Source organism: Crinia signifera, chromosome 7, assembly GCF_055691185.1.
Source record: "Crinia signifera chromosome 7, ASM5569118v1, whole genome shotgun sequence".
In the NCBI taxonomy this organism is placed as follows: domain Eukaryota; kingdom Metazoa; phylum Chordata; class Amphibia; order Anura; family Myobatrachidae; genus Crinia; species Crinia signifera.
The window spans coordinates 37,290,773-37,414,106 of NC_139223.1; the positions used below are offsets into that span (position 1 = coordinate 37,290,773).

The 123,334-nt window shown below is 46.8% G+C and overlaps 1 protein-coding gene across 9 annotated transcripts; it reads left to right on the forward strand.

Annotated features, from left to right (window-relative positions):
• Positions 1 to 2,961: 2,961 nt before the first annotated feature.
• MPRIP (myosin phosphatase Rho interacting protein) lies at positions 2,962 to 115,840 on the forward strand. Of its 9 annotated transcripts, none has more exons than XR_014450718.1 (26): positions 2,962 to 3,311; positions 23,946 to 24,023; positions 33,598 to 33,663; positions 61,159 to 61,307; positions 73,291 to 73,375; positions 74,896 to 75,097; positions 76,022 to 76,175; positions 83,639 to 83,774; positions 86,138 to 86,242; positions 87,047 to 87,103; positions 90,370 to 90,438; positions 90,528 to 90,617; positions 91,060 to 91,169; positions 91,341 to 91,379; positions 95,302 to 95,869; positions 95,996 to 96,112; positions 97,531 to 101,076; positions 104,417 to 104,564; positions 108,639 to 108,756; positions 108,878 to 109,037; positions 109,148 to 109,258; positions 109,529 to 109,615; positions 110,160 to 110,322; positions 110,428 to 110,517; positions 110,962 to 111,023; positions 112,914 to 115,840. XR_014450718.1 is itself a non-coding variant. In XM_083152839.1 (26 exons), exons 1-25 carry the CDS (start codon positions 3,192 to 3,194, stop codon positions 110,723 to 110,725), a joined length of 6,588 nt encoding a protein of 2,195 aa, XP_083008965.1. In that variant the 5' UTR covers positions 2,962 to 3,191; the 3' UTR covers positions 110,726 to 110,739; positions 112,914 to 115,840. The 9 variants fall into 9 exon arrangements, 8 of the variants coding, with proteins under 8 accessions (XP_083008965.1, XP_083008961.1, XP_083008964.1 ...); XM_083152839.1 differs by lacking the exon at positions 110,962 to 111,023 and adding an exon at positions 110,702 to 110,739 and having other exon boundaries at positions 110,428 to 110,513; XM_083152838.1 differs by having other exon boundaries at positions 2,963 to 3,311; positions 110,428 to 110,513.
• Positions 115,841 to 123,334: the final 7,494 nt, after the last annotated feature.

The window sequence follows — 123,334 nt, forward strand, 5'->3', positions numbered from 1 at the left end:
GAAGCCAGCAAGGGAGCCGGGACGGGACCAGTGAAGTCAGGTAAAGCTGCGGGCGGCAGATTGGCAGGCGGCAGATGGGCGGATGGGAGGGGGCTAACTATAGCACCACAGCCCCCCGGCGCCCACACATGCACAGCGCCCCCCCGCGGCCGCGGGGGCTGCGGTGCTATAGTTACGCCTCTGATCTTTCATACAATTCTAACCATATTCAGTAGCGCACGCAGGGGGGGTTTCTGAGTACCCAGAAACCCCTCCAGATATCTAGGTGCCCTAGTCTGAAAGCTGAGGGTCCCCTCTTTCCATGGGTACAAGAATTTTAAAAATCGGCCATGGGGAACCAGAGATATCTGACTTCAAAGCAGTGGTCCCCATCCAAGCCTGTTAATTGCTCTCCCCAGTCAGATATTTCAGGTTCTGTCTGACTTAAAGTTTTTCTGAGGGTATATTCCAAAAGCTGGGACTCTCCCTCTCTGATGGACACTAGTAGCTTGTCTCTACTTTGCCCAGAACCAGAGATATCAGCCTTCCAGCAGCTGGTTACTGCTCCAGCTCCACACTCCTGGTATGTAGTTTTATATTCTCGTTGGCAGATTGCTCTGCCTCCTGAACTCTGATCCCCTAGTCCCCAATACCATTTGGTAGTTGGGATTCTCTAGTTTTTAATACCATTAAAAGCTAAGAAATCTAGTTCCAGCATATTAAACCAGCGTATTAAACATCCTCTACCACCCTGGAAGTTATGTATCAGGGCCCCTTCATTCAGCCCAATGCCCCCTTCTCCCACCTCATCTCCCACCATCTGTGCAGTAAAGGGGTAATTAGTGGAAATTACTGATCCAGGCCCTTAATGCTGGGCGGTTGATATAATACCCCCTACCACCCGCGGGACATCAAAGCTTCCGCTCATAGCACCCCCCACCCCTACCGCTGGAGGATAGGTAGGGGCCCCAATACATTGCTATACTCAGGGGTCTACACTGCTGTTATGTATGTATATATATATATATATATATAACTATTATTATTATTTATATACATTTGGTCTATCTATAATACTTAACTGACCCGGCATATACTGGGTCACCTAAGTGTCCATCTCCGTGCTTTGCTCTGCCCCTCTCTGGAAACCCCCTTCTGAAAATCCTGCATTTGCCCCTGATATTTCACACAATACAAAAGTTCACAAATTAAGGGGGAGCAGCGCCTTACGCCGGTGTGAAGAGCGCCCGTAGGGTGCGATGAATCACCTAGTACATGGGTCCTCAAACTGCGGCCCTCCAGATGTTGTGAAACTACAATTCCCAGCATGCCTTGCCACAGTTTTAACACTCCCTTATAGGAAAACTGTGGTAAGGCATGCTGGGATTTGTAGTTTCACCACATCTGGAGGGCCGCAGTTTGAGGACCCATGACCTAGTATATATATGTATATACGTTTATAATGTAACAATAGGGACTTGAATATGTCTGTATTACAGAGGCCATGCCCCATTATCTGAATAGGCCATGCCACTTTAGAAGGCCACGCCCACTTTCCTCAGGAGAGTGCGCACAGTTAGGTGTGGAAATCTCCAGGAATTAGTGATGAGTGAGGTGGCAACCCTAGATACAGTGTATATACAGTGTGTAGGGTACAGTGTATATACAAAGTGTGTAGGGTACAGTATGTATACACATTGTGTAGGGTACAGTATGTATACATACTGTAGTGTAGGGCACAGTGTATATACAGTGTGTAGGGTACAGTGTATATACAAAGTGTGTAGGGTACAGTATGTATACACATTGTGTAGGGTACAGTATGTATACATACTGTAGTGTAGGGCACAGTGTATATAGTGCAGAGAACAGTGGGGGTTTTTATGGTTGATTTGCAAGGCTATGAATTTGCAGCCTTTTGAGTCCAACAGATGGCACCCCGCGAATGCCGATAAGCACGCCCCCCCTCTACGCCGCATTCATACGCATGGCTGCAAATGGATGTTTAACATAAACAACCAATCACAGCCTGTGGGGGAACACCCACTTCAATTGATGGTTGCTGACCATGGAATGATGTGGAAGGCACACGCACATCTAAGGTTACTCTGAGGTAACAGATGTGCGTGGGTATTCAGAAGGAAGTGGGAGGGCAGCTGCCAGCCCCCGGCTCCCACATCTCCAGGCGATTTCTATTTGAATGCCCAGCGCTTTCATGGGAACGCCATGGGCATGACAATCTCATACCCTCCAACATGACCCATTCCATTAGGTACACAATGCTCTGTTCCTGGACTTCCCTGCCAGTGACAGAGGTTGGACTTCAGCACAGTCCAAAATTCAAAGAGGGGGGTCACATCAACTGCCAGTGAGTCCAGGACAGTGATGTTTGGGGTGGCAGTAGGTGTGACCCCCATTTTTGAATATTGGACTGTGCTGCAGCCCCAACTCTGCAACTGCCACTGACAGGTAAGTCCAGAAACAGAGCATTGTGTACCTAATGGAATGGGCCATGTTGGAGGGTATGCAATCTGTTTGCCGTGGTCATATGCACCCAGCATATGCACATGCGCAGAAATGCGGTTGTGCATGCGCAAACGCCAAATATTCGTCCCTGTGCGAACATACGGTCCTTGCAAACAGACCAGAATAACCCCCAGTGTATAATGTGTATAAAAAGAATAAATACAAGTGTAGGGTACAGTGTATAAAGTGTAGTGTACAGTGTATATACATACTAGAGCAGGGTACAGTGTATACAGTGTGTAGGGTACAGTATATATATACATAGTATTTACAGTATAGTGTATACAGAGCAGCACAGGCCCCTCCCCAGCAGCTGTCACAGGATCCCTTGGGAATGCTGAGCGTCTATCTAACCTGCGCTGTGGCCCCGCCCCCGGTGACAGCCACTCCTGCTAGTAGCTGGAGCTCGGTTTTCTTTTGTTATCCTGCGGGAGCAGAGGATGGGGGAGGGTGCGCTACGCGCTGATTGGCTGAGCACGCCGTCCGTCACATTACCCTTGGCCCCGCCCAGTGCCTCTCGCCCGGCTCGTTCCAATGTCTCAGTGAGCGGCGGAGAGCAGAGCGGGGAACCGGCCGGGATCAACGGAGCAACGGAGCTCCGGGATGTGAGTGTGGCCCGAGCGATGGGGGAGGGCCCCTAGATCCTCTCACCGCCCGCACTGCGCTGCGTCACCCCCGCCCCCACCATGTCGGCGAAGGAGAACCCGTGTAAGAAGTTCCAGGCCAATATCTTCAACAAGAGCAAATGTCAGAACTGCTTCAAGCCCCGGGAGTCCCATCTCCTGTCCGACGAGGACCTCAACCAGGTGAGAGAGCTGCCAGCGGCCCCCGGGTTCCCGGGCGCCCCCTAGCGGCTGCTATCTACAGCGAAATCTAAATGTCCGGATGGGGGTGACATGCCCATCTTCCCCTTTACTGTCTGCACTGGGGTGTAGCTATGGGGGAGACATGCACCCCCTCTGCCCTTACCTGTCTGCATTGGGGTGTAGACAAGGGGGTGACATGCCCCTTTGCCTCCTTTCCTGTCTAGCTATAGGGTGGTGGAATGTCCCCCTCCCCCTTCAGACTGCATTGGGGTGTATATATGGGGATGGGGGGGGGGGGAACATGTTCCCACCCCATCCCTTTTAGAGTGTAGGAAGATAAGGGAATTACATATCCTTCCCCTAACTGACTGTATTGGGGTGCAGATATGAGGGTGACATGCCTCACTCTAATATAGTGAGCATCACCTACCATCCCCTCACACTATGTATTGGGGTGTAGATATGGGGGTGACATACCATCCCCTCACACTCTGTATTGGGGGTGACATACCATCCCCTCACACTCTGTATTGGGGTGTAGATATGGGGGTGACATACCATCCTCTATCACTCTGTATTGAGGTGTAGATATGGGGGTGACATGCCGTCCTCTCTCACTCTGTATTGAGGTGTACATATGGGGGTGACATGCCGTCCTCTTTCAATCTGTATTGGGGTGTAGATATGGGGGTGACATGCCGTCCTCTCTCACTCTGTATTGAGGTGTACATATGGGGGTGACATGCCGTCCTCTCTCACTCTGTATTGAGGTGTACATATGGGGGTGACATGCCGTCCTCTCTCACTCTGTATTGAGGTGTACATATGGGGGTGAAATGCCTTCCTCTACCACTCTGTATTGGGGCGTAGATATGGGGGTGACATGCCGTCCTCTCACACTCTGTATTGGGGTGTAGATATGGGGGTGACATGCTGTCCTCTCTCACTCTGTATTGGGGTGTAGATATGGGGGTGACATGCCGTCCTCTCACACTCTGTATTGGGGTGTAGATATGGGGGTGACATGCTGTCCTCTCTCACTCTGTATTGGGGTGTAGATATGGGGGTGACATGCCGTCCTCTCTCACACTATATTGGGGAGTAGATATGGGGGTGACATGCCGTCCTCTCAATCTGTATTGGGGTGTAGATATGGGGGTGACAAGCCGTCCTCTCACACACTCTGTATTGTGCAGCAGATATGGGGGGGACATGCCGTCCTCTCACACTCTGTATTGGGGTGTAGATATGGGGGTGACATGCTGTCCTCTCTCACTCTGTATTGGGGTGTAGATATGGGGGTGACATGCCGTCCTCTCTCACACTATATTGGGGAGTAGATATGGGGGTGACATGCCGTCCTCTCAATCTGTATTGGGGTGTAGATATGGGGGTGACAAGCCGTCCTCACACACTCTGTATTGTGCAGCAGATATGGGGGGGACATGCCGTCGTCTTTCACTCTGTATTGGGGTGTAGACATGGGGGTGACATACTGTCCTCTCTCACTCTGTATTGTGCAGCAGATATGGGGGGGACATGCCGTCGTCTTTCACTCTGTATTGGGGTGTAGACATGGGGGTGACATACTGTCCTCTCTCACTCTGTATTGTGCAGCAGATATGGGGTGGACATGCCGTCCTCTTTCACTCTGTATTGGGGTGTAAACATGGGGGTGACATGCCGTCCTCTCACACTGTATTGGGGAGTAGATATGGGGGTGACATGCCGTCCTCTCACTCTGTATTGGGGTGTAGATATGGGGGTGACATGCCGTCCTCTCTCACATTCTGTATTGTGGAGCAGATATGGGGGTGACCTGCCATCCTCTCACTCTGTATTGGGGTGTAGTTATGGGGCCGACATGCCATCCACTTACTTTGTACTGGGGTGTAGATTTGGCGTCCTCTCACACTCTGTATTGGGGAGTAGATATGGGGGTGACATGCAATCCACTTACTCTGTATTGGGGTGTAGATATCAAGGATTACCCTTTCCTTCCCACGCTAGCTGAGTACCCAGCCACTCACCTGTACCCAGTGTTACAGGTGCCCTTGTAATACCATCTGTGGCATTCTGATCAGCCCTATTCTGTATTCGCCCTGTCACTCCCATCTGCCACTGTGTTCTTAATTGTATGAAACATTTATGATCTGGCAGGTTACTGTGTGTGAGTTCTCTGCTTATCAGCAGCCAGCATGGGATACCTTATCTCCTACTACAAATGTTTTACACATAGCCTGAAACATGTACAATGTATCCTTTCCTTATAACATTTGTGTACCCTGATACATGTCCACAGTGAGAACCCAGGAACTGCAATCTTTATATTTAATATCACTATGCTCTGTTATTGCACAGGGCATTGTTGGCTAACATTTATTATTCTGGCTGCCGGGCCCAAGATTGCAAAATCCAGTCCATTTATTTGAAGTGGGCCTGTGGGGTAGGCCTGTTTGTTTGGCACCTTGTATGTGGCAGTGGAGGGGTTAATCAGCAAGCGTTACGTTGGGACAGCAGCTCTCTCAGGGTTTATGATTAGCACTTAGCAGTGGAAATTGCATATTTCCTTAATGCGCTGTACTCCAAGCAGAATTCCGGAGCTCGGGAGCTGCCGTGGAGACTAGAAGTGTATTGGGAAGATTCTTCAACATTTCCACTCGCCTGTCCCTGTAGGAAGGGGGAGTGACAGCGGCTATACTAATCTCCAATCCCAGGAGGAAATGCCCACTTCGCCTGTGGGGGCCTCCTGTTCTGGCACACATTGTGCGTTGCAGCACTAAATAGCAAGGCCAGTGTTCTTTAATATCACAAATTTGCTGGTGTCCTTGTATTGTGGATTGTGCTATGCCAGCTTCCCCTGATAGCCAGATTAGCTTTGTTTACACAGGAAATAAATGAGTTGCTTGACGGGGACTGCCATATATCTTCAGGGATGTTCCTATTGGCATTTGTGTAGTTTCTAGTGTTGGCTTCTGAAAATAACAATGCCTGCTTTGACGTTGGTATGTTAGTCGGCACATGTAGCTTCTCACTGGGAATTACCTTAAGTTACGCACTACTGCTGGATGCCAGTGGCGGACTGGAGTTGGTTCTTGATTGTGGCGTATAAACAACCAGTCAGGCTGTAGCGATGACATTCAGGACCAGTCTCCTGGCATCGTGGTTGGTCCAAGCAAGGCACACCCCTTTTAAGCTGTATTGGTTGTCTGGAAAGAGTGATGGTTAATAACTAAAATGACATTTGTATAGTTGTTTGTTAATGAAACGAAAAAAAGAAAAATCTTTGAAGTGACCTTTTCTTTTCATTGTTAAACTCGGGGATGGTACCAAGGGACTGGGGAAAATATTAGAAGGAATAATAAGAGATAATATCCAAAATTTATTAGAACAGGTGAAGGTGATCAGTAAGGGTCAGCATGGGTTCGTCAAAAATAGATCATGTCCGAATCAGGGTCGCACCGGGACTTTGAAAGGGACTTTAGCCCCGTACACACGGGGGAGAAATATTGCTCAACCATATATTGCTAGCAATATATGGGTGAGCAATATATTGCTCAGTTTCTCCTTTTTATCAGCGACCAGAGATGGTCGCTGATGAAAGGGAACCTCTGCCGGCGGTGCCGCAGAGGTAAATAGCTGGGTCGCAGGAGCAAGCTCCTGCGATTAGAAAGGGGCTGAAAACACAGCATTTGAAACGGTTCAGTCCCGGTACAACCCTGCATGTGTTCAGATCGCATCAGAGAACTGCCGTCATGTGGGGCATGTCGGAGCGTCATCCGGGGCGGGGAAGGAGGCAGCGCTTAGAGCTGGTGCTGCTCCAAGTGCTGCCTCCTCCATAGTATGAACGGGAAACGGGTTGCTCGACCCGATTAACCTGTTCACACTGCACAGCAACGAACCCATAAGAACCCTTCTTCTTACCCGGTTCGTATTTCCCTTGCTACCGGTTCGCTGTAATTGGTAACCCCTTTCACATTGCATAAATTACCGGATCGAACCTGCAGGAACCCGGTAATTAGGTGCGATGTGAAAGGGGTGTTACTTAATTAGCTTCTATGAGGAAGTCAGTAGGAGGGTGGACTTAGGGAAATCTGTTGATTGTAGTACTTCTTGATTTCGCTAAAGCTTTTGACATGGTGCCTCATAAAATGTTATTAATAAAACTAGGTAACTTAGGGTTAGGACAGAAAATTTGTAATTGGATTAAAAACTGGTTGCACAATCGGGGACAGAGAGTGGTGGCAAATGGCATACATTCCAGCTGGGGTAAGATCCAAAGTGGAGTCCCACAAGGTTCAATATTGGGGCCAGTTGCACATCTTGTCCCCAGCAGGGCCAGTTGCACATCTTGTCCCCAGCAGTGCTTTTAGCAACAACAACAAGAAAAAAAAATCTATGGTTTTTAGAATAATTTGTATAATAGATACTCAACCTGTATAACCATGTTTAAGGTAGATTTGTTTTAGTACGGTGTTCGTAATGTTAGTGGTCATCCGTCATCAGACTATGAGCCTTATTCTGGTTCACTCTGATGCAAATTCCTTCTTAAATGGAGAAAACCATGTGCACTGCAGGTGGGGTAGATGTTACTTGTGCAGAGAGAATTTGATTTGGGTGGGGTTTTACTTCAAAGTGAGATCATCCATATTGCAGTGTAAAATTAAAGCAGTCAGTATTTTCCCTGCACAGAAACAAAATAAATCACCCAAATCTAATTCTATCTGCACCTGTTACATCTGCCCCCCTGCAGTGCACATGGTGTTGTCCATCTGAGAAAGAATTTGCCTCTTGAGAGTGAACCAGAATAAGGCCCTATGTGCAGTGCTTCCCACACTAGATGTTTGCATGTTGTTTTTTAAAGAATTACACAAAGTCCCCTTACCCTTAATAATCGTGTCACCCTTGCGTTGCTTATTTATGTTTTCCCCAGAGAAAAATGCAGCTTCAATACGGGTGGTGTGACGTGTTTGGACTCCATTTACCTTGACAATGGAACGGAGCAATGTTGTGGTGTTGAAAATGCAGGACACTAGGGTTATCCGTACCTGCAGGAAGAGTGCAGGTGTAACACCGGAGTTACTGTACCTGCAGGAGGAGTGCAGCTGTAACACACGGGGTGACTGTACCTGCAGGAGGAGTGCAGCTGTAACACTGGGGTGACTGTACCTGCAGGAGGAGTGCAGCTGTAACACTGGGGTGACTGTACCTGCAGGAGGAGTGCAGCTGTAACACTGGGGTGACTGTACCTGCAGGAGGAGTGCAGCTGTAACACTGGGGTGACTGTACCTGCAGGAAGAGTGCAGCTGTAACACTGGGGTGACTGTACCTGCAGGAAGAGTGCAGGTGTAACACTGGGGTGACAGTACCTGCAGGAAGAGTGCAGGTGTAACACCTGGGTGACTGTACCTGCAGGAAGAGTGCAGGTGTAACACTGGGGTGACTTTACCTGCAGGAAGAGTGCAGGTGTAACACCAGAGTGACTGTATCTGCAGGAAGAGTGCAGCTGTAACACACGGGGTGACTGTAGCTGCAGGAAGAGTGCAGGTGTAACACACGGGGTGACTGTACCTGCAGGGAGAGTGCAGGTGTAACACCTGGGTGACTGTACCTGCAGGAAGAGTGCAGGTGTAACACTGGGGTGACTTTACCTGCAGGAAGAGTGCAGGTGTAACACACGGGGTGACTGTAGCTGCAGGAAGCGTGCAGGTGTAACACACGGGGTGACTGTACCTGCAGGGAGAGTGCAGCTGTAACACACGGGGTGACTGTACCTGCAGGAGGAGTGCAGCTGTAACACACGGGGTGACTGTACCTGCAGGAGGAGTGCAGGTGTAACACTGGGGTGACAGTACCTGCAGGAGTGCAGGTGTAACACACGGGGTGACTGTACCTGCAGGAAGAGTGCAGGTGTAACACACGGGGTGACTGTACCTGCTTGGAGAATGCAGGTGTAACACACAGGGTGACTGTACCTGCAGGAAGAGTGCAGGTGTAACACACGGGGTGACTGTACCTGCAGGAGGAGTGCAGCTGTAACACCCGGGGTGACTGTACCTGCAGGAAGAGTGCAGGTGTAACACCTGGGTGACTGTACCTGCAGGAAGAGTGCAGGTGTAACACTGGGGTGACTTTACCTGCAGGAGGAGTGCAGCTGTAACACACGGGGTGACTGTACCTGCAGGAAGAGTGCAGCTGTAACACACGGGGTGACTGTAGCTGCAGGAAGAGTGCAGGTGTAACACACGGGGTGACTGTACCTGCAGGGAGAGTGCAGCTGTAACACACGGGGTGACTGTACCTGCTTGGAGAATGCAGGTGTAACACACGGGGTGACAGTACCTGCAGGAGTGCAGGTGTAACACACGGGGTGACTGTACCTGCAGGAAGAGTGCAGGTGTAACACACGGGGTGACTGTACCTGCTTGGAGAATGCAGGTGTAACACACGGGGTGACTGTACCTGCAGGAAGAGTGCAGGTGTAACACACGGGGTGACTGTACCTGCAGGAGGAGTGCAGCTGTAACACCCGGGGTGACTGTACCTGCAGGAGGAGTGCAGCTGTAACACCCGGGGTGACTGTACCTGCAGGAGGAGTGCAGCTGTAACACCCGGGGTGACTGTACCTGCAGGAGGAGTGCAGCTGTAACACACGGGGTGACTGTACCTGCAGGAGGAGTGCAGCTGTAACACACGGGGTGACTGTACCTGCAGGAGGAGTGCAGCTGTAACACACGGGGTGACTGTACCTGCAGGAGGAGTGCAGCTGTAACACACGGGGTGACTGTACCTGCAGGAGGAGTGCAGCTGTAACACACGGGGTGACTGTACCTGCAGGAGGAGTGCAGCTGTAACACACGGGGTGACTGTACCTGCAGGAGGAGTGCAGCTGTAACACACTGGGTGACTGTACCTGCAGGAAGAGGTTTATGGTTGCCATAATTGATCAGTGTACTGCACATATGAAATGTGTCTCTAATACTTAGCGCCTTCAGTCCGGACTGATGGTCCTTTCCTGGGGTATAATGTGCGCACACAGACTTCAGGCCCTCACAAGTCTCCTTCTGGATTCTTGCATCTGAGCAGAGTGCCTGGGGTCCTGTAACAAGCACCCTTTCCTTTGTATGCGTGCAATGCTGTATTTTATTGGTATTTCATACATTTCTATCCTCTGCTTTATGCCCATGGTGGCCGTGTTATATACTTGTATAGATTACACAATGTTCTTGCATACATCCCTGCAGATTTTATAATTGCCCAGTGCCATGTATTAATATGTGCATACATACACGCAGTCTGACAAATACTCAGTGATGTCCCGCTGCTGGTATTCGCAAAGATGGCGGTTCATTGCTACAGTACTGCCCACCTCTATAGAGCTGCATTGACTTTAACCTCACCTTTTAATAAAAACCTGTAATATTATATTTAATAATAATCATTACAGGTCATAAAATACATACAAAAGTATAAAGCAGATATAATCGTATCAAAACGACGTTCTATACATGGTTGTCATGTGCGCCGGCCGCCGGGCAGGTTCTGATCCGCGATATCTGCGTGGTGCGGCTGCTTAAGTTGGAGTTGGGAAATAAACAAATGTGTCTTTATGGCTTTGTTAGAGCCAACAGCTTGCGGGTTAACAACCAGGATATAGACCTTAATTTCAATGGAACCTTCTTACGCGTTCCGCTTGTTTTTCTTTCCTTTTTCCTGCGGAATCTCGTTGCTCGCCTTTGATCTCGGCAATTATTTTGGGAACGCCTCTGTTGATGCTGCTACTTTGTGTTACGTGGGAGGAGGCCGTGTTTATGTATTGTAGCGTTTCACATTTACTTTGGGACGGTTTGCAGTAGGCGTAAGAGTCCTGTGGCTTTCCGGTTACTGTAGAACTACATATGCCAGCATGGATGAGGAGGGGGATCTGGGCATGGTATTGGGGTATATGGTCACTAAGTGTACCCTATTAAAGTCAACATGCAATGGGTCGACCACTGAAGGTCTACAGGCCTTAGGTCGACACTTGAAATAGGTTGACACAAGTAAGATCCACAGGGTATGAAGGTCCGACATGTGCCGACAGGCGGTATTTTATGCCCTACCATCCACCATGGCGTGGTGGGAGAATAAAATAGTCTGCCGAGCATAGCGAGGCACCGTGCCGGAAGCATGGCATGCACAGTGGTAGACTTAGACTGTGTCGACATCCGGGACAAAAACTTCTCTTGTCGACCTTTCCATTATAGACATAATTATTGTGTCGACTGTCGCCTTATTTCAGGTGTCGACATAAGGCCTATCGACCTTCAGGGGTCTACCCATGCCCGGTGTTGGTGGAGGAAAGGGTTACTCATTTTTCAGGGACTTGTAATGAAAAGGGGCTGCGCAGGCCTGTTACACATGTCTCGGTAATGCACAGAGTAAGCCAGAGCGTCTTGCTGTGTTTGCTGCAGGATGACAAGGCCGTACGGTATACAGAACGTGTCATTGAGCTCCTGCAGAACGGGAAATACTATACAGAGCTGCACAATTAATCCTGGGCATTATTATCCTTTCTGAAGACCAGGAAACTCTGCGCAGTGTAGAACAATGCCCTGTTAATTCCCACGCATGTCATCGGGGCCAGCGTATAAGCCACTAACCCTATTTAAAGAGTCCCATAGATCCAATAGGTCTGCACATTTAGCCAGCTGGTTCTGCTTTTCCCTTTTTTGGAGTTGAGACATCGTTCAGGAGACTCTCTTGCACATTGTAAACCCTGGAACATATACGCAGGAGGGGTGCGTTGTAGAGCCGCGAGTCCACGGACTCCTCAAACTTCTCCGGGTTCCTGTGTGGGCCCTGGCCTGTGACATAACCCTGTAATCCACTCTGGTGATGTAACCCGTAATCTCAGCGCTTTGATGGTTCCCTGCCAAGTGACTCACTCAGGGAATGTTGGCTTCTCTTCTCCTCGCTGGGCGGTTTGTAAAGAACACTTCAGCCGCAATGGGTTAAATGCTTTTTAAGGTTTAACCTCTCCGCTGCTGGTTCCAAGTTGCTGTCAGCCGGGTGCTGAGCAAATGACTGCTGTTTTGAGCGGCTTTAGATAAGGTTAAGACCGTGTCTTGTAACTGATTGTGGCACCCTCAATCCTTTTTTTGGACCGCTCACCCCCATTCTTTTATAAAACTTGTCTGTAAATCCATATAACTATATAACTGTTTATTACGGAGAATGGGGTGAAAATAATAGGAGCCACAGGACACAAAGGACAAGGATGGGAGCAGGGTGGGACTGCAGACGGGTCTTTCCCTGGGGTTTGTCTGGTGGATACATGGTCAGGGGTGGCCAAACTGGTCCTTGAGATCTACCAACGGTCCACGTTTTCCAGGTCACCTAGCTGGTGCACAGCTGTAGTCATTACTTACTGTCACATTTTCAAACCTGCTGCATTCATTCCTACTATAGATCCAAAGGTTGCCTGGAAAACATGCACCGTTGGTAGATCTTGAGGACAGGTCAGGATAGGACTTGGCTGAGAGGTATTATGCGCAGTAAGGTTTTCCGGTCCATCCATGATCCGTTATGAGTTTTCAGTGTTTCTGTAGTCTGTGGCAGCAGCCAGTATATGGTCTGAATCAATGCTCAGACACATTGTACCATGAGTCAGTGACCTCACCATTGCCCTTGATGACCAATATTTATGTGGCACCATTAATATTCATGAGCCACTGGCTCACAGTGAATGGACAGGCGGCGTTCTCTTCCTTTGTACTGTAGGTAACAGATGCACTTTACACCCAGGCACCTTCCTTACTCTAATCTGCCAAATGTAAACTAAATAATAAAAACATGGTCCTGTCACAAACATTATCACTGTGTGAGCGAGATACGGCCATGAGGTCGACCCTATTAAGGTCAACATGCAATACATCGACATGAGTTTTTCCTGTGTTTCTTTTTTTTTTGTCTGTCGGCATGTATCGACATGGACTCCCCAATTAGTGCAACACATCCCCCTTGCATGGCTCACTGTGCTCACCATGCTTCAGACTCACTACGCTCGTTGAAAAAAAAATAATCATGGCAAACTCATGTCGACCTTTTTAATATGTTGACCATTAGCATGTTGAGCTTTTGTTAATGTTGACCTTTTTTGTGCGTCGACCTATTGACTTTTGACCTATTGACCGGAACCAATGTTAACCTTACTGGTGTAGCTTTTCCTATCCAGATGCTATGGAATTGTGTTTCTAATGCTGCCTATACACTTGTGAGATATAGGGTACAATCATGCGATTTCAATAAATCGCAGTGACAAATCACATGTATCACCTGACGCGATGCACAGGCGCGTTGGACGAATCACGCAATCTCAGGATATTAGTGTACATTCTAGCACCCGCCCGTCTTTGAAAAGACCATGCAGTTCCTGTTCCCTGCCTGGGGTGTCGCTGTCTGCTGTGGTGTTTCAAACACAGGTCTGGTTTGCAGATCAGTGCTGATATACAGACCACACTGTGCTAGAAGCACTACAGCAGACAGTGACACCCCATGCAGGGAAGAGGAACTGCATGGATTTTCAAAGATGGCGGGTGCTAGAATGAACACTAATGGTGTGTACACACGGGGGCAATATGCCGTGCTATGCGAGATTGCATCGGGAATCGCATCGCACGGCATGCATGGAGGGGCACAATTTAGACGAGGCATGTCCAACGTTGGCCCTCCAGATGTTGTGAAACTACACGTCCCAGCATGCTTTACAATAGGTTTAGCATTCTCTAATAGCAAACTGTGGCAAAGCATTCTGGGATGTGTAGTTTCACAACATCTGGAGGGCCAACGTTGGACATGCCTGATTTAGAATATATATATATATATCTATAGCTATATAGATATATAGCTATATAGATATATAGATATATAGATATATAGATATATATAGATAGATAGATATATCTGCACTGTATAGTCTTGGCTGCCCTCTCTATTTCACTGCCAATTTGCGCTCACACGGGAGCGCGCATCGGGCTCGCAAGCCCTAAAAAAGCATGCAGTATGACTTCCGATGTTCACTATCGGCAACATAGGAAGCTGATATCTTACCTTGTGTACACACTATTAGATATTATGTGCTGCAGACAATATTTATCACATCACATGTGGTTTTTAAACACCTGCGTTTTATCGCAAATCGATGGCCAGTTTATATACCCCCAGACAGCCCAGCCCTCATTCCATCACCCGATTTCAGGTTGCAAGGGGCATGTGATTTATCTCCTGATTGTATGCACATCGAATGCAAAAAATAAATAAAAAATTAACTTGAGATACAATTCATCGCGCGATATTGCATCGCATACCATCGTGTATGGGCACCATAAGATGAACACCCCCCCTCCCCCTTTTAGGAATGACCTGGCCCTCCCCTCACACTGATTGCAGGATCATGTCTGTGTAGATTATACATCATTCATTTACCTATTTCCCCTATTTTGGTTTCTGACACTACCTGGATAATGAGTTTCCGGATGACAGCGCTCTTACCTGTGGTGTAAAATGACTTGTACTAACTAGTTTTACAGTCCACCTCGTTCCTCTAGCATTACCCAGCTGTCATACAAGGTGATTCACCTTACCTGCCCATTGATATAAACTGGCCTTCCCTTCCACTAATCCCATTTATTGATCATCCCTGTTTGAACGAGGTGAATTATATGATTGTGCGAGTTGTGAATGAGTTGTGTAGTAAACCCAGGTACTCTGCTACAAACCTCCAGCCAGCACCGTGTACTCCCCAGAGATCATATGACGGTGGCAAGGACGGAGCGACATGAGATGGGGAGAGGACAGGACAAAACAACTCGACGCTTCTCAGGAGGAGAGATCTGTGCTTGGCGTGTTATTGACATCATTTTGGAGCCTGACAATGGCAGAGAATCGGTAACATTGGCTGTAGGAAATAAGTTTGTGTTTTCCGTGAAAGGGGTGGTGGGCTGTGATTATAGGGCACTATAGTACTTTGCAGATTCAGCATCTGCATGGAGGAATACGGTGCTTGGCTTTCAGGTTGCACATAGCTTGTGTGGACTCCAATGTAGCACGTAGCGCTGGAATACTTACTTGTGTTTTACAATGGAAGTTATCAAACAGTTCGCTATCTGAGGCCTCACTCCTACGTGCCCGCCTGTGTAGTATCCTGCGCACAGCAGTGCATTATGGACTGAGCAGACCCTGCTGGAAAACTTTATTGTTAAATTAATGAACAAAGATATTATTAGTGAATATCTGTATGTCAGGGCAGCAGTAGGTGAAGGTGAAAACCTAATTTAACAAGCATTCTTGTACTCCCTGCGCTTGAATTTGGGTTATAGGTGACAAAAAAAAGTCTGTTTCAAAATGTAATTGTGCACGTGTGTGATAGGATTAGATTGTGATAATATGTTTATTACTTGCACTGCAGAATGACAAAAGCCATTTGTCTTAGGACGTGAATATGGTGCCATGAAATCATTGAATGTTCAAATGATTTTCTGTAAATAGGTCTACTCGACATCAGAATATTCCTACGTTAGTTCACGCTCCTCCCACTATAACTCACTGCCCCTCACATACAGCCCTGTCCTCACTACCATCTCATACTCTCTGTGCTACTGGGGGACCCTGCTCCTCCCACTATATAACTCACTGCCCCTCACATACAGCCCTGTCCTCACTACCATCTCATACACTCTGTGCTACTGGGGGACCCTGCTCCTCCCACTATAACTCACTGCCCCTCACATACAGCCCTGTCCTCACTACCATCTCATATACTCTGTGCTACTGGGGGACCCTGCTCCTCCCACTTTATAACTCACTGCCCCTCACATACAGCCCTGTCCTCACTACCATCTCATACACTCTGTGCTACTGGGGGACCCTGCTCCTCCCACTATATAACTCACTGCCCCTCACATACAGCCCTGTCCTCACTACCATCTCATACACTCTGTGCTACTGGGGGACCCTGCTCCTCCCACTATAACTCACTGCCCCTCACATACAGCCCTGTCCTCACTACCATCTCATACACTCTGTGCTACTGGGGGACCCTGCTCCACCCACTTTATAACTTACTGCCCCTTACTACCATCTCATATACTCTGTGCTACTGGGGGACCCTGCTCCTCCCACTATATAACTCACTGCCCCTCACATACAGCCCTGTCCTCACTACCATCTCATACACTCTGTGCTACTGGGGGACCCTGCTCCTCCCACTATATAACTCACTGCCCCTCACATACAGCCCTGTCCTCACTACCATCTCATACACTCTGTGCTACTGGGGGACCCTTCTCCTCCCACTATATAACTCACTGCCCCTCACATACAGCCATATCCTCACTACCATCTCATACACTCTGTGCTACTGGGGGACCCTGCTCCTCCCACTATATAACTCACTGCCCCTCACATACAGCCCTGTCCTCACTACCATCTCATACACTCTGTGCTACTGGGGGACCCTGCTCCTCCCACTATATAACTCACTTCCCCTCACATACAGCCCTGTCCTCACTACCACATCAGATTAGCTCTGTGCTGCTGGTGACCCTGCTCATCCCACTATATAATGCTCAGTCTGTGGCTTCCTACTGCCTCCATTCCCCTCCTCACATCATGTCACTGTTCCTGTCACAAGCATGTACACCCGATTGGTCGTATACATACTGCAAGGCCAACCAGAGCATATTGTGTACAATATGCCGTACTGCTGAATGCACATTGTTTTCATGGCTGTGATGTAGCTGCATGTGGAAGCGACGAGTCCACTTTAAACGTTCTTCCAGTGTGTAATGCGCAGGGCATGTTATGTGTACAGCGTCATTGTTCTACTGCTCGGGTCATGATCTTCCATGACAGCAACTCCTGGCAAAGAGATGGATTGCGCATTGATTTTTGCCTCCTAATCTCCACAGTGGAAGGAAATACCTCTTACGACATGCGTACAAATCTTGTTCCACACATTAGGTCAGCTCCAGATACACAAGCCCTGTTTATGGTCTGTTTATCCGAGTGAAATGGATCTGTGCGCTGGGATGTATTGCAGAGGCGATTACAGGCCCAGACTCCGGGACTTGTGAGTGTGCGGGAGATACCAGGCTGTCTCTGTCCATCACACAGAGCCCAGGGATTTCCAATGTTTGTTTTCATGAACATTTCACCTTCCTACATGCGGCCAGGCAGCTGCCATTCATCAGGGAGGCAAGACAGAGAGGGACAGCTGGAAATGTTGCCCTGCTCTTGGAGTAAACAGTTTACATTCATCTATAGGCACCGTTAATGCCGTATATAAGGGGCGTGTCAGAGTAATGCGCTTCCTGTCCGAGGACAATATGGAGGAGCATTGGCCTGGCCAACCTTCGGCTTTCCCTTATGAAACTACACTTCCCAGTATGCTCTGCTATAGTTTTAACATAACCTAATGGCAAAGCCATGGTGTGCTGGGACTTGTAGTCTACAAGAGCTGCGTCTCCCAGATCTTGCGCACACCCAACTATCTTTCTTTTGCAATATTTCCCTGTAGCCGTAGACCCTACAACACAATGAGCTGTGCCCAAGGCACTGGGGACTGGAGAATAATGCAGCTTTAAATGTACATTTTTGAAAGGACTTCAGGGTGGTCATAGTCACCCGCTCGGCCCGCTACCACTGCTGAACAAGGTGTGGCTACTTATCTGTTGCTCAGCCCTGTATATTAGTAGTAGCATTATAGCTGTAATTCAGTAACATGGACAATTCTTGGTACAGCTGCTACGGCACTTCTACGTTATCAGCTAGTGCCGGCAATAGGAGAGTTCTGTGTAGAGTGGATTCTATATACAGGCAATAGGAGAGTTCTGCGTAGAGTGGATTCTATATACAGGCAATAGGAGAGTTCTGTGTAGGGTGGAGTTCTATATACAGGCAATAGGAGAGTTCTGCGTAGAGTGGATTCTATATACAGGCAATAGGAGAGTTCTGTGTAGAGTGGATTCTATATACAGGCAATAGGAGAGTTCTGTGTAGGGTGGTGTTCTCTATACAGGCAATAGGAGAGTTCTGTGTAGGGTGGAGTTCTATATACAGGCAATAGGAGAGTTCTGTGTAGAGTGGAGTTCTATATACAGGCAATAGGAGAGTTCTGTGTAGAGTGGATTCTATATACAGGCAATAGGAGAGTTCTGTGTAGAGTGGATTCTATATACAGGCAATAGGAGAGTTCTGTGTAGGGGGGTGTTCTATATACAGGCAATAGAGTTCTGTGTAGGGTGGTGTTCTATATACAGGCAATAGGAGAGTTCTGTGTAGAGTGGATTCTATATACAGGCAATAGGAGAGTTCTGTGTAGAGTGGATTCTATATACAGGCAATAGGAGAGTTCTGTGTAGAGTGGAGTTCTATATACAGGCAATAGGAGAGTTCTGTGTAGGGTGGTGTTCTATATACAGGCAATAGGAGAGTTCTGCGTAGGGTGGAGTTCTATATACAGGCAATAGGAGAGTTCTGTGTAGGGTGGTGTTCTATATACAGGCAATAGGAGAGTTCTGTGTAGGGTGGTGTTCTATATACAGGCAATAGGAGAGTTCTGTGTAGAGTGGATTCTATATACAGGCAATAGGAGAGTTCTGTGTAGGGTGGTGTTCTATATACAGGCAATAGGAGAGTTCTGTGTAGGGTGGTCTATATACAGGCAATAGGAGAGTTCTGCGTAGGGTGGAGTTCTATATACAGGCAATAGGAGAGTTCTGTGTAGGGTGGTGTTCTATATACAGGCAATAGGAGAGTTCTGTGTAGAATGGATTCTATATACAGGCAATAGGAGAGTTCTGTGTAGGGTGGTGTTCTATATACAGGCAATAGGAGAGTTCTGTGTAGGGTGGTGTTCTATATACAGGCAATAGGAGAGTTCTGTGTAGGGTGGATTCTATATACAGGCAATAGGAGAGTTCTGTGTAGAGTGGAGTTCTATATACAGGCAATAGGAGAGTTCTGTGTAGGGTGGATTCTATATACAGGCAATAGGAGAGTTCTGTGTAGGGTGGTGTTCTATATACAGGCAATAGGAGAGTTCTGTGTAGGGTGGATTCTATATACAGGCAATAGGAGAGTTCTGTGTAGGGTGGTGTTCTATATACAGGCAATAGGAGAGTTCTGTGTAGGGTGGATTCTATATACAGGCAATAGGAGAGTTCTGTGTAGGGTGGTGTTCTATATACAGGCAATAGGAGAGTTCTGTGTAGGGTGGTGTTCTATATACAGGCAATAGGAGAGTTCTGTGTAGGGTGGATTCTATATACAGGCAATAGGAGAGTTCTGCGTAGAGTGGAGTTCTATATACAGGCAATAGGAGAGTTCTGTGTAGGGTGGTGTTCTATATACAGGCAATAGGAGAGTTCTGTGTAGAGTGGATTCTATATACAGGCAATAGGAGAGTTCTGTGTAGGGTGGTGTTCTATATACAGGCAATAGGAGAGTTCTGTGTAGAGTGGTGTTCTATATACAGGCAATAGGAGAGTTCTGTGTAGAGTGGAGTTCTATATACAGGCAATAGGAGAGTTCTGTGTAGGGTGGAGTTCTTTATACAGGCAATAGGAGAGTTCTGTGTAGAGTGACCCATATAATTGGATTGATCGTCTAATTATGTCTACTGTGATTCTTAGGCCCCATACACACAGAATGTATCATTTACTGACATCGTTCAGTGTACACACAATCTCGTTCACTCCGGGCTTACTGCTGATATCATTAATGATATTGGTGGTAGAGCCGGATGTCTAGATCAGGGGTGGCCAAACCGGTCCTCGAGATCTACCAACGGTCCACATTTTCCAGGTTACCTAGCTGCTGCACAGCTGTAGTCATTACTAGCTGTCACATTTCCCATGTCCCCTAGCTGGTGCACAGCTGTAGTCATTACTAGCTGTCACACATGACCTGGCGCTATAGCACACTACCGCTTTAGCTTAAAAATGCTTTGTTGATGGCTCTCAGTTGCTCCTAGGTTACTATACTCAGAAAATGCTGCACACAGCGTTCCACCTACCCTTCCACTGGTCACCGTTTCAGCCTTTGGGTGCTGGACTAGTGTGGCAATCATTCTGCCCATGACAATGGCCTCGCGGTGTATATAGAGCTGCATGCAATGCACAGATGCAGCCTCATTTGTTATGCATGAGCAGACAATACACAGTGCTCCTTCTCAATCTCACTACATACAGGCCGTATTGGTAGATAGACCCCTTTAATGGCAACAACACAGCAGATATTCGCACCTGCACCAAGTGAGGCTTAACTTGAGAAAGGGAGAGGTTGAACCCTATGCAGATCGTACAAATGTAATTATATATCGGTTATGTCACACGGTATACATTATTACACAGATGTATTGTATATTTGAGGTATTTAAGGAGAATGAATATCTTCTCTACTGTCTTAGTCAGTCTTGTGAATATCTGCTACAAGATTCGGTGTGTGCGTACATCTACTGTAATGAAAAGGCAATTTTATACCGGGGGGGGGGGGTAGTTGAAATTGTGTTTGAGCTGCCGGATACCCTGGATTTAGTCTGGAAATGCCTGGATTTATAAAGCTGGTTTTGCTATTCATAATCGTGAGATGTAGGCACAAACTGTATGGCACGGTCTGCTTATTACTGTTTTTGTGTATGGCGCACATATAAGTTTTCCTGTATATGCTAGAGAATGATTTTATATCCTTAAAATGTATATATTTTTAAAGGTGACGTGTTGTTGGCCTATAAATGTATCTACATATACAGATGCGCTGTGCGCCTCGGTGATGTCACCAATGACAGACTTGGATTGCAATCACCGTTGTATGTAAATGAATAATGCACTTTATAGTAACCCTTATATACTAGACCTGTTCTGAGATTGTGTTATTTAATTTCTTTACCGTTTCTAATATAGCGCAGCGTGTTCCGTTGCGCTTTCCAAAAGGAAACGCTGAGTAAACAAACTGGTTAGTAACAAACCGACATAGAAGTAGGAGGGCCCTGCTCGCAAGCTTACACTCTATAGGGATAGCAGTCCCACCATATTGCAAGACAGTCATGATGGGATGCAATTCGATAAGCTTGCCTGAAGAGATGAGTTTTCAGGGAACGCTTGAAAGTTTGGCGGCTGGAGGAGAGTCTTATTGTGTGTGGCAGAGCATTCTGTAGGGTGGGTTCTGCCCGAAAGTCCTGCAATTGTGAATGGGAGCTTGTAATAAGTGTTGATGAGAATGATGAAGCTTTTTGTTTTGCCGTGTCTTAGGAACCTCATTGCCTGTCTCTTTCCCTGCCAGTATCTCTACTGCACACAGTATCCGCACATGTTTGGGGCTTCGCATTCATTATATAAAGTCATTTTGTTAGCAGGGAAATGGAGCTCTCTCTCCCAAACCCACAAATCTGCCGGGGTCACTCCGATAACACCCACACGTAGCCTGGAGAGTTCCCATTGTAAAGCCATAGCAGACAGGTTAGGGAGACAGATAAGGAGAACTGAAATGCCTCCAAGGATGCCTCTTATCGGTACACATTCTATAGACTCATTCATTAGCCTTCTGCAGTGCCAGATTCTTGCTTCATTTCCTCCTCCTTCCTTTCACCATAACAACTCCTGTAAACACACACAGCGCTATCTGATGGGGGAAAGGAGATGAGCCCTTGACTGTGACAGTGTCATTCCTTGTACTAGTGGTCATCCGAGGGTAAGGCATAACACGGAAGTCGGTCATATGATCAGGAATTTATGTATTTGAACATACACGCAGCCCTGTATGTTGGTCGCACTGTGGTTAGTATTACCACCTGAGTGTAATGAGCCTTTGGCCATGAAGGTAACATTTTCTCCCTGTCTGTGTCTGGGCTTCCTCCAGGTTACTTTGGCTTTTGCATAATTGCCAGTCAAGCGTGATTGTGTTGGCCTGTGAACACTCATATATGCACACACTGCTGGGGTTCCGGCAACTTGGCGACGTATCAACGGACTACGTGTGCGACATGATTGTGCTGCCAGCATCATAGTACCTTTTGCGGTGCTGCGAAGGATTGTTCTACCCGCTGGAAAATAAAATTTCAGTCTAGGTTAACTTTTATTTACGAGCGCTGGGTCGAAGATGGGTCAGTCTCTGACAGGCTGTGACGTCTGCTGCCCGCCCCGAGCAGGCTTCAGCATGCCTGTGTTCACGTGGGGAAGCCCAGTGATTTTCTGGGCATCCCATGAGACAGCCCACCACTAACCGCCCCCTGTCCGCACAACTGTGTGCCACCGCCTTGGTGAGTGATACTTGCTGAAGGTGTTCGCACTGTGTATTTTCGTCAATACGCATGCCCAGACCCGCAACATTGGTCCCCGGGCCGAAATTCGCCCAAATGTGAGCCAACCTGAATCGCCCCCTGTGTACCGACTGATTGCTTGGGATTGCCATAAGCCTCCCTTACTATGACTATCTGCGTTGTCATGTGACGAGTGTCGATTTTCTGTTCATTCTCCAGTGGGTGCGGGGAGATATTATGTGCTGTAAGCAATAGTCTTACAGTCCGGCTCAGCCCGGAGTAGGGCCCTGTATAAGTAAACTGTTTACACAGCGTGCTCCCAGTACGTATCCCTTATATAGTCATACATTTGCTAAGCAAAACATTGTGCGAGCAACGGATCCGAGATGAGATCTCTATGGCGTGCCGTGGGGGCAGGTGCCCCGCGAGATCCCCGCCGTACACCCCAATGTCTGCTGAGCGCGCGGACGCGCCTCGTGCAGGCTGTGAAATCCTGGTTCCTCTGAGCCGCTGCTGCTTAGGATCATTGTGGCAGATCTTCCTGTAACATATAAACTTAACCTCAGGACTTCCCGCTGGCCTTTCTCTGCCTGTCACCAGCTGGCCCTGGTTAAGGTGCTCCTGTCGCCTCTGATCCAGCGCAGGCACAGACTGACGCAGCGAACACTGAGCAGAGCACTGTCCGATGCAATGTGTATATACAGGTGGAATCCGCCACCCCCAGACTGTCTGCAGGCACAGTTATTACAACATCTTCAGCATTCAATTATAAAGTGGTTCTAAAATGTATACAAAGTCGTTAACGTAACAAAGCAACTTCTAACTGACAGACATGTAAAACGTTTCATACATTGAGAGAACACAAGATATTTGCCAATTCGACAGCTGTATACAAGATATTGGGCCAAATGTATTAAGTGAAGAGTGATAACTGACCAGCCAATCAGCTCTTAACTGTCCTGTACAGACTGTTTGAGAAATTACAGGTAGGAGCTGATTGGCTGGTACTTTATCACTTGTTAAGTTTTATTGCCTTTGGCACATTGCCCTCAAAGTCCCTATCAGCCCAGTATATCGATGCTTGAGCACAGATTGTTAAATCACAGTGACTGTGGTGCTAACAGGATCACCTATTCTGATGTCTTTCCTTTATAACTGGGTTCTTAGGAGGCTTTGAGCCATTTCATATTAGCGAAAGACCTTGTCCTTTTAATACGTTTACTGGGCAGGAAGTCTGCTTTGTATTAGTAAAGAGATCCTCATAAATAAATATAAATATATATGTAATAATTTAATGTTTTTGTTTTATAACACCGATTTTTGGTTCTTCTTTACAGGCCAAGCCCATTTACGGGGGATGGTTATTACTGGCGCCAGAGGGCACGGACTTTGACAACCCCATGCACCGATCCCGGGTAAGGAAGAATCTTTGTTAATGGCTGAAAATGAATACATAGAATGTGACATCATATAAGAACCACTAGGACCATGTAGTCTGCCCCTTTTTACTTCTCCTTTATATAACCTCCACTCTATTCGATCCTCATTCTTTGTAAAAATATTCATGTCTATACCAAGCATGTTTCAATTTCCCTACGGTGTTGGCCTCTACCACCTCTGATGGGAGGCTATTCCACTTGTCCACTACCCTTTCTGTGAGGTAATTTACCTCAGATTTCACCTGAATCTCCCTCCAGTGTCGGTGCATATCCTTGTGTCCTAATACTTCTCATATGAAGAATGTTTCTCTCCTAGACCTTGCTATCTCCCTTGGTATATGTGACTTTTTTTTTCTTCATGTCCCCCCTTTCCATTCTCTGCTCCAAACTATAAGCTTTCTAAACTATTTGAGTCTCTCCAGGTAAGTTTTGTGGTAAAGGCTATACACCATTTTAGTTGTCCTTCCTTGTTCTGTCTCCAATGTATTTTATATCCCTCTGGAGATCTGTCCTCCAGAACTGGAAACAGTATTCTAGATGAGGCCGTACCAATGACCCCTACAGAACTGGAAACAGTATCCAGATGAGGCCGTACCAATGATATACAGAACTGGACACAGTATCCAGATGAGGCCGTACCAATGATATAAAGAACTGGACACAGTATTCTAGACGACGGCGTACCAATGACCTATACAGAACTAGACACAGTATTCTAGATGAGGGCCTACCAATAACCTATACAGAACCGGACACAGTATCTAGATTAGGCCGTACCAATGACCTATTCAGAACTGGGCACACTATTGTAGAGGAGTCTGTACCAATGACCTATACAAAACTGGACACCGTATTCTAGATGAGGCCGCACCAATAACTTATACAGAACTGGACACAGTATCTAGATGAGGCCGTACCAATGACCTATACAGAACTGGGCACCGTATTATAGATGAGGCTGCACCAATGACCTATACAGCACTGGACACACTATTGTAGATGAGGCCGTACCAATGACCTATACAGAACTGGATACAGTATTCTACATGAGGCCGCACCAATGACCTATACAGAACTGGAAACCGTATTTTAGATGAGGCCCTACCAATGACCTATACAGCACTGGAAACCGTATCCAGATGAAGCCCTGTTCCAATGATATACAGAACTGGACAGCGTATTCTAGACGAGGGCGTATCAATGACCTATACAGAACTGGAAACAGTATCCAGATGAGGCCGTACCAATGATATACAGAACTGGACACAGTATTCTAGACGAGGGCGTACCAATGACTTATACAGAACTGGACACCGTATTATAGATGAGGCTGCACCAATGACCTATACAGCACTGGATACAGTATTCTAGATGGGGCCGCATCAATGACCTATACAGCACTGGATACAGTATTCTAGATGAGGCCGCACCAATGACCTATACAGAACTGGGCACAGTATTCTAGATGAGGTTGCACCAATGACCTATACAGCACTGGATACAGTATTTTAGATGAGGTTGCACCAATGACCTATACAGCACTGGATACAGTATTCTAGATGAGGCCGCACCAATGACCTATACAGCACTGGATACAGTATTCTAGATGAGGCCGCACCAATGACCTATACAGCACTGGATACAGTATTCTAGATGAGGCCGCACCAATACCTATACAGCACTGGATACAGTATTCTATATGTGGCCGTACCAATGACCTATACAGTGGCAGTATTCGTCCTTTCTGCTGCAGGTTTCTCTCCCTATGCAACCAAGCATCTGACTTGCCTTCCTCATTGCTTTGTTACATTGCCTACCTGCCTTTCAATCACCTGAAATAGTGACTCCGAGATCCCTTTCCTCCTCTGTAGTTTGCATTATAGTACCTTTTTATACTATATATGCAGCCTTTGAGGTTTTGAGACCCAAGTGCATGATTTTGTAGATTTTTTTTATAACTGCAGTTGCCACATTCTCAACCATACCTGCAGTCTACGTAGATTATGCACCATTTGTTTTACCCCTCCCTTCAGTGCCATTTGAGATGTCACCAACAAAGATATTAAAGTTCACTGGTCCAAGCAGAGAACCTCAATACAATCATGTATTCCACTCATAACCCTTCCCTCACTCCATTTACTACAACTGTCTGTTTCCTATCCATATAACTAATGTTGGTGCGGCCTGTGTTTGTCTGTCTACCCTATATACTAAAACAGCAATATGTAGATGAGTTTTAATCATCATTACAAAGAGATAAATTGGCAGTTGTCATCTTGGTGAACCACTAGAATGCCTGCTGCATTTGTCACCTCCCTGGACATCATGAGAATTCTGTGGCCTTTAATCTTAAGGCATATAAAGATTCTGATATGTTCAAATATTTCTATATAAATAATGGTATAATGGACGGGCGGCTGGGTGCCAGCAGAGACTTTGTTTTTCCTCTGTGTGTGTCATGGGAGGCTCTCCCCTCACCCTCTGTACAAATGGATTTGAGTTTATTACCGTGGAAGGTGCACCATGGGTAAGGATTAAGTGGAGACTGTGTGCTATCTTCTGCTAGATCTAATTAGTTGCTGTCAGTGGCTTTGGCTGTTCATGTGGTTTGCAAAGAAGACCGGAAAAAAACAACTTTGTTCCAGGGCTCCTTCATTGCCGTAGTCTGCAAAATCACGTTCTCATTGCCGCCCCTGCAAAATCCCGTGTTTTTGTTCCCGTGTTTTTGGCGGGGCACAGAGCATCTCCGTTCTACAGACCCCATTCATACTGCACCTTAGACCCGGGAAATTCCTGTGTCTGCCCCGTTCACACTGCTTCCACTGGTCTGCCTGCCATCAAAGGTGTGGAATCTAAGAGCAGCTTTGATTGGCTGTTTAAAAAGCAGCTTTGAGCAATGCAATGAGCTTGCTTTTTTGCATTTTGTGAGAAAAACCCGGGTCTAGCCTGTTCACACTGCCATATACCCGTGTATTACCCAGGAATAACCCTGCAAAAAAAGTGTGTAATTCCTGGGGCAAGACACAGGAAATTACTGCTTGCCCTGGCAAAAACACTGGTTTTTGCAGCAGTGAGAACGGGGTATTAGTTTAGTTCTTGATTTTGGCCTCTGCATAATGTATGTCTGTAACAAAGTAGTAGACCCATACAAAATTGCTACACCCTACACTTAGTTACACAGGTTGAGTGTCCCTTATCCAAATATTCCTTATCCAAATTATTCCGAAAACCATCACACCATTTACAGAATGTACTTTTTTTTGCTAAAAACCTACTGGGGACATGATATGTAATACTGCTTTCAGACTGCACTCTAGACCCGGGTTATTGCAGTGTCCTTGCGGCCCTACACTGTTCGAGGTGCGGTCTGAAAGGGCCACCTCGGGTTAAGGAACATGGGAGTTCAACCCTGGTCACGTATAGGGTTGAACACAGCTCTGACCCGTGTCAGGTGCATTGTAAAAGGGTAGCCTTATACCCCTTTTCCACTAGCAGAAATAACCCGGTAATCTTCACTGGGACGCGCATCTACCCGGGTTTTTCTGCTAGTGGAAATGCTCCCTGTCAAATAACCCGGTTTGGATTCCCCTGCAATCCTACCCAGGTAACGATCAGGGTAGCACCCGGTTTGCACCTGGGTTCAGGGTTAGTGGAAACGCTCCCAACCCGGTATATTTGAAAAACAGAGCTGATTGGAGCTTCTGGGGCATTGTTATGTGAATTTTGTATATGTTTATGTGCACTTTTTACATGTCTATGTACACAAATGGCTCAGGTATACTGTAAACAACAGTTTTCACAAAAGTTTTACATATCGTGTGTGAAGACACTTAGGTTTCATATTGAATATTTGGGACTAAAATAAAGGCAACATTTTTTTAAATAAATATTTCTGGTCTATTCTTTAATCAGAAAATGTTGTGTTTAATGGTGGCCCTTTTTGGTAATGGTGGCCCTGTTTTATGACCTCCCCTTTGGTAAAGCCCTTTAAAAAGGCCTTTTCTTATGTAATCTGTAGGAAAAAACAGGCTTTACCTGGGTTAAGTGTAAACGGGGCTGATCCAGCAATTTACCGGGTAGCACTGTATTGGAAATGTGTCTTAAACCTAGGTCCAACCCGGTATCGATCCGGGTACAAATTACCGTGTCCGACCCAGGTTGCTAGTGGAAAAGGGGTATTAATCGAGCGACCCGAATCCAGTTCACAGTATGGAGGAGGCAGCGGTGTCAGCTCCAAGCGCTGCCTTTTCCTCAGCCCGATGACATGCTGACACTCAGCTCCGCCCTGCGTGACGTCACTAACCCAGCAATAAGCCAGATCAGAAGTGGAGCTTTCAGACCGCAAATGCCAGAAAAAAATTGCGTTGACTTTTGACCTTCCCTTTATTGACCTTCAGACCCTGTCCTACTTTAGCCACATCGACCTATTTCATGTGTTAACATAAGTGCTTTCGACCTTTAGTGGTCAACCTAATGTAAGTTGACCTTCATACATACCCTATGACCCATACCCCACCTTCCCATACATAGGTCTGTGCTATTGGGTAAGCCTCGGCATGAGAAACCACCAGGAAAGAGTCTAGGGAACTTCTGAATCTACGGCATGTCTTCTGTTCAGCAGTTGTGGAACCCAGGCTGGCATCTCCTGCCACAAGCCTTCTCAGTCTTCCGGGTGGGGAAACTGCTTTATGTTCGCTGGGTTCTAAGATACTTGGAACTTGTTTCTCATTTCCTATGTATCCTCCAGGCCCCCCCTTGTGGATTTTTTTTTTTATGAATGGAGTGTGAGAATGTTTTGTTAGCAAACATCTGTTAACAATTGTACAAGGGTTAATTCCCCCCCACCCCCATTTCCCAGGTTTTTGATGGTCTTCAGCACTTCCTCTGCGAGACTCCGGTTAGAGAAGTATCCCATCTTGTTGTAGACGTGTATTCTTCCGGTCTCTGATCTCATCACTTAATAACAGATTAAATCTAGAAGTCTAACCAATATAACACGCAATAATTCGGGGATTAGGCAGCATCAAACAAATACGGGAGCCAATCCTACAAATCTCTTCTAGAGACTCATTGTTTCCACCTAGAACCCAGACCTGGAGTACAAGGCCTCACCATATATCCGCGTCCTTTCTGCTTTCCCAGCGGCACACAGTCGGTTAAATAGTACGTGTCTTTTTTTTTTTTTTTTTTTTTTTAGTTTATCTTTAACAATCTCCTGACACTTTATAGCTGTTGTCATTCCCTAAAATAGCAGGGGGAATATGAGCAACTTCTGCCTCCCGACTGAGGGTTATTAAAAGATGCTGTGTAGAAGAGTTGGACAAAGATCTTACGCGGGAATAGTTTTTTGTTGTTGTGTAACCCGTGAACACAGCAGTGAGACAATGAGGATTTTGTTCGTCCTCGTTGAAGGCTCAGCTCTGTCCACATAAACCGCATAATTTATTTATTATTTATGATCAGTTTTTTATATAGCGCATACATATTCCGCAGCGCTTTACAGAGAATATTAGAACATTCACATCAGTACCTGCCCCAGTGGAGCTTACAATCTATATTCCCTACCACATGTACACGCGCACACAGACATTCTAGGGTTAATTTGATGGGAGCCAATTTGCCTACCAGTAATGTACGTCTTGGTGTACTGTAGGCCGCAGATTCACCTTACTAAGGAAATTATACAATAAGCTTTGTGTTGGTAAATGGTTGTCCTCTGCTTTTGTATCTGAAAAAAAAATGTTGCCCTTTTTTTTTTGTATAATTGCCTTTTTTTGCTTTAATATTGTTGCTTCTGCTGTACAGAAACCAAGGGGGTGATACAGCTTTGATCGGACGGGCTGAATTCGACCCAAATCCGATGGTGGGGGGGGTGGGGGGGTCTGCGCATGGTCATATTTCAAATGGGGCAGATTGGTCGTTTATCACTCTATGGGGGAGACTGACTCTCCCGCCGCCATTCCCAATGGAAGAAATAGTGGCGGAGCCCTATTCAATGCTGTCTTCCTCGACAGCAGTGGACAGGGTATCTCAGCAGAACGAGCCCGACTTCACAAGCAGTCGGGCTCATCGAGCGGGCCGAGGATGGGACAGGGTTATGGCTGTCGGGCCAGCCCGAGAGTCATGACCAGACATTGAATACTCCCTTAATACATCTGCCCCAGCCTGTAACTTACCAGTAGGAGCTGTAGGAGCTGATTGGCTGCTTTATCACTATACCAGGATTAGTAAATCTGCCCCTGCATCGCATTGTATGCATTTTTTTCGGCTCAGCGCAGCGTTGTATGAAAATAACTTTCTAGAACCAGGTGAATGTCTCAGGCAAGTTCCAAAGTCTGGGGTGACACACAAATAATCATCATGTGGTTTTTAGGGTGTTTTTCATGTGTTTCCTACTTTTGCCTGTTTTACTATACATGTGACCCATGATTGACCTTTTGTACTATTTGACCACATACACTATGTATGTTTTCACCCTGTCGATCTTCTATACCATGTCTCTCAGACCTAGATAGAATGAGTCTGGTGATGGCTGATTCTTTTTTTGGGACCATTTTAGACCCGTGAAATTCTGTCACTTCCACCTCCCGGGTCACAACTGTGGATCCGTCCCGACAGTCGTGACCCTGCCCCGTTTTCATTTTGCTAGACTGCATATCGCCAGGCAGGATTCAATGTCCCGCTTGGCATTCGGCTAAAAGGGTGCGTGTCCGCGTAAACAGCCGTGGATTGTCGAGATTCAGCCTGACAAAACGGTTCCGGCAGCTTTTAAAGTTAGACTCATTCTGTTGATCTGCCTCTTCGGAAATAGCGGCGGGGTTTTCAACTCTACTACTTGGTGGAATTTGTAGTTAGAGTATTTATATCCCCCTCATACGTTTTTCAGCTGACCCGTCTGTTCCTGATCACTCTGAGGGTGACATGCCGATCTCCTGTAGATTCCTACCAATGGCCCCATCCATGCTGACACAGCTATTGGACTTCCTTCCATGATCGAAGGGAGACTGTCCTCTCCAAAAGAATAGTAGGCATCAGCAAAAACCTCCTGTTGATTTGGGGTTTAGGAATTCATTTAAAAATATTTTCAGTTTTTTCCTAAATATTACCTATGGAGTACAATATTCAGATTTATTCTATGACAAAATCACAACCGCTTTGTTTCTGTGTGATGCCGAGACATGTACAGTGTGTGCACAGTTGCGTGCATCTGGTTTAAACTTTCTTCCATGACGGATGGAGGGTCAGGCTGTGTTTTGATCTGCAAGAGAAATGAGCTGTCTCTAATCTGACCAGCTGATTCCCCCATACACACACACAGCATAGGAGCCTCCTAGGTAATGGTGCCTACATTTGGTGTCCAGAAAGCAGCTAGCAAGGGCTGCAAAGGGCTTAACCCACGCTGGTGACACACGCTCCCCCCATCCCATCCCATCGTGTGCCGGTTTCAGTGTGAGCAGCTATGGACTTGCTGACCTATCAAGAGTTATCTTCACTACAGGAAATATGAAGACCTCGTATCTTCCGTACCATTCCAGATGCCTATTCATATCCAGAAGCCCCCAGTCAGCCCATGAATTCACTAGTGACACTACTGAGGCACTGATAGGCTTGAAGCCTGGAAGTTGGCCCCGCCCACGGAATTCTACATTCCTTTTTTTTATTTTTTTTTTATTCCTTGGCAATGCCAAGCAGAAAGGAAGAAGCTGTAAACTGTGCCTACAAGGTACAAAGTAACAGGATTATAAACCTGAAGTGCTGGTAATACGTACTGCGGATGATGTAGCATTGAACGTGTACTGTATAGGAAACTGGGGAAATGCTTTTACACACTTTGGGGGTGATTCTGGTTGGTTTTCAACAGCAAACTCCTTTTAGTGGACAAAACCATGTGCACTGCAGGTGGGGCAGATGTAACATGTGCAGAAAGAGTTACATTTGGATGACTTATTTTGTTTCTGTGCAGAGTGAATACTGGCTGCTTTATTTTTACATTGCAATTTCAGTTTGAACATACCTCACCCAAATGTAACTCTTTCTGCACATGTTACATCTGCCCCACCTGCAGTGCACATGGTTTTGTCCATTAAAGAAGGAGTTGCTTTTGCAAACCAACCAGAACCAGGCCCTTTGCCTGTAGTTTGTAGATGTGGTGATGCAGCAGGTTGTTGTTGTTACTGATAGAAGTCATAGAAGTCTGTATCTCAGGAAAGGAGCATTAAGTGGTGCTTCAGCTGACATATAGGGGGGGGGGGGGGTGGTAGTGTGATGTCAGTTATAAATAAATCTGCCTGGCTGTTCCCCTGGATTATGAGCGCTGCAGCTGCCATCAATTTCTATAAATGCTCCCCAGAGTTGGATTCTGTCGGCTCAGGGATGGTTTTACGTTCATATTTCAGCAATTCTATAATTTAACATTTACAAAGTTCTTTCTTTTTATTTAAATGATAGGTAAATGGCAATCAGTTTTCTCCTCTTTCTTTCTTTCTTTCTTTCTTTCTGTTTACATGTTTCCTAGTCCGTGACATGGGATAATGTCCAGGTGATGTACGATACGGTGCGGATTCCTTAGTAGAAGCATGTACAGTCCGTGTCTTGTTCTTGGTCTGCTAATCTGCACAACCTCAAGACGACAGCAGCTGCGATGGTGAAATTAGAGGCAGCGCTGTTCATCTGTAGTGTTTTCTGCATCCATTATTAATGGTGGCCCCTGCATGACTCTGCAACACCCCCCATACTTGTTAGTTACCCAAAGGCTCACTAATGCTGGCCACAAACGTGGCATGTTGTGGACCACTTTAATTGATGCTGAACTGTTGGTGCTTCTGAAGCCTGTTCATTCTGATTCTCGCTGCCGCCAACACGGCTTTTTTTTTTTTTTTAACATAGGGCAAAAAAATTTGTATGTGTGTGTATATCTATATCAATACAAAAGAACCATCAGTCACACATGCCGATTGTGCGGCAATGTAATACAACCTGAGATTGGGGACACCTAAACCACCGGACCATCTGTCGTCCCAGATATAGGGCCACCTCAGTTCTTCTTGTCATGGTGATGTCAGATATACAGCTTTTCCAATATGGCTGACCAGACACAACCAAAACGTGGCACCCTTAGTCCTCTCAAATGGGTATGGTATAAGTCTCCGACAGTCTGGATTCCGAAGGTCATTTCTCCGACATCAATATCCTGACTGTCAAGCTCGGGCGAGCGCATTCAAACCTCTTTGTGGACTCGCAGCTCACCACCTATTCTATGGGGTTGTGGACAAGGGCAAATAGCCCATCCAAGTCAGGTTCCGACTGTTGGGCTCATGACAGTCGGCATTCCGAGAAACGACCGCCGGAATCCCGACTGTCAGTGAGTCATCCGGCGCCCCTCTCAAACTGCCTTTTCTGCTTAATGAGCAATGTTTGCAGTCTGGGGCCCTCAGCCATGAAGGGGATTTAATGATTTTCCACATGTGTCAACATTTCCTGTACGATGATACTGTGACTAGATCCATTTATATGGTCATTCTTACATGGTCCTCTCCTTGTGTCTCCACAGAAATGGCAGCGGAGGTTCTTCATCCTCTACGAGCACGGCCTGCTCCGCTACGCCCTGGACGAAATGGTAAGACGTTCTACATCCTCCTCTTAGCAGTGATTGTACCGTTCTCTTATCTCCTGGTTGCAGCCAGGCGCGTGTTCCTATAAGACCATATTAGCGCAAGGATCAGGTAAGTATACACTGGCGTGAGGCAGATTTCTGTGAGCTTTTCTATTATATGCGGTACGTAGAGAACATATTTACTGTGTAACCTAATTATAGAAGGCAGAGTATCGTGTATGCGCTATAAGCTGCGGTGTGAAACTGTATACAGCTTTATCTCAAGTAGGTTGTGCCACTTGCTACGTGCGTGTTGTGGCTATTGTGTTTGGCCTGTGTTGTGTTGAAGTTTCTCCCCTGCGTGGTACGAAACTATGATCAACTCCTTAATGTCGCTTCCCAATGTAATTTTTCCTAATCCTGGACATATGACGGCTTACGGTGTCGCCAAACAATGACTTTAGGGCAAAACCTATAGAGCTGAAGGGAGTAGACTTATTTTAGTCACCAGGAAGCTAGCTGGTTTTATTCTGCATACTACATACACAGAGTGGTAGATGCTCAAATAAGTTCAGTAATACCACTCGGGTGCATGCAAGGGAGGGGTTAATACTGAGTAAGTAAAGCAAGACCTTGGTTCCCCAGCACACTGAGTGGTATTAGTAACCAATCTTGAACACTACATGATAATAGAATTCAGAGATATTGGTTACATATACCTGCGCAGGTGTATGATATGCCCCCAAGCCACGTCAAGGCTTCTCTGTATATTGGGGGTCCCTAGCGCTAGATCTAGGTGCAGGGTGCGGCACCCCAAGAACTATCATAAGCTAGGAGGCCCAGTGCAGCATGCCAGTGAAATACTAAGTGTTAATAATTAGTGATAGGAAGCCGAAGCTATATATAAAGAGAGAGATAAAATAAAAAATGTAATGCAATTAAAATATGAGAGAGATAGTGTTAGTGAGGGGAAAGTGTTAATAGAATGTAAGGGCATGCCGCACTAAAGCCACCCAGTTCAGGGGCTGCATACTGTATGTGACATTCCATTATAGAATTCCCCTTTGGTTCACTGTGAGACCAATTTGCTGCCATGTCAACTGGAATATATCCGTGGTTCTCAAACTCTGTCCTCAGGGTGCAATTATTACTGACTGACACATTATAAAAGATCCACAGGTGGAGCTAATTATTTCACTTGATTCTGTGAGGAGACCTGCAAAACATGCACTGTATGGGGTCCTGGGGACCGAGGTTGAGAACCTGTGGAATATTTGTCCCTTGCTGAACCATTTAACATATTAAAATGGTCCCCCCCCCCTACTTTCAGCAACCTACTTTTTGCTCCTTTTTCAAGAGCATTGTTACCTCTGGTGAGAAAGGGGTGAAAATGTTTTAACGGTTTGAATCCTCTGTGTTGTGACATGCATCTCCCTTCCAGTTTTGCCTTCGGATGGGAGACAGAGGCCCAGACTCAGCAAATTCGCATACGGACATGTTTCACAGACACGCATGAAGCCCCAAAGCAGCATGTCCTTAAAAGCTGTGTTCTTTGGGGCTGATTCTATTGTTTGTGTGGATTTAGCTCCCGTCTAAAGCACTGTGGAGCGGTGACATTTATTTTGGGACCAGACCGCCGGTACTGCACTTATCCCTTGTAGCTCAGAATCCGTGCAAATGAGGGATACAAGATTGGGCGCCAGAGTTGGGTGCGCTATAACTGCGGCACACTCAACACTTGGAACAGAAGTTGCTCAGCGTGGCTAATTTCATGCATATGGGTGCAAACAAGAGTGCATTGCACAAATTAATTGAATAGCTCCTGGGCAGTTCGTCTGTCCGCTCCATTCCTGCCCAACAATTGACACGCCCCCTTTGAGTGCGCTGTGGACAGTTCCAATGGAATAGAGTGGGTTCATTGTGGAATTGCTGTTGAAATAACACTTGCAGCATTTACAGAGGCTCTATAAAGTACCAGTGCCTTTCTCCCGTTTGCAAGTATTCACGGTGTAAGCAGCCAGGTTGTCATTAGCTACTATACTTTTAGGAGAACCCAACAGCAAGCCCATTAGTTGCAGCGGAAAGAAAAGTGGATTTCATTAATGTTTGACTCTCCTTTGCAAATGCAAACCACATTTCACTAAAGACACGGCGCCCGCTCGTTCTCCCGGTCTCCGGCACGCGCCAATAAATCTATATACCCCAGGCCTTCCTATGACTCCATGCCTGCCAGCCCTGTCTATTATTATGTTGCCAGTTTAAAGCCTACCCAAAAAAGCCCGGACACGTGTGCACGTTCTGCACCAGGAAACAGGGGGTTAAGACACTGTTTTATTGTCTGGAGTAGCAGAACGCAGAAACGTGTCCCTGCCTGCTGGACCCGATGTGTAATGTGCATTCCTCAGTCCCGTGTTCTACCTGAACGGCTGCTTATGTCTGTAGGCGCCAAACCCCCCCCCCCCCCCACATATACACAAAATGTGTCGACGCACAAGAAATAATTAAAGTTGGGGAAAAAAAGTGTAGACCTTTTTGGCTCGTTACCTCAGCCATCAGCTAGTGGAAGCAGGATGCAGTCGGATGCTGTTTTGCTGGGAGGAAAGCTCTGCCTGGTCTTCCAGTGCTTGCATTCAAATTACTTATAGCTGTTCTATCACAAGCTACTGTGTTGTTGATACTAGGTCTCTTTAAATCATTAGAATTCATGTTCTCCTCATTGCTTAGTGGTGTTTGCTGAAGGGCACTATGAAATCCCTGCTGTATCCCAGCAGTAAGGTGCATCTTCAGGTGTCAGACTGAAGTCCCCAGCAGCTGCCTGGGCTAATGGCTCTTCTCTCCTCTCTCTAGGTGCATGATAATGTAGTGTGTGAGCAAAGGTGCACAGCCGGTTAGCTAGTATATTTTAGCTGCCTCAGCGACATGATATGGGACGTAGAGAGCAGACTCCTCTGCTCGGTAGCTGGATTGTAGGTTAATGTTTCTAGAGAGACCTTCAATAGAGCAACATTGACAAAAGGGGTGTGGTATGGGATCCGACAGTCATTAGCCCGACATTGGGATATCGACGGACCGGGCTCAGACAGCGGGGGGAGCTCAACGAAGCCCCTTGCGGCCTCGCTGCACTCGCCACACTGCGGGCACAGTGGATCGCTACGCTCGCCACCTATTCTATTCTCCCTCTATGGGGGTTGTGGACCCCTACGCCGTTGGGATCCTGAGTGTCGGGGTTTTAACAGTCGGGATTCAGATGTCGGTCTAATGACTGTTGGAATCCCAACTGTCTGTCAGCCATCCGGCACCCAACAAAAGGTCAAGAGGCGCAAGGTTGGCACATGAAATGGTCGAATTATGTTTTTGTTTTTTTGTGGGTTTTTCTATTTATTTAATCTTTGGGATTTTTTTTTAAGGCTTTCTCATCCACGTGGACTAGATTGGGAGCGGTAAAGTGGAGTGAGCGCAGCGTTAGTGGAGGGAGGCCACTGTTCTAAAGGCTGGCGAGGGAAGCGGTGCAATATTTGGCAGTCCGCATGCTCCTGTGTCAATGACACCCAGCCGCTGGACAGCCGCATTTTGACTACTGCTAGTAATGACCTAGTTTCTGTTACTAGCACTTGCTCAGGAGCCTGGTTATGCCGGTCGCAGGACTATTGTTTGTGCTGGGCATTTGTCAATGTAATAATTACCGGAATGGATGTCTCTCAGGTCTCTGGATTTATCTTCCTGTAATGTTGGTCAGTATGTGGTGACCTGGGAGAGCCATGTATATTTGCCCCCCTTGCGTGGCATTTATTTTCCCACGAGCAGATTGCCTAGCAGTCTGTTCCGGCTCTGCCACCCTGCAGGTAATTCTGGGCAGTGGTAAAACGTGCTGGGCTGAGGAAATGGCGCACGCATAAGGGGTTAAGCAGCACTACTGAGGGACTGATGTATTATACCTCTGTGTTCTGTTATCTGTGAGCGATAAGGTTTCCTGCAGTGTGTGAAGGAGCGTAGTGCAGGATCGGCTATCTCTATAATATAATATATTCATTATGATCTGCTGCTGTTGGATCACATCCCTGCAGTAAGCAAAGTGCCCACTTAGTATAATCCCTGTAGTACATGGTGCAGTGTTCCCTATATTCCTGAGCCTATAGCGTGCTGTCTTACACCAAGTCTCTCCTGTACAGCCGAGTTCACCTTCAGTAACTGGCTGGCAGCAGGCTAGCTCATACGTAATAAGGCAGACATTCTGCTGCTCTAGAAGGCCCCTTCGCTTTCCTTTACCCCCTCCAAAGGAGGCTGCAGTAGCAAGTTGGCTCCCATGACTGTACGCTGCGAGTATGCCTCTGGTACACATGTGTCGGAGCACTTGGCATGCCACAGAGACGATGCGACCTGCCAATTTAACTGTAGAACTACTCTTATTTATTCCATCTCTCTTTTAGTTCTCCTGTATCAGATCTATAGGGAAACCTGACTATATATGATGGTGACGAACCCGCTGCGCACTGCTTTTATGTATTATTCTGGTTTTTACCTTCCAGGCTAACTTTATAAATGGATAATTAATGACTTAACAGCAAACCGCGTTGATTAGGGGTGACTTTATGTTTGAAGGGATATTGGATTATCAATATTATAATGTTGTTACACGTTTGTTTTCTAGACTCCAATTTTAAATCTATCCCAAAATGGCATTGGGGCAACACAGAGGGTGCAATGGTTAGTGTTACTCACAGCGCTGGGGTCATGGGTTCTATTCCCACCACGGCCCTAACTGTGTGGAGTTTGTATATTCTCCCCGTGGTACTCCGGTTTCCTCCCACAATCCAAAAATATACCGGCAGAGATGGAGCCGCTCTGTCTCTCTGGCAGCTGCTGGCGGAGGGCGGGCCGGTGGACGTGTGCACCCCGGCTGGCGGCATCGGGATGTGGTGGATGGCGGGATGGGAGCCGCTCAGATCTGAAGGTTTTTTTTGGCTTCCAACAAAATTAACCCATGTGTACCTGAGGTAGGGAATATAGATTGTAAGCTCCACTTGGGCAGAGGCTGCGGTGAATGTTCAAGTATTCTCTGTAAAGCGCTGCGGAATATGTGTGCGCTATATAAGAAACCGCTTAATTAAATAAAAATTGTAGTATGACTGCCGGTGCCATCTTAATCTTTATCACTTTACCACAGCAGAGGTTGCTCACTGCTTGCTGACGTATATGTATCAGAGTTTATCCCAGTTTGTAAGGTACTGGTATTTTTTACCTTCATTAAATAAAGCTATTCAATACAAAAAAAAAATTGAGTATTACTTGTTGGTGTTAGAATTGTGTGTATTGCACAGTACCACTTGAAACGCATCTAAAACAGACGTAGCATTGCGATATTCACCCTTCGCTGCCACTGACTCAAGTAATGATACTTTCTGCTAGCCATGTGAGAGCGGGCACTTTCCTAGAGTGTAAGGGGGTAAGTTTACAAAAGCTTAAAAGGGTGATGTTGCCTGTAGCAACCAATTGGATGAATAGAGAAATGAGACAATCTGGTTGCTATGGACAATATCGCCTCCTTTTTTTTTTTTTTTGGAAGCTATAGTAAATCTATGCCTTTTAGTTTCTGGATTTAGGAATGTGTATTTATGGATGTGTGCTGCCCTCCAGCCCGGGCTGCTGGTGCCTTTTATGGATACAGGCAATGGACGGACACCAGCCAGAGGTTGCTGCAACGTTTGAGCATCAGAACATTGAACTGCAGTAATTGGAAGCAGATGGAGCGGAGTGCAGGAATCTGACGTCTCTGCGCCCCTACAACCCATCCTTCTCTCCCATCGACCAGCGCCTCGTGGGAGCAGAGAAGTTGTAGTAAGCGCTCTGCTTCAGTGCTTCTCATGGACGGGGTTAGGTCTGCAGGAAGTGGTGGTAATGGGTCGGGTGGGCGGAAACGTTGGCTTAACACACGTTCTACACAAACCTAGAGCGATTTCTACGTGGTTTTTTAAAGGCGAGCAGATCTTTTTTTATTTACAATGCACAGTAGGCGCTACATTATGTACACACATCTATAACTGATGTACTGGACACCGTCAAAGTGTATCGCGTCCCCTCGCATGTCTTGCTGCGTTCTCCATGCTTTGGGCTGCGCTTGGCACACTATTCTATTGTCCCTCAATGCCCTAGTGGATGGTAGGGCATTAAATGCCACCTGTCGGCTCAAAAAACAAAAAAACAAAAACAAAAAAAAGTTGAAAAATCCATGTCAGCCTTTTGACTGTTGACCTAGACATTGTCGACCCAATGCTTGTGTTGACATTGCAGGCATGTCAAAACCTATTTCATAGGTCAACCTTTAGTGGCCGAACCAATACATGTTGACCTTATGTGTTGACCGAAAGTCTGTATATCTTAAAAATCGTTTCACTTAAATCCAGGGAGGGAGTAAACCCGCGGAGCTGTATTTGTGCACATACTTCCTCCGTGTGTCAGCAACGTGCCTGTGCAACCGGCAGCAGCGCAGAGTGAGGGAGCTAAGACTGATGTCATTTCTTCACCTCCATCTGGTCCTGGTAGCAGAAACAGCTGTTCTTCGCCTGCGTCTGGGAGTGTGAGACTCCGGCGGTAGCTGCTGTGTGTAATTACAGTGGAAATTCGCTCCCCGCAAAGCCCTGAAAAACGCCTCTTTGAAGAGCTTCCCAGCCATTCTTGGTCAAATTGCTGCAAATCTGATCTGTTACACTGCGAGAGCTCTCCTGTTATGGGCAAGTCGTCCCGAGAACTCAACGCGTTTGTTCCAGCTGTAAAACATGGATTACTGACCTGGTGGGTGAGCCAGTCTTGCGTCCTCCCCCTCTGGTGGAACACGGTTTCATCTGCCCTCAGGAATACTACAACACCTAGTGTTGCATTCTGGTGGTGCTGGATGTTGTTGATTTCTACCAGTATACGCATCACCGCAGTAGGCATGGCAAAGGAAATCTTGGGTTATTGACCTAGTCTTGACACGTAGATAGCCGCTGGTATCCACAGGATGGACGGAACGTCTCTTTTGCTATGTGGAACCCAAGGATCAGGCACTGTGGACGAAGGGGATACGGTCACCAGGTCTACAAGCATTAAGTTGACAGGGTCATTAGGTCAACATGGGGAAGGTCGACTTGGGGTTTTTCACGGTTTTTGGAGGGGAACAGACATGCCGACAGGCGTTATTTCATGGCTTACCATCCACCAGGGTGTGGTGCTCGGCACTGAACCTGAAGCATGGCGAGTTCATCGGTGCTATGTTTCAGTGCCCATTTCGACTGTGGCGACATTCGGGACAAAAAAATGTGAAAAACCCCATGTCGACCTAACCCGTGTCGTCCTTCATGCATGTCGATGTAATGCTTGTAGACCTAGTTGCTGTCTATCCAATGATTCCGTTCCGGGCTAAGCTGGCAACCTAAAAGTAACAGGCCCCAGTTGTAGTCACCATCTCTATGGCTTTTACAAGGGTCATTGTCTATAAATGGCCCTGTCCCACTGTCCAAGACTCAAACACGTTTCCTTTGCCAACCTGGTTCTCCATGTGGCTGCATTGTATTATGGTTTATGTCGAGGGTTCTGAGTACGGATTTTGTGTTCTAGGTGTCTAACCCACAGCATTGAGAGTGCATTATTAGAGGACAGGTAGAAATCAGGTTCTATCCTATAGATAGTGATGGATGCTTATTATGGGAAAACGGACATTAAAGGGTCACTTTGCCAAGTGCGGAACATATTGTGAAGTGCAACATATCATGTACATGGGCAGCCACCCGGTATTTTAGGGGAAACCGGGAGAGATAAATGATGGCAGTTGGCAGAAAGTGGCGAGAGGGTGGCCTATGCCATGAGATTTTGCTGAGGCAGCCTTGCGTGCATTCCCAAGAATGACGCGTATGGCCTCCTAGGTGCGCTGATGTTTTATGGTGTCGTCCTGACCTAGCACCACCCTGGAGACAGCCCTCTCTATAGCTGTTGGTGCGGAGAGTTGTCTTACTAGCACCCCATGTGTTACATGCCCCGTAACCCACAGACCTATGTACGTAGTCTATCCAGGCGTGCGACAGATGTACCCTGTGCTTGTAGTATAGATTGAGGCACACGAGGCAGCAGAGAGGCCACTAAACCAATTTTCATTATAACCGCCACAAAGAACATTATATTTTTCTCGATGTGACGCAACTCTGTGATTCAACAATATTGTGGTGTGGTGTGTGTGTGACGCTTATTAAGTTGTGGCTTTTAATTACAAGCCTCTCCTGCATTAATGAGACGCTCTCAGTCGCCTATAAACTCAATTGTCTCAAACTGCTGGTTATTTAATAAGAAGAAAAAAAAACCTAATTAACCGTTTGAGTGCCAACATTGCTGTGAGATCTTCAAAATATCCTTTCAAAATGCCAGCGTGTCTCACAGCGACTGTTCTTTTAGTATAAATACAGCCAAGTCCATTACTTGAAGTTAGTTAAATATTGCACCCAAAATCAGAACAGTCGCTGTGAGCGGCGCTGGCATTTCTAACCGATATTTTGAGGATCTCTCACAGTTGGCACTCAAAGGGTTAAGTAAATTGAGTGTATTAAAGTCATAAGTGACTAGCATTTACTTTCTGCTTCAGAATGATTGGACAGTTTCCTAACATCTGGGGATTGCTGTGCATTATGGGATATGTAGTGCCGCAGTAGCAGCTCCTAGCTGTGCATGTAGACTTGTGTGCCGGATAGATTTGGAGGGATCTTCTTACACCCCTATTACAGGTGTTGACTGCTGCATAGTCCTTTGCTATGGATCCGGACATGTTGCGCAGTATTGCAGTTCTTCTCTGTATAAATAAGCGCACACATATGCGTCTGTCCAGCAGGTTTGTGGACAGTCTGCCTATGAGAACACTTTTCCCGTCATTCTCTCCCCCAGTGCTCGTACCCTGTATCCGGCTCAGCACAGCGTCAATGGTCCTGTCTCCTTTTTATTATCATTTTATTAGTGTCTAATGTGGGAAGTTACCCGCCAGTAAGGCCTTCAACCTTGTGGGGTCCCACCCCCGGCCCCCTGCAGTCTGTGGGAAGCCTTCGCCTGGGGCACTATTCTCAAGCATTCCTATATTTGGAATTTTTTTTTCCCTTCACCACTGGCAATGTGCCTAATTGATCCGTTATTTCTGCTAGTTTCCCAGCTGGGAGGGCCCCCGGCTCAGTGACATCTAGTGCAGGGTTTTCTGTGTGACACCATCGCCAGAGGCAGAGGATGCAGTGATCAGATGATCTCTATGCTAACACAAAGCTCTCATCCGGGTGCCACCGGATTCCCCCACAATGTTTGATTCCATATGTGTGTGTGTTCTGTACCTCTCCTGTGTATTAAACATATAGGAGTTACTTTCCCTGTCCTATGTAACCTTCGTAGTGCGCCCAAGATGGCTGCCTCTCCGAGGTTCTCTCCTGTGTAGGATGCACAATACAATGGATCATATTTGGCTTTTGTAACTTCCCTTATTACATGTCCCCCCTGCTAACCTTTGCCTATTCCGCCAAGTGTAGCGCACCCAAGATGGCTGCCTCGCCTCATCGGGCACCTTTTTTGGGTAGGATGAATAAACCTTAGGACAGGACTCAAAATGGCTGCCACATCCTTTGTATTAGGTTTATGCTTTCTGTGTTTTCTGCAGCTTTAAAACCCCCCACACACTAGGCAATATTGGGAACAATATATGGACTTCTGAGCAATATTGGAAACCATATCATTTAGTGTGTACACTCAGTATCGTTACCTATGTGTGGTCCCAAGCGTCGTTAACGATGATCGATGTCTTCCAAACATGCAGTTCAATTTAGCAATTTAGGCAAGCGACCTGCATGTGTAGTGGGCCCCGGCCGTAATGGTTCAGTGGGTACTGACAATATTGTCCGCCCGCGGCTGCAGCCGATATGGTTAACTGTGGACCGTGGCTCCCGTCGGCTAGTATAGTATGTATGGGCTTAAGTCTCAGTATTATGTTCCTGATTTCAGTCCGGTTGGAGAAACACTATATATATAAATGTATTTATATGAACACGGTAAGAAAGTCTTGGCCTACAAGGCTGCATAGTTAGTGGTGCCAGCCAAGGTCGTACTGTAACACTTGTGTAGATACTTACTACTTAGCAATTCCTCAACAGTCCTTCTCTTCATACATAACCCCCATTGTCCTTGTGTTTGTGTGCGTGGCTGATATGGTTTTATTAGCTGGATAAATACAGTGCTGATACACACTCTGCTATCTAATATTGAGCAATATCGAGGCTCTTGGTTTCCCAGAACATACGAGCCCACCAACCACCGTATGGTAACACTGCCTGGAGGAATGATACGGCCATCTGAACATGCAGTTAAATCAGACTATATCGCCAGCCACTGCTAGTTCGGAGGTTCGGTGACATCACTGAACGATGTCATTAACAATATCGCTCAGTGTTCTAGCGCTAGATCATTGACTGCACCACCAATATTGTTAATGATATTGGCGGTGCCACATATAACATAGTGTGTACCCAGAGGGCTCGCTACTCCGCTCAGTCTGCGGTCTGTTGTCTACGGCGTTGACCTGACTGGTAGGTAACTGGCAGATAGAACCTATGTTCTGTGGATGACTTAATTCCTTTTGACTTGGTTACGACATACCTAGCGGTGAGGAATTGGAACTGTAAGCACTACAGCCTTGCATCACTGGGGTCTTGTATTTAGTTCCGGCCAGTGTACACGTCACGGGGAATTGATGTTCCCTCGCCATTAATCTGTTGGCCTCCAGCTCTGCGGAGCCAACAGTCACTATATGCTGAGCAATGATGGCTGCTGTCTGTGGTCATTGGTTCTCCAACACCTTTGATCTATCAGACAGTCTGTTTGGTTCCACCATACTCATCTCCGCGCTGAGACATTGATGAGTGTGTGGCCGGAACGTCGCCTACATCATTCAGTGCACAGCAGAATATACTACATACAACATTGTATCACGAGTGTCCTTCGTACAGATGTGTCGGCATCACAGCACGTTGTGTATTTTAGGCTTTATTGGCATGTTTTAGAGTAGTGCAGCTCACATTGGGGCAGATGTCTTAAGACTTAAAACGCGAGGGTGACATAGTGTTAAACGTCCAGCCAATCAGCTCATAACTGCCATTTTTCAAACACAGCCAGTAACATGAGTTAGGGACTGATCGGTTGGACGTAGATCACTCTCAAACTCAAGCTTGTCACGGAAACTTGCTGTGCGAGACACGGAGTGAATCCGATATTCTGGCCTGGCCTGAAGTGCGGTATGTGTAACCCACCAGGGCTGCCGGTCTGTGCATCCTGCTTTGATTTGCCAGAACAGTGGCAGGTAGATTCTGTTACCCAGCAGTCCTGCATTATCACAGTGGTAGCGTTTCCCAGAATGCTCCTGCCCCCTGCACGGTCTCAGACTTACGCAATGGAAGCAGAATTGCACAATAGGATCGGAGAGATGGATGCAAACACCTGGATGTGGTCATGAACTTGCCAGCATTTATCTCTCCTTTATAATAACTTGGAGATTTTCCGTGTCTTTTTTTAACCACTTGTTGAGTACATTCAGCATTTCTAACATTCTCTACTAAAATCTCTTTACTGTATTGTAGAAAAGTCACATGTAAGCCCTGTATAAAGGAATACTTTTTAGAGACCCACTAGAACAGGGATTCTCAATCTCGGTCCTCGGGTGCATTCATTACTGACTGACACATTTTAAAAGATCCACAGGTGGAGCTAATGTCACTTGGGATTCTGTGAGGAGACTGTGTGGGGTCCTGAGGACAGAGTTTGAGAACCTGTGCAGTAGAACATACAGCAATGTCCGTCACCGTACAGTCACTCCTTGGTGGTTATTTGTGAGCATTGGGCCCAATTCATATGAGCTTGTTCTTGCTGCTGGCGTTGTATTTTTTTTTTTTTTTTACACAATTGAGATTATATGGGCAGAAGCAACACCGAGCACAGGGACGCCTGATGCGGCGCCTCCATTTCTGTCTGACGTATAAATGCTGATACATTAATACCACTGTCAGAAATCTGATCACGATGCAGAATGAGCACTCTCTATGACAAATCTCTTATTGTGACTGCCATTGTAATGGACTTGCTGAATGTGAAGTTCAATGGCTATTGCTGAGATACAGACCAGCATGTGCTAGAAGCACCAGAGCAGTGTGTGACACCTCAGGCAGGAAATGGGAACCGCAGGGGCTGTGACAGGAGCAGTGTGCTAGAGTGAACATTACCTGCACATCCAGATTTAGTAACTTAAATACAATGTAAATGATATATGATTGTGTTCATTCTTAATGTGGCTTATTTATACACATACGGTTTTTCATTATGTTATAGCGGTCTTGTGCCGGGATGTTGTAACATCCACAGACCCCCTTCGCCGGGCATCGCATTATTAATAACGGCATATGCTGTAACATATGCGGTTATTAACGTAAGGGACAGCTCTTGCGGTAAGAACTGTCCCTTGCGATGCGGTGCCGGCACTGGACTTCCGGGTCTGTGACCCGGGAGTCCATCTGCGCATGCGCAGAGTGACGCGCCAGCCGCAGTGCATGCTGGGAGGGATCCGTGACCCTCAAGCAGCGCTGCGGTAAGAAGCCCATAGGCTTCAGCAGGGAATCGCCAGCTTTTGCTGGCAATTCCCTCTGCAGCGCCGCCACTGCGGAGGCACAATACAGCATACAGAAATGGGGTAAAAACCCCGATAACAGGGTTTTTACCGCATTTCTGTGATAGAGAATCGCCCCCTTGTACTGCTCAAACTATTATTTTGTGCTATTATTAGCCTGTGGAAAATAATTCTGAGAGTATCCTGTGATAACTGCTCCAGAGCCAACTTTATGGAGCTTTGTCCCTCTTCAACCAAGTTCTCCCGCGCCCGTCCCACACCCAAATACCAATTACGCATCTTCCTTTTATTATATAGCCAGGGAAATGCAGGAGCTATACAAATCCAGGGTAATGAATGGTATGCAGTCATTAGGTTGACAGTGTCTATGTCGACAGTCAATTGATTGACCATTATTGGTCGACACATGGAAAAGGTCAACATGAGTTTCATGATTATTATTTTTTTTTAACCATCTTGTTCATATTTTAACATGCCAGTGGGCATAGAGGGAGAATATATTCGTGCCAGAAGCATGGCGGTACACAAATATGGTGTCCTTGCCGACATATGTTGACAAAGATGCCCAAAAAACCTGAAAAATGCATGTCGACTTTATCACGTCATCCTTTTTTTAGTCTACTTTTTGCTTGTCGACCTTTTCATTATGACACTATAATACATGACCTTTTTAATGTGACGACCTTATGCCTGTCAACCCATAGTGGTCGACATATTGACTGTCAACCTTTTTATGTTTGTCGACCTAACAATCCACATCCTAATGTGATGACTAGCTGCTGCAGAAGCATTGTGCACGGTCTGCGGGTATGGGTCATTATTTCCACCCATATTAGGCTTTGGTCGACATGGCTTTGGTCGACACATGAGATGTCGACAGTGTTGGAAGGTCAACACAAGTGTTTGGTTGACAATGGCAAGGTCGACTGTCAAAGGATCGACATAAGTCTCTCACTTTTTTTTGTTCTGGATGTTGACATAGTCGACATGGGCACCATGAAAGTGTGCCACGTCCCCTCGCATGGCTCGTTGCATTCAGGAAAAATCAAGGGATAAAGTTAAAATACATAACCGGCAACTGGATATGTGTGCAGGGTGGTACCACCGGGATTCCCCTGACACGTCTGTGTCCCCACATCTGCCTCTATTACATCACCACGTTTCTGACATTCATGAAATGCCTCCGTTTATGTCCTGGTAACCGGTAATATGGGAGGAGGATAACTCCTTATGTGCTGTCAGAGACCGTAATACCCACCTGTACACTGCCGCAAAAACTTTTTGCTTCCTGGGTCAGCGGCAGTGTAAAAGGGTCCAAGCTGGATCCAGTTACACTGGAATTCTACCCAGGTCCTGGGTAGTGCTGGAAGGATTCAAGAAGCGGGGATGCTTTCCGGAAATATGCGCAGCAGCACAAGACAGCAGTCAGGAGGGACGCGAGCGTACATTGCACACAGGCTCCGGGCACCCCTGCTACCTGGTGCTCTACAGGCGGACCCACCACAGCCCTTTCCCATACATCGCTGGAAGGCAGTAATGGGACCAAGTGCTTAAAGGAGGAGGGTGAGTGACTCAAGTGACGGGCAGGTGGGCAATTTGACTCCCCCTGGGCAAAGAGCATTTTACTCCCCGGGCAACGGGCATGTAATACCCCCTGGCAACACCTGGCATCCATAGGGAAAAGCATGGCTGACCCAGGTTCAGTGTAAACAGCGCAGATCTGGGTCTGACTCAGGTCAAAGTGCTGTGTAGAGTATTAAGCCGGATCCGACCCTTTTACACCCAAATCCTGGATCCGTCCGACATTTGGAACACTAATCCAAGCCAGGTCGGATCTGGGATTTAAACCGTTGCCTACCCGCAGTGTAAACGGGGGCGGCGCATGGAGATGACCTAATCTCCAAGCACCGGGACCGCCGATCGTCGCGTTGTGGGCAAACCCAGCCCCACCGTAAGCTGTAGGGTTACCCCCAGCCCCCGTGCACCCCCCCAGCCCCCGTCCGCGAGGTGAATCGATGCCGCACACGGGCAGTCTGCAGAGTACAGCAGCGGAGGCTGTGTGCACCCCCTGCTGCGGTCCAGAGGTTGGGCTTCCTCCATTGCTATAAATGTGAGCCGCGTCGGAGGATTCAGTATTAAATCCCGGCGGTCGGGATCCCGGCCTTCAGAATCCCGATCGCCGAAATCCCGACAAGGGGGGGATGTGGACACCCACGGAGGGAGAAAGTGTCGGGATTTCGGCGATCGGGATTCTGAACGATGGGATCCCGACCGCCGGGATTTACACTGCATCCCGCGTCGGATGACCCGGTGTACCCATTTACACTGCCCTCTACCCAGGTCCTGCCTGTGTTCTACGGTAGAAGTACCGTGTATAGGGACATGGGTTAACCCCTTTTACACCGTAAAAGGAGTATTAGTGGCCCCAGAGTGCCATGTATTGTTCCCCTGGTCTGTTGCAACCCTCCTATAAAATAGATGAAATCCATAGACCTAATGTTTATAGGCTGCAGCCAGAGCCGGGAGCTTTGCATGCCTAGTAACAGCAGGCACGTCTCTGACCTCTCCCTGCTTTCTATCAGCCACAGTTTACACTTTTCACCTTGCAGATTCCACCATCCCCCACACTCAGCGGATAATCCTTCACTGGCAGTGCATGCTGGGATTTGTAGTACAGCAGTCCAGTTAGCTCAGTGTCTACAACCCTTAGCCGTGTCCCAAGGGTCAACCTACTTAATGTGAATCTGTCTAATCTTGCGGAGGTTGGCAGTGGTTTTTTAATCTTCTGGTGCCAGACATTCAATATAATGGTTCCCCAAAAATGTCAGCGCACCACCAGCGTTCCAGCATATACAGACATGTACAGAAGTAATAGATGGTAGTAAATATGTCTGCCATCCCCTGTCCTTTCTGTAGTGAAGCTGTTGCCCAGGACAGGTAGTACAGGGCTCTGAGGCATACCAGACTATAGAACCATCTGTTATTCACCTGTGAGCTGGGCTAACAATGACCGGTCACTATCCTGAGGCCCAGGCTTCACTGGGTATACATGCCATGCTATGGAGAGGGTATAGCACCAAAATGGCTCCTTTTGTGAGGTGGGTGTGGTATGGGACTCCGACAGTCGGGATCCCGACAGTCATTATCCCGACGTCGGGATCCCGACTGCCCGGAGTCAGACAGCATGGCGAGCGCAAAAAAGCCCCTTGCGGGCTTGCTGCGCTCGCCACACTGCAGGCACGGTGGCTTGCTATGCCACCTATTCTATTCTCCCTCTATGGGGGTCGTGGACCCCCACGAGGGAAAATAGCGGGTGGCCGTCGGGCACCCGGCTGTCAGCGTTTTGACAGTCGGGATCCCGACTGTCGGGAACCTGTCCGGCACCCTGTGAGGTATTCTGCAGTACGGACGGTGTAATGGTTAGCATTACTGCCTCACAGCGCTGAGGTCATGGGTTCCATCCCCACCATGGCCCTAACTGTGCGGAGTTTGTATATTCTCCCCATGCTTGCGTGGGTTTCCTCCGGGTACTCCGGTTTCCTCCCACAATCCAAAAATACACTGGTAGGTCAATTGGCTCCAAACAAAATTAACCCTAGAATGTCGTCTGTGTGCGTGTATATGTGGTAGGGAATATAGATTGTAAGCTCCACTGGGCAGGGACTGATGTGAATCTGCAAATATTCTCTGTAAAGCGCTGCGGAATATGTATGTGCCATATAAGAAACGTAATAAATAGCAGGAGAGGAGGAACTGGTCCTACTGCTCACACTCGGAACATTCTCTAGGGCTTGCCATAACATTATTTATTACCAGAAAGTGGAGCTTACAATCTATATTCCCTACCACATGTACACGCACACAGACGACATTCTAGGGTTAATTTTGTTTGGAGCCAATTGACCTACCAGCAATACTATCCATTACACCGTCCGTACTGCCCTAAACATGTGCTGGAGATCAAACATGGGACTTGATGCAAGGAAGCTGCAGCAACAGAATTTTTGAGTCAGTAACCCCTGCAACTCTGTCTCCCCCCCCACCCCATTGAGAAGCCTGTGATATATCGTATGCAGTCCTTTGGAATACAATAGCGTGCAATCCTAGCCTTCTTGGCTTAGCCGGCAGATTGGTTCTGCAGTCACTCAGCATGCTCCAGTGCGACGCGCGCACGAAACCGCACATCGCATTGGCCCTGCAATTTGACCGTTTTTTATATGTGATTGATCGCTGCAGTCGTATGTAAAGTGGCCAAATTGCATGTATAACGCCTAGTTTATGGGGACATATGACATGCTGGGGATTGTAGTGCTCAGAAACTATATTGGTCCCTACACACCTAGCGATGTGTGTAGGGCTTCCTAGCTGTGCTAGGTTGTCCTCTGCTGCGGCGCTGTCGCTCAGCACACACAGCTGACAGCCGTCACACAGCGCGAGCTGTTAGTGCTGTGTGCTGAGCGAGATTGGTGGTCACTGACCATCAATCTCGGTCAGCGAGGTGCGGGGATGCGCATTTCTGTCGCTATACCCCACCCCCACCCCCACACCGATCGGTTTCTAAAATTGCTTAGAAAATACCTTCATATCGGCATGTGTGTAGGCCCGATCACCCATAATACATCCACTGACTGCTTGCATCCAGTCCATCCTACCAGATGGGTGCTGTGAGTACACATTCACAATTTCATGAAGTAACAGCGAAACTATACACCCGATGGTGGCTAGTATCCATTACCTGCAGCATATAAGCAGGCCTGGTGCAGTAATTCAGCCATGTACAACGAGACACAGGTCTGGTACTGCAGGCAGCAGCTTGTCCCATGTTGAACCTCTGTACAGAGATTAGAGTTATGAATGCGGCATTGTACTGAGATCTAAGCTGTGTAATGTGGGAACCTCTTGTACAGGGGTCAGGAATATGACTGTATTGTTCCTGCCCGCACGCCCTGTGCATATCTCAAAGTGTGAACACACAGGAGAATGGTTTTCTCTGGCACGTCGGACTCGCAACCATTGCTGACATTCCCCCCCCCCCCCCCCCCCAGTACATACCTGTGTGTCACTGATCCAACCTGTACACACTGCTCCATTCATCTGTGACATACGGACACCATGTAGCTGCACACCAGCCCGGTTACTGCCTTCTAACAGGTGATAAGAGATCAGCGTCTGTATGGCTATAAACTGACCAAAATATGACTGTTATTCCCAATAGAGGCGGCTGTTCTACGGGCTTAATCAATATTAATGAGAATACAACGTAAATAATTCACTAGTGACTACAATGGAGAAATTGTGTGACCAAGTCCCAGTGAATGGAACGGTTTAATAATTGTGCAGATGACAGTTAGCCCCTGTTGTATGTTGCTGGTATATATGCTTTAAAGCAGGCATGTCCAGCGTTGGCCCTCCAGATGTTGTGAAACTACACATCCCAGCATGCTTTGCCACAGTTTTGTTATTACAGAATGCTACAACTATTGCAAAGCATGCTGGGATGTGTAGTTTCAAAACATCTGGAGGGCCAACGTTGGACATGCCTGCTTTAAAGCCTGCTGCCAATCAAGGGTGGTCTTACATAAAGATGGTTTACTTTGCAACATCAAAGTGGAACGTGGTCGACATAAGTTTTACATTTTTTTTTTTGGTGCTGATCCCCTTGGTTCCTACTTTACTATCTAAGAGGACAGAGTTAGATTAGAATAGAATGGACAAATACAGTGTCCACGGGACCCCTATGATATTCGGCACCAAATAAAAACACCAAAAACTTGTCGACCATGGTATAGTCGAACTAAAAACAACGTCAATCCTCTATCCAGGAATCCTCCCCAGAACCACCATACAAACCACCTCCCTTTCTAGTGGTTTGTAGTTCCCAGAATTCCTCTGGTGCCTTGTTCCACTACAAGGATAAGGGAGGTATTCAATATCGGGTCCCAGCTGGGACCTTGCCCGTTTTCTGCCCCTTTACCACTTTATCGGCAGGCGGGATTCCAGCATCCTTCCGATCAGTGAAAAGGACTCGTGTTTGGGAAACCGCCTGTGGATTGTGGCGATCCAGCCGTGATCTCCACAATCCACAGCCGTTTTTGGCAAAACATGCCCGACGGCTTTTAAAGTAGAGTCCGTTGTGAGGAGACCAATAGGCGCCCGACGCTATTTCCCTTGACTGATATAGCGGTGGGGATGGAATACCCCCTAAATTTGTATGGGGGGGGGGGGGGGGGGGGGTAATTCTGTTATTAAACATGCAGTTTCAGCTAAAACTGTTTTCTTCACATATAAAAGTAGTTGCATTGGTAATTTATTAGCGGGTGTATAGGACCTTCTGTAACTATTACTAAATGCATTGCCTCAGCTTTCTACCTGTTTTCTGTGCTTTTTGGCCAGATATTTATATCATCGGTGGTCGACAGTCTCTAGGTCGACTCGTTGGCATTCTTTATGTCGACAGAAGCAAAAGTCCAGAATGAAAAAGGTTGACGTGAGTTTTTCATGATTTTTTTTAAACCTACTTATCCCACTGGGCATAGAGGGAGAATATATTAATGTGCCTCGTCCAGTGAGGCACCGTGCCCGCAGCATGGCGAGCGGACATGGTACACTTATACAGTGTCCATGACGACCTGGACAACTAAAAGGTCGACCAGGTCACTGAAACAAACTCAGGCTCTGTCTGATAAGGGTGTGGATCGTTTGGTCTTCAACAACTAGGTCGACAAGCATTGGGTCGACATGGGTCTAGGTCGACGCAAGCATTAGGTCGACAGTCAAAAGGTCAACATGGTTTTTTTTGTGTCCCTTCATAGAATGGGTTATGCACCCCGGTAAGAACCTGGATGCCTCTACCTCTCCGCTCTTCCAAGTTTATGTTCTCAAGCATATAAAAGGGTTAACATTTTGTTTGGGTTACTCGGAAATAGAGGTCATACCAAATTGAACATTTTACCGCCGGAGGCATCGGAGATCGTCAATATGAGCAGGGCCCGGCCGCGCACTCGCCAAGGTTAAACAGGCGAGCTTGCGATTTGCCACTGCCGGCAATGGCTGGTTGCTAGAGTCAGCCTGTCACTGAGTAGAACGCAGTGTCTGCCGGCTAAGTCCTCTCTCACATAATAACCATATAAGGACACAGACAGATCCCGCTATGCTGGTGGAATCTAACTTTTTTGTGTGTGCTCGAAGCAGACAGATTAGTTATTTTGGGTATAAGGTCGTGCTCCAATTACGCCCTCTTCCCAAGACATTTTGTTTTGGGGAATTTTTTTTTTAAAACGTTCCCCTCATAAATATATATTTAATAAAAAAAAAAAAAGGGGGGGGTTAACCCTTTCCTAGCATGGCTCCTCTGCTCTCTGATACATTGAAAGGTTTGGGTTTGACGCTCCTGACCTGAACTTAATCAGTGTGACTCTCCCCGGGACAGTCCTGTCTGTTTCTCATTGAACCGTGGCCCCAGCATGTCAGTGGCTTATTTACTTTCTGCCGCCTTTATGCAAACTCAGACTGGCTCCTTGGGTGAGAACCTCCACAGGCCGCTGATGTGAAAATACCTCTAATTCCTGACCTACAGTAAGCAGGTGTCAGCACCTGCATTTCTTGCTCCACGTTCTACAATACCCTCTTTGTAGTTCAGCTGAGAACGGGACAGAACAGGCTGCCTGCGCGCCCTTTGCTGGGCCAGCGGCAGAGAATGTCACTAACGTTGCCATCTAGGTCAATCGATGGCCTCACGCTGTCTAAGTTCTCTCCCAGTAGAAAGGTTGAGTATATCATTGCGAGGACTCGAGGGCTAAATCCTACTCCCGATGTTGAAGGTTGAGGGCCCTGCGTGTTAGACATACATTACATATACTGTACATGTCTGGATTAGAGGAAATGCTGGTTTTTCAGAAATCTCAGTTGTGCCGGAGGCGTCCCCTGAGCCGACGCTGAACTATCGCACCCTCCAGTCAGTCATCGGCTCCTGTCTCCGTGGTGGGGCCTCCCTGCTCCATGGTGAACCCGCAGCGTTGATCAGCAGGTTTGTCCACCCTGTTGTCTAGTGAGGCTTGCTGCTGTGTAATATCCATGGTAATGTAAGAGCTAGCCCTGCGGGAGCAGTGTGGCTGCCTGAGATGCCAAGGGTCTGTACTGGGTCACTGATACTCCTGTGAAGCGCCGGGCACTGCTGTTTGGGACTTCAGGCCATTACTTTACCCCCCCCCTACTTGTGGCCTAGCCGAGCTCTCCCACAGCATCTCCTCCTGACGCACTATGGCCCTTATTCAGATCTGATCGCAGTACAAATTAGTTCTCAAAGTGGGCCAAACCATGTGCACTGCAGGTGGGGCAGATGTAACATGTACAGAGTTACATTTGGGTGGGGTGTGTTGAAACTGAAATCTAAATTGCAGTGTAAGAATAAATCAGCCAGTATTTACCCTGCACAGAAACAAAATAACTCACACAAATCTAACTCTCTGCACGTTACATCTGCCCCCCTGCAGTGCACATGGTTTTGCCCATTTTGAGAACAAATTTGTACTGCGATCAGATCTGAATTCTGGACCCATCAGGTTCTGGGTAATGGAGGTTGCACCTGTAATAATAAAAGGCTTTGTTGTATCTTGTGCTTCCTGCAGTGATATCGACCGTTGTGAAGTAATGTACTAAGGGGCCGATCGCACAGGTCTGAATTCATCCCCGTCCCTGATGGTGGGGGTTTGCTCTTGTGCGAAACCCCGGAGCAAAGGCTTTCTGCATGTTTTACACTCGCCGGGGCGAAGCAAAATGATTGACAGGCAGGGGGTGGTTGCTGGGGTCCGCCCAGCATTTCATGGGCGTGCCCACAAAAACGGTTGGCTCGCCCATGGAAACGCTGGACTGACACCTGCGCGTCTCTGCCTACTTGGATGACGTTCGCGCCCTCCCCAAATTTGCACAAGAACGGGCAAGATAAAAATAAGTCCAGGCTTACGGTTATCTACAAGGAGAGGAGAGATCATGTGATGGTGACTTGATTTCTCCTCTGTGCGGACGCATTGGGAGCAGATGTGTAAGCTTGCATATCGGTCAGCGGGAGGGGCGTGCAGGTCTGAATTACCCCCTAAATACCAGTGCGTGATCCTGCGGTTTATGTGAACTCCCAGGACTTACTCCATCAGCGCGCCGACAGCTGCGTATAGCTGGGGCTTCTGTAGATCTTCTCTCGCTTTTCAGCTGACACAGCAGCGCCAATTCTGTGTTCTGTGCCGGTAACCACGGCAATGGCGGATGGCAGAGACTTTGCTTCATACAATATGTGCACGGAAAGCGTGGTAAATGCTGCTAATGGGAAGAGAGGGGACAGCGCTGAGCACCCAGCAATGCACTGATATTGGGAAGGGATGGGGATCGTGTAAACTGCTTTAATAGAGTGTAGAATCCCAATTTACCCTGGCCTTGATGCGATGCCTGTGTTATTGCTGCTGTCGCTCAGAACGACACTGTAATTATGTGGTAATATAATATGGGGTCTGGCCGAAACATTATCCCGCCACATTACTTATACAGAAATGCTGATGTCTGCTTTTACAGAATATCTATTTTCCTTATATTACTAATCAGAAGTTAGTTCAAGGCCAGGTAAATGGAACACGTTCAATAATAATCTGGAGCTCTGTCAGTGAGACGTAGACGTACTGGTGAGACCGGCCGACACAAGTTATGTGACCACCGCACATTTTCTGTTTGTGGGTGGTGGTGTGTGTGTATGGGGGGGGGGGGGCTGCACTCCCACTCCTGTGCCAAGTCATGCCAGTTTTATAGGCTTCACTGTAAGACAAAGCCCCCTCGGCCAACAATGTCATGTAACCAGGAATCCCTCCGCGGGCTTTCATCTCCTGTTCTCAAAGGCCTGCGAGCTGGATTACAATAATGAGCTTTATTCACCCACTCCAGCGCACCCCCCCCCCCCCCTCCCATCTTGCCCCTTTTTTGCTCCCGCCTTCCTAAGCCCACAAGGGGTGAGTGGTTTTGTTCAGTCCAAGTCGGTCTGCATGTGAGGCCTGCAGCTATGTGGTGGAGATGCAGCCGGCCTGCAGCAATCCTGTACACAAAGCAGGTTCCCTATAAATGACCTTCTCTAGCATGAAGTTTTGTGTTACAGCAACACAAGGAGAATGGCCTGATGTCCGTAGCTCCGGTCATGTGTGACCCAAACTTGTAGTATCTGGTGCAGCTCATGAGGAAACCTGTTTGTCTAGGTCTGTTTGTGAAGTGCACACCCCCCTGTTTGTGTGATACTGATGCGATATAACTGTGCACCACCGTCAGTTATATGGGGTGCCTGGCGGGACCTAGAACACCAGACTGAGCGCACACTGTGGCTTTCCCCCATACGAATGTTGCACCCCAGACCCTCTTTATATATTTCCTGACCTTTTGTTATATAATCTTTAAAGTCACACTTTGTATTATGGCCCTTTTTCAGATCTGATTGCAGTACAAATTTGTTCTCAAAATGGGCAAAACCGTGTGCACTGCAGGTGGGGCAGATGTAACATGTGCAAAGAGAGTTTGGGTGTTTTGTGTTGAAACTGAAATCTAAATTGCAGTGTAAAAATAATGCAGCCAGTATTTACCCTGCACAGCATTATTTATTTATTAGCAGTTTCTTATATAGCGCACACATTCTGCAGCGCTTTACAGATAATATTTTCAACATTCACGTCAGTCCCTGCCCCAGTGGAGCTTACAATCTATATTCCCTGCCACATGTACACGCACACACACACATTCTAGGGTTAATTTTGTTGGGAGCCAATTAACCTACCAGTATGATTTTGGATTGTGGGAGGAAACCCGAGCTCCCGGAGTAAACCCACACAAGCACGGGGAGAATGTACAAACTCCGCACAGTTAGGACCATGGTGGAAATTGAACCCATGACCTCAGCACTGTGAGGCAGTAATGCTAACCATTACACCATCCGTACTGCCCACACAAACAGAAACAAAATAACTCGCACGAATCTAAAGGTCAATACACACTGGGCGATTTTGCCCAGCATGTATGGACAACAATCATCGTTTTCATCGCTGGGTGTGAAAGCCGCTCAGTGCATACACACTGAGCCACTTTCCCCCTGCCTAGCGCTGACAGCGGGGGGAGGACGGCGTTCCAAGCCGCTCAAACATGATGTTTTGAGCGACTTTCAGCTCAAAGTCCCCCAGTGTGTATGCCTTCACTCTCTCTGTACATCTTACATCTGCCCCACCTGCAGTGCACATGGTTTTACCCATTTTGAGACAAAATTTGTACTGCGATCAGATCTGCATAAGGGCCTATGTGTAACAGCCATATGCTATCACTTACTTATATAGCGGCTGCATAGTTTGTTGTACTTTAAAGATGGGAGCTCATAAATAAGGGTATGAACAGACAGACCGTGGGGTAGGAGGGCCTGCCTGCAAGCTATAGTTAAATAAGCATTTGATGAACAAAGACAAGTGCTACATATTGCATATAGAAAATACTTAGTGGGCGGTGTGATCCAGTCCTACAGCACATCAGTGGTACGTAGTAAGTGGGCAGTGTGATCCAGTCCTAAGGTCACATCAGTGGGCGGTGTGATCCAGTCCTACACCACATCAGTGGTACGTAGTAAGTGGGCGGTGTGATCCAGTCCTACAGCACATCAGTGGTACGTAGTAATTGGGCGGTGTGATCCAGTCCTACAGCACATCGGTGGTACGTAGTAAGTGGGCGGTGTGATCCAGTCCTACAGCACATCAGTGGTACGTAGTAATTGGGTGGTGTGATCTAGTCCTACAGCACATCGGTGGTACGCAGTAAGTGGGCGGTGTGATCCAGTCCTACAGCACATCGGTGGTATGTAGTAAGTGGGCGGTGTGATCCAGTCCTACAGCACATCAGTGGTACGTAGTAAGTGGGCGGTGTGATCCAGTCCTACAGCACATCGGTGGTACGTAGTAAGTGGGCGGTGTGATCCAGTCCTACAGCACATCAGTGGTACGTAGTAAGTGGGCGGGGTGATCCAGTCCTACAGCACATCAGTGGTACATAGTAAGTGGGCTGTGTGATCCAGTAATAAATCACATCAGTGGTACGTAGTAACATATGAATGCGTTAGATGTCGGCGTTCTCAGCCCAGTGCGCAATGTGTATTGGTAAGTTACCGTTATTAGGACATGTTTGAGGGGATGGGCCTATTGTGAGTGTGTGATATGTATCTGCTGCACCAATCCCATCCATACTGGCATCGCTGTGCCCCTGCCAGGCCACCTTGCACAGCAGGTGGTCCCTTTCTAGTCTAGTAATGAGCTTGGCTCAGGCTGCCGAAGTCATAGGTAACTCATTGGCTAAGGATTTACTTTCTGCTTCCGGAAGACCATGACACATGCAGACAGTTATTCCTCCATCATTATAGGAGAGAGGCAACTATCTGTTCTTGTACTTAGCACCAGTAAAAGCATAGTGACTGGCATGGCACACTTTTATTGTTTACTCCATAACAGCATGATCTGGGAGAGGTTATGGTACGAAGGGTCTACAGCAGGGGTGGCCAAACCGCTCCTCGAGATCTACCAATGGTCCGCGTTTTCCTAATTACCTGGCTGGTCCACAGGTGCAGTCATTACGAACTGTCACATTTCCCAGATCACCTAGCAGGTGCACAGGTGCAGTCATTACAAACTGTCACATTTCCCAGGTCTACTAGCTGGAGCACAGGTATAGTCATTACTAACTTTCACATTTCCCAGATCACCTAGCTGGTGTACAGGTGCAGTCATTACTAACTGTCACATTTCGCAAATCTCCTAGCTGGAGCTCAGCTGTAGTCATTACTAACTGCCACATTTCCCAGGTCACCTAGCTGGTACACAGGTGCAGTCATTACTAACTGCCACATTTCCCAGGTCTACTAGCTGGAGCTCAGCTGTAGTCATTACTAACTGCCACATTCCCAGGTCACCTAGCTGGTACACAGGTGCAGTCATTACTAACTGTCACATTTCCCAGGTCTCCTAGCTGGAGCTCAGCTGTAGTCATTACTAACTGCCACATTCCCCAGGTCACCTAGCTGGGGCACAGATGTAGTCATTACTAACTGTCACATTCCCCAGATCACCTAACTGGTGCACAGCTGTAGTCATTATGAACTGTCACATTGTGAAACCTGCTACATTCATCCCTACTATAGATCCACAGGCTGCCTGATACATGAACTGCTGGTAGATCTTATGGACAGGTTTGTCCACTCCTGGTCTACAGTGTTTGGGTCAACGTAAACCAGTCAACACAAGTTTTTCATATATTTTTGTGTATGTCAATGTCGACACCTGAGCCTGTGGACTCCCAATTAGTGTACCTCATGGCTAGCTTCGCTCTCCATGCTCCCGGTCCGCTGCCTCGCTCTGCTTGCTGCGCTCAGCACACTTTACTGTTCCCAAATCCAATTCCACGGTGATTCCAAATCTAGTAAAAGAAAATCCCAAAAACTCCTGTTGACATTTAGGGGGAAATTTACTAAAGGAAATTTGTAAAAAATAGGTGTATTTGTATCCAGAAATACACTTATTTTTGACATTTACTATCCCGAAAAATACGGCAATTCATATTGATAGCACATCAATACGAATACGAATTGCCGTATTTTCGGGATAGTAAATGTAAAAAATAAGTGTATTTCTGGATACAAATACACCTATTTTTACACCTATTTTTTACAAATTTCCTTTAGTAAATTCCCCCCTATGTCTGCCTTCCTTGTGCATGTATGTGGACCATATGGTGCTGACCTGTGAGGCGGTGGTAAGATGAGGGAATTTCTTGTGATAAGTGCAAAGGTTTAACACAAGAATATAATTCAGGTTGGGATGTTTTTCATGTTTTTTTTGGAGCGGGTTTCCTCTCATTGTTTGCAGTGAGGGGATTTAAGGTTTGTTCCCTAGAGGAAAAACTGTAGTAGTCTAAAGAATTTCATCTGCAGATGCTTGTGACTAAAGCTCAGTACACACTGAGCGATATATTTATTATTATCACCAGAGATGCAAGGCTGGTCGCCCCGTATGCACTGGGATATGGTTGCTCAGCGGCCATATCTCTAGCCATTCTGGTTAGTATCGCCCCTTGTGTATGGGGCTTTAAGGGGTAGATGTATGAAGCGGTGATCAGGGAGGAGAAGTGAGACAGAGCCACAGTGGCCCACGATAACAATAGTGCCTGTCAAACAATAGTGGTAGACCTTTTTATTGTCCACCCAATGACAACGTACCCTTATTGTCCTTTCAGTTGTGATAACCGCGTAGTGTAACGCAAGCAGGGGGGCAAGGTGCAGTAAGACGGGTGCTGTGTGGTGCGGTGATCCGTTATTAGGGCAGGGGAGTAACGTGTGTCCCAGGCTGGGGAAGCTGAGCAGTCTGCGGCCCCCTAGGAGCTTGGGTTTGGAATGCATCGTTTCTGACCATAGATTACAGCAGGGGCGACCAAACTGTTCCTCAAGATCTTCCAACGGTCCACGTTTTCCCAATCACCTAGCTGGTGCACAGGTGTAGTCATTACTGACTATCACATTGTCAAGCCTGCTGCACTCATCCCTACTATAGATCCACAGGTGGCCTGAGACACATGATTTGTTGGTAGATCTTGAGGACAGGTTGGGCCCCCCCCGGTGTATAGTCTCATTGTTTGTTGTAAATGTAATCTCAGGACTTTAAGTAGGCAGATGTGATCACCCATTTCCCCACCGGCCTCCGCCTTTCCCTAGCATGCAGAATATACACTGTACATGGGTGATGATCTATTTCACATGCTATATTTATTTTGCCTTTTTCTTGGTGCTAATCACGATGCTCCTCTTTTGGCAGCCCACTACGCTTCCGCAGGGGACTATCAACATGAACCAGTGCATAGACGTCATCGACGGGGAAAGCCGCACCGGGCAGAAGTTCTCCCTCTGCATCCTGACCCCAGAAGAACATTTCATCAGAGCGGAGAACAAGGAGATCATTAATGGGTGAGCGACCAGGGTTGGAGATCTTGGGGGGGCTGATGCAGAGTAAGTAAGCTCATGCACAATTGCGTTCCGCACGTGTCCAGCGTTGCTCTCGCATAGGCTACGCTCTGTACCGGCGTGCTCTTACGGATGAGGGACGTGCGGAGCAGCTGTTATGAGCATACGCCGGTTAGGAGCGGGTCCTCCGCACCTGCCGCAGGGCTGACCTTTCTTTTTGCCCCTTTTGCTTCCAACTGCTGCAGAGGGACAGGTTCCAGCAGCCTGGCAATCTGACCCGGGTTAAAAGAAGGGTTTTACCCGGGTCGGACGGGTTTGCTGGGTAGTTTGAACGGATAACCTCAATGGTCCCTCATTTCCCCGCCCCATCCCCCCTGGTGACGCACTGGTGCTCCACCCTCCCGATGTCAGTGACCCGGCTTACTGCCTGGCTGCTCCCAGGATGAACCTAATCCCGGGGGCGACCCGACATTTGCGATGTGAAAGGAGTATAAGTAAGCACCCACTACCTCCCCTCTTTCATCCCCCATTACCCACTGCCTCCCCATCGCATTGGTGGTCACTTACCTTGTTTTGTGTGTGAGCTCCATGACCGCACATGTGGCAGCCATTCTCTGCTAAATCCTGTAATCCTTTTTGTTTATTATTTGATGGGGTCCCAGAGCAAAGCCCCTTCTCTAGGATACATTCGTATACATATAAAATAACTGATTCCAGGCGGAATGTTGCTGTTTGCCAAGTGCAGTGTAACACCTGGTAATGTTGCTCTGAGCAACAGCCGCTCTTTTCTATGCTGTAGCTTTTATAACCATAAGACCTAACGTGGCCCCTTAGGGAAACCTACCAGTCAGTGTTTCTCCTTCTTGGGTCTAGGCTACACAAGGTGGTGGCGGATGAGTGACAGATTGCGCTTGTCCTGGGCGGCAGCTTTACCAGCCATTATACTCAATCATAGGCTTAGATCAGTGTCATTCAGTGTATTTCCCACATATGGCTGGTGACACAGGTTTGTACAGATGAGTATATTGTCCAAGGTTCATCTGTCCCTAGTGTGTACAGCTGTGCTGGGTCTGGCCTAAGCTGTGTGCGTCTACAAGCTGACAACAATGGGCGCATTGTGTCTGATACTTCGTTCTGGGGAGGTACCTGGAGAGAGATTACTCTGCACTGTGGCAGCGTCATCCAAGATGCAACTCTGTCTGTGTAATACTGTTTATGGGTCTGTGTAATACTGTGTATGGGTCTGTGGGATACTGTGTATGGGTCTGTGGGATACTGTGTCTGGGTCTGTGGGATACTGTGTCTGGGTCTGTGGGATACTGTGTCTGGGTCTGTGGAATACTGTGTATGGGTCTGTGGGATACGGTGTATGGGTCTGTGGGATACGGTGTATGGGTCTGTGGGATACTGTGTCTGGGTCTGTGGAATACTGTGTATGGGTCTGTGGGATACTGTGTATGGGTCTGTGTGATACTGTGTATGGGTCTGTGTGATACTGTGTCTGGGTCTGTGGAATACTGTGTATGGGTCTGTGTGATACTGTGTATGGGTCTGTGTGATACTGTGTATGGGTCTGTGGGATACTGTGTCTGGGTCTGTGGAATACTGTGTCTGGGTCTGTGGGATACTGTGTATGGGTCTGTGGGATACTGTGTATGGGTCTGTGGAATACTGTGTATGGGTCTGTGGAATACTGTGTATGGGTCTGTGGAATACGCTGTATGGGTCTGTGGAATACGGTGTATGGGTCTGTGGAATACGGTGTATGGGTCCTGTGGAATACGGTGTATGGGTCCTGTGGAATACGGTGTATGGGTCCTGTGGAATACGGTGTATGGGTCCTGTGGAATACGGTGTATGGGTCCTGTGGAATACGGTGTATGGGTCCTGTGGAATACTGTGGCCCATATTCAATGCGGCCGGCGAGGCTGTTTAGTTCCCTTGCCGGCCGCTCACCCTGTTCTATGTTTTGGGGAAATCCTCGCCATCCTTTGACACTGAGGATTTCCCCGAAACATAAAACAGCGAGGCTCGCGGCTAATGCAGGGAGCCCGCTACATTTATCTGCGAGTCTTGCTGTTTCTGCGTCCACATACGCCGATTCCCCCTCGCTCTGAAAACGTAACAAGGGGAACTCTGCGTATGCGGGGTGGGGAGGGGGTCAGTTGAATACTGACAGGGCGAGCTGTGACAGCGAGCAGGCAGGACTGCTCGCTGTCGCGGCTCACCCCCCGCATTGAATATACTCCTGTGTATGCTTTTGTGTAATACTGTGTATGCGTCTGTGTAATACGGTAGTGCTGCCTATGGGTCTGTGTAGAGCTGCCTATGGGTCTGTGTAGAGCTGCCTATGGGTCTGTGTAGAGCTGCCTATGGGTCTGTGTAGAGCTGCCTATGGGTCTGTGTAGAGCTGCCTATGGGTCTGTGTAGAGCTGCCTATGGGTCTGTGTAGAGCTGCCTATGGGTCTGTGTAGAGCTGCCTATGGGTCTGTGTAGAGCTGCCTATGGGTCTGCGTAGAGCTGCCTATGGGTCTGCGTAGAGCTGCCTATGGGTCTGCGTAGAGCTGCCTATGGGTCTGCGTAGAGCTGCCTATGGGTCTGCGTAGAGCTGCCTATGGGTCTGCGTAGAGCTGCCTATGGGTCTGCGTAGAGCTGCCTATGGGTCTGCGTAGAGCTGCCTATGGGTCTGCGTAGAGCTGCCTATGGGTCTGCGTAGAGCTGCCTATGGGTCTGCGTAGAGCTGCCTATGGGTCTGCGTAGAGCTGCCTATGGGTCTGCGTAGAGCTGTCTGTGTACTGTTGTATATGGGCTCTCCTTTTCCTGCTGCTTATATGCACCCCTCTCTGTATTATACTGTCCTCTTCCTTCTGCTCTAATTCACAACACATTATTTTGCTCATCACTGCCAATATCCTCCTCGGTGGGGAAACTGTTCTCCTTTAAAATCTGTCTCTCGCTGTCTCTGGTGTCCCAGGACCAAGCTCCACACCCTGCTCCCTAGAACCCACCCTGCACCTCCCTCTCTCCCTCACTCCTCTTTCCTTTTCCCCTCTGTGTTTGTATATGAAATGCTTCATCACACTCCGTATAAGCTCTGCAGAGCTCTCTCTCCATGGTCAGATGTTCCCATGTAAATCTTCTCAAACGCACTTCTCTTGCGGACTCTGAGAAGTATATACCAGTTCTCTGTGCAATAGAAAATGTATATAGGCCCTTATTCACATCTGATCGCAGTACAAATTTGTTTGGAAAATGGGCAAAACCATGTGCATCGCAGGTGGGGCAGATGTAACATGTGCAGAGAGAGTTCAATTTGCGTGGTGTGTGTTGAAACTGAAATCTAAATTGCAGTGTAAAAATAATTCAGCCAGTATTTACCCTGCACAGAAAAGAAATAACTCAAGCAAATCTAACTCTCTCTGCACGTTACATCTGCCCCACCTGCAGTGCACACGGTTTTGCCCATTTTCCAAACCAATTTGTACTGCGATCAGACCTTAATAAAGGCCATAGTGTGGAAACCTGCAGCTGCTACCAACGGAGTGCATTTAATGGTTTCCAGCCATCGTCCATATTGCTTACGAGTATAATATACACCATCAGCAGGCTATTATGCAGCATACAGTTATATTGCAGCACACCGCGGTGATTTTATTACACCTGGCTGTATTTCAGGTCATCAAATGAAGTGCAATAGAGCTTAGCAATTCACAAGTTACAGGCTATACGCAGGCTTCATAGATGACTACTAGCGTAGTCCCCACACTTCAAGCCTATTGCCCAGCCACTAACTGGTGTTGGGAACCCTGACCCTCTGCCCAGAGCAGACATTTAACAGTAAACTACAGGTGTTGTTAATTAGCCAAACAACGTTTCACATCATATCTTAAGCAATTGAGTTGAGTTAAGGGTATAAGGTAAAGCTGATCCTCTATTATATTATATATGAGAGATAAATTGTAGACATATGTACTTTTGTGGTATTTACCAATGGGAACCCAGGGCACTTATCACAGATTTAAGTTAGTATGCCTGAGGCAGGTAAACCAAACCCCTGACAGGTGCCAGCGATTGGGGCTAATAGAAATGTCCTGGTGCACTACCATTATCAGTTGTAAATAATAATGATATTAATATAGCACTTTTCTCCCAATAGGACTCAAAGTGCTTTACCATTGTCTTTACAGCTCAAAACAAGCTTAACAGTGGATGTCAGTGAAATGCTTGAGTAAATATATACGTCTTTAGTCTATTTTTAAAGGATTCTACAGTGGGGGCTTCTCACACTGTGCGAGGAAGAGAGTTCCATAGAGTTGGAGCAACAAAGTTGAAAGCTCGACCCCCAGATGAATTCTGGGAAATTAACCGCTGCTAACTGTCGCCCCTCCTAGGCCACAATCAGGACACTTGATGCAACCACAGTCAGACTGAATACTAGTGATCAAAATACTCAGCTGACCCCCTTAGACTTAAGGGCCCTACATACGCAGAGATATGTGCCAGAGATTCATAATGGGATATTTCACTCTCTAAAGGCCCATACACACTTGAAGATTTTCATTTCAAAAGACTTTGCCAAAATCTTTGATAGATATATCTTTCACCAAAGTAGTGCGTACACACTGAGCTATTGTCCCCAAAGAGCAAGAGATTTTCAGAAGGGCGAAAGACTTTGCTGAAAATCTTTCATTATAAATGGGCTGGGTTTGAATTCCAAGGGTTCCGACGTGGCAGCCCTCACCGCATCACCCGCCAGCCTCCCCCCCCGTGGAGCCATGCAGCGCCGGCCGCATCACCCGCATCCCCTTCCCTCCCTCGGAGCGATACCCCGTGGAGCAACGCGGCACCCGCATCACACCCCCTTCCCCAGTGGAGCGAGTAGTGCCGGAGCGCCCCCCCGCCTTGGGCGCTACCTGGCCATATAATATATATATATATATATATATATATATATATATATATATATATATATATATATATATATATATATATATATATATATATATATATATATATATATATATATATATATATATATATATATATAATTATATATATATAATTATATATATATTATAATAATATATATATTATAATAATATATATATTATAATAATATATATATTATAATAATATATATATTATAATAATATATATATTATAATAATATATATATTATAATAATATATATATTATAATAATATATATATTATAATAATATATATATTATATATAATAATATATATATATATATATATATATATATAAAATATTTGCTGCCTTTAAATTAATACATTGGTGGCAGTGGGCAGAAATATATAAACATTGGTGGTCAGTGTGTTTAGCTGGGCAGACAGCACTTCTGTGCTGTCTGCTCCGTGTTGTGCAGGGCGGGGGGCGGGGCCAGCCGGGTGTTTAACCTGGCCGGGGAGCAGCAGCAGCGCCAGCCGGCCAGAGGGAGAGCTGACAGGCGTGAGTATGACAGGCGAGGGGGGGGGCAGCGGGGCGGTCCGCCGGGCTGAAAGTGGTTAATCTTTCAGCCCGGCAGGCGTACACACATGGCGATGATGGATGAAAAACCATCCATCATCGCCTCATCTGCTGGTAAAACCAGCAGATGAACCACTTTCCTAGCGATGATGCGGGAGCGCGCATCATCGCTAGTGGGCAATCTCTGGGCCATACACACTAGGCGATTTTGAGCCGAAAATCGCTCAAAACGGCTGTTTTGAGCGATTTTCAGCTGAAAATCGTCAAGTGTGTATGGGCCTTAAGATAATGAGCCACATACAGAGAGATCTGTGTCAGATTCAGCATGGGAGATTTCAAATCTGTCACAGCTGTCACAGAAAAAGTGACGTAAAAAACTGCACTTCATCACAAAAATAAGAACTAATAAGAAAAAACTTGTGCTTCATTTCAAATTCTAATGTAAAATTCTTTCATCTCTTTATTATGCGGCTAAAAAACTGTGACCAACTATTCATCTGCAACTGTACTTGCATTTAGAGGATGATGCAGTATACATATGTATACACTTATATGCAATAGTGACCCCCCCCCCCCCAAACATTTAATAATTGGTGGTGGTGTTCCCCCATGAAAAGTTTAATCGTTGGTGGTATAGTGTGGCATCCCCCTCTCCCCTCAACCATTGGTGGCACAGCGTAAAAAAAAAATATTTACCAACCAACTCCAGAGTCTTCCAGCGTCGCGCCCTCTCAGCTTCCATATGACTGCAGAGGGCGGGCGCGGCAGGTCCAGGAGGCATCTGTCTTCAGCGGGGCTTTCATTGGCTCAGTGGGGCTTCCGGGCTGCGACAGTGGGGCTGCCCATCTCCAGCAGTTAAAGCAGGAAACGCCGCTCGTCATCTCCATGATGGCGCAGGGCAGAGGTAGCAGGCAGCCGGGACCCTGGAGAGGGAGAGGCGGAGGCCGGCCACGGATGGAGCCTGCAGCTTCTCCTGCAGGTGGGATTCAGAGCACTCGCTCAGAATGCGCTGTGAGCCTGCTATGCTGGCGATGTTCTGAGCGATTGCTCTGAATTAACCAGCAGGGCTGTTATTAATCGCGGTGCTGCGGGGACGCGCTTTTGAATTGCGGTGTGTGCTAAAAGGGCTTCATATCGCCCTGTGTGTGCGGCCCTTTACACAGCTGTGATCCTAATCACACGCCCTTTTACAGGAGGCCGGTGACACTTCTGCATTTTATATGCAACGTTTTAAGTTAGAAGTTCCTAATTTTATTTCAGTAATGTCTGTGGGAGCGACTACTGCTGACACACTGTTAGGAAAGCTCTACCCTCTCACAAACACTTTATGTAGGTGTATGACCTAGCATAGAGGTCACATGCTGCAATTCAGGACCACTGTAGCCTGCCACCCACAGGCAGTAATGACCTGTTTACCCGTCAAACTAGCATTTTCCCTAGCTGGGAAATAACCAATCAGAACAGCTCTTGCAATACTGTGCTTAATTAAGACTTGATCACAGGGCAAATTTGTTCTCAAAGTGGATAAAACCATGCTGCACTGCAGGTGAGGCAGATGTAACAGGTGCAGAGAGAGGTGGATATAGAGAGTTATTTTGTTTCTGTGCATTATACTGGCTGCATTTGTTTTACACTGCAATTTAAGTTTCAGTTTGAACACGCCTCACCCAAATGTAGCTCTCGGCACATGTTACATCTGCCCCACCTGCAGTGCACATGGTTTTGCCCGTTTTAAGAACAAATTGTCCCTGCGATCATGTCTGAATTAGGCTCATTATGCTAGACTTTGCCTAAGTCTATCTAGCAGGAGTTCTAAAGCCTAGCCCCATACGCACGGTGAGATATTGGCTAATGGCCAAGTTTTACTAAGCAATTTTGGCTAGATGCACTGGAGCTTTTGACTAAAGGCCCAGTCACACTTGGAGACTTTCAGCTGAAAGCCCATCAGTTTACTCCTTTGTGTACGGAGCGGTGATGCGCACTCCCGCATCATCGCTGGCCCGGCCGCTCATCTGCTGGTATTAGTAGTAGTAGTAGTACGTTTATTTATAAGGCGCCACAAAGATTACAAGGTAACGTACAGGGTGTGTTGAAAGATACAGTATAAATAGGGGTATAGCTGGTAGAACTAAAATCAGCATCAGTTCAGAAGTAGGTGTCAAAATTGTCAAGGAGACTGAAGATGAAGTAGAGGAAGGGAAGAACAGGACAGGAGCACAGGTGAGGTAATGAGGTAGGGTGAGTACGTGAGGAAGGAGGGCCCTGCTCATAAGAGTTAACATACTAAAAATAGGTGGGTGGACAAACGAAATACAAAAGGATAAGTAGGAACGGAGGCAGGATAGGAGGATCAAAAGAGGTTAGGAGGAGGGATAGGCTAGTCGAAAAAAGTGGGTTTTGAGGGAGCGCTTGAAGGAGGTAAGGGAATCAGATAGCCTGATGGGTGGCGGGAGGTTGTTCCAGTGCAGGGGGGCAGCGCGAGAGAAATCTTGGACACGGGAGTGGGAGGAGGTGATTAGGTGAGAGGTCAGTTGGCGGTCAGCGATGGAGCGAAGAGGACGGGAGGGAGTGTGGATAGAGATCATTGAAGAGAGGTAGGGAGCTGTGGAGGAGGAGAGAGCCTTGTAGGTGGTGGTGAGGAGTTTAAAGAGAACTCGGAAAGGAATGGGGAGCCAGTGAAGAGATAAACAGAGGGGGGAGGCGGAGGTAGAGCGGCAGGAGAGGAAGATGAGCCTAGCAGCAGCGTTAAGAATGGATTGGAGAGGTGCGAGGCGGGTGAGAGGTAGCCCAGAGAGAAGGAGGTTGCAGTAGTCAAGGCGGGAGATGACAAGAGAGTGAATGAGAATTTTGGTCGCGTCAGTGGAGAGGAATGGTCTGATGCGTGAGATGTTGCGTAGGTGAAAGCGGCAAGACTGTGAGAGAGCACGAATGTGGGGGGTGAAAGAGAGGGAGGAGTCAATGATGACACCGAGGCAGCGCGTTTGGTCGGTGGACGTGATCTCGGTTTCACCAATGCTGATGGAGATAGTGGGAGAAGAGGGGATGTTCGGGGGATGGAAGATTAGAAGTTCAGTTTTAGCCATGTTTAGTTTCAGGAAGCGTTGGGTCATCCAGGCTGAGATGGCCGTAAGGCATTCGGAGACCTTGGACAGGAGTGATGGGGATAAGTCGGGGGAGGAGAGATAGATTAGGGTATCATCAGCATAAAGGTGGTAATGAAAACCATAGGAGCTGATGAGGGTGCCCAGAGAGGTGGTGTAGAGGGAGAAGAGGAGAGGGCCAAGGACTGACCCTTGGGGAACACCGACTGGCTGGGGGTAGTAGGAGAGGAGGAGCTCGGAGTGGAGACGGAGAAGGAGCGATCGGAGAGGTATGAGGTGAACCAGGAGAAGACCGTGCCAGTGATGCCAAAGGAGCGGAGGGTGTTGAGCAGGAGAGGGTGGTCAACAGTGTCAAAGGCAGCCGACAGATCAAGCTGGATGAGGATAGAGAAGAGGCCTTTGGATTTAGCCGATAGTAGATCGTTAGTGACTTTGGTCAGGGCAGTTTCAGTGGAATGTAAAGGGCGGAACCCGGATTGGAGGGGGTCTAGAATGGAGTTAGCAGTGAGGTGGCTTAGAAGACTATTATAGGTCAGACGTTATAGGAGTTTGGAGGCAAAAGGGAGGAGGGAGATGGGCCTGTAGTTGGATGGAGAGTTGGGGTCCAGATTTGTTTTTTTGAGAATTGGGGAGACAAGAGCGTGTTTGAAGGAGGAAGGGAAGATCCTAGAGGATAGGGAAAGATTAAAGAGGTGAGCCAGGTGAGAGCAGACTGATGGACTGAGACAACGGAAAATATTGGAGGGGATAGGATCGAGCGGGCAGGTGGAGGGAGAAGCGGATTGAAGGATAGAGTGGACTTCAGCAGCAGTGGTGGGGTAAAATGAGGACAGGGGTTGGAAGGAGGGGAGTGGAGATGTAGGAGGGGAGGAGGGAGAGGGTGAGGTCATGGCAGCAGTGATGGCAGTCCTGAGAGAGGAGATTTTGGTTGAAAAGTAGGTAGCAAAATCAGCGGCTACGATGGAGGACGGAAGAGCTGGAGGAGGGGGGGAGAGCAAGGAGTTGAAGGTGGCGAAGAGCCTGCGGGGATTTGATGATTGGGAAAGGATGAGGGACTTAAAGTAGGATTCCTTGGCCAGAGCAAGGGCAGAGCTGAAGGAGGAAAGAATGAATTTGAAATGAAGATAATCCGCAAGGGAGCGTGATTTCTTCCAGAAGCGCTCAGCAGTGCGAGAGCACTTTTTAAGGAATCGGGTGATAGGTGAGTGCCACGGTTGGGGGTTGGAGCATCGAAGGGGGATAGAGGAGGGAGGGCAGGCAAAGTCCAATGCCGAAGATAGGGTGTCATTATAGAGGGAGGCAGCGAGGTTCGGGCAGGACATGAGGGCGATTGGGGCGAGAAGAGGACACAGCGTGTTTGAGAAGGCAGCAAGATCAAGTGTGTTGACGTTATGCCGTGAGACAATGTGCTTGGGAGGGGGGGTGGGAGAGGGGGAAGCAGTGAGGGAGAAGGAGATGAGGTGATGGTCAGAAAGAGGAAAAGCTGAGATAGTGTAGTCAGTAAGGGAACAAGAGCGAGAGAAGACGAGATCGAGGGAGTGTCCTTGGATGTGGGTGGGAGAGGTAGTCCACTGAGATAGGCCAAGAGAGGAGCAGAGAGAGAGGAGTTTGGAGGTGCCAGGATCAGCGGGGTTATCCAAGGGGATGTTAAAGTCACCAAGAATGACAGATGGCAGGTCGGAGGAGAGGAAGTGTGGAAGCCAGGCGGCGAAGTTGTCAAGAAATTGGGAGATGGGGCGGTAGATTGCAGCGACGCGGAGGTGGTAGGGGTAGTATAGACGGATAGAGTGAGACTCAAAGGAGGAGAAAAGGAGAGAGGGTTCAGGGTGAATGACACTGTGGGTGCATGAGGCTGAGAGGAGAAAACCCACACCGCCACCTTGGCGACCGTCAGGCCTGGGAGTGTGAGAGAAAGAGAGGCCACCGTGGGAGAGAGCAGCTGGAGAGACAGAATCAGAGGTGGAGAGCCAGGTCTCGGTGATAGCAAGGAGGTGGAATGCTCTAGAGATAAATAGGTCATGGATGGCAAGGAGTTTGTTGCAGATGGATCTGGCGTTCCATAGTGCACAGGAAAGAGGGGGGGTGGGTTGTGTATTTATGTGGATAAGGTTTTTGGGATTGCAGAAGCGAGGGGGGGTCATTGGGAGGGTGGGGGTGCGGGGGCGAGTGGTCAGGATAGGTATGGGATGGGAGGGGGGAGGAGCAGTTGGAGAAAGTGAAGTTGAGAGATTAACAGCCATGAGGAACCGAAGGTGAGAGGGTAGGTTAGTGAAAGCAGACATTACCAGCAGATGAGTGAGGGAGTGGACAGCTTTCCATAGTGTCCCGCTGTGAAAAGCCGTCCTCCCCAGGGAAAATCACTGAAGCAGGCGAAAACCGCTCAATGTGTATTACAGCCCCGCGATTTCCCCCATAATCATTAACGTACATGCTGGGCAAAATCGCCCAGTGTGTATGGACCTCAAGCAATTTTTGTCTAAAGGTGCATACACACTGTACAATTTTTTTGACCAATTTGGTTGAAAGACCTTTCCATTGAACCCAGTGTCCTGGACGAAAGATTTTGACGAAAGATATTGATGAAAGACGAAAGATCTAGCTACAGTTTATAGGCTCTTTTTGAAAGATATCCAAATTAAGCTTCATACACAGTTGACAAACAATCTTAATGAACAACTGGCGGGTATGCGCATCATCATTCGTTGTTCATCTGTCGTCAACATCTTTCGTCCAGGACACTGGGTTCAATGGAAATGTCTTTCAACCAAATTGGTCAAAAAAATTGTACAGTGTGTATGCACCTTAAGTAAGTCAAAATTGCCTTACTTGCAATCTATTCTAAGCAATCTATGCTAGACAATATTGAGTATAAGTGGGAGAAACACTGGGAGATTTTGGCTAACCTTCTTGGAGATTTGGACTGATGTAGTCAAAATCTCATGCCAAAATTTCACTGTGTGTACACTGTCTTTTTGGTTAAGTAGTTCTGGAAGATCAGGAATCAAGATTAGTACAATGTGTTTGTAAAACAATATGTGTTACTTCGCTGATAAAGTTTGATCGCAGTGCTATTGGTTTGATTAAACAGACTCTTGGCAATAGCAGTGAAGAGAGCACAGAGCTTCCTAATGTATGTTCCCGAACACAGCATTGGTGGAAATGAGCCCTACGAATACTTCATGTTCTCTGTAAATTGCTGCAGAATATTTGTGTGCTATATACATGTAAATGTGCATTCCAATCCTGTTGTACATGCTCTCGCCCTGCAAAAGTGCTATTGGCTGTACTATAAAATTATCGGATAGGCCTCTGTGTTGGAGGCTGACGTGGGGCTAGCGGAAAATGCATCTTTTCAGGGCTATGACTCTAAAGTGTGCCGCCTTTGCTTCTCTTAGGTGGCTGGAAATGCTGATTGTGTACCCAAAGACCAATAAGCAAAATCAGAAAAAGAAGAGGAAAGTGGAACCCCCCACGCCGCAGGTAACCTCTCTTAGTGTTGTATGTGTTCCCCACACCTGAGCGAGTGCAGAGAGTCTGTTGTGTGTGTGACCCCCCCCACACAGGCCAGTGCAGCCCATGTTGCAGATAAGGAAGTGTAAGGTATAACACACTGACCTGGGGCCCCCATAGTTCCCCATGAAAACGCAGGGGGGAGAGTGGCGAACTGCAGTGGAATTCCAACAACCTCGGCCAGCAGCCAGTGATGTCAGAGAGGGTCTATGTGCTTAGCCTTTATGCTCTTACTATACATGGTAATAGGCAACTGGTTGTCTGACTCACCCCATCTGACTCCCTGATTCTGCGTGGGATCCCACAGCTGAAGTGCCAGTTCCGTTACATGTCTCTGGAGGCTTGTGCCACAGAAGGAACAGTGTAGTGTGCCATCATGGAGGGGGACAGCCGGTGGGATGATTTCCAGTGTTTAAGTCTGCCTCTTAAAGAGTTGTCTCTAATGGTGGGCATACATCAACCCGATTTGGACGGATTTTGGCCGATTGCGATCAATCGGCCTGATAAATCGGCCCAAATCGGTTCTTCATGACATGGGTTCGGGTCCGATGCGCGGTCCCGTGCGTATCGGACCCGGCCCCAGGGGTCGGACCGGCGGAACATCCGATGTAGGTCAGTCGGGGCGGTGAGGAGCAGTGGGGGCGGGCGGCTGGGGAGGAAGAAGCAGTGGGGCAGCAGCAGCGCGTTACCAGATTGGGGCGGGCGGCGGTGACCATCAGTGACAGTGTCACTCTCCACTGTCCAGCGCTAGCGGGCGGGCAGCCGCGGCTATTACATCTTTAAAATAACGTGTCAAATGACTGCCCGGCTAATGATTGGCTGAGATAAAGCACTCTCAGCCAATCAGTGGCCTCCCTTCGCGGCCGCTGATTGGCTGAGAGTGCTCTATCTCAGCCAATCAAAAGCCGGGCAGTCATTTGACACGTTATTTTAAAGATGTAATAGCCGCGGCTGCCCGCCCGCTAGCGCTGGACAGTGGAGAGTGACACTGTCACTGATGGTCACCGCCGCCCGCCCCAATCTGGTAACGCGCTGCTGCCCCACTGCTTCTTCCTCCCCAGCCGCCCGCCCCCACTGCTCCTCACCGCCCTGCAGCTCCCTGATATTTTTTTTACATGTGATAAATCGCATGAAAAATGGCACATCAAAGTCCTCAGCGTAGGTGAGCCTCCCGGGGAGCTGCCGGGCGGCTCGGAGGAGAATAGGGTCCGACTTGTCCTTAGGACAAGTCGGCTCTATGTATGGGGGCCTTAAGAAGTGAAAGTGGGCTACAACAGTATGGCTGCTCCCTGCGGTCATACAGCAGTCAGTGAGCCTGTGTGTTCTCTAGCGCTGACAAGTACAAGCGTTGGGGCGTATACATTGAGGCTTGGTCATAAAAAGATAGGACACCCTTTATGTTAGACGGGTTCTATGTATAAGTCAGACTTGTTAAGTGATTTGTCTCCGTTACACTCATTATTTGCCGTGTTCCCCCTTCTGAATATCAGGAACCTGGACCAGCCAAAATGGCAGCAACCAGCACCGGTATCCCCAATGCAGAAAAGGTTCCAGCCACCAAATCCACACTCTGGCAGGAGGAGGCGAAGAGCAAAGACGAGCAGAGCAGTAGTAGCAGTGGCAGTAGTCCCAACCAGAGCCCGCGACAAATGTCCTCCTCCCCGAGTGAGCCCATGCCGGACAGCAAAGTCGGTATGTTTGACGTCTGAGGTAAAGTCGGGACATTTTGTACCACGAGTATGTGGGCCAGAGTTTCCAAACTAGTTTTATTTAATGAATGGTATAACTGTTTCAGTCACTTTATGTACTTTATTTGATTATAAATAAAATAGAGATGTGGGAATAATCGATATAATTTTTGCTGAGGGCCAAGGGCATGCAACTGGTTTGACGAAAGTCCTGTTATTTTGACCCAAGACTCGCTGTTATAGGGGGTTGACCACTTTTGGGTAATCCCTTCACCCTGAGATAGAAGTTGCGTGGGGTTTACCTGTCCGCACCTTTAGCGAGGGTGACCATCCAGTGCATGGGTCTTCAAACTGTGGCCCACCAGATGTTGTGAAACTACAAATCCCAGCATGCCTTGCCACAGTTTTAACACTCCCTTATAGCAAAACTGTGGCAAGGCATGCTGGGATTTGTAGTTTCACAACATCTGGAGAGCCACAGTTTGAAGACCCATGATCCAGTGTGTGGGCATTTTGTATTGAAGATGAGAAGGTAATGTACTACTTGTCATTGGACGAGCATGAATTCTCTTTCTCCAATGAGGAATGCCCATAGTTTAAATGTTCTGTTGGGACTAAAGGGACTTTCTTTAGGTTTTACATGTACACTGATTCTATAGTGGAGGTTGCTACTTATAGGGATAGATTTAATTAGCCGCAAGCTCCCATTGGCTGGCTGTGTGTGCTTCCAGGTGTTGTGGAAGGTGAAACATTGCTTATATTAGCTCAAACCTCTTTGATTAGAGGCCAAGAATACTGACATCCTGGTCGGGGGTGTTTAATATTGAATAACACCTTTTATAAGAACTGTTCTAGACATTCTCCAGTCAATGTTCAGACATTCTCCCTATTTTTACTGTAACAAGCATCCTGTACTGTTGGCTTCCAGATAGTACCATGGTGAATGGAGACCGAATCGACAGCGGGCGTAAGACTCGAGTGGAAAGCGGCTATTTCTCATTAGAGAAGACTAAAGATTTAAAGACAGAGGAGCAGCTCCCACAAGCCCCACCCTCGCCTTCCACACCCGAAGCACCAAGCAGGTATAGTGTCTTCAGTGCCCCCGACCAGGAACAAGACCCCTTTCCTTCCCCAGGTAACAACCACTGCCAGCAGCAGGAAGCACAGCAGGCTGAGAGATCGCCACCTGGGCCTCTTCACATTGCCAACCGAGAATATGCCGTCCTAGCCGACGTTCCCCGAGCCCGCAGAATCACACACCGAGAGGTCTTCCAGGTAGAGCGGAGGCGGCTGGAACAGAAAACCCGGGCACGGAGCCCAGGGAGGGACGAAGTGGCACGTCTTTTTGGCCAGCAGAGAAGGTGAGGTCTCCACGCAGATTTATTCTAAATAATCTTAGCAAATATCAGCCGCTTTGTGGACTGAAATGTGTGTAGGGGCGGGTGCTGCTGTAGAACTAGAATGATATGTGAATTCATGTATGCAGGTATTGATGGGCATCCAGAAAGTGTTCACAGCGCTTCACTTTTTCCACATTTTGTTATGTTCTACATACAACACCCCATATTGACAACGCGAAAAAATGTTTTTGGGAGATTTTTGCTAATTTTATAAAACCTAATCACATATACATAATATTCATAACCTATCCCACAAAGCTCAAAATTTAGGTCAGGTGCTTCTGTTTCCACTGATCATTCTTGAGATGTTCCTACAGCTTAATTGGAGTCCACCTGTGGTAAATTCAGTGGCTTGGACATGATTTGTCCAGACTGGGGCAATGATTCATCTGTCAGCAGGACCACGGCCCTAAGCACACAGCCAAGATATCAAAGGAGTGGCTTCAGGACATCTCTGTGAATGTCCTTGAGTGGCTCAGACTTGAATCTGATAGAACATCTCTGGAGAGATCTGAAAATGGCCGTGCACCAACGCATTCAATCCAACCTGATGGAGCTTGAGAGGTGCTGCAAAGAGGTATGGGCGAAACTGCCCAAAGATAGGTGTGCCAAGCTTGTGGCATCATATTCATTAAGACTTGAGGCTGTAATTGCTGCCAAAAGGGGCATCAACAGAGTGTGAGCAAAGGCAGTGAATACTTTGCCATATTGTCATGTTATGGGGTGGTGTGTGTAGAATTTTGAGGGGAAAAATTAATTTATCCCATTTAGGAACAAGGCTGTAACACCACAAAATGTGGAAAAAGTGAAGCGCTGTGAATACTTTTCGGATGTGTGTATATATAATCTATATATTTGTAAGATGAGTAACTGCTCTGTAGAGTATATTGTGTCCCGTAAATATAAAGTACTGTATGTTTTCCACAGTGAGTTGTACACTTCTGGCCGATCGTCCCTCTATGTACTCCCCTCCCACCCCCTTCCGTGGGACAGAGGTAGACCACTTGCTCAGTGCAGACCAGAAGGTGATAACAATGGAACCTGTCTGATCCTCTGTGTAGGAGGTAGAGTACATAAAGGAAAGGTCTAAAGATGCAAAGCTAGGCAACCAATGACTCCCAGCCTGAAGCTGGCCACACACGCTCAGCCCGTGAACAGCGGTGGAGAAATGCAGTGCGCTGGCTTTCCGGTGTGTGGGCCGAGCAGCTAGATCTCCTCTGCCTGCACCTGGCTTAGTGCGATGGCTGCGTGGACAGGCTGGTGTCTGCCTGCACCTGGCTTAGTGCGATGGCTGCGTGGACAGGCTGGTGACAGTCCATGACCTAGTACCTGCTAATGACTATTCTTACATCAGGCATTCTCTTGTTTGTGGGTCCTTCAGACCCAATATCTCAGACTGTTCCCCAGCTGTATCCAGCAGAACGCAGCTAGTGCCATTTATGATAACCATGTCCTTAGCACTGATCATGTCCACCATATGTGGATTTCTGGGCTAAATGGGTCTTCGAGCAATGACTGGACGTAATCAGAACGTAAATTAGACACTGGGACTTTAGAGAATAGGTGGATCTGTTTGTAGCTCCATGTATGCCCATGGCTATATGCCACCTGACTTGCTGATGAGGAGTCCAGCACGTGTGGATAAGGATGTCCTTGAAGTTATACAGCACTGCATGAAATAACTCTCCACTGCCGTCCATGAGCACAAACTGTACTAACCCACTAACCATTCACATCTGGAGGTATGAACACCACCTTACTAACCAGTCCCACCTGGAGGTATGAACACCTAACTAACCCACTAACCAGTCTGGTAAGGAGGTATGAACAACTAACTAACCTCCTAACCAGTCTGGTAAGGAGGTATGAACAACTAACCAACCAACTAACCAGTCTGGTAAGGAGGAGTGAACACCTAACTAACCCACTTACCAGTCCCATCTGGAGGTATGAACACCTAACTAACCCACTGACCAATGTGGTAAGGAGGTATGAACACCTAACTTACCCACTAACCAGTGTGGTAAGGAGGTATGAACACCTAACTCACTAACAAGTCTGGTAAGGAGGTATGAACACCTAACTCACTAACAAGTCTGGTAAGGAGGTATGAACACCTAACTCACTAACAAGTCTGGTAAGGAGGTATGAACACCTAACTCACTAACAAGTCTGGTAAGGAGGTATGAACACCTAACTAACTCACTAACAAGTCTGGTAAGGAGGTATGAACACCTAACTAACTCACTAACAAGTCTGGTAAGGAGGTTTTATCACTGTGGAGCATGATCTCACTTGGAACCTTACCTGCCTACTGTATACCACTTGCTGTGTCAGGTGTGGTGACTGGTGCTCTGCTTCTCACCTAGTAAGTGTTACCGCTGTAACATACTAATCTGTGTCTTCATGGGGTACACCTGCAATCACTAAAGCAGATCTAGGAAACCTGTACACTAGCCCCATTCTCTGCCTCGCTGTAATGGGATCCTGTGTATCCACCACTAAATGAGTATATTGTTCAGTAATGTCCATAGACTACTCTCTACAACTAGGGTTCTCTAGTAGTATTTTATACAGGGCCTGATATATTCTATAACCGGAACCTGCCCCTGTCTGTCAACAACCCCACTGTGTGCAATTTACCCTTTCCTTAATGTCCAGGCCTGGCATCAGGAGGAAGTGCGATGTGCTATAGCTGACCCACAAAGACTGCATGACAGTCAGCCACCTAAATGCTGCCGCCATTGTACCCCTATGGATAGACAAAGTGTATGTCTGCGCCAAGTTAATTAGGACATCGCAGTGTCCTTCAGTAGCTGATAATGCCTATCACAGCAAGGTCACCGATTGTCTGGGTCAGGGTGCAGTGGCGTAGCTAGATATTCGTAGGCCCCATAGCAAAAGTTTGTGAGGGCCCCCTATTTAGCAACTGATGGTGAAAAATGTATGTAAAACATATTACTTAGACAGTAAAGATGGGCCCCCTTCCCCTCTGGGCCCCATAGCAGCTGCACCCCTTGCACCTATGGTAGTTACACTCTTGCTGGGAGGAGTATGGTATAGAGCAGAAGAAGATGGCATTTGCCTGCCAGGAGTTGTGGAACCACAAGTCCCAGCATGGCCATAGTTTTAGCTTTGTAACGAAGAACCACAACTTGCCTAAAGTGTGTTATTAAAGCATAGATTGTAAGCAGGAGATTGTAAAGCTAAACTAGTTTCAGCTAAACTAGTTTCAGCACAAACTGAGTATCCCGGGGGGAAGGAATTTGCGTTACACGTCCTCTGCTCTTTACCGTATCTTCCACCGTCTGCTTTATTAACGGTTTCTCTTCTGGGTCTTTTCCGTGCCAGACGTTTCAAATTTACAGTAAAATACAGTAAATATACAAAAATACATCAGCAAAACTCCTCTGGCGTATACATCTTAGTCAGACGTCTACGCCTCCGAGCACTTGCTGAATGCTCTAAATGTACTTGAGCTACAAGAGATCATTGATTAAATGTGGCTGTACAATCTGTCTCTGTTATGACGGCGCTCAATTACTCACCCAATCAAAATGATGCAGTGGTCTCATTGCTTTCCCATCATGCTTTGTGACCACCGATGCCAAGCATCTGTCATACATTTATTTTATTTTAAGCAATTTTTTTGCCCTGTACTGTTTGCCTGGCATGGAAAAAGATGACATTTTCTGCTTTAGACTTCTCTAATGGAACAAATCACCTGCTCACAGCGAAGGTGGCCATTTTGGAGGACCATACGAGCAGTTGGCCTACCAGCTCATTAAGGACTCGTGGCAACATAGAGGCTTAAGACAAACCGTGCCTCTTTGGTTCCTAGAGAGTTGATTGGCTGATCGAACCTCATGAGTTCCGCCCACAAAACGATTGCCTGCGCTGTGACTTGGTGTACACCCCTAGTCTGATGTCTCTCAGCAAGACAGGTGATATAAATCCGCTGCAACTTTGACCGCTGTCTAATGTAATGACAGCGACCTGACTAATAACGATCATCTCTGCCAATAATATTCGTTAAATGTGTTTTGATGATTTATTCATGATGACCCCTTTTTGATTGATGATTTCACTGATAATTTGATGTTTTATTGATTTTTGTTTTACCCCCTTATTTTCCTGGTATAGTACACTCATTTTCCAGCCTTCTTTCTGTTTCCAGGTCTTGTTGCTCTTCACCTCCTCCTCCTGCTGTGCTGCTGTGCGAGGTGGCCATCTTTTCTGAGCCCGCTTCGCTGCCATCTCGTCTTAGTGTCCGAGTATATGAGACAAGAGATGTGACTTTCTGTCCTAGGAAAAACAAGTTGTTGTTGTTTTTTTTTCCTTTATTTATTTTATTTTATTTTTCTCTTCCCCTCCGAATATCTGCTGTCTCTTCTGCTGACTCACTCTGATTTGTAACGCCTTTGTCTGTCTGGGATACTGGCAATAAAGTTTGCCTGTTTGACAAAGCTATTTGAAACTTAACCTGTGGTAATGGGTTTTGGTAATAAGTTTATTTAACACCATGGTACAAAGAGTACATGTGCTGTAACCCATAGCAACCTGTTAGATTGCCTTCCCCTATTTAGTTGGATGACCGTTGGCTGTTTTTGGGCTGACGTGGCCTGAGCACCAAGAGACTTGATTCGTTCCGAATATGGCGGCACACGTTTCGGCAATATTGAACGGATCATAACTTTTCCAGTTTAGGTGTGACGTGATTGGATCACATTGGTGACTGTTGTGATCCAGTTGATCTATAACTGACTATTCAGTCATCCTTGCTCCGTATGCGCCAAAAATCCGGGCAACTTGAAATTATCAGTACCTATAGGTTTGCAGCAATATTGCTTGATGCTAGCAAGTCATACACATTGGTTGCTATGGTGACAGTACATGCATGTTTGCTTTGTGTTATTAAATGTCATTGGATAATTTAATAGTTGAAGATCAAATTCTGTTCCGATATTTCTGATGTATATTTCACAGTGCATTCAATTAATAACGAAAAGACAAAAATGAACTGTTTTGTAACTTGAACTCCTTTCTTAAAGCTGAAGAAAATACCTTAATGAAGGATTTTATCATGTCCTAATGAATAACACTGTCCCAAATGGACCATAAACCTGGCGATGTCATAAGCCAGTGTTCTAGACCAAATAAAACCAAGATTGATGTAATTCAAAAGATAAGATTATGATTCAATTGGCATGGCAGTTCTTTTGATCAAGTGCAACAAAAAGCCCAGCAGCCATTATGTGAATGCGTAGGCCGGTCAGCTGACTTGAATGGGGGGAAGGCGAAACACTACGTCGGTGGCCTCCCTTCATACCGCAGAATCCTTTCTCTCTGGAATAAAAATATATGTTGCTCCATGACGCTCTTCGCTGCCCATATTGTACGTCCGTCTGCCCAGTGTTTCGTAAAACGCAGCTTTTTCCCCCACAGAGAATTTGCAATTGTTTAATAAGTGGCTCCGGAGCCCAGGAGCAGACGTTATTTATTGGCTCATAACTGTACAAGATCAAAACGTTTGCAGAGAAGAGGCAGATGCTTGACTGAACTTACCTTGTGATCTTGTTAACTCGGAACAACTGCCAAAAATCCCCCGCTGCATATGTGTGTGTATAACTGCTGATTACTTAGGGTGGCGGGGGGGGGGGCACTGTACAGTTATATCTGGACTTGGCGCTGACCTGCAAAACTCACACATCTCTTTATGGACTTCTCCACAAAAATAGTCATAAGTTGGGGTCTCGTTAAGTACGGATGACCGAATCATTGTCGGAACAGATTTCTCCTTCAAAGAGTCCAACGGTGCTCGCTATAAACGGAAACACTTTCACAATTTATTTTTTCTTCTTCAAAAAGTCCTTCTTTGAAGTGGTTCCCTAAATCCTAAATTGAAACCACCCCTGAGCTGACCTTAGATAATGTTGTTTGAAGTTACAACTTTGCACTTTTGTCTTTTCGTCTATTGAGCTTTATTTGGAGCAGACTGTATTGTACGGGGTGGTAGTGAAGGCTGCCATATCCTTGCCGTACCGACAATGGAGGCAGCCATAGTCATGCAGGGGGCTGCTTCATTCTGCTTTCCTGAGGCTCCTCAGTTTCTTATAACCCCAGCTGAACACTGGGTGTGATGGGTGTGAGCCAGCTACCACCAATCACAAACTGCGGTCAAACGATTGTGGCTTGTGATTGGTTCTTTTAAGTCGCATCCCTTACAAGTGACGTTTTAAAAGCAGTTAACCAGTCCCGTTCGTTATGTTGGGGCCCGTTACTGTTTGCTGCTGGCAATTTTACAAATAAGTAGTATGTTTCTTTTCTTAGTAAAGCTAGTTGTTTTATCATGCTTCTATTTACTCAGTATGTAATTTATAGGTTTATGTGCAGTATATGATATTGGCTTATAATGCAATGTTTGTGGAAACTATTAACATAGAGTCAAACAACCGATCCGCCTCATAAAGTGTTTTTTTTATTGCTACCACAAATACATTAAAGGTGATGGATGAGCACATTTATGGTGTTTTTAAAATGCTAGCAACACCAACCAATAAAACCATTTGTCATCAACACAGAGGGGAAGTTTACTCGAGCATTGTGTTACCTGCGGTTAGTTGATTTAGTTAATCCATGCAGGAAGACATACCAGGGCAGGTGAAAACATGGCGTTCGGTATAAAATAATGCCCAGATCCATCCAGACGTTCCCTCACTGAGCTTACCTCTAAGGGTCTGATTCATAGGTGCACACAAGCATGCTGTTTCGGTGTTTGCTTAGTTCAGCGATTCTTTAATTCAGAAACCCCTCCTACAGCCCATATGTGTATTTACATAGGCGTGCGGGTCCGATGGTATCAGAAATCGAGCGATTAATCGATGGTGGTTTCCTGGAGTAAACACGCACAAAAAAAGTGAAAAGTGGTCATGAGGGTGTGTTATGGGACTGTAGTGAGCGTGTCGGTGAAAGTGGCTCCCTTGTACATGACCACGTTTTATTTGTTGGCGTTGCAGTTGCTTTATTACGCTTGCTCTCTGGGAATGGTGACGAGTAGGAGCGGGGATCTTTGTTATACCTGCTGTATGTATTTTCCCTGTGGTCTTGGCTCCGTTCCCACTTTCCTCCCTCGTTCTGTGTCTCAGGCGCTCTCTGGTCATCGAGAAGTTTGAAGCTCTGGATATTGAGAAGGCGGAACAGATGGAGACTAGCGCTTCCGCAGCTTCCAGCAGTGAGGCCCGGCAGGGCCGCAGCGAGAAGCGCGCCTTCCCCAGGAAACGGGTAACCACCTTTCTAGATTGACTGCGGTAAAGGCAGAGAGAGAAGACCTCACCCTCCAATAATGTTTTACTGTTAGAGAAAAGCAGGTCTTTCCCCTTGGGTTTGGGTCATGGGGTCGACCGTAATTAAGTTGGTAGTCAATAGGTTGACCACTACTGATCGACACATGAAAAATGTTAACATGCATTACATCGACATGGTCAAACGGTCGACACAAGCAATGAGCTGACATGCGTTTTCAATGTGTTTTTATTTTTGTATGACTTTGTCGTCACAAGTAGACCTAGACACCATATAAGTGTGGCACCTTTACTCGCCATGCTCTGGGCCCGGTACCTCGATACGCTCGGCACACCTATTATAATCTCACTCTATGCCCACCTATGCCCAGTATGAAAAAACACTTTTTTGGGGTGGAAAAAATGTGAAAAACTCATAATGAACTTTTCATCATGTCAACCTAAAGCATGTCAACCTTTTTCATGTCGACCAGTAGTGGTTTACCTATTGACTGTCGACCTAATTACCGTTAACCTATCGACCACATACCTTCCGGTAGGGTGGTGATGCCTGTGATTTATAAGCAGAAATAAATGTGTGTTTCTGCACCCGTTTATCACAGTCCCGGTGTTTCCGCAGCCGTTTATTGCAATCCCAGTGTTTCCTCACCCGTTTATCACAGTCCCGGTGTTTCCTTCTCTGCTGCGGTTGCAGGACGGAGCATGTTGCATTAGCACTTGATGGGCAATTTGCAACGTTCTTCTTTTTGCCAATCTCCTTCACTGCCTCCCTGTGCACCTGATGATGACGTTCTGTCCTTCCACCGCAACTGACTACTAGTTCTTCCAACAAGAACAATACAGCCTATCACAGGCATGGCCGAACTGTGGCCCTCCAGCTTTTGAGAAACTACACATCCCAGCATGCTTTGCCATAGTTTTATAGTTTCTTAATGGCAAAGCATGATGGGTCTAGCAGAACCATTGCTGAAGTGACACAGGTGCGTTCTCCCGTACCACGTGCCTCTAGCTTTTGGAGCTGAATCTTCTTCATACCATGGAGACAAAATGATACTTTGCCGTTCTTCATGTCTTTGCGCTTTTCTCCATGCAGAGTAGAACTGTCATTGTGGTCCTTGGAAACAACGCTACTCTTGATAGATATTTGTAGAACCTGATTGGTTTATACTGGTAGGACATTTATGAAGGTAATCAGCAGGGCATGTCCATAAGCAAAGCTTGCTGTTGAAGTGTAGCCAGTGGATGCCATTTTAATTTTCCTCCTCCGCAACAAGCATAGGTGCGGTGTCCCTCTGCGAATACAGCCTGCATAAAGGTCCGTACACGCTAATCGTTTGTTTGCCCATTTAGCGATGTTCCTGGGGGTAGATGACCTTCCGTAGCAGGACACTATGGAAAGCCGAGCAGCGATGATGTGGGTGCGTGCATCACTGCACATCGCTACACACACGGGGCGGCTTTCAAACTGAAAGCAGCTCAGAAGAGCGGCTGCTTTCAGCTCAGTCGTCCAGTGTGTATGGGCCTTAAGTCTCACCATGGGGTACAAGAGGAATTTGGGTACTTATGTAATATCTGGGCTCCCGTTTTTCTTATGAGACCGCGTCCCCTGCCGGGGCTCGCTGCGCTCGCCACACTATATAAAATCAACTCCATGCGTAGTTGGATAGTAGGGGTATGAAAAAATTGGGTGCATTTAACATGGGAGCCCAGATAATACATAAGTACCGGAATTTGGAATGCAGCAATATTTTTCTCTCAATGTTGGTGTTGAAAAGCATTGCGCATCCTTCTTATTGGTTGTAGCAATCCATCATTAGGTTGCATCGTGTGCGATGTTGCCAACAGGCTCCTGTGTTTCCTTTTACATAGGATTAGGTGTAAGGACCATTGTCCGACCGACGTGCTGGAGGAAGTGCAATCTAGCCAGTATGGGCAGATAGACACGTAGTACTTGCAATCATTGTCAGGCCTTTGGGCCTTATTCTAGTTCACTCTTTCTGACAAAATCCTTCTTAGATGGACAAAACCATGTGCACTGCAGGGGGGCAGATGTAACATGTGCAGAGAGAATTAGATTTGGGTGAGTTATTTTGTTTCTGTGCAGGGTAAATACTGGCTGCTGTATTTGTACACTGCAATATAGATCTCACTTTGAAGTAAAACCCCACCTAAATCTAACTCTCTCTGCACAAGTAACATCTGCCCCACCTGCAGTGCACATGGTTTTGTCCATCTAAGAAGGATGTTGTCAATGTGAACTAGAATAAGGTTCTTTGTCTCTTCTACTCTTATATTTCCACTGCAATAAGTCGTCGTTTTACCTCTTTGGCTCTCTATTCACAGGATGAGACAGGGATGGCCTCTATTCCTGATGTATCGGTCTCCACTATGTCCCAATACCGAAGGGCCAGGTCCCTGGATCGCCGTTCCACAGAGTCTTCGATGACGGTGAGACAGTGGGACAAGGCTCGGGTCACATGACACTTGGTCCACTCGCTGCATTGTCTCCTTTACTCCATAAAGCATGGGCACAGCTGTCATATGGAATGCCCGTGTCGTCGGTGGAAGGGGCACGGAGTGGTTGGGTCTCTTTGCTTTATGCAGAGATATGCGTGGCATGCCGAGCTCAGTCCCTGCTTCACAAATAGCTGCCGTGCACACAGGCGCCCTTGGAAACGTCTGTGCATTCGGGCTTGTCTTTATTTAAATTGTAAACCCGAGTCTAAGCGATACAGTTCCGAGGGTTAACGGATGGAGCAGATAAATTATTTTAGCATTGACCCCGTTCCCCCTCCTCATTTATCCTTAGTGTATTTCTGTATGTTTGGGAGCAGGAGTTATTCTGGTGACTGGTCACGTGACCGGGCCCCAGTGTATAAGAGGCTGAGGTGACACTTGTACGGACAGATAAGTACGTGAGCAGGCTCCGGCAATGAAGCTGGATGACGGAAAGAAGGTTTGTCTGCTCACCCTGTTGTCATTAGAACCCATGCACTCCCCCCCCCCGACCCTGGGCTGCAACTTCACTTTCACATTTTAGCAGTACTGATGATCTATAAACCTGCCCAGGAACATCATTAACAAAGCATCTTCTTATTTACTGTGTATATATAGTATTGTTTTTATGTGAACATAGCTGAAAGAATGCTTCTCTTGTGCTTGTAACGCCAATCAGAAATGAGCCTTGGGGGCTGATGGGTAATGTTCTGTGTTACTGTATGTACGCTTATTATATTCTCATTCTATCTGCAGCCCGACCTTTTGAATTTCAAGAAAGGCTGGTTGACCAAACAGTACCAGGATGGGCAGGTGAGTCATGTTTGCACAAAGTGACAATGCTGGTTATACATAGTTGGCAGATTATCCTGTTTAAAAAGGAACATACATTCATTACACAGGTTCCATGGCTGTCGGACTTTGCCCCATTTCACCCAGTTTTAATCAGTCCAAGAAACTGCATAATCCGTGCGTCCCTGACCTGGAAACCTGTGTAATTCATATGTGTCCCTTATTAAGGGCATGACCTGGGAGGGAGGGAGGGGGTGCTCGTGGGTTGGGTAAAATGCAGTTCCAGCCCCTTGTGCCTGATTTTGCCAACACTCACTTTTGGTGATTTCTAATAACAAACCATAAAAAGTTGAAAATGGGCCTTTGGGTAATATACAGAGCGGAGGCAGGCGGACAGTGTGTGTAACTACTAGTCCCAGCATGCCCTGTAGGCCTGAACAGCGCACAGCATACTGACACTTGCAGTTAGATATCATGACGTAGCAGCTGATAAGTGGGGTACTGTTAGTACCGAGCGCCAAAATCATATGATCGTACATGAGGCCGCCATTGTAACGCAGAGATGCTATAGCCGTATAATGGAAGACGCTGTGCATCTTGGGAAATAAGAATTGTGTGTACCAAACCTGTACATAACTATCCCTGGGTGCAGCTATTACGTATCCCCACTTTGCGTTCCCCGCAGTTGGGTGAGATATGGGCAGGAGGGTCTGTATAGAGTTAAGGGAAAGTTTCTAGCTTGTTCTATGTAGGTCATCTCGTCTTGCATTTGGCCACAAGAGTACCTGCAGGAGAACGGTGCCTAACCGCTTTTATTCCTGTTCATTCGCACTTTGCACCCATTCTGTCTTGTTACAGGACAAGGACGTGAATAGTGATAATGGTCAGGATGCAACATATATTATATATGTATATTGTTCTTATGTGACTGGTAAATGAGCAGGAACCCTCTCTCCAGCCCCTGCAGCAGCAGGTGTACAGTCTGACCTGTGACCGTGGCTCTTCCTACCACACAGGGGTCACGTACCCAGCATAATGTGTTCTGCCTGTGTGGCTTCCTCAGTGCAGACAGCATGCTCGGCAAGGAACAGGGAGCCTGAGGTTGTGCTTGTTGTGATGTGAGCTGGAAGTTATGCAGACACTGTATGTGTGTGTGTGTGCAAGCAGAGGCAGGGAGGGGAGGGGGCTGGTTACATCATGACCTTATTACAGCTGCCAGCTGCGGCCCCCCCTGGGACTGCGGGATACTGGGAGCCGGGGAGGAAGAGAATCGCTCGGGGTACTGTTACAGCATGAGCAGACACTCGGAGATGGATTTAGCAGGGGCTGGGAGCTGGTAATACAGGCAGGTCTCTATTTCTGTGAGGGGGCGGACCTCCTCTACTGCTTCCTTGTTCAGCAACACCGTGAGGTACAATCCTGCTGTGAACTTTTCTCTCTGTTGCATTGTTGGGGGAAGTCATTAGACAATGGAGGTGCTTCTCTTTCTCAGCATTGTCCGCAGTGTGTGTCTCGCTGCCAGGCTGGTCTCCAGGGTGGCACGTATGATAATCCAAGGCGTCCCGGCACACGTAACTTAGTGAGACCTGACAATATTACAGCCTCTACAGGCCTCACATTTCCATGAATCATAAACAAGAGGCCGTATACGCTCAACCACAAAATCACTGACTGCTCTGCTCCACTAAATACCAGCCATCGAGAGCGTTTTGCGTTGAGATTTGCCTGACCACTAGAACCAAACGGTCTTGCTCAGGTGGAGCAAAAATAATACAGGGAGGGGATTTGTGGGACACCATATATTTACTAAGATGGGAGTGGTCTTTCACATGGGATGTTGCTATATGGGCAACCAATCAGAATCAACTTCTTTATTTAGCACCTTTTAGAAGATCATAAATAGAATTCTATTGGTTGCCCATCGCAACATCCCATATTTAAGAAAACTTCTATTTTGGTAAATTGTAAAGACGATGGCACCGTAATGGCACCTGCCCAGGTGCAAAAAAAATGCTTGGCCCCCCCAGCCTAGTACAAAGTTCCTAATATGCCAGTAGTGTAACACGTACTAGCAAGTGCGAGGCAGAGGGTGACAGTGGGGGGAAGATGGTGACGAGGATAGAAGCCCACAGTCTGGCCCTTTTTATGGTCATGCTGCATACGTCTCCTGCATCCACGAAGGCAACCCAGCCAGGCATGGAGCCACCAAGTCCTGCCCACATCTCTCCCATGATCCTGCAGCCTCCTCCCGAGAGATGCACAGATGGATGTCGAACGCACACCACATTCTGGGGCAGATGTGTTCAGCCTGGTGAAGTGATAAAGTGGATATTGCCCTAGCCAATCGGCTTTGAACTGTAATTTTTTCAAACCCAGCCTGTAACTTGGAAGTTAGGAGCTGATTGGCTGGTGCGTTTTAACCTTTCACTTTATCACTTCACCAGGTTTAATACATTTACCTCTCAGTGCCGTAATACTGCTCTCCCGCCCAGTCATCCTTCCTGAGACCACCCCCCATGATCCGACGTCACAAGATCGCACTGTCGGCTTCTCGCTGGTCATTTGAATCCTGCGGAAATGGTCAGGCAACTCGCGAAAGGGAGAACACATTTCTGGTCTGGACCCCGCTGTGCCCCTTAGTTCCTAATTGCCCCATTGCATTGCACATGCAACACCACCTCAGGTTCTATCTCAGGCATGACCTACATACAGTATTAGGCCAATACTGGGTGCAATGCTCTTGTGCAGGCCAGTGATTGATTGTAATGTTACATTGCATCCCTACATAATAAAGGGCCGTACTTTACCATCTAGGAAGCGAAGTACTTTTCTACTAGTTCATACAGTCGGTGATCCATCACAACAGGTAGCCATGTGGTCTATTCTGTGTGTACACTGTAAATCTGGGAACGTTCCTGTTCTGCCACTTGCTGGCCAATAGATGCAGCACAGCACGTCCAATTTTTTAAAATTTTTGCTGGCCCAGCAAAAATGCTTTTTTAACACTCGCTGACAACCTATACAGGCCAATGCTATACTATTGGTCCAGGATCTTGCCATTCTACTCTGCCTGATTGGAGACACACAATGCAAAGATTTGGGAGTTGTCTGACCTTTAAGGAGAAGTTTTAACAAATAGAATAATTTTTTTGTTTTTGTTCTAAAACTCACTGACACACATTCAGCAGCCAATCACAGCAGCCATTATGTATGGGAGAGAATGCATTGTAAGAGGAGTGTTCTCTAGAGCATTAGGAATAATCACCGATTTGTATTGTGTCTTCTAGTGGAAGAAGCATTGGTTTGTCCTGACGGACCAGAATTTGAGATATTACCGAGATTCGGTGGCAGAGGAGGTGAGTGAACACTTGGCAGAGTCTGCTCTTAGTCCCGTACTCCCACCCAGCTGCTTGAAGTCTTTTCCTTTTGTCTATAACTGCCCCAGGCCGCTGACCTTGATGGGGAAATCGATCTGTCCACCTGCTATGATGTCACAGAGTTTCCAGTCCAGAGAAATTATGGGTTCCAGATCCATGTAAGATATCCTGTACCCTTGTGATAGCTTGTGGGTGTCACGTTTAGGGAAGGGGTTAAGTGGAATCGATGGGAGCGCCAGATTCAAATTTTAAGGTTGGTGGGCTAGCTAGTGGGCTGTACCTTTCCATAGCCCCTCCCATTTTCCGAAATTCAAACCCAGCACATAATAATGCAGGCGCACATACGTAAGCAGTTACCATCCGGGCAGTGCAGTGTATGTTTACCCTATGGATTTAAAGGCTGATTCAATGAAACACATACTGTATATACCTGTTATGGTAGGCATAAACATTGCACGGTTACTGTACATCAGTAAAACCAGTAATGTCTGGCTGAGGTCTCACACTGCACTTTATTACGTTCCTAAAAGAACATGCCAAGAGGCGGTTATTAAGTCCGCAAGGTGTAGTTCATTCTAACGAGAACTCTACTTTGTTCAGACAAAGGAAGGCGAGTTCACCCTGTCCGCAATGACCTCGGGGATCCGCAGGAACTGGATACAGACCATTATGAAGCATGTACGACCCAACACAGCCCCTGACGTCACCAGGTGAGAGCCACTTATAATATGCCCCTGTCACAGACCTGGGGATCACCATCTCTTTCACACTCTGTATAAATAAAGTTCCCGCTTCTTCCATGTCCCAGATCCCGCCTCCTCCTTCCGGCCCTTCTTCCTGTTCTCATTCCGCCATCTCTTTAATTTCCATGCAAACCCCAGGAAAAGCTTCTCTCTGAAACTTTCTGTGCTGAAGCCCAGGTTGGAAAGCTGTGTTCTCTCCTGTATTAACGTCTTGTGGTTTGTATTCGTTGTGGTTCACTGCATGCTTTTGCTTCTGATGTCTCAGGGCTTCTTTCCAATGAGCTTTTTCCCGCCCCACGTGCATCTGTCACCTGCACGGTAGAGGCAGCCATTTTGTGGGATGAACAGATACTCTCCGAGCCACACTGCGCTGGCTTCTTGTCAGGCCACATTCCCATGAACAGTGGTTATGCCCACAAAATGGTCGCCTCCAGTGGTGTGCTTTTAGAGACATGAAGAGACACTGATGTCAAGCTGTAAAATATCCAATGGGCCTAGATACATGCTTGCTGCCTGTATGCGATGCCATTACATCCTGGCATGGCAATAATCTACCTCCTCTGCCTTCGTCATGCTGGAACACAGTGCAGGCATCGGATTACTATCGGCTGACCTATCCGGAGTTTGGCTACTTGCCTGTCACTGACAGACATGCATGAAGTATGTTCTTAAGTCTTCCATTGCAGCGCCATTGTTGGGTGCTACGTATAGAGGTGCCCAGGAAAGCATGCGCCACGTAGAGCTTTATAAACCATGCACAGAATCAGAGACATTTTCATTAAACTTGGTTAAAGCTGTAAAGTGCACTTGTTGCCTGCACGCATTTGGAGGCGGCCATTTTGATGTCTCAAACACTTGTCAGGAGAATGCAGCATATCACTTCAGAATACATAAGGCCTGTCTTTGTAAGTAAGTCAGCAGATGGTGGAATTGCTGGGCTACATTTAATTTTTGGGTACTCTTTACTTAGTGCGGCGCCCGTCGCGGGCATCGCGGGTACATTAATGTATGGCCGCGACGCGACCGACGCGATGCCCGCGATTTCCCATTGAAACCAATGTTAAACAGGGAAATCGTGTCGGTCGCGTCGCGGCCGCACATAAATGCACCCGCGATGCCCGCGACGCGATGCTCACGATTTCCCATAGGGAACAATGTTAAAAGTCGCGATGGACCCGATTTTAGTGTTAAATGGCTCAATCAACCCGATTTGGCCATAGGAATCAGTGTTAAATGGGCCACAGAGCCCATTAACCCTTAAATGTCCCCCCAAATTTTTAACGCCACCCCACGATCCACGCCAACCCGAAGCGTGGCGAGCGCAGCGAGCCCGCGAGGGGCGGCGGTACGCGTCCTCCGACCTTTTCATGCCCTACTATCCACGTCGGCGTGGTGTGAGAATATAATAGTGTGGCGAGCGCAGCGAGCCACCGAGCCCGAAGCGTGGCGAGCGGACGCGGATACCTTCACAGTTATACACGTCCCCTTGCGGGCTTCACAGGTGTCCGTGGCGACCCGGACACCTGTGAAGCCCGCGAGGGGACGCGTCTACCTGTGAAGGTATCCGCGTCCCCTCGCGGGGCTCGCTGCGCTCGCCACGCTTCGGGCTCGGTGGCTCGCTGCGCTCGCCACACTATTATATTCTCACACCACGCCGACGTGGATAGTAGGGCATGAAAAGGTCGGAGGACGCGTACCGCCGCCCCTCGCGGGCTCGCTGCGCTCGCCACGCTTCGGGTTGGCGTGGATCGTGGGGTGGCGTTAAAAATTTGGGGGGACATTTAACGGTTCATTGGCCCTATTTGGGCTGTGTGGCCCATTTTACATTGATTTATATGCCAAAATCGGGTCCATTGAGGCATTTAAGTGTAAAATCGCGGTCAATCAGGCTTTTTAACATTGTTCCCTATGGGAAAATCGCGGTAATCGCGGGCATCGCGACCATCCAATTTTACCCGCGATGCCCGCGATTACCGCGATCACCGCGATTTTTACCCGCGATGACCACGATTTTGATCGGCGGCGCCGTTCTAGGTAAAGAGTACCAATTTTTGTTTTAGCCCCAAAATGTACACCTCCAATGTGTGTATGCGACACTTGCATTCATTTACATGTATTCTCTAATATATGCACACAACCCCCCCCCCCCCCCCCCCACACACGCACACATCCACACAGAGACATACATACACACACACACATCCTTAGCATATTTAATGTACAGGAGTCATGGCTGAGGGCTGCCGTATGCCTAAGTTCTAGTAACATTAGCGCAGATGAGACGAGTAGAGGCTAACGAGGGAGTGATCTGCGGGGGACGCGACATAACTTGCAGCATTAGGGTTTAGATCCCAACACACTCATTGGTTGATATTTCCCCTCATGGTACAAAAGCCTTTCCTCTAATATTTCTGTTATGTTATTTCTGACGCTAAATAATATCACAAACAATTCACCCATTTTACTATCTGTAGCACAACCCACAGACCCCCCCTAATGGGAAATGTGCACCCTACCATATAACCTCTGTTCTCATACAGTTCTTTGGCCTTAAATTACCTGATACCCCACTGATAGTGTTGTTGGAAATTTTCGTAAACCTGGGCTGACCATGACTCCCAGTGTACGCAAGTATTCTGTGCATCAAGGTGTCATTGTGAGTGTGTGTGTGTGTGTATTAATGCAATGATGGGATCAAACTGAGCCAATTTATTGCAAACAATATACTAGACCTGGTCAAAAGCCCATCATCATGGTTGAAGAGGAAGTCACCCAGCTCTACAGGATGCCACTGTAGGGTGATTTATAGTCCTTGTTCCTAAACCGAAATGTATACTGCAGCTAAACGAATAATGCTTTCATTCATAAATGTGCTATTTAGTTTGTGGTCACCGGAGCGAGCCTCACTGTACGTCATTGTTGTGTATAGCTGGAGACATGTCAGCTACTGGTTTAACAGAGAGATTCTGATTGGCCTTTGGTTATCTTGATTGAAGATGATATACAGAAGTCACACAACATGGTGTACGTCAGGGAACAGGGGAAAATTACCCCAAATGGGGTAAAAATTTAATTCCTGGGGGCAATGGACAGTCGCGCTGCCGAGACACAGCCGGGCATGCATATGGATCTCTATGCATGCCCGTCTGTGTCTCGGCAGCGAGACCGTCCTTTACCCCAAGGAATTTCATTTCATTGCATGAATCTATATATAGATTCTATATGCATGCCCGGCAAGGACCTGACGCAGTGCCGACTGTGTGTGTTACAGTACTGTAGTGTACAAGGACCTGACACAGTGCAGGCTGTGTGTGTTACAGTACTGTAGTGTACAAGGACCTGACACAGTGCAGGCTGTGTGTGTTACAGTACTGTAGTGTACAAGGACCTGACGCAGTGCAGTGCAGGCTGTGTGTTACAGTACTGTAGTGTACAAAGGCCTGATGCAGTGCAGTGCGGGCTGTGTGTGTTACAGTACTGTAGTGTACAAGGACCTGACGCAGTGTGTCAGGCCCTTGTGTATAACACTCTTCCCTGCGTGGTGCCCTGGGCCTCTCCAAGTCCACCCACTTCAGTAGAGTCGGCTAGTTGCTGCACCATCTCGGCAGAGGGCAGTCTGTACTGATTATTATAATTTAGACACTCCTGCTACAAGCTTATGTACTTGTGGCATGCAGAAAGAGGACGATCGGTGGTCAAGACACCGATGCCAGCACCCCGAAGGTGGGAATCCTGACCAGGGTAACACTGTTCAGAACCTCCATTATAAGAGAACTTGAGAATGATTGATTTATTTTCAGGGACATAATCGTAGATTTTGTTTTGTGCACTTCCCACACACCTGGTCTTTTCTGTGGCCCGACCTCTTATTACACCTTTTATTGTGAGTTTAATATTAACCTTCTGTTCCTTCCTTTGGATTGGTCCTTTGTCTCCTATCCTATATGTATCATTCTGCTGTAGACCTGGAAACCTTAGCTGCCTGCTACTCCTTCCTTGCACTGTCCTCATGCGTGAGGCTTCCTGAGTTGGTGGCACGATGGCTGTGGTTTAGTGAGACCCATGTACTGACCATGTGTGTTTGTTTTGTGTTACCCAGCTCTCTGCCCGAGGAGAAGAGCAAAACTCCGTCCTCCTATGTCTCCAGCTCCATGCCAAGCGAAAAGCAGGACTCTGAACACTCAGATGCAGATGGCGAGCAGAAGAGGAGCCGGGCCCGGGAGCGCAGAAGAGAAGGGCGTTCCAAAACCTTTGACTGGGCAGAGTTCCGCCCTATTCAGCAAGCGCTGGCACAGGAAAGAGCACAGGCAGTTGAGGCCATGAAGACCATATCCTATGACGCCACCGACTCCAAGTCTGATCTAGGGGAGCTGGAAAGAGAACGAGCTCGCAGGAGAGAAGAACGCAGGAAACGGTTTGAGAGCTCGGATTCTGTGGAGGAGTCTGCAGGAGATGAAGCTTCCTGCATGGAGGTGGACAAGGGACCGGCGTCATCCGATTCCACTGAGTTCAGGCCAAATGTTCAAGTGGAGATTGAGCAGCGCTGGCAACAAGTGGAAACTACCCCTCTAAGGGAGGAGAAGCAGATACCCATCGCTCCCTTGCCTTTGTCCAGTACCTCTCCCAAACACCCCACAGAAGACATAACCACCCTCTTGGAGAAGCAGGTAAAAATTTTTTAAAAATCAACTGTACTAGCTTCGGTCACATAACCCAGAAATAGGTAGTGCTATGTATAATGTTCTAGAGATAGTCTCACGTTCTGTGTTTTCTGCTGTCCCACCATTGTCCAGCTTGAGCAGAGTCAGAAGGAAGTGTCCGACCTCTTGGCCGAAAATCTCGCACTGCAACAACGACTGAAAGAAGCTTTGAATCAGCAACACAGTGCCAGGGACGGATACGTGTTACAGGTACCTTCAAGGCTTCCTTCTTATCCGAATAAACCTGTCCACTGCCGCATGGGGAACCTCTCTCCTGGCAGTGAGCATGTTCTGTAGTGCTAGAGCAGTCTATAACATTGATCTCTGCATGTTCTTCTGACTCCTCTTTACAGCAGCATTCAGCTTGCCGCTTCTCCTTTTATAACAAATGTACAAAGAAAGAAGAAGTCCCCAAGATCCAGTGCTGTGCAGAGAATAGCTTAACTTGGAGTCTTTCCCTTCTTCTTAGATAAGCATCAAATTCTATTGCCGGTTTATATCTCTGCATTCTCTAAAAAGTTACAGCAAGCTGAATGTCACTGCTTCACATAATGTCCATTCGGGGTGGGGTGGGGGGGGGTTCTCCGGAACATGTAGCTTGTAGTAGTGCTAGAGGGTCTTTCACTATATACTTCACATGCATGTCTCATTCTTATATACCCAGAAGCCACAAACCTAAATGCATCTTTGAATTCAACGCCTTTGCATTTGTATAATGAGGGTGAATGGGTCTTCTCTCGCTAACACACCTTGGTTGCCTTTATTGCATGCCGTCATTATAAGCATGGTGTACATCTAATATTTCACTGAGTGTCACATCTGTGGGCTTTTCCTACCAGCGTTAAAAGGTTCGGCAGGTCAGGCTAAATTCTCCGACTTCTGGCTTTGCCTCTCTCTTGCCTCCCATGGTATTGTGTGCCTATGTGCTCAGCGTAACCACTTTCTTTGCATGCATGCAGCTATAAAATCTCATTTTATGCCTTTTTTTTTTTATCCCATCATTCCTCCTGTTTTATTATGTTGCTTATTTTGTTTTGTGTGTATATGGTTTTGTGTTGTCTTTTTTCTTAAAGTTGTTTTGAAAATTAAGAAAAAAAAATGCTTGAAACAAAAAATCAAATGAAAATGACCTTTTGTGGTGATTAGTTTCCTCCGTTTTGCATGTTTTAGGACACTCCCTTCCCTTAACCTTATCCCAGTTTTTGATTTTTGCTATTTAAAAAAAAAAATAAATTGTTTTGTTTCGAAAAACAATATTGCTCAATGACGCGTCTTCTTTGCTCTTTGCTGATTCCACCTCTTTTTTTATTTTAGTTTGCTTTGTCATTTGTTGTTAGATTTCCAAAATCATTTTTTCAATCCCCCTTTTTACAATCTTTCATGTGTTTTTTTTGTTTTTGTTTTTATTCATCATTTCTGCCCATGCACAAAATTACCAGCCGATTTTGAATCTGCCTCTAAATAATAATGCCTCTATCTTAGATAACTGCAAAAGAAAAAAAATAGAGACAAAACGAAAAACATAGAGGCAAGGAGTTATGTTATGGTCCATTCTGACCAGAGGTGTGACACTCAGCCTTGTCAGATGAGAGTGTTACTAATATCAGTGTTTAATCAATTTCTTTAAGACTGAATTGGCAGATCCATCTTCGGATGCTGGGCAAAGACTCCACAAAGTCAATGAGTCCCTTCAGGGTGAATTGGAGGCCCAGAGCAAACATCAGGAAATGCTAAATCATCAAATACAGAGCCTCAAGCAGAGTTACGGAGAAGCCAAGGACTCCATCAGACATCATGAAGCGGAAATACTGAGCCTTCAGGCCCGTCTCAGCACTGCTTCCACTGAGCTCTCCATTAAGGAGCAGGCTCTGGTCAAACTAAGGGGAGACTTGGAGCTGGAAAAGGAGAGGGCCAAAGAAATGTTGGAAGAGTGGAGTAACAGTGAAGTGGCTCTCAGTTCCCAGCTAAAGGTCAGCCAGCAAAAGCTGAAGGAAGTAGAGTCTTTGCTTTTGGAGAAGAAGCAGGAAATTCGAGAGCTTGAAATAGAACAAGCTCTGCAGAAAGACTATCAAAAGGAGAAAGAGCGGCTGCATGAAAAGCTGTTGAGCCTGCAATCTCAGTTGGATGCCAGCGAGAAAGCTTGTGCGTTAACGGAGGAGAGGGTTCAAATAAATTACTCAGAGCTGGTTGGAAGCTATGAAAAGGAGAAGCAGCTCTTAATCCTTAGCCTGAAGGATACTGAAGACCAACTTCAAAAATATGAGGATAAGTTGCAAGAGAAGGACCAACTACTGGAGGTTTTGCAGAAAGAGAATTCGAACACCAACGCTGAGGTCAGCATTCTAGTTTACCACCTGCAGGAGCAGCTGACGTTGAGGGATTCCAAGATTCGTGAGCTGGAAGAATGCATCAAAGCTCTCGAGAAGGAACGGGACCAGCTTAAATCAACATGTCAAGAAATGGCCCATCAAATGGCCATTTCTGACTCTGACATCTCTAATTTACAAAATCAGCTTGAGGTGCGAGAGCTAGAGTACAACCAGTTGAGAAGCTCTTTGGAGAAATCAACAGAGGAGCTTCTGGAGGTCCATAGGTCTCTGAGTGCAAAAGAGGAGGAATTGAGGAAGGTCTGTGAGACTCATAGGAAAGTTATGGAAAAGAAAGACCAAGATATTAATGAAGCAATTATTAAGATGTCTGCTCTGGGGAGCAGTTTGGAAGAGACAGAGTTGAAACTAAAAGCTAAGGAAGAAGCCCTGAAAAGCATTTTGAGTTTAGGTTCTGAATCCCAAACAAAGAAAATTGAAACTGTTTATAGTCAGTTAGAGATGGCAAAATGTAGAATTGCAGAGTTGGAGCAGTCTCATCAGGTTGAGTGTGGGGATGTGTTTGGTGAAGTGGTGGAAGTTGGGCATGGTGAGCTGCAAGCTGCATTAAGCGCTCGAGACCTATGTACATGTTCAATAACTCCAGAAAAAGAACAGGACACGGGAGCAAAACGACAAAGGATACGATTTTCCAGCATTCAGTGTCAGAAATACACTCACAGTGATGATACAGAGAAGACTTGGACAAACTGCATTTCCATTGACACAAGTCAGGAGCAGTCAGTTTCTGAAGAAAGTGCATCAGCCGGGGTTATTACACCCTGCCACATATCTGGGGCTAGCGACATGGACAACTGTGTGTCCATTATTCATTCTCTGGAGACCAAGCTATATGTAACAGAGGAGAAGCTGAAAGATATAATGCTGACGCTAGAACATGAGAAAAGCAACCATCAGGAGAGGATGATGGACCTTCACAATCAGTGGACAGTGACAGAGGCCAGTCTCAGAGAGCAGCTCCAAACTTCTATCGCTCAGGCCCAGTCTATGGCTCAGCAGATAGAAGAGGTGGAGAAAGAGAAGCTGGAGCTGTTACGGTGCCACCCAGAATCCGCTAAAAAAGAAATGTTTTGCTGCTTAAAGGCATGTAGTGATATGCTGAAAGAATTACATAATATAGGTGACACACAGCTCAATTCTAACACATTGTCCAGTATCAAGACTGCTTTAGAAAACACAATTCATTATTTGCAGCAAATTCTGCAAGAGAGTGCACAATCAGATGTCCGGAGGTTAGGTATCTCCTGCTCTGGCGATGAGATCTCCCCCATGGGAAGTCTATTGCAGGCTCACCAAGAACCACTCCAAGGGCTTGCAGAAAAAATACACTTCCAAGCAAACTTAATGTACCGAATGGCAGAGTGTTTAAAACACACAGTCCCTGAGGCTTCTCTGAGTGTGCAGGAAGCTGATCTCACTACCATAGAGTCTACAGATGACTTTCTGGTAGAGATGTTTATGAGAAAAGTCAGGCTAGAGAGAGAATTTTGGGACAGGGTTGCTCAGCTTGGAAACATTGTAGGGAGTAAAGGAGAGGTGGCTCCTGAGGAATCAGCATTAAGCCTTCATTCCCATTCAGAATTTCTCCAAACCTTAGCAGCTAATACCGTACTCAAAGCCGAACTCGACTTGGTAATACAGAAGGTGAAGGCTTACTGTAAGCGCATAAGGATTCTCGAAGATGAACTTACAAAAGCAAAAGTTGGCCTAGATGAAGGGTGTGTGGGGGTTCAAGAAACTTCTGAGTCTCAGGAGTTAAGACCTCACCATGCCATTGTCTCCGAAGGGAACACTTCTACGAACACTGATATCTCTTTCCTGGAAGAACTTTCCATGCATTTAAGGGAAAATGCGGATGACCTTCAGAAATTTTTTTCTGCCTTAAAGTCCATGTCCCATGCCGATTTTGGAGGAGCTGTTCATGACCTCCTGCAGACTAGCCAACAGCTTTTTAGTTGTGGTCGGTCTTGTAACTTTCCACCATTACTTGTACAGGATGCAGTGATGCAGGCTCAGCTGTGCTATGTTTCCTCTAAAGCACGGCTCGAATATGAGCAAGAGGAACAAAGGAGCAGAGACTCTATGTGCCTGGCTCACGCCAATGAACTGGCCAAGGTGCATCAAGAATACCAGGATATATTACAGAAAAAACAGAGCGAGCTCGCAGAAGTTTTGGAAAGGGAGAGGGCAGCGTCCAAGGCTGTAACCACACAAACAGAAGATAGCAAAAGATTTCTTATGGAATCAGAGGCAAAGTTCAAAGAGGCAATATCACAGCTTGACAGCCGTTATAAGGAGGAGATCCAGAACCTGATGGCGAGGTGGGTGGAAAGGGAGAATGTTTTGAAAGCACAGGAGGAAGAGGTGGCGGCTAAACTTTATGCCTCGGAAAAGGAAATGGAAAAAACAGAGCGAGTTCACAGCGAGCAAATCCAACATTTAGAAGCACAGTTCCAAGACCAGATACAAGAAATCCATATATCCCACAGGAATGAAATCCGGGCGTTGGAGGATAGATATACACAGAGCATACAGAAACTTCAGGACACGCTTGACAGCTACCAGAGAGAACACGCATACACTCCATCACCGGTGGATTCAGCAACGCACTCTATAGCAGAGCAAGGTTTGTCTGCCGAGCCGGATGCCATGAATGTCCTGAGAAGTCGGATTCTAGAATTGGAGACACAGATGGATATGATGAGAGAAGAGCTTGAGCAGAAACAGACTAAAGGCAACATGTCCTCAATAAAGGAGAAATACCAGGCCGACTTTGAGAACCTGAAGGTCCAGTCATAGTACAATATTATGTTTACTCTTACTGTCCCATAGTATTGTCTTGCTACTCTTAACCCTGATCAGAGGTGACCATCTACACCAAGCTCTCATCTATTTCTTTCTTTACAATCAGCCTTTAAGCAGAACATTCAAATGTGAGTTAGTTCTAGGAGAATATAACCTTAGAAGTGCATGTAGGTTGGAGGTTACCACGCAAAAGTTTCTGGCTAGTTCCAAACATCTATAGGCATAGTAGTAATAGCAGTACAGTGTAAAAAAAAAAAAGGTTCAAACAGACCGCACAGAGGGAAATGGTGAACAGTGAACCAATTTCTAGGACTGTGACCAGTAGTGGTCAAGACCCAGTGCCCTGGGAATAGTGGACAGGACGAGTCTGAATTGCTGACTGAGAGTAGAGCACCGGAGACCAGGTTAGCGCTGGGTGAGAGCAAGAGGGTGGAGAGCCCTGCTCGCGAGCTTGCATCAGGGAAGTCTGCATAAGAGTGGGAGAGTTAGGGGGGGTGGTCAGGGAGCACAAGTTAAGAGTGTGCACAGGGCTAGTAGTTGTTGATGAACAGTTGTTTTCAGGGCACAATTGAATCTATGCTAGCTGGTATGATGTCTGGGGGAGGGGGGGGGGGGGGGGGTTCCAGAGGAATAGAGTCTAACAGAAGTCTTGTTGGGTTTGAGATTGGGAGGAGCTAATCAGTTTGGAGGTGAGGTGACCTTCAGTGGTAGTGCGGAGGAGCAGTGTGGATTTGAGATCAGGTTGGAGATCTAGTAGGGGAAGGAGTGCTCTTAGAGCTGGGGTAGCCAACTCCAGTCCTCGAGAGCTACCAACAGTTAATGTTTTCCAGATCTCCTCTCAGAATTGCAAGTGAAGTAATTAGCTCCACCTGTGCATCTTTAAAAATGTGTCAGTAAGTAATGGGTACACCTGTGCAGCAGCTAGCTTGTCTGGAAAATGTGAACCGTTGGTAGCTCTCGAGGACTGGAGTTGGCTTCCACTGTCTTAGAGTAATGGTGAGGACCTTACAGTATCAGACATTACATAATCTACTCTGCCATGATGATAAAAGGTTGCGGACACAACAGTCTCAGGTCTCTCAGTCTGCACACCAGTATAACATAACTATATGAATGGCTTACACCTACAAAGTTTGGAGAAGACTGAGACACGCGTAGTCCAGCTGGTTGGAAGTTCTACCTGCAGATATGCAGAGGAAGGCCCAACAAACGTCCCCAGCGTGACTGCTGCCAATATAGCCTTTGCATGAACCCCCAAATGTCAATTTTTTTTAACTAGCTGATCTATTGGCCCAGTCGGTTCTCTACTTATAGCAGTGAGGCTTCCATTTTTTATTTTTCTGTCCACACATTCTCCATCTCCTCCTCATGCACCAAGTAGTTCCTCAGGGTACCCACCATTGCTGTAAGGACCCCCCTCCCCCCAGTGCACTCGAAGGCTTGAGGCTTCCCATCGTATCGTTGTTTGCTAGCCACACCCCATGCCAGGGGGTGCAGTGTTTTCTCCAAACTGTGATTAGCATAGGGCACCTCCAATACGAAGTCACTCTTGCTGTTCTTTCAGCTTTATCTGGCTTCTATGGACTGCAGCCAATGCAGTCCATAAAAACCAGGTTCTGTGACCATACATTACCCCCCCTTTAATAGAGTTATGAACCGCCGTGGATTGTAAACCGTATCACTAACACAATTCTGAGCTCTCCGTTCCTTTTATTAATGAGGTTTGGCCGCCTCTTCAGATCTCCTATGTCCCTGTATTCAAGTTGTGTTCTCGCTTGCAACTTATACAGTAGTTCTATTTTGTTAGTAAATATATCATTTTAGGGTACAGTCCCTTCTAACTAGAGATGTGCAAATCTGGATTTACCCGGATCTCAAAAGGGAATCTATGACTTTTTTATAAACATCCGTGTAATCGGAATCGAACTGGTTCTCATAGGAACTGTACAGTAATCCCAAATATTAGATGCGATGGAGGAAATAATTGTTGAATATTCTATCCTGTCCCTGTTATTGTAGCACCAATTGTATAGCTATATCTGGATTGGGCTGGCTGGGCGTGTTTGACAGAATGCCTGGCATCTGAGGCTGGTCAGATATTTACACTCCATAAACCACCCTACGACACTGGCAGTTCTGCAATGGATCCTAGCTGTAAATGTACAGAAAAATGCTAAACGTTTTCCCGGCAGCAAAGTATAACGTTTATACCATTGTCACCTTTTCTGGCATTAATTGTATAGCTTTTATTGTGGTAACCCGCAGAAGGAGCACTGTACTGCTTCAGTAAATCTCCGGGAAGCCTAAGAGCCATCTGGCAACTTTCACACCTGTGAATGAGCGTGTCCGAAGCTTCAGTACATGAAGATGTAACCATTTGGCCATGCTTAAACAGTTACAGGGCATGCTGGGACGTGTAGATTAACAGCTGGAGGGCCAGTGGTTCCCCACCCCTGCATTTGTGGAATCAGGTAAAGGGTGAAGAGGTTTACATTAGAGATGTGCAGGTTTCCGATTTACTGGAATCTCAAAGCAGGATCTTATTGGTTATCCGGGTGTCACATGTTTTGGAGCCAATTCATGTGACAGCCAATAAGACCCCACTTTGAGGTCCGAGTAAATCTGAATCTGCACATCTCTAGTTTACATAATAAAGCATCTCTCCTGGCAGTGCTACAGTACGTGCAGGATTAGCTAGACCATCTTATGTTATTCCCCACTTAGATCTGCCCCCTCAGTCTGACCTGCTCATCAAGCAAATTGAGTTTTTTTTTGCTTTCCTGGCCTTTTAAAAGGTTCATTTATACAACTGATTAGTCTCTGGGCATCATTAGTCACTGCTGTTTGATCCTTTATCCAAGCGCAACAGTTAATGAAACATTAGATCGGTTTCCCTGAATGTCAGGAACAGTGACAGTATGAAACGGCGAGTCACTCCCTTCCCTTTATTACATATCACACAATCAGGCTCAAACCAAGAACACTTCCCAGGTCCCATCTATCACCATCACCCCTTTTTGTTCTGCAATATAGCCCTTTCCTTCCCTTAATTAGTTACTAAGTAAGTGACCCTTTTTTGGGAAAGCTGCTCACAATCTTTCTTCTTCTAAATCTTTTCTCTCCATTAAAACCTCTGAAGAGTGTCGATTTTCTAGTTTATGCTGCTTCTGTAGTAACATGGTAACTGATTAGAGGCCCATCCTTACATTAGCCTCCCTAGAGACCCTGCCTTATGTTGATCCACCTAACTTTCATCTGTCCTTTGCTCTGCTATCTCCGTACATTGTGTTGTACTGTGCTAACAGGTTCTTTCAACATACAGGCGACGTGCGAGCGTGGGTTTGCTGCCATGGAGGAGACCCATCAAAAGAAACTTGAAGATCTTCAAAGACAACATCATAGAGAGCTGGAGAAACTGAGAGAGGAGAAGGACCGTCTGCTGGAAGAGGAGACTGCAGCCACCATCTCAGGTACACTGATCACGCGCAGTTCTTCTGTGCCTCAATAGTCCCTCCTGATTGGCCTTCAGTGTTCCCCTGACAATGTTGTTGGTAGTAAAGGGGGTGGTTTGCCAGAACTGCATTTTGGGTAGCTGGTCTTAAAGTTTTTAAATGACAATATGGTCACTACTGTGGTGTGGGCTCGCTGGTTCTCGCTTTCTTTATACATTTGAATTGCTTTAGAACAGGCATTCCCAACCACGGTCCTCAAGGCACACCAACAGTGCAGGTTTTGTAGATATCCAGGCTTGAGCACAGGTGACTTAATTAGTATCTGAGGGATTCTGATTAAACCATCTGTGCTGAAGCCTGGATATCACTAAAACCTGCACTGTTGGTGTGCCTTGAGGACCGTGGTTGGGAATGCCGGCTCTAGAATCACTGAAACCATTGTTTGTGATAGCCCATTTCGTGCCTGTAGTGGCTCCCTCACCATAACAGCCGTATTCCTCCTGGTGCATCCCAGCGGCTCTGGTATATACACGATCGGCGGTGTCTAGATTGACAATCACGTGGTCCTAAAAATGGTTGGCAGGGTCTAGATCAACAGTAACAGAAGATAGATGCAACCAAAAGGTCAACAGGAACATGTTTTTTCATTGTGTGTGTGTATGTATGTGTGTGTCGACATAGAGTAGGTTGATCTGGACACAAGTTAATCGTACCGAGTCCCCTTGCATGGCTCACACTGCGCGGCACACTATTCTATTCTCCCTCTAGGTCCACTGAGATGGTAGAAAAAGAACCATGCCAGTATCCCAGCTGCCGTGTTATAGACCAGTGATGGCAGTGGTGACCTTGACACTCCAGCTGCTGTTGAACTACACATCCCAACCTGCTCTGCTACAGTTTTCCTATTTGGCCATGCTAAAAATGAAGGGCGTGCTGGGATGTGTAGTTCAACAACAGCTGGAGTGTCACGGTTAGCCATCACTCTTTCAGACACTGGAGTTTATTTACTAAGATGGGAGTTCTATTGAAGATGCGATGTTGCAAAGGCCAACCAATCAGAATCTACTTATTTAGTATCTTCTAGAACAGGGGTGGCCAACCGGTCAGAGGTAAAGAGCCAAAAAATATCTGTAGTCAAGCTAAAGAGCCAACAACATGCGCGTGCCTTCGACGCGCGTGCCAAAAAAGGGGCATGGTCTATTTTGACCCCTTGGGTGGGTGTGATACACATATGCCTCCAATAGTGCAGTGCCATATATACATATGCCCCCAATAGTGCCAGATACACATATTCCCCCACGGTGCCACGCATGCCCCCCACGGTGCCAAAAAGCTGGTATGCCCCCACGGTGCCAAAAAGCTGGTATGCCCCCACGGTGCCAAAAAGCTGGTATGCCCCCACGGTGCCAAAAAGCTGGTATGCCCCCACGGTGCCAAAAAGCTGGTATGCCCCCACGGTGCCAAAAAGCTGGTATGCCCCCACGGTGCCAAAAAGCTGGTATGCCCCCACAGTGCCAAAAAGCTGGTATGCCCCCACAGTGCCACAAACTGCTATGCCCCTACAGTGCCACAAACTGCAATGCCCCTACAGTGCCACAGACTGCTATGCCCCTACAGTGCCACAATCTGCTATGCCCCCACAGTGCTAATTTCCCAGCAGCAGCACTCATCGTTGTTGCTGCTGCTGCCGGGCGTGGAGAGGACAGTCTGGCGTCCCCCTGCAGTCCTGTCATGTCACTGATGGGAGGAGAGCACAGCACACCGCGTGTCTCCTCCCCCCCTCACTTCCCAGTGACTGGGCCGTTCACCAATCAAAGCTCGCGGGCCGGCTCCTGACTGGCTGCCGTCCCGCGAGCTCTGATTGGCGGATGACCCAGTCACAAGGATGCACAGTGAGGGGTAGGAGAGATAAGCGATGCACGCTCTCCTCCCCTCAGAAGGAGAAGGGATTCAGGGAACCGGCAGTGGGTGATGGGGACGGGGACAGACGGTGGGCGGCGGGCAGCAGTGGGAGCAGGAGCCGCACTTTAACAGGGGTAGAGCCACATGCGGCTCTAGAGCCACAGGTTGGCCACCCCTGTTCTTGAAGATTGTCCATAGCAATATCCCATCATCTTCTAGAACAGGCATGTTCAAACTGTGGCCCTCCAGCTGTTGTGAAACTACACATCCCAGCATGCCTTGCCATCGTTTTAGCATTCCCTAGTAGCAAAACTGTGGCAAGGCATGATGGGACTTTCATAAGAGCTGGAGGGCCATAGTTTGGACATGCCTGTTCTAGAAGGTACTAAATAAGTAGATTCTGATTGGTTGGCCTTAGCAACATCCCCTCTTCAATAGAACTCCCATCTTCGTTAATAAACCCGTGTGGTCCTTTTTCCCCAAGGCTGACTCTACGTTTCTCCCTTATGTGCATAGCGTGTCCCCTGCTATATTATCAGCCTTTATCATGGAGACCGGAATGCGATAAAGGCTGATTAGAAACCATAAGAGGCAAGATCTATCCATATAAAAGATGGTGAGATGAGCTGTGTCATGGAACAATAAAGTTCTGGCCGTGAAATAAAGGGGTGAAAAAAACGAGGCTTAGATACAAATAGAAATGACCGCTACACAATATCTGAAAACGAGGCTTGGAAAGCAATCTAAAATGGCCGCGGTAATCTATAAAAGGGCTAAATGAAAATGAGGCTTGAGACGCAAAACCCGGAAGCACCGCAGTAACAACCCCGCGAACGGCCTGTGCTTAAAAAGCAGGAGGCAGACGCCGACAGGGCATAGCTGAGGAAGCTGGTCCCAACAGCTGCTGGCCACTCCATACAAAGCTCCATCGTCTGGCTAAAAGGCCCTTATCCATAAAATCCGAATCAAATATCTGGTAACTAAAGGATTACAAATACATCTGAGGAGTCTGCAATAATATAGCCACTGCAGGATCAATATCTAAAAATGCAGGACTGGTAACTATACATTGTTTAAGCCTCTGTCGCCTGAATTCAAAACTTTGGTAATCCAAATAACTGAGCTAACTGAGCCATATTATTCGGGATGCGGTCATTTGGTCTACAGCATTATGGTCGACATGGGAAAAGGTTGACATGGTTCTAGGTGGAAAGGTCATTAGTTCGACAGGTCATTAGTTCGACATTGTCTGTTTAGGTCGACATGGAGTTTTTCAGTTTTTTGTTTTTTTTGCCAACATTCACGACAGGCGGTATTTCATTACCTACCATCCTCTAGGGCAGGGCTGGGCAACACCGGCCCTCCAGATGTTAATGAACTACACATCCCAGGATGCTTTGCATTAGTTTTAGCATGGCCACATAGCAAAACTAATGCAAAGCATCCTGGGATGTGTAATTCACTAACATCTGGAGGGCCGGTGTTGCCCAGCCCTGCACTAGGGTGTGGTGGGAGAATAAAATAGTGTGCCGAGCGCAGCGAGGCACCGTGTCTGACGCGAGCGCAGACACGGACTTTAAACTGTGTTCATGTCAACGATGTTGACATTCAGGTAAAAAAAAAAACTGTGAAAAACTGGATGTCATCCTTTTGACTGTCGACCTAGACAATGTCGAACGAATGACCTTTCGACCTAGATCCATGTCGACATTTCCCATGTCAACCTAATGACTGTCGACCAATAATGCTGTAGACCAAATGATCCCAACCCTATTATTCATATATGATATATTTATAACAAGGAGTCAGCCCTTCTATTGATGTGTCTTGTCTTGTCTTGTCGTTTATTATAAAGTGCACTTTAGATAACTGTTAATCATGTATGCGTTTTTTATTTATATGACTTAAGGTTTTAAATAAATGTATTGTTTATTCAAAACCATTGTGGCTTATATTAATATATTGAATACAGCTGCGCCTCCTATTGTATTACTGACATTTTGTCACTCAAACCCCACTCTTTCTTTCTGCACATGTTACATCAGCCCCACCTGCATTGCACATTAGAGAGTGATTGTGCCTTTCCGAGTGAATCAGAATAACCCCCATGGTGTATTTTTCTAGCTTTGTGTGTGGTTCAATGGGTGTTCTCTCTCCTGAGGCTAATTTGCTCCTCTGCTTCTCCTGCAGCCATTGAAGCAATGAAAAACGCACACCGCGAGGAGCTGGAGAGAGAGCTGGAGAAATCCCAGCGCTCGCAAATCAGCAGCGTCAACGCGGACGTGGAGTCTTTGCGGAGGCAGTACCTGTGAGTAGTCATTGGACCTCAGCATCTGTGTGGGAACGTAATCCTGGCATCTCCGTATTATGGGTATGAAACATGGGCAGTGTATCGTCTCGACCATGAGATCCTTCTGGTTTTTCTGCAGGGAGGAGCTGCAGTCTATACAAAGAGAGCTGGAGGTCCTCTCCGAGCAGTACTCTCAGAAGTGTCTGGAGAACGCCCACCTTGCCCAAGCTCTGGAAGCAGAGCGCCAAGCTTTGCGCCAGTGTCAGCGAGAGAACCAGGAGCTGAATGCGCACAACCAGGTACTTTAATTTTGTTGGGTGTAGAGTGCGCCCGCTTCCAAATTATGTATAAGCTCGCTGGTCTCTCGTCCGATGTTTTCATTTCTCACAAATATCATCCCGTCTACCAGGAGTTAAATAATCGCCTGGCCACCGAGATAACGCGGCTACGGACTCTGGTAACGGGAGATGGAGGAGATGTGTCTCCGCTCACCCATGGGAAGGACTCGTATGAATTAGAGGTAAGGAGCGTTAGAGAAAATTATAAGCTACAGATGTAGTCGTACCCATTGTTGCCACAATGCATGAGCATCGTGCCATGCACATAAATACGTCCCGTTTGCAGGCAAACAGAGTATGCAAGGCTGCACCTGTATAGGACATTGTTTTAGAAGAGTGAAGGAAAGTTGCTTGAGAAATTGGGGTGTCTGAGCCGCGGCTTTGTTGGCAGAATGAGTGAACTGAGAACTTCCAGAACAATATCACATTATGCCGCTGATGCTCCCCTGCAGGTTCTTCTACGAGTAAAGGAGTCCGAGATCCAGTATCAGAAGCAAGAGATAAGCTCCCTGAAGGACGAGCTGCAGACGGCGCTGAGGGTAAGGCATATACACGGGGCACCATCCTGGGCTTTCTCTGGCACTTAGTCAAGCACCAGAAGTTTCAATTCGGGTCTCCAATATGAACACACCCCACTGGCTCGTGCATAATGCACATGAGCAGGCCTCCATTATGACCACACCCACTAGCTTGCTCGTGATGCACCATTTGTGGGCCTCAAAAAAAAATGACCACACCCACTAGCTTGCTTATGATGCACCTGTGTGGGCCTCAATAATGACCACACCCACTAGCTCTCTCATGATGCACCTGTGTGGGCCTCCATTATGACCACACCCACTAGCTCGCTCGTGATGTACCTGTGTGGGCCTCAGTAATGACCAAACCCACTAGCTCGCTCGTGATGCACCTAGACTGGCCTCCATTATGACCACACCCCCTAGCTAGCTCATGATACCCCATGAGCTTGCCCCCATTTTTTTTACTTGCACACTTTATAGCACTATTTAGCCAATTCAAATGTATATTTATTTCATTGTGGCCTAATAAGTTTTTGCCACCCCCCCTCCCCTCCCCCCCCAGGAAAAGAAATACGCCAGCGACAAGTACAAAGACATCTACACCGAGCTGAGCAACGTGAAGGCCAAGGCAGAGTGTGATATCAGCCGGCTAAAGGAGCAGCTGAAAGCCGCCACCGAGATGTTGGGGGACAAAACCCCAGAGAATGCCTCCGTCTCCGGATATGGTGGGTGCCCGTTTTATTCTATGTCCAGCCGTAGGAACCGCAGGGCACCAATAATCTGTTTCGTAGCAGAAAATAAGTGTTTGAAGTGCTGCCTCTTTCCCTCAGATATCATGAAATCCAAAAGTAACCCGGATTTCCTAAAGAATGACAGGTCCACCATCAACAGACAGCTACGGAACATCAGGTCGAAGGTAGGTAGGTCTCCATAGCCACCATGGGCTTTAGCCCGTTTCTGCCCAGAATAGATGCTAACCCCGTCTGTTTAATAAATGGCAGCAACCTCCATATGTAAGAACTGTCCATTTAAATGTAAATGACCTGATTGTAATTTTGAACCCTCCCAACCCCTCTCCCTGCCCTGTGATTTTTATCTCCCTAGTTGGTCACCCCGTATAGATCATAAAGGTCTGCCTGTTAGTAAGTATGTGTCATCGATCCCCCACCACCACCAGTGTGTCACTAGCTACCCTATGTCCATGCAGGAGATTTAGGATGATCCCTCCATGACATCACAGACCTGTGACCCCCCCCCCCCCGGTGTTGTGTTATTTGGGAAGGTGATGGGGGAGCGGGTTTGAGCACAGGATTCATGCACTCTCTCTGTCTGTCTGTGTCTGTGTGTCCCTTTGTCCCTGGCAGTCCGTTATTGAGCAGGTCTCATGGGATAACTGAAAAGTTCCACGTACCAGGTTCCCTGACATGTAGGTAACAAGGCCAGCAAACTGTGCATGCAAAACTTTCTCTCCATCCCGAGTGCCGCGGCTCGACCCGGCCTGTCCCTCTTACAGCACGGTCTTCTACGTGACACAGCTTGCCGAGCACCGAACCTTTAACAAGTTCAGCAACATCGAGGCGATGATCGCTAGCTTTCCCAGAATGCTCTGCCCGTGGCAGTTGTGCAGAGCAAGCTTAGGCTAGTTCAGGTTTTATGGGTGATGTTAAAATTTAAACCCTAGAATTAAAGTTGCAGTGAACACTTAAACTGGCCATGCATGCTTCATCTGTTCACAGAACCATCCGTGCAGCAACATGTGGGAGCCTGCAGGGGGCGATAAATAATTTGTTCTCGTCTGGTTAAACCAGAATCCGCTTTGTGGTGTGGTGTCCTGTCCTAGATTAGTTGTGTTCCGCTCTGTAATAGTCTGTATCATCACACCCATCTGTTCTCGCCACATTATGTGCTCAGTACCAGGTAGAGAGGGGGTTATCCCCTAACTTCCAAGAAGATATCAGTAAAATAAAACCTAACTTTATTTCAGCAGGAAAAAAAAATCAGCGCCCTTCTATTCTGCTCCTTCCCTGCAGGATACGGGATGGAGCAGAACAGTTACGTTTTATTGCACTCCATTTTCCCAGCACTGGATAAAGGGGAGACACTGGGAAAAGCAGAAGCTCATTAAAATATTGATCCCCACTTCATAAAAGAGCTCTGGATCAGAGCTTGTGCTGTTGTACAGTACGTCCGCCAGTAGGACCAACCAGTGACAGAAAGAACGTTGCGTTCTTTTGCAGAGTGTAGATAAAATGTTCCCCGTTGTAATCATAAGAAATATTTATGTGTCCTATAGAGATGGTGTATATACGGAGCAATGGGCAGATACTGTGTAGAGCAGTGGTCTGGGAACTCGGTCCTCATTACCCCACGCAGTGCATCTTTTGCAGGTCTCCTCACAGAATAACAAGTGAAATAATGAACTCCAGCTGAGGACCTTATAAAATGTATCTGTGAGTAATTAGTACACCTGTGCACCTGCTGGGTTACCAGCAAAACATGCACTGTGTGGGGTAATGAGGACCGAGTTCCCTGACCACTGGTGTAGAGCCACCTGTAAGGGCATAACTGTTGCCTTGGTTCTACTACCTGTATAATCACTTTGAGTGGGAGTGGATCATAGCATCAGCAGTGTTCTACATCAATCCCAAAAGCTTGACATGCACAAGATCAGCATGGGGAAATGTTCGACACAAACAAAAGGTTGACATGGAAATGTTAGACACACGAGAACTTGTACATGTGGTTTTCAATTTTTTTTTGTGTCAATATGAGTACATAGACCCCAGTTATTGGGTGCCATGCGTTACCGTTCCTAATCGTGGTCCAGTTGGAAAAAGTTAAAAAAAAAAAAAAAATTATGGAAAAGGAAAAACTCATGTCGACATTTTTATGTATTAATCTACTGTCCGTGTCGACTAGTAGTCAACCTATTGACTAAAATCCGTATATGCCCTGCTTTGAGTTACTGGCAGATTACATTAGAGTAGGTCAGACCAAATCACGAAATAGTCGCCACTAAAAGTTTTCTAGTTCATTAATAAATTGCGCAACCGCCTGATTATTTAATAATAAACCAATCCATGTAACCCTGCATTGTGGTCCCCACTTTATTCACGTGTGGTTTTTGTCATCATTTCCCACAATTCCTCCCTACCATCTGTCATGTGACTCACCCACCCCGACACCTCCCGTCTTTTTTTCCCCCCAGCATGCAGCACTAATCTCTCTCAATGGGCCATGTACCTTCGCACACGTGTCCTGTCACCATGTCCCCTTCTTACATGTGTCACCTGTCTCTCTCCCTTTCTCCGCACAGAGCCTGAAGGAGGGGCTGACAGTCCAGGAGCGCCTCAAAATCTTTGAATCCCAGGACTTTAAGAAACACTAACGTCTCACAATTTCTGCTGTGTCTCCCTTGGACATGGAACAGAGATGCGCTGCCGCCGCCGCCCCACCCTCAACCCCTCTGGCATCAGGGGACTCTGACATGCAGCTCTCTGCATGTCGCGTGGCAGACCATTCAGGTGTTGAAATGGTTCATTCCTGTGGGTTACCTTTCCCGCTCATTCTCTATCCCCCCCCCCCCCTCCCCACTCGTGGAAAGGGCACATTTACTCGCCTCCTCCATCTTGTCAGAGCTTTAACTCTCATTCACAATTGTCAGTATTAAGGCACCGCTGCCGACCAATAAGCTATCGGGTGTGGAAACGTTGGACACTGGGCCGTGTGCTGGCCCTGGTGCATGATGGACAGGTCAACATGGCGCTGCCTACAGGCCACCGGAGAAGAAATGAACCACAGACAAGCGAATGTGACAGGACTGCCTGCACGGATAGTTAATACTACAAGTGATGACTGTTTAGGACAGCCATGTTTCCGCTGTGTGCAGTTATTTATATACGTGTGTGTGTGTGTGTGTGTGTGTGCGTGCAAAATATGTAATAGCAGAGGGAGATGTGTATATATGTAATATATATCACACACAAAATAAAGTGTAAGAGATGCTCCCTATACAAAAGTCTACGTTCGCTATGAAAACCTCATAAAATACTGATGCAGTTGTTGTGGGATCTACTCACCGGCCCATTGTTTTTGTTTTCAAAGCAGATTTTTCTTTATTATACAGTGACTGCAGCCATTTTGTCAGCTGCCACAGTATCCCGCCTATGAATTTTCCAAGGGACTGGTAACACCGTAGAGGCCTCAGGATTGTCACCGGTCTCTGGAGAATATACAGGCCGGATGCTGATGAATGTGTAAGCTGGCGCAATGGCTCCCTCACTGGAAACCATTTGAGCTCTTTGGTTCTTCTGCTCCTGACTGACTGTACCTCGTCTGTTCTGAGGAGCACTTATTTATTTATCCCAGCAGTCTCTCAACCCTTTTAGGATTTCTGATGTCGAGTGAAACTAGATTTGGAAATTACAATAATTGGCAATTTAGCAATATGTATGACTGGGCTTTGATGCCCTGTAGTTATATTATTATTGTGTATTATATTCAATGTATCATACTTTATGGAAGTGACTAGTGATTTGGGAGACCATTTTCTGCCTTTGAGGTTATTCCACTTTTTTATTTTTTAGTCAATCCTCCATTTAGGGCTGGCAGCCATTTTGTGGCTGAACCAATATTTTCTGCAAATGTAACCTATCCATACACCTAAGAACCAGTGACACAACTGAGGCATCATTTATGAGGATGCAGCCTATCCATTTATATCCCTATCCTATCCCTATTTCTAGTGATGGCAGCTTCCACTATGTTTAGGCATCAGGTGAAGTTAAATGCAGTGGCCAGTGGGTGAGAAGACCATGTGTATGGGTACAGCTCATAAAGTTCCTACTGGTGCCTCTAGGTGGTGCTCTTGGAAGGACTTGGCAGGTGAAATGCTGCTGGTTGTGTTATGTTGTGTTGGTGTCATGGACAGGGTTTTGGTGTCCAACGATGACTTGTAAAGAAAAAACAGGTTGTGTGTTTTTGTTATGTTTGTGCCGTGCATTTGTGACGTTTGTTTTCAGAATGTTTCAGTATTTAGTTTATGGTGGAGAATTTGTTTGATAGTCTGCTGAGAGCCAAGGAAAGGATCTAATGCCATGCATTTCATCCTGGTCTCCACAGCATCCTAAGACAGTACGGTGGTCTCCTCCAGCACTCTATGGTTTCACTGTCCTCCCTTTGTAGGGAATCCCGGATCTTTCAGCCCGTGGAGTGTCAAAAAAAGCAGAAAAGCATTGTTCGCAAGTGTTCATGTTAGATAATTGTATGTTACTTGTGTGTAACGGTCACGTGAAGTCTGGTTACGGTATGTTCGATGATAGGTGATGCGGTTGCAGAAAGGAGCTGGCTTGACTGTAAGCTAAAGATTTGACCACACTGCAGGTCAATTTGGGATTCCATCCCTCAACAGAGTGGAAGTTGCCATGTAGGGAGGTAAAGGATGCCTCAGTGATGTCACTCATTTTAATATTGGTTCAGTTACTGGGTTATAATAAGCTGCGGGCTCTGCTGTAACGTAGGTAGATGTTCATTCAATGGCAGTTACTGCATACTGTGGCCGTCCTCTTCATATGACTTCTCATTTCGGACATTTTCTTTTACCTTATTCATTGGCTATCTGGTTCAGGTACACCATGATAGGCCTAGTATTCCACAGATAACCTCTCTTGTGTTGGCTCCTTGGATGCGGTTGTGCAAGATTTAGGTTGTGTGTCATGACATTTCTTTTTCATAAAAGGTACTGTTCCTTTGTTATTTCCTGTGCTGTCACTTAGAAGCTTGTCTGTAAAATAACTTGTGAATTAGCGCCACCTTGTGACAAGATGTGATTATTGCAGTGAGGAAAGATTATTGAACAAATCTGATATGAATAATTATCCAGACATCCTTTCAGTGTTCCGTAATAGTAGTGTGTCATCCGTATAGTAATATTGTCTGTTACTGTTTATTTAGGGCTTTGGCAGAAATCTAAAGTGACTCCAACCCTTTTCTATTTGAGCAGTTTTGTAAAGCCAGATACTTTGGGTGACTGCAGATAGTGATTTGGATGTCGTTCAGTTTTTAATAGAGCACGAATTTAAGAACGAACGGTACTTGTGAGTTATCTGGGCTGCCGATTTTTTGATTGTATGCCTTAAGTTAAGGCATACAATCAGATGCGATGCGATATCGCATCGCATCGCATGCGACCATCGGATGCGATGACCCGATTTTTCCATAGGAATCAATGTTAAAATGGACTGAGTCCATTTTAACATGGAATTCAATGGGAAAAAGGGGTCCTTTTCATACCCCTACTATCCAAGTGGGCATGGAGTTGGATATAAACCTGTGGCGAGCGTAGCGAGCCACCGAGCCCGAAGCGTGGCGAGCGAAGCGAGCCCCGCGAGGGGACGGTATTCTGTGTCCCCTCGCGGGGCTCGCTACGCTCGCCACGCTTCGGGCTCGGTGGCTCGCTACGCTCGCCACAGGTTTATATCCAACTCCATGCCCACTTGGATAGTAGGGGTATGAAAAGGACCCCTTTTTCCCATTGAATTCCATGTTAAAATGGACTCAGTCCATTTTAACATTGATTCCTATGGAAAAATCGGGTCATCGCATCGCATCGCATCCGATGGTCGCATGCGATGCGATGTGCCCGATCCGACCCGATTTAAAAATCGGCAGCCCGGATAACTCACAAGTACCGAATGAACTTTTCCCATTTTGTATGACTTACTCACAGGTGTAACTGACGCCCCTGTGCTATGGCATATCCCAAATGACTGTATATTGCATTTCATAGAATACTGGTGCATAATGTAGATTCCACCACTCTGCTTCTCAGTATGTTGATCACAAATCCTAGTGCATTCTGGGGAAACTTCACAGCGAACCTCTGACCTTTGTAAAGATTGCTTCTCTCTATATGTACATAGATTGCACACAGATTTGTGCAATGTTTTCTTCTCTTTGGAGCGAGTGAGAGTGGGTGTAAGTTCTGTCACACGTTAGTTGTGTATATGATTGTACTGTGTTTAGAATTTTTTATTTTTGTGTGAGTGTGTGGTTCACCTTCTTCTCCCGCCAAGGGTACACTAGGAGACCTCCGCAAAGGTTACGTCAGGGCATGTGTACGTCCCACGCAAATCGCCTGTTTTTAAACTCCAGATCATTTAAAAACCTGTATAGTATTCCGAACACACTTTGTACATATTTCTTAATTCCAGAGAATAGTGAGTTTTGTGTCCGACCTGTGTTTTTAATCTTGCTCTCTAAACCCAGATGTTTCATTTTTTTTTTCTTCTTCTTCAAAACTTGTGGATTGAGTGCAACATTTGGAGTTAAATGTCCCTGTAAGTTTCTGATTTTAGAATCTCACGGATAGGTGGGACCCTGTGTAATATATATAAATATACATTGTCGAGGCTTGTACAGCCTGCCTCTTACCAGTATTCAGCATTCCCCGACTGAGTCCCCAACTCCCCCCCACCCCCCCCACCCTTGCCTCTTTTCAATGGGGACCAGTGCAAAACTGCTGTGACTAGAGTCCTCTGCCGCCTGTGGGTTCTGCAGCTCATTGCATCAACTTTGTGTAATATGTAAATAATGTTTTTTTGTTTTTTCTGTAACATAATCCAGTTTTTGGTTTATGACTGTTTCAACTCTGCTGCGCAAGCTCTGCATTCCTGAGGGCTCTGGGCGTCAAGGGGTGCAGGTGCTGCCATGGTCCTTGTGCACAGTTGTATCCTAGATTCATGTCCGACCAGTGTTTTTATAAAGCTGTCCAAGCTAATTATGGAATTCACACTACGTAATCCTCACCAGGGTCTGCAAACACTAAGCAAGGGGACTGTGCACGAGTTATCGCTGCTGTAGCCACAAGTTGCGTTTAACTTGATTTTTTTTTTTTACCCTTAACAAATATTTTAGTGGTTCTAGAGCTGGTAACGAAGGTGGCCCAGCAGCAGAGGGGCTTGTGATGGATGTGAAGTGTCCAGAACCAACAGTCACTGACATTTGTAGCACTCTGACCAGTGGTTGGCAAGCCGTGGACAACTACAAGTCTCAGCATGCCCGGCCAAACTTTGGCAGGGGCTGTGTTTTGGACCTGTAGTCTTATAGTTTTTTTTTTCCAAGCCCTCCTTCCTTATACCATCTGCCTTGGCTACACCACATGCTCCCCATAGGGGGCACTCACTGGACAGCCCAGTAATATATGCAAGAAATACTCCAGAAAAGACAGGGATACCCGAGAGATGTAAATCTTGTCTGGATGTTCATCGGTTTGTCATTCTTGAATAACTTTTTTGTTTCTATAATTTTTATGAACCCCCCTTGCTGCCTCACATGGTTCACTAAACCCTTCAGCGCTGACTCGCGCAGTTACACCATGCTGCTGTGCGCTCCTGCCTGGAGGGTTTATGGATTATTGATGTTCCTGTCTCTCCATATCACATATATGAATGCTTTTGGCTTTCCTTTTCTCTCTCCCCCTTGTGGTGATACACGTTATTTCCTCCCGCCTGATGCGTGCGACTCGCTAGGTTCCTGTGGATGTAGCTGATCATTTTTATTTTGTAAATATAATTACCTAACTTTACATAAACTATATCGTAATAAACTATTTTTGCACCACCCTTTATATGCTGTTCCTGGACTCTTCATACATGGAAAATAAATGCTTCATACGTGTTACTGTTTGGTTGTGGTCAGGGCGGGTGGGCTGTGCGGTATACAGTAAAAGTATGGCAATACTGTGGTCTCAAATATAAAGCAGCAACCTAGTACATTCCCCAATAGGGCGGCCCCTATGCCACAGGCCTTTCTACTGTATGCAGGGAAACTAGTACAAAGATATAGGAAAAGCAATCAATCAGGATCTCAGGTCTTTGAAGACATTTATCAATGAGTTTTGGCTATGAAAAATGTATTGCATGTGATAAATGGTGCTCCAGCCAATAAGCTCCTGTCATGTGTTTGGAAAATGGCAGTTGGGACTTGATTGGCTGGAGCACCGTTTATCATACACGCATTTTCTGGGTGAGTAATGGTTTCAGGGGTAGATTTATTAAGCTCGGTGAAGTGATCGTGTCTGGTCTTTATCGGCGGCCAATCTGCTCCTACCTGTCATTTTTCAAACCAAGCCTATAGCTTTACAGTTAGGAGCTGATTGGCCGGTGATAAAGTACCAGCCACATTATCACTTCACCGAGCTTAATAAATCTGCCGCTCAGAGAGCGGATTTCTTATCTTTCACCTTGATAGCAGGCGCTAGGTATAAAGGGGTAGATTTATTAAGCTCGATAAGTGATAGTGTCTGATTTTTATCACCGGCCAATCGGCTACTACCTGTCATTTTTCAAACCAAGCCTGTAACTTCACAGTTAGGAGCTGATTGGCCGGTGATGAAAACCAGACACTTTATCACTTCACCAAGCTTAATAAATCTACCCCACTGTAACCTACTGTACATGCACCTGGGCCTGATATATGGGTAAGATGGGTGCCCTGCCTTATAATGGCCATAGATTCTGAGGTGGAAAGACTGATTGACTGATAGTTGGTCTGTCTGATGGTAAATAAATTGACTTATGCTGGCCACACATCAGTCCAACTTTCCTCCAACCATCCAACTAGTTGCTTGGATGGAATGAAAATATGGTACTGGATGGGAGCAAATGTAATATTCAAAAATACTCAAGACTTTCCTGTTCACCCAAGCATTTCACGAATGTCCCTTGTTAAGTTTGTTTTGTATTTTGTGCTATAAAAGGCTAATGCAAGCATTTTAAATCTTATTAGGAGAAAAGTGCTACATAAATAACATTATTATTTACGTTAGAAATTTGCTCCCAAAATCTGGAAAAGGACAAAAACTGTCACTCAGACACGGTCCTGTAGTTGAGCCTGTTTGATTTAAACAATTTGACTGAAAGTTTTTGTCCATTTTCCTGGGTTTGTGAGCACATTTCTGATTGTCCTTTGCTCCCATCCAGTATCATATTTTTATTCCATCCAAGCAACTCGTTGGAGGAAAGTTGGTCTGATGTGTGGCCAGCATCAGATCTGAGCACTAATTATTGCACCAGTTGGACTTGCTGATAACTCTCAGGCCCTGAGTAACTGGGCGATGCCTGGTGCTTGCTTGTGGCCGTACACAGCTATGTAACCACACTGTGTATGAACACCTTACCTGCCAAAGAAAATATTCTCTTTGTGCTTAAACCCTGGCCTGGATGTGTACTAAATCCAAGAGGGTTACTTCATAGTAGCAGGACTGACGTACAGCTTGTATGGGAAACCGTATATGAGCAGCTGTATCACAAACTGGATGTGGTCACTAGGTCTACAAGCATCATGTAGACTACGATAGGTTAACATGGAAAAGGTCAACCCTAGTTTTTCATGTTTTTTTTTTTTTTTTTAAAGGGTTTTTACTATCCAAGTGGCCAGAGAGTGCCATGATAACAGTGTGCCAAGCGTAGCGAGGGGCAGCAGTACACTTTTATATAGACAAAAATTGTTTCTGTGTGAACCTAAAGATCATGTCGACCTATTTCACGTGTTACCCTTGTGATTATCCTCTAGTGGTGGAATTGATGCCCCTCGACCTATCATAAACATGAGCCAAGGAACCTAACGATCTATCACTCCCACTGGTGGCCATCATGTACCTCCCAGTCAGTCATCCTGCCAGGAACCCCTAATGCAAACTTCCGTGGGAATGTAAGGGCGCAGCCAGAGGTTTTCTGTTTTTATTTAGATCTCAAAACCTATTTTGTCCCATTTGTGCTGCATCCAAAACATGGTGACGGGGGAGTTTTCATTCTTCACATCTGCACTATCTGATGAAGGTTTTTAGCCAAGATTCTGGTTCCGCCAAATATCTTTAATAACTTTTCTTGGCATTTAAATGCATGGTGCAATTGGCCCCTCCCACTCCATTTAGCAATTAGGGGTCAGGCTTCGTCCATGCCGTTTGAAGATAAATTAAGTTCCAGCTGGTGGTAACCACTGTTTTTGACATTACTAAATAACATTTTTACTTGGCTTGGGATCATTGGGTAGACAGCAAGACAGTTGACATGCAGGAAGTTCGACAGGGTCATTAGGTCGACACAAGCATTATGTCATTTTTCACTTTTTTTTGTCATGAATTTGGACACAGTTGACATGAACACTGAAACGTAGCACGCGTCCCCTTGCTTGGCTTGCTGCCGCTTGCCATGCTTCGGGCACTGTGTCTCACTGCGATCGGCGCACTTTTATTCTCCCACCATGCCCTATCGACCTGAATACATGGCGACCATCATGCTATAGTCCTAGTGCCCGTAATCCTTTTATTTTTAGTTAGTATTTGGCCCATAAACATTTTAGTAAATTAGGTGTGGCCCACTTTATGCAAGAATAATGGACACCACTATGCATTGGTTGGACACATGCAGAGATAGTTAAGGGTTGCCTACCCTCCCGGAATGGTACAGAAATCAGGCGTCACTCTCGGATTTAGTAACAGCGCGCAAAAGTGCTATTTATTGTCCAACATGTTTCGGGCATACACTGCCTGTCCTCAGGGATCCTAAATCCGAGAGTGCAGCCTGATTTCTGTATCCTGTACCAGGACCCGAGGGTCCATACCAGAAGGCACCGGGTCAGTACACATTGGAACACACATTGGGAGTATGTAAAAAAAAATTTCCATCCACTTTACGCTATACCCATACATCACCATCCCTCAATGTCCATATGAGGAGTGCCTAAATCTAGAGTATATTTGTCTATCCTACACGTTTCTATTAGGGATTAAGGGACTCAACCTCCCCCCTACTCAAGACAGGCGAACCTCAATCATATTAGCGCCAAGAGATTCTTCAAACCCTTAAATCCATACAGGAATTATTTCTAAGTCAGTAGGTAGGCACCAGCAGACCGGAATTTCTTGTTTGTCAGTAGGTAAGCAGAGGCACCAGCAGACAGGAATGATTTGTTCCTCAGTAGGCTAGGTATGCACTAGTGCACTGGAATTATATACATGTCAGTAGGGTAGGCACTAGCACACTGGAATTATTTATGTGAATTTGTACATCAGTAGGTAGACACTAGCAGTGAGGAATTATTTGTACAATCGGTAGGCAATATCACACTGTAATTATATACACGTCAGTAGGTAGGCACTAGCACACTGGAATTATATACACATCAGTAGGTAGGCACTAGCACACTGGAATTATCTATAGGAATTATTTGTACATCAGTAGGTAGGCACCTTGTATCCAGGACACTGGATACAAGTGCTGGGACCAGGAACAATCTGGAGCAGGAACTGGCAGTGTCTGCATGCTGGACGCATACCTGAATAACCTAGCATGCAGCCACACCCAAAGACCAGGGTATGTACGAGCACCAGGCAAGGTGGATCAGCAGAACCCGGAGCACTGATCCAGTGAACAAATACAAAACCCACAAAGAACATATTAACTGCAGAGTTACACTGACCTGCTGGAGGCAGTTTGTAACACCCTGATCCTAGACTGGAGTGAGCACCCCAACAGAGAGGAAAGACACAGCAGCAGCACCACACATGTCTTACGTCCGGGTGATGACGTTTTGCCTGCACGCTCGGATCTCAAGTTATTTAGCCGCTATTTTGCAGAGAATGTTCTTCATTACAACTCATGATTACACATTTGCTATACAACAGCAGCAGAGAAAAGTTGCCGATGCGCATTTCGCTCTATTAGCTTTCTCAAGGCTAACCCTAGGTGTCCGGCACACCCACTGTTTGCTATATTTAAAAGACACTCCATCAAACGGGAGTCTTTTGCATCAGCCTATTAGGTACCTCCTTTGAGGTTTGAAAGTACTGGTTAATTAGTTAATGCGACATGCTGTATATCATGGGTCTTCAAACTGTGGCCCTCCAGATGTTGTGAAACTACATGTTCCAACATACATTGCCACATTTTTTCCTATAAGAGCATGCCAAAACGGTCAGGGGGTGGCGGGTGATGCGGCACTCCGGGGGTAAGGGCTTTTGATGTGACGGCCGCTGAGTCACTCCACTGGCCAGCGCCCCAGACAAATGCCTAAAGCTGCCTAGTAGTGGCGCCGGCCCTGGGTGTTATACATTCCGTGAAAAAATGGGGATATTAATGTGAAATTAAGAAACCCCAGTATTCTACTAGTCAATACTAGTGTATTAGGAGTGAATAGATTGTGAGTGAGGATAATATGTGATATGTGGATATAGTGTATGTCATCACATGAAATAATTATGTCGGAGTTCTACTAAGACTAATCTCGCAGTATATAATGTTCTATTGCAATGATATGATCCTTTGGAGGGTCAATGTACTGAGATTGTTTAGCCATTTGGGTCATATTACTGGAGCCATCCTTTCTTGTATATGCATGTACAGTATATAGTGTATTATTGTCATTTGCAGTAGTCATTGCCCGTTTGTGAAGCGGGCTATTTGTTAAGGGTGCGCACATTGTTATGCTCTATACATAGGAATGTATGTGATGTAATGAGGTGGTCAGGGTCTATTATATCCCGCAAGTCCAACTGTATGCATGAATATCCAATATGCATGAAGTGTTATTTTCATAGAAATTTGTGTAATGATCCCAATCCTTATAGGAACCAAGCATCCCTCCCCACCACCACCACCACCACTACTCTGTTAAATCCCCACAGTAATCTACCTAGTTTTATGCAGTCCTGATTGACAGCTGCCTGCGGATCCCCAG

What these genes read in the sequence shown, in the direction of transcription:
- MPRIP (XM_083152834.1), top strand. Translation starts at nt 3,192, where the DNA reads ATGTCGGCGAAGGAGAACCCGTGTAAGAAGTTCCAGGCCAATATCTTC. An exon ending in ACCCCATGCACCGATCCCGG is followed by an intron (nt 24,024 to 33,597) that starts GTAAGGAAGAAT and finishes GTGTCTCCACAG; the next exon opens with AAATGGCAGCGGAGGTTCTT. An exon ending in ATTATGGGTTCCAGATCCAT is followed by an intron (nt 90,618 to 91,059) that starts GTAAGATATCCT and finishes TACTTTGTTCAG; the next exon opens with ACAAAGGAAGGCGAGTTCAC.